Source organism: Salmo salar, chromosome 16 (assembly GCF_965601325.2).
Source record: "Salmo salar chromosome 16, fSalSal1, whole genome shotgun sequence".
NCBI lineage: Eukaryota > Metazoa > Chordata > Actinopteri > Salmoniformes > Salmonidae > Salmo > Salmo salar.
In genome coordinates, this window is record NC_138306.1 from 61,676,827 (window position 1) to 61,802,013 (window position 125,187).

Below are 125,187 nucleotides of genomic sequence, written 5' to 3' on the forward strand. Positions count from 1 at the left end.
AATAAATGAGCCATGTGCCCCTATGATAAACCAAGATGTCGTGCGTGTGTTCTCTATCCTGCGGCTCCATCTCTTCCTGGCTGGCTTCACTACTGCAACTTCCTGGGTGGCTTCACCACTGTTGACTCAGGACGATGCTGCTCTCTCTCTCTCACACACACATGTAGGGGGAGAGGTGGCCCTCTAGTGGGCAAAGATTTATTAGCAAACCAGATAACCTGCTTCAGAGGTAGAAGTTGCCCCCGAAGCACATATCTAGGATCAGATTGCCCTACCCCGAATTCTTACCTTAACCATTAGGAGTATGAAACAATATCTGACTTTCTATCAGTGTCAGGGTATGACCTTCGAGTGTCTCTACATCAAATGCACACCCTATAATTATTATTATATTATAAATAAATGGAGTGAAGACCATGCTAGTCTCTTTTTTTTACCAGTCAAAAGTTTGGACACACCTACTCATTCAAGGGTTTTTCTTTATTTTTTCTATTTTCTACATTGTATAAAAATAATGAATACATCAAAACCATAAAATAACACATGGAATCATGTAGTAACCAAAAAAGTGTTAAACAAATTAAGATATATTTTATATTTTATATTCTTCAAAGTAGCCATCCTTTGCCTTGATGACAGCTTTGCACACTCTTGGCATTCTCTCAACCAGCTTCACCTGAAATGCTTTTCCAACAGTCTTGAAAGAGTTCCCACATATGCTGAGCACTTGTTGGCTGCTTTTCCTTCACTCTGCGGTCCAACTCATCCCAAACCATCTCAATTGGGTTGAGGTTGGGTGATTGTGGAGGCCAGGTCATCTGATGCAGCACTCCATCACTCTCCTTCTTGGTCAAATAGCTCTTACACAGCCTGGAGGTAGGTTGGGTCACTGTCCTGTTGAAAAAAACAAATGATAATCCCACTAAGTGCAAACCAGATGGGATGGCGTATCGCTGCAGAATGCTGTGGTAGCCATGCTGGTTAAGTGTGCCTTGAATTCTAAATAAATCACTGACAGTGTCACCAGCAAAGCACCCTCACACCATCACACCTCCTCCTCCATGCTTCACCGTGGGAACCACACATGCGGAGATCATCCGTTCACCAACTCTGCGTCTCACAAAGACACTCATCAGACCAAAAGACAGATTTCCACCAGTCTAATGTTCATTGCACGTGTTTCTTGGCCCAAGCACGTATATCTTCTTCTTATTGATGTCCTTTAGTAGTGGTTTCTTTGCAGCAATTCAACCATGAAGGCCTGATTCACGTAGTGTCCTCTGAATAGTTGAGATGTGTCTGTAACTTGAACTCTGTGAAGCATTTTTTTGGGCTGCAATTTTTGAGGCTGGTAACTCTAATGATTTTATCCTCTGTAGCAGAGGTAACTTTGCGTCTTCCTTTCCTGTGGCGGTCCTCATGAGAGCCAGTTTCATCATAGCGCTTGCTGGTTTTAGCGACTGCACTTGAAGAAACTTTCAAAGTTCTTCATTCTCCTGATTGACTGACCATGTCTTAAAGTAATGATAGACTGTCATTTCTTTTTGCTTATTTGAGCTGTTCTTGCCATAATATGGGCTATCTTCTGTATACCCTCCTACCTTGCCACCACACAACTGATTGGCTCAAACACATTGAGAAGGAAAGAAATTCCACAAATTAACTTTTAACCTCTCTGGGACACTATTCAACAGCCAGTGAAATAGCAGGGCAGCAAATACAAAACAACAAAAATCTCATTATTCAAATTTCTCAAACATACAACTATTATATCCCATTTTAAAGATACACTTCTCGTTAATCCAACCACATTGTCCGATTTCAAGAAGGCTTTACGGCGAAAGCATAACATTAGATTATGTTAGGACAACGCCTAAACAAGAAAAACCACACAGCCATTTTCCAAGCAAGGAGAGGCGTCACAAAAACCAGAAATACAGCTAAAATTAATCACTAACCTTTGATAATCTTCATCAGATGACACTCCCAGGACTCAATGTTACACAATACATGTATGTTTTGTTTGATAAAGTTCATATTTATGTCCAAAAACCCCATTTTACATTGGCACGTGATGTTCAGAAAATGTATTGCCTCCAAAACTTCCGGTGAATGAGCACATCAATTTACAAAAATACTCATCATAAACGTTGATAAAATTTACAACAGTTATTGAAAGAATTATAGATACACTTCTCCTTAATGCAACCGCTGTGTCAGATTTCAAAATAGCTTTATGGCGAAAGCACATTGTTCAATATTCTGAGTACAGAGCTCAGCCATCAAAGCAAGCTATACAATTACCCGCCAAGTTCTGGAGTCAACAAAACTCAGAAATAGTATTATAAATCTTCACTTACCTTTGCTGATCTTCGTCGGAATGCACTCCCAGGACTCCTACTTCCACAAGAAATGTTCGTTTTGTTTGATAAACTCCGTACTTATGTCCAAATACCTCCGTTTTGTTCGCGCGTTCAGATCACTATTCCAAAGGCATGATGCGCAAGCGCAAAACCCGAGACAAAAGTCAAATAGTTCCATTACCGTTCGTAAAAACATGTCAAACGATGTTTACAATCAATCCTTAGGGTCTTTTTAACATAAATCTTCGATAATATTCCAACCAGACAATACAGAGGAAAAAGAAGGAACGACGTGCTTGCGTGCCTGCGCAGTAAACAACTCATTGGTCCCAGGATTGAGACAGCTCTTATTCTCTTCCCAGTAACAGTAGAAGCATGAAACAAGGTTCTAAAGACTGTTGACATCTAGTGACAGCCTTAGGAAGTGCAAAATGACCCCACAGACGCTGTAGTTGGATAGGGAATCACTTGAAAAACTACAACCACTTCCTGGTTAGGTTTTTTCCTGGCATACTAGTTCTGTTATACTCACAGACATCATTCAAACAGTTTTAGAAACTTCAGAGTGTTTTCTATCCAAATCTACTAATAATATGCATATCCTACCTTCTGGGCCCGAGTAGCAGGCAGTTTAATTTGGGCACTTTATTCATCTGAATTTCTGAATACTGCCCCGTCACCAAGAAGTTAACAAGGCACACCTGTAAATTGAAATGCATTTCAGGTGACTACCTCATGAAACTGGTTGAGAGAATGTCAAGAGTGTGTAAAGCTGTCATCAAGGCAAAGGGCTTCTTTGAAGAATCTCAAATATAAAATATATTTTCATTTGCTTAACACTTTTTTGGTTACTACATGATTCCATATGTGTTATTTCATAGTTCATATCAAATCAAATGAAATGTTATTTGTCACATGCGCAGAATACAACAGGGGTTGTAGACCTTACAGTGAAATGCTTACTTACAAGCCCTTAACCAACACTGCAGTTGCAAGAAAAATAAGTGTTAGGTAAAAAATAGTTAAGTAAAGAGCATTAACCTCTCTAGGGTAAGGGGCAGTATTTTCACATCCGGATAAAAAACATACCCGATTTAATCTGGTTATTAATACTGGCCAGAAACTAGAATATGCATATAATTGTTTGATTTGGATAGAAAACACCCTAAAGTTTCTAAAACTGTTTGAATGGTGTCTGTGAGTATAACAGAACTCATATGGCAGGCAAAAACCTGAGAAGATTCTGTACAGGAAGTGCCCTCTCTGACCATTTCTTGGCCTTCTACACTCTCTTTATTGAAAACAAAGGATCTCTGCTGTAACGTGACACTTTCTGAGGCTCCCATAGGCTCCCAGAAGGCGCCAGAACGTTGAATGATGACTTTGCAGCCCATGGCTGAAAAACAGTAGCGCATTTGGTAAGTGGTCGATCTGAGAACAATGAGACGGGTGCGCGCGTGCACGTGAAGAGTCCATTTTAGATTTTGAGTCTTTGAACGGAAAGGACGTCTCCCGGTTGGAATATTATCGCTTTTTTTTACGAGAAAAATCGCATAAAAATTGATTTTAAACAGAGTTTGACATGCTTCGAAGTACGGTAATGGAATATTTTGAATTTTTTTGTCACGATACGCATCCGCGCGTCACCATTTGGATAGTGTCTTGAACGCAAGAACAAAACAGAGGATATTTGAACATAACTATGGATTATTTTGAACCAAAACAACATTTGTGGATGAAGTAGAAGTCCTGGGAGTGCATTCTGACGAAGAATAGCAAAGGTAATCCAATTGTTCTTATAGTAAATCTGAGTTTGGTGAGTGCCAAACTTGGTGGGTGTCAAAATAGCTAGCCCGTGATGGCGAGCTATCTACTCAGAATATTGCAAAATGTGCTTTTGCCGAAAAGCTATTTTAAAATCGGACACCACGATTGCATAAAGGAGTTCTGTATCTATAATTCTTAAAATAATTGTTATGTTTTTTGTGAACGTTTATCGTGAGTAATTTAGTAAATTCACCGGAAGTTTGCGGTGGGTATGCTAGTTCTGAACGTCACATGCTAATGTAAAAAGCTGGTTTTTGATATAAATATAAACTTGATTGAACAAAACATGCATGTATTGTATAACATAATGTCCTAGGAGTGTCATCTGATGAAGATCATCAAAGATTAGTGCTGCATTTAGCTGTGGTTTTGGTTTTTGTGACATTATATGCTAGCTTGAAAAATGGGTGTCTGATTATTTCTGGCTGGGTAGTCTGCTGACATAATCTAATGTTTTGCTTTCGTTGTAAAGCCTTTTTGAAATCGGACAGTGTGGTTAGATTAACGAGAGTCTTGTCTTTAAAATGGTGTAAAATAGTCATATGTTTGAGAAATTGAAGTAATAGCATTTTTAAGGTATTTGAATATCTCGCCACGGGATTCCACTGGCTGTTGAGTAGGTGGGATGATTTCGTCCCACATACCCTAGAAAGGTTAAAGAGCAGCAGTAAAACAACAATAGTCAATGTGCGGGGGCACCGGTTAGTCGAGGTAATATGTACATGTATGTAGCATTAAAGTGACTACGCATAGATAAAAAAACTGAGAGTAGCAGCAGCGTAAAAGAGAGGTGGGGGGGGTCAATGCATATAGTCTGGGTTGCCATTTGATTAGCTGTTCAGGAGTCTTATGGCTTGGGGGTAGAAGCTGTTAAGAAGCCTTTTGGACCTAGACATGGTGCTTTGGTACCGCTTGCCATGCAGTAGTAGAGAGAACAGTCTATGACTAGGGTGGCTGGAGTCTGACAATTTTTAGGGCCTTCCTCTGACACCACGTGGTATAGAGGTCCTGGATGGCAGGAAGCTTGGCCCCAGTGATGTACTGGGCCATACGCACTACCCTTTGTAGTACCTTGCGATCGGAGGCTGAGCAGTTGCCATACCAGGCAGTGATGCAACCAGTCAGGATACTCTCGATGGTGCAGCTGTATAACTTTTTGAGGCTCTGAGGACCCATGCCCAATATTTCAGTCTCCTGAGGGGGAATAGGCTCTGTCGTGCTCTCTTCACGACTGTCTTAAAACCTCTTGAGGATACCGTAGGATAGGGGGCGCCACAGCGCATTTTGAAAAAAAATCGTTCCCATTTTCAACGGCCTACTAATCAAACTCAGAAGCTAGGGCATGCATATACTTATTATATATGGATAGAAAACACTCTAAAGTTTCTAAAACTGTTTGAATGGTGTCTGTGAGTATAACAGAACTCAAATGGCAGTCAAAACCCCGAGACCGATTGAAACAGGAAGTGGAATTCTGAATTGTGGACTCGACTTCTCATCTTTCCCTATAAATAACACCGTTAACCATGGTTCAGTGAGTACTTCCTATTGCTTCCACTAGATGTCGCCAGTCTTTTCACAGTGGTTTGAGCCTTATAGAGTCAAAACTCAGTGAATGAGACGAGTATGAAATTGGTCACAGGGGATGGGCCATCATCATTATGACGCCGGCGGCCATGTCTGCCCCCACCTTTGGAAACGGTTTTAAAGGCCATGACATCATCCCCCTCGAATCTTATTGGCTCTCTTGGTGTTACAGGCCCTGAAGATGAACGTTTTACAACGTTTGACATGTTTGAACGAACCTACATGCGGGAGAATAGCATTTTATCCGGAACTTCAGCCCTGCGCTTGGAGAGAGCCATAGGACGCGCTACCAACATCAGGCTAATGGAACGTGAAGTATGGACTTTTTGACCGAAAATACATCTGTTGTGGACCTGGGATGCTTTCTGATGAAGACAACTAAAGGTAGGCGATTATTGACAATATTATACAAGATGAGATGTGACATGCGATTGTTTCCAAGATGGCGCCGAGCTCTGTATATTAGCTCATTTTCTGAGTATCGCATCTCCTTTTATCGCAAAGTGTGATTACCCAGTAAAGTTAATTTAAAATCTGGTATGACGGGTGTTCTCAAGAGATATTCATCTATAAATGTTAGATTGACAATATACATTTAAAAAATCGTTATAGGATAGTAATTTAGGGAAATGTAGCATTGTTTACCGGGACGCTTTTGAGGGGAAATTATGTAGTCAACCTCAAACAGAGATGTAAAATGCTGTTTTTATATATAAATATGACCTTTATTGAACAAAAGAATGCATGCATTGTATAACATGATGTCCTAGGGGTGCCATCTGATGAAGTTTGTAAAAGGTTAGTGCTGCATTTAGCTGTTTTTTGATTATATGTGATGCAAGTGGTTGGTCGGAAAATGGCTATGAAGCTGCTTTTTACGATGGACTCATCTAACATAATCTAATGATTTGCTTTTCCTATAAAACCTTTTTGAAATCGGACGACGTGGGTCGATTCAGGAGAGGTGTATCTATAAAAAAAATATATATATATTAATTTCTTTTTCTTTTTAATTATGATTTTTTTTTAATGCTAATTGGCGATATGATTTTTCGCTGGATTTCGATCCCGGTGACGGGATGAGACGCTGAAGAGGTTTAATGTCTTCACTATTCTACAATGTAGAAAATAGCAAAAAATAAAGAAAAACCCTTGAATGAGTAGATGCGTCCAAACTGTTTACTGGTACTGTGTATAGAATTCACTATACGTGTAAAGAGTAAGCAAGAACAAATGTTTTGTATGTGCACACAATCTCCAGTCTACAGTACTTTCAATGATCTGTAGTGTACAATACTTTTTGGGTAACTTAAGCACCACAGTTCATATACATCTTTATCTTCATGTTTTGCTTGGTGCGGGGACTCTTGACCTCAAGTAAATCTGTTGGTTGATTGTAGGTCTATGTTGTGTGTTATATTCAGGGCAGGCAGGGCAGTGCACAGTGAGGAATTTGAATGAATTTACAGACTATATAGGTTAATACAGTCTTGAGGAATCTGTGTGTGTTGCATACTGTGTCAGGACTTAAATGACTTAACCAATTTTTATGGACATTGGAACATGAGTTTGATCAAATTCAAAGCTATTATAGAGGTGTGTTTACAAAATGATTATTGCTTAATGATTATTTATCTACATGTAACCAAAGGTATTGTGACCATGTACTGTATCTGCATCAATGAATATGTATCAAAATGAAATGTTTTACAGAAACATTGTTAAAATAAATGTTATCCTATCACCTGTTTTGAGACCGAGAAGAAGTAATCATGTAGTTTGATACATTATTTGTTGAGTTTGTAATCGTATCACACAACATGACAACATTAATTTATATAACGTTAGTATCGAACAGCTGTGTCTATAGATTGCATGCTAACTAGCATAGCCTACCGAAGTGGCCCCAACTGCATTTCCATGTGCCATTGCACAACCTCTGGCACAACAATGCTAGCTAGCTGGGCTTAGTATTCAAGTATTCAACTACTGTCTGGTTTGTTTCAGGTTCCTCAGGAAATGTGTGATGCAGTCATAACCCGGGCTTGTCACAGCATGTTGTAGAGGAGGGATCCCCAAAGAGTTGCAAGACACTGACGAGTTGGCTGGTTGCTTTGAGGTAAGATAGGTAGCTAACTTGAGATGTTTTCAATAAATATTTAGGCTATGCATTGTATAGTGTACATTCTCACTAACTAGTTTCTAAACGTGGCTGGTGTGATGGATTAGGTCATACGGCTTTTTAAAACACATACTTCTCAAGTTATGTTTTGTTTATTGAGTAGTCATTAGCTACAAAACTTGGAAATTTGGGAAATGTTGTTATACTGTATGTACTGTGCTGCATATAACGGACAGGCTCCAGCACTATACGTTGCAAATGAAGTAGGCACTGTAGAACACTACTAAAGTACAGTATCATATTTTTCAATCAATAAAACAATTACATACACACCTGGATGAAAACTAAGAGCCACCCTTAGAATCTGCAGGTCATTAATGTTTGTTCTTTTATTTTTAATTTTTTGCTTTCACAATGGAGGGAACCTCAAAAAGCGAAGTTGCTGCTCCCCAAGAGCTCTGTCGCTGCTCAAGTTCCATTTCTTCACCTGTGCACCACGCTTGAAAAAATACAGAAGACCAAACGCCGACCAGACAAATCAAAGTTTCTCTGTGACTTCATGAACTCCTAGAGGAGGTTCCATGCGGCTCTCCACAAAGACAACCCTACCACCACAGACTCTTTCTACCCGGCCATGCGTCTCATAGTGCCCCCGTTCGAAAGGGAGCGTATGGCCTATGGCATTAAAGAGAGCATGTCAGCCAAGCTCTACATAGACGTCTTGGGTCTCCCCAAGAAAGGACCGGAGGTCAACAAACTGTTGAATTACCACACTCCCCCAACACATCTCAGGGGGAGGCGGGAGACTTCGCCCTTATGGCCTACTTTGTGTTGAAGAAACGCTGCACAAGCCAGGGCAACCTCACCATCAGAGAAGTCAATGACTTTCTGGACTCGGTGGACATCAACAACGCCAGTAAGCAGAAGGACTTGGTGAAGAAGAGCCTGCTGCACCTTATCACAAAGAGCATGACACTGGATCAGAAATGGCTTATCCGCATGATCCTGAAGGACATGAAGCTGGGGGTCAGCAAAGAGACCGTGCTCCAGGTGTTCCACTCAGATGCTGCTGAGCTCTACAACATCACCACAGACCTAAACAAGGTGTGCCGGCAGCTCCATGACCCCTCTGTCCCTCAGCGAAGTGTCCATTGGCCTGTTCTCTGCCTTCAAACCTATGCTAGCCACCGTGGCCAACATGCACCAGGTGGAGAAGCAGATGGGCAACAGCACCTTCTTCATAGAGACCAAGCTGGATGCAGAACACATTCAGCTGCACAACGATGGCGACGTCTACAAGTACTTCATGCGGAACTCCTTCGAGTACACCCAGCAATTTGGTGCATTGCCGCTAGAGGGCTCCCTGACGCCTTTCATCCACAATGTCTTCAAGCCCCATGTGGTCAACTGCATCCTGGATGGGGAGATGATGGTGTACAACCCCACCGCCGACACCTTCATGCAAAAAGGAAGCAAGTTTCACTTCAAGAGGCTAGTGGATGACTCCGAGCTTGTGAACAACCACAAGTTTGGCAATGAGATGTTGAAGGAGCGACACGACAACCTTCAGACTGTCTTCACTCCTGTTAAAGGGAGGATACATGTGGTGCCGAAAATGGAGGCCAAAACCATGCAAGAGGTGGTGAACTCCCCTCAACAAAGCCATTGACAACAGGGAGGAGGGCATCATGGTGAAAGATCCCTCATCCATCTACAAGCCCGATAAGCGAGGTGAGGGCTGGCTCAAGCCGGAGTACGTTGATTGCTTGATGGATGAGCCCGACCTGTTGATTGTTGGAGGCTACTGGGGAAAAGGAAGGCGAGGTGGCATGATGTCTCATTTCCTTGTCGCGGTGGCCAAAGCTCCGAAGCCTGGAGAGAAACCCTCCGTCTTCCACAAGCTCTGTAGCATCGGCTCTGGCTACACCGTGAAGGAGCTCTACAACTTGGGGCTGAAGCTGGCCAAGCACTGGAAAGTCTACCGGAAGAACGACCCTCTGGCCTCTTTCCTGTGTGGGAGGGAGAGACCGGAAGTCTATATTGACCCGTGCAACTCGGTCATCATCCAGGTGAAGACAGCAGAAATAGTCAATAGTGACATGTACAAAACCAACTGCACGCTACGCTTCCCCAGAATCGAGAAGATCCGGGAGGACAGAGTGGCACCAGTGCATGACCCTAACTGAGCTCGATCAGTTTCACAATAAGCCGTCTGGGAAGTTGTTCTCGCGCTACCTCCGCATCAATGACAATGATGAGCCCGAAAAGAAGAAGTGTTAGGCGCCGGCAGCGGCCAAGCCCAAGAAGTCTGTCGGCGTAATCAACCACTTCAAGTCCCAGGACCTATCTGGCGTCACCAAAGAGACAAACATGTTCGAGGACGTGGAGTTCTGTGTTATGGACGGTAACGAGGCGCACCCCAAGGCGGAGCTAGAGAAAGCAGTGGCCCGATGTAGCGGTATTGTGGTCCAGAACCCGGGACTGGACACCTACTGTGTGATCGCCGCTGTGGAGAACATACATGTGAAGAACCTGATCTCTTCAGACCAGCACGACGTGGTGTGGGCTGCCTGGCTGCTGGAGTGCCTACACAGGAAGCAGGTGGTGCCATGGAAACCGTGTCACATGATACACATGTCGCCCTCCACCAAGGAGCACTTTGCCAAGGAATACGACTGCTACGGAGACAGCTACTTCGTGGACACGGACGAGCAGCAGCTGAGGGAAGTCTTCGGTCGGATTTGTAGCGTGGACACTTTGACGGCACAGTGCATCGCTAAGGTGGAGGAATGCTATGGTTGGGATGACCTCCCCACTAGCATGTTTGGACCTTTCAGGGTCTACCAGGACAGGTATGCAGACATAGGAGACCCTAAAAGCACCTGTCTGGACACATGGGCTCTGGAATTCCGCTTCCACGGAGGGACAGTAGTGGAGAAGCTCGCGGTCTCTCATGTCATAGTGGTGGAGGAAACAAGAGTGTCGGCTTTAAGAACCCTCAGACGACTATTTACCAAAAGGTTTAAGATTGTTAGAGTCATGGGTAACAGAGTCTACCAAAGGAGGGTTTTTGCGGAATGACAATGACTACTAGTGTGATGGTTAAAGCCAATCCATTAAGTTATCTAATGCAAGCACTGGACACTCAGCACATTATGATTGACATATCTCTGGGATTGTAATATTTTGTTTTAATCCATTTTAGAGTGTAAATAAATGTTTGTTTTAAAGGGTTTTCTGAATCAGAAGGTAACGTTATGCAGTGTTTTTCTACACATTTGAATATGGATTAAGGGAACTCAAGGATATAGTGTAGGCCTATATCTAATGGTGTATCTACTATAATTGAGGTAAGCTATTTTAATGTCCTTACCAATGCAGACTATTGTGTTAAGATATTTGAAGACTGTCTATCCCATCGTTTCCCAAACTGACAGCGAGACACCAAGGGTTAAATGTTTTGGTTTTTGCCCTCACACTACACAGCTGATTCAAATGATCAAAGCTTGATGATTAGTTGATTATTTCAATCAGCTGTGTAGTGCTAGGGCAAAAACCAAAACTCCAACCCTTGGGGTCCCGAGGACCGAGTTTGGAAAACCCTGGTTTATCCCCTAAACTATTTGTTACATTTAATGCAAATTATATTATACTGTATAACTTAAAAAACTATCTTTTCAATTCTCATGTTTTGGAACTAAAATAAATATTTTTAACAAATATTGGCATTGGTATTAGAAGATGGTCTTTATGTATTATCCAGGTATCTAAATATTTAAACAGTTGTTACGATGTTAACTTCAGTAAATTAACTGACTTGAATGAAAGAAAAAGTGCTTTTTATATAGCTGTTAATTTGAGAGAAAAAAAGAAGAAACCTGCACACTTCTCTTCCTAGTATCACTGCTCTTTATTAAGCTTTACTTATCGGCCTCAAGGCATTCGTCAGAGCTGGTAATTAAATTACATCTACCGTAAATTCCGGACTATAAGCCGCAACTTTTTTCCCAGCTTTGAACCTCGCGGCTTAAACAATGACGCGGCTAATATATGGATTTTTCCCGCTTTCAAATTTTTTTCTCCAAAAAAACACATTCTGTGACGTGCTCAGTTTTTTGGCGGCATGAAGCTTTCATTAGACCAACTTTTTTGTTTACTGTTTAAATTAAATCGAGGGCTCTCAAACTTCCCATCATTTTGATTACGGTAGTCATTTTGTCACCCTCATCATGGCAAAGACACGGAGAAATGCATATGATGCAGCTTTCAAGTTGAAGGCGATTGATCTGGCTGTTGGAAAAGGAAATAGAGCTGCTGCACGGGAACTTGGTCTTAATGAGTCGATGATAAGACGTTGGAAACAGCAGCGTGAGGAATTGACTCAGTGCAAAAAGACAACTAAAGCTTACTGCTAATTTAAATTGTTTTGTTACAAGCCATGTTACATTAAAGTCTATTTATTTTTGTTACAAGCCGTATTTCGTTAAAGCCTATTTATTTTTGTTACAAGCCGTGTTTCGTTAAAGCCTGTGTAAAGTTCCTTTGTTTCAATGTACCGGTAGGCACCTGCGGCTTATAGACATGTGCGGTTTATTTATGTTAAATAAATAATAATAATTAAATTCAGTGGGTGCGGCTTATATTCAGGTGCGCTTAATAGTCCGGAAATTACGGTATACGCAACAATTTCTATGATTTTACTGAGTTACAGTTCATATAAGGAAATCAGTCAATTGAAATAAATTCATTAGGTCCTAACCTATGGATTTCTCATGAGGTGATGGGGTGGATGAATGGCACGACAATGGGCCTCAGGATCTCGTCACTATATCTCTGCATTCAAATTGCCATCAATAAAATGCAATTGTGTTCGTTGCCTGTAGCTTATGCCTGCTCATACCATAACCCTACCGTCACCATGGGGCACTCTGTTCACAACGTTGACAGTTGACATCAGCAAATCGCTCGCTAACACGATGTCATACACGTGGTCTGTGGTTGTGAGGCCGGTTGGACGTTCTGCCAAAGTCTATAAAATGTTGGAGGTGGGTTATGGTAGAGAAATTAAATTCTCTGGCAACAGCTCTGAGGCATCAGTGGCATTGGGATGTGTGACAAAATGGCAGTTGTCTTTTATTGTCCCCATCACAAGGTACACCTGTGTAATGATCATGCTGTTTAATCAGCTTCTTGATATGCCAGTATAGATTTACAGTACCAGTCAAACGTTTGGACACACCTACTCATTCAAGGGCTTTTCTTTATTTGTACTATTTTCTACATTGTAGAATAATAGTGAAGACATGGAACTGTACATAACATGAAAAACAGCACACTAGTAAAGGCAGACAATTGACCTTGAACAAAGTCAAGAATGGTCATCTGTCTTTACTGGTGTGCTGTTTTTTTTCATGTTTGTACCTTTACAATCCACCTCCAGTAGCCATTCCTGTTGAGTGAGAGGAGATAGAGTGCACTGACTGGACGTGCTTTGAGTAGAGAGAATCAGTGAGCCGTGTGGGGTTATTGAGGGGAACGATGAGTCTTGTCAGAGAGATGGGCAAGCCACGGGAGTCCTCCAAAATAGGATCCTCCTGGGGCTCTCGGCAAAGATGTTCCCTCTCGAGAAAAGGTCACAGAGGTACCATGGGACTGAATGTCTGTTGTTGTTCTCATCCCAACCAGTCCCTGTTGAGTGTATGGATTTGTCTCAAATGGCACTCTATTCCATATAAAAAGTGTACTACTTTTGACCAGTACCCATAAGGCTCCGGTCAAAAGTAGTGCACTATATAGGGAATAAGGTGCAATTTGAGATGCAGGCCATGAGTTTTAGAGCTTTTTTTTTTATCTCAACCAAGTTGGTTTAATTAACAGTGTGGTTTAATTAAATTGAGTCTTAAGAGTTATTGGGGTCCACATTGACAGCAACCTGTAAAGTAGGTGGAACATTTTATTTGAATAAGTGCCACATACAGTGCCTTCGGAAAGTATTCAGACCCCTTGACTTTTTCCACATTTTGATACGTAACAGCCTTATTCTAAAATTGATTAAATTGTGTTTTTTCCCTAATCAATCTACACACAATACCCCATAATGTCAAAGCAAAAACAGGTTAACATTTTTTGCCCCCCCCCAAAAAGTGAAATAGCACATTTCCATAAGTATTCAGACCCTTTACTCAGTACTTTGTTGAAGCATTTTTGGAAGTGATTTTGTGCTTAGGGTTGTTGTCCTGTTGGAAGGTGAACCTTCGCCCCACTCTGTGGTCCTGAGCGCTCTGGAGCAGGTTTTCATTTCTGTACTTTACTCCGTTCATATTTGCCTCAATCCTGACTAGTCTCCCAGTCCCTGCCTCTGAAAAACATCCCCAAAACATGATGCTGCCACCACTATGCTTCACCATAGGGATGGTGCCAGGTTTCTTTATTTCTACTATTTTCTACATTGTAGAATAATAGTGAAGACATCAAAACTATGAAATAACACATATGGAATCATGTAGTAACCAAAAAAGTGTTAACCTCTTGACGCACCTTAAGGCCATTGCGAATTTTGAAAAAAATACGTACCCATTTTAAACGGCCTCCTACTCAAACTCAGAAGCTAGGATATGCATATAATTTGTAGATTTGGATAGAAAACACTCTAAAGTTTCTAAAACTGTTTGAATGGTGTCTGTGAGTATAACAGAACTCATATGGCAGTCAAAACCCTGAGACAAATCCTAACATGAAGTGGAAATCTGATTTGTGGAATCACTTTCAAGCCTTTGCCTATGAAACACACCGTGGGTTAGGATTCATTTAGCACTTCCTAAGGCTTCCACTAGATGTCAACAGTCTTTACAAAATGGTTTGAGTCTTCTCCTGTAAAAACTGACCGAACGAGAGGCCTGGAAAGTTTGTCATAGGGGGAGGGCCATTACTACTATGATGTGGGTACTCTCTCGTCCCGAAACGTTTAGTAAGACAATGCAATCGTCCACCTTGAATATTATTGAAGTTCTGATTGAAAAAGGCCCTAAAGATTTATGTTATACAACATTTGACATGTTTGAACGAACGTAAATAAATAAAAAATTGCACATTCGTGAGGACAAGTCCCGCGCGCTTCGTACATTTTGAGTAGCCTTCGGAACGCGCTAACAAGAAGGAGCTATTGGGACATAAATTATTAACTTTTTCTAACAAAACTACATTTGTTTTGGACCTGGGATTCCTGGAAGTGCCTTCTGATGAAGATAATCAAAGGTAAGGGAATATTTACAATAGTATATTTGATTTTAGATGGTTCCAAGATGGCGCTAACCTGTATCGCCTAGCCTATTTTTCTGAGCATAGCACCTCGTTTATTGCAAAGTGTGATTTCCCAGTAAAGTTATTTTTAAATCTGGCAATGCGGTTGCATTCACGAGATGTTAATCTATAATTCTTTGAATGACAATATTATATTTTACCAATGTTTTTGAATAGTAATTTTGTAAATTGTAGCGCTGATTCACCGGAAGCATTTGAGGTTTCCCATATTTTCTGAACATCACGCGCCGATGTAAAATGCTGTTTTTATATATAATTATGAACTTTATCGAACAAAAGAATGCATGTATTGTGTAACATGATGTCCTAGGAGTGTCATCTGATGAAGATTGTCAAAGGTTAGTGCTTCATTTAGCTGTGTTTTGGTTATTTGTGATGCATGTGGTTGGTCGGAAAATGGCGGTGTGGCTATTGTGTCGATGTACTCTCCTAACATAATGTAATGTTTTCCTTTCGCTGTAAAGCCTTTTTGAAATCGGACAATGTGGTTTGATTTAGGAGAAGTGTATCTATAAAATGGTGTAAAATAGTCCTATGTTTGAGAAACAGAAATTATTAGATTTGGTTATGAATATGGCGCTCTGATTTTTCGCTGGATGTTGATCCTGAATACGGGATCAGCGCGTCAAGAGGTTTTTAAACAATTCAAAATAGGTTTTATGTTTGAGATTATTCTTACTATACTTATTTTATTATTCCACTTCTTCCCAATTTTGCCAGTTTAATCTGATATGCCTACTTGTACTTGTGTCTTTGAAAATGTATTATATGAAGCTATGTATTATTGCAGCCATTCATGGACAGTTTTGAATAAGTCATACAAATAAGCATGGCTATTAAATGCTCCAGGAATCAAATGTAATTTTTGACATTTTAGTGTTGTGCACATGCTTGACAGAAATGGTAAGGGGACTCAACTCATAAACTCACATTTTGTCTATGTAGAGTCAGAGGATGGCAAGGATCTTCAACTAATGGGCATAAACCACCTGAATATTGATATTCATTCTATTTTTCTTGAAGGTTGGGTGATTTTGAGAAATTATTGTTATAACAAGAACATTTTCAAACACCCAGCACTTGGGAAACATAGATCAGGGATGGCCAACCCTCCTGGGGAGCAAGCAGGATTTTCTTCGAGACCTATTTTAAAGAGAGAGTTCACCCAAATTGCAAAATACAAAATGTTTGTGTCCTTACCTTGAAAGCAGTCTATGGACAACGATACTACAATCTATGATTTGGTTACCCACTGCCATCAACCATTAATATTATTATTTCCTGTGCAAAGCCTTGGTGTAGTGATAACACACCCCTGCGCATACAACTTTCCACCTGGGAGCAGGGATCCCTGCTTCCAACCTTCCCACTGTTTCTAGCATTTGCCTTTCTCCCCACTTCATTACTGTCTAAATAAAGTGTCAAACCTCCTAAAAAGGTTTAAAGTTAAAGTTGTTAAAGTTTCATCCCCCAAAAATCTCAGAGTAACAAAGTCGTAGAATTTTGAGTGTTCATTTAATGTTCAAAGTATCCTGAATACACCTGGGTGGTTACATTTTTTCCCCCCACCCTTGTCATAGGCCTAAGCCATGTCAAAATATGTAGAATTGCAGGAAATTAGCTTTAAAACAGTATAATGATCTGTTTAGGGGTGTTGCTAGGGGGAAATGAAATTCACATAGCAAATCTCACTCCAAGCTTTCTTCAAAAGTTGGTAGCCCTGCGTTTCAATGTTATGAAAATACATTTGTTTGCTTTATACATTTTCATAGAGTTTTGTCTTCAGTTGAGTTTATATGTGGCTGTAGCTGCATTTCCAAAGGTAACCACCCCGTTTTGCCCCCATCCCACCCCCATGGGAGCCTCTTCCCCAGAGTCCAAAATCTGTATCACATTCTGCACATGTGATTCTTTACGTCTACTTTATGCACACCTTTTTTGTCACCCTCCCTTCACATTTCTCACTGTCAATTGTGAATGATAGTTTTTCAAGTTTTACCAGTGAAATGTCCATACAGCATCTGCATGCCAATCATTTGATCGCAGTCAATTTCATTGGAATATGCATTTAGATTTTCTTGAGTTATGTACAGTGTGGTTCTGAAGTACAGTGTTGTTCTGAATTACGTACAGTGAACGAATTTTAGAGCAGATGGTGTTAATAAATTGTAACATACTTGTGTTATTTTACAATCAACTTTTTGGCTGCATTAGAGAAAAATGTGACCATTTGCAAAATCATCCTAAAATCTCATAAAAAAATAGGTGGTGTTTTTAGTCTTACTGTAACGTTATACTATGCTATTATATTCGGTTCTGTTATGTACAGTGCCTTCAGAAAATATTAATACCTGAATTCAAAATGTATTAAATATATTTTCTTCTCTCACCCATGTATACACAATACATAATAATGACAAAGTAAAAACATGTTTTTAGACATTTTTGCAAATTTCTTGAAAATGGAATATAGAAATATCGAATTTACATAAGTATTCACACCTCCTAGTCAATACTTTGTAGAAGCACCTTTGGCAGTAATTACAGCTGTGCGTCTTTCTGGGTAAGTCTCTAAGAGCTTTCCACACCAGGATTGTGCAACAATTGCCTATTATTCTTTGAATTCTACAAGCTCTGTGAAATTGGTTGTTGATCTAGCTTAAATTGACATATTTTAATGGGGATTTTTTTATTATGTTACTGGGTGTCTTAATTGGACACAAATTAAAAGGAAATAACGATCAGAATTCCGAAGCCACAGAGGACACAGCCACACTTTGGTCTGAAAGACACTGTTGATCATCTGTACAGCCTTGCTATTCTTCTCCTGGTCCTCAATGACCAAGTGCCTCCCATTTGTGGAGCCCTTCCTTGTTGATGTTACTCAGAGGCTGCGGGCCTTCCCGTTGTAGTTGGAAAGAGGCTGGAAGGGCATCACAGATTAACCCCGGAGCTGCAGGTTGGGAGTACAGAGCACCTTGAGCACTTTACTGAGGAAGTCTGAGTCTCTGACCTCCAGGTAAGTGAGGTGACAGAGGTACAGAGGGACGGGTACTCTTCGCTACAGTAGCACAGGCAGCACGGGCTTCCGCTCCAGACAGTCTCTGAACATGGACATGTTGGCCTCCAGCAGACACCAGCGGCTCCTCACAAACTCATGGCTAAGGACCAGCAGCACCTTCTGACTCTCCTGGTTGCAGTCGAACATGTTCTCCAACACGGTACAGCTGGGGACAAAGTTCCTCTCACGGTAGCAGACCTGCTACAGAAGCGCTGACTGGCGCTGGGCCCACTCCTTGGTCAGTCCTACGGCCTGTAGGACTGACCAGGGAGTGGGCCCAGCGCCAGTCAGTGCTTCTGTAGCTGAAGAAGATGTGGTAGCTTTCCCCCTCTCTCAAGCTGATGTTGCTCCTCATCCTCCCCAGCCTCAATCAAGTTGGTACAATAAAAATAGATAAGATAATTTAGATAATGTTTTCAGGATTACAATTATTTGTAAGATTCTTTAAATACACAAAACCTATTATAATAGCTTTTTTTTAAAGGTATTCCTACAGTAAATAGAAAAAAGGTGAGAAGATCTGGTAATCTGCCCTGAAAATCAGTAAAACCTTTAATTATGTGTAAATAATAATCACATACGTTGTACTACTGCATGTGTGTAAACTGTTAAAAGAATATGACACCTGCCTTTCTAACAATTGCAAAACGATCAGGATTTGTATGAACCTCTATCAGGAAGGGCTTTAAAGGTGAACTACACCAGAAAGGAAGAGGAAGAGAGAGCAGTGTTGCCAACTTAGCGACTATGTCTCTATATATAGCGAGCATTCAGACCCCTCTAGCAACACATTTTCAAAAAATCGACTGGCGACAAATCTAGCGACTTTTTCTGGTGTTATTGGAGACTTTTGGAGACTGACGTGAAAGCATGTATCGTTCTTACTCTTCTCAACGAGCAGCGGGTGCTGCCGTGGGCCCCACCCCCATCCAAAAGCACTCACGCACAGCAGTCCCTCCCAGCTGCAGTCAGAGCAGGAGATGTTCACCCCTCAGCGTCCAGACTGGCTGATCCCGCATTGGCTTACATTCAGGACGGGATGTAAATGTAAAATGTTCTTTGTCTAAAATAAATCACTGCACAAAAATAAATCACTGCATTTGACTCAAACAGCCTCATTCACTTACTCACCTTGTCCACTGTGTGTGTGCCTCTCTGTGACATAAGCTAAACATCTAGCTGGCTAGCTCATCATGTCTCAGTCTAAACTGTACACTCAAAAATACAGAAAAGAGTGGGAATCAAACCCTGAATTCAAAGGCTGGTTGAAGCCGTTTATTGGAGATGATACACGGGCATACTGCCTGTATTGTAAGGCTGATTTCTAAGCCAAACTTAGTGATGTAAAAAAAACACATGACAACTCAAAAACATACTCAAGAGACAGCCTTATAACAGTTCCACCCAAAACAAGCTGACATTTATGGTTAAAAAAAAATTGACTCTGCAAAAAAGGCTGAGGCCACCATGGCATTAGCTATCGCTGAACACTGTTCCATGCTGGCATGTGATCACATTGGAGAAGCATGTAGAGCTGCTTTCTCAGACTCCACTGCTGCTACCCACTTCAAAATGCACAGGACAAAGTGCACAGAAATGATTAATGATGTTCTAGCACCATACTTTCTGAAAAAGTTGGTTGCAGATGTGGGTGACCAGCGTTTCAGCCTCCTCCTTGATGAGTCCACAGATGTAAGTGTTTCTAAGTACCTGGGGGTTGTGATAAGGTACTTTAGTGACACCAAGCAGACAATTGTATCAACATTTCTGGGGCTTGTTGAGTTGGAGGGAGGAGATGCCAAATCTATAGCCCGTGCTGTTGTGGCTTTCCTCGAGAAGTGTTGTCTTAAAAAAGAGAAACTCCTGGGTATAGGGACTGACAATGCCTCTGTTATGACGAGGATTAACAATGGGGTCCATAAAGTGCTGAAGGAGGAGTATGGCCTCAAATATCTGCTTCTTATTCACTGTGTGTGCCACTCTCTGCAGCTTGCTCATTTGTAGTTCTAAACATATTTAGGGTGTTTTTTACTCACTTTTTCTCTCTCCCATGACGTTATTACTCTCTCCAACAGTATCCATCACAATTACATGCACATTGCCAATTATGCAAATTAGGTGATGACATCATTTAGCGACTTCTAGCAACTTTTAGGACAGCCAATAGCTACTTTCCTTACTGAGGAGTTGGCAACACTGAGAGACAGGCCCATTGTTTCGCCTACCAAGCAAGGAGTTTTGTATGGAGGTCAAAGAGAGAGTGTCGAATTTGGTCAACAAAAAAATGTCTGGCTTATTTGCTACGTGAGGTTTATTTGATTGAATATAAGTTTCGTAATACTTAAGATTTTATGACTGTACTGATATAAGTAGGACACTTGACATCCCAACAACTTTGACTGCACTCACCGATTGCGCATGTGTTTCTTCTGGTGCTCATTAAGAAATGCATCGGCCATTACTGATGCACAAACAAGAGTTGTCTTTGGGGTGTGGTTTAATGTGGGTATTTCTTGGGTGTGTCTTTGCCATCACAGCAAACAAACAAGAGCAGTAGAGAGTAACTTAGTGATAGCGAGGTAAGCTAAGCTAGCTTTGCTATGGAGAGAAGTTTTGAAGTTGAGGACTTCTCCCTTCCTGAGTCCTGACTGACTCACCATCTCAAGAGGATCTGCTAATTGAGTTCTATGTGTAGGCTAAAGCCTGCATTGACCTTTAGCCAGCTTGACAGCAGCTAGCTAGCTTAGCTTGGGTATAGCTACAGCTGTCAAATCACAGTTATGCCAAGATTGCAAGAAGTACCAGTGTCTGGAATGTGTTTCTTGAGACACTCATTCTATAAGAACTTGCTACGAAGTAGCTTGCAACAAGTTTTATCACATCATGTAAAGATACGTTACCATGGAAACTATATCAACAACTGCTAGTTGCCCAGTCTTCAGTCAGCTCAGCTGTCAACATGATATTCTATAACTGGCTAGTTTTGTCTCGTCTCATCATTCTTTATGTCTGCTGTTATATCTTTCCCGTCGGACAAATCCCAGAACTAATATCCCTACAGGTGTAGCTACATGTGGACATTGCACAAACATGGCCAGCTTGAATGTAGATACATTTATCAACTAAAAATCAATGGGTGTGTTTGTGTTACAAAGACAAAACAGTGTCTGCTGTAAATAGGCTATCATATTGATTTTCTTATAAAGACAGTATGCCTACCTAGCAAATTAAAATAAGTTGTGTGTAGAGTACAACCACAGGTAGAACAAGGAGCATAACAATCCTTGGTACAACTTCAGCTGTCCCAGAACTAGAATGGCATTCCATTCTATTTCTATGATCTATTCAATGGGTTTGGCTGTCTAACCACACACTGACATGCACAGCTCTCTGTTTTCAAGTCTCCAGTGGGTCATGAAGTCCCTTCCATCTATGTAATGTATCACAGTTTATGGATAGGTGCAGTCAGGTGGCAGAAGGGGTGACACTCCATCCTGGATATGATAGAGTTTGCTTCAACCCATGGGTCCAGCAGGCAGAGTTCAATAAATACAGGCAGGTGTGAGATGCAGGAAGATGGCATTCTTCTCATAGCACTCTGCAGCAACTGACCAATATTCTTCCAGGAGGAAGTTTTCAATCGTTCAGTAGTCTACAGAGTAATATGAGCAGAGTGAAACTGCTGAACTTATTGTGATATTCTAAACAGTGTTTTGATAACTTGCAAGTGTAACAGTTCCATGTAAAATAACGCAGTTACTATGCAACCAGCTATGTAGTGCTTGCTGACAGTGCTTGGGATGAAAGAAGTGTAGGAGCTGTCTTTTTCTAAGTCTGTCCATTAGACTATGTTCACCGAAATTCACAAATTACATTATGCTATACATGTACAGATACATCTTATTATTCATTGTTAAGGGTTCATACATATTTTCCAAAAAGAAAGCATTACTGATACTGGAAGGCTGATGTGTCTGCTCCCATGGCCTACCATCTCTAGCCATTGTGCCCTTGATCAAGGCACTTAACGCCCCAGAAAGTAGAACTGTTAATCACATGTTGTCAACATGTGGTCAACCCTCTATCTGGAGAGGGTTGGCTTTTGATCCAGCCCTGAAACACCCAAGTCTGCTTATCAAGGTCCTGTTGAGGAGCTGATGTTTAGCCTACAATGTGGTTAGACCAGGGCTTGAACAAAAGCATATTAATGTTTCAGGGGAGATCTATGTTATTTGTCAATCAGGCTATTTTTTTAATATTTGTAACATTGACGCAATTACATAGCTACTGTTTAATAGAGGGATATCCCAGCTTTCCAATGGTGCAGATTTATTTAGGCTATCTAGTGCCGGTGGAAAGGTGACAACGACATTAATACTTAGTTAGCTATAGTTAACTAGCGAGATAACTGCTACAAGTTATGTTTTGAATTTGCTAACTAGTTAGTCTGTCTGTCATTATTTTATACCAGCTGCTGAAATGTTGTGCTCTCTCTCCTTGGGCAATGGCCCCCTCTGGCACACAAGCAGCACACAGACACACTGAAGGGTTATTCTGATAATGGCTGATATGCATATTTTAAGTGATTGATAATATTTAAAAGTGTTCCTTCATGGTTTACATTAACAAATTATAAAACAAATTGTCATTACCTTACAAACCCTAATTTGACAACTTGGAACACTGCATCATGTGCATTCACATTGGTGCATTTTCAATCTGCACTATCTCGAACAGCCTACTGTCAGGCATAGATTCACAGACTAGCGGCAAATAAACTTGAACAAAGCAGAATCAGGAAATGAATGCCCACATCGCTATTCAATGAAGATCGTGCCTTCATTCCGCTTTGTTCAAACTTTTTTGCCTTGGAGTGTGACTCTGGGCTGGCAATAGGTTACTTTGTTTAATAGAGGAGCCAGTATGCAATTCCCCCAAAATTAGAAGTGCCGGTACAGTGCTCCGGACAGCTGGAAAGGCAGAATGTTTATCGAGAGCTAGTGCTAACCCAAACAACATGCCTGTTCTCATAAAAGTAGCTAGCTACTAGTAGAAGCTAGCTACTAACCTGCAAATCCGGGGTAGTTATCAATACAATGGCTTATTCACCCCCCTTGGCATTTTTCCTATTTTGTTGCCTTACAACCTGGAATTAAAACGGATTTTGGGGGGGGTTGTATCATTTGATTTACACAACACGCCAACCACTTTGAAGATGCTAAATATTTTTTTATTGTGAAACAAACAATAAATAAGACAAAAACAGAAAACTTGAGCGTACATAACTATTCACCCCCCCAAAGTCAATACTTTGTAGAGCCACCTTTTGCAGCAATTACAGCTGCAAGTATCTTGGGGTATGTCTCCATAAGCTTGGCACATCTAGCCACTGGGATCTTTGCCCATTCTTCAAGGCAAAACTGCTCCAGCTCCTTCAAGTTGGTTGAGTTCCGCTGATTTGCAGCAATCTTTAAGTCATACCACAGATTCTTAATTGGATTGATGTCTGGGCTTTGGCTAGGCCATTCCAAGACATTTAAATGTTTCCTCTTAAACCACTTGAGTGTTGCTTTAGCAGTATGCTTAGGGTCATTGTCCTGCTGGAAGGTGAATCTCCATCCCAAGTCTCAAATCTCTTGAAGACTGAAACAGGTTTCCCTCAAGAATTTCCCTGTACTTAGCGCCATCCATCATTCCTTCAATTCTGAGCAGTTTCCCAGTCCCTGCTGATGGAAAACATAGGGATGGTTTTCTCGGGGTGATGAGAGGTGTTGGGTTTGCGCCAGACATAGCGTTTTCCTTGATGGCCAAAAAGCAAAATTTTAGTCTCATCTGACCAGAGTACATTCTTCCATTTGTTTGGGGAGTCTCCCACATGCCTTTTGGCGATCACCAAACATGTTTGATTATTTTTTTCTGGCCACTTTTCCATAAAGCCCATCTCTATGGAGTGTACGGCCTAAAGTGGTGCTATGAACAGATACTCTAATTTCCGCTGTGGAGCTTTGCAGTTCCTTCAGGGTTATCTTTGGTCTCTTTGTTGCCTCTCTGATTAATGCTTTCCTTACCTGGTCCGTGAGTTTTGGTGGGCGGCCCTCTCTTAACAGGTTTGTTGCGGTGCCACATTCTTTCCATTTTTTATAATGGATTTAATGGTGCTCCATGGGATGTTCAAAGTTTCGGATATTTTTTATAACCCAACTCTGATCTGTACTTCTCCACAACTTTGTCCCTGAGCTGTTTGGAGAGCTCCTTGGTCTTCACAGTGCTGCTTGCTTGGTGGTGCCCCTTGCTTAGTGGTGTTGCAGATTCTGGGGCTTTTCAGAACATGTGTATATATACTGAGATCATGTGACAGATCATGTGACACTTAGATTGCACACAGGTGGACTTTACTTAACTAATTATGTGATTTCTGAAGGTAATTGGTTTCACCAGATCTTATTTAGGGGATTCATAGCAAAGGTGGTGAATACATATGCGCGCACCAGTTATTTTTTTCATTTCATTTCACCAATTTTGACTATTTTGTGTATGTTCATTACATGAAATCCAAATAAAAATCAATTTAAATTACAGGTTGTAATGCAACAAAATAGGAAAAACGCCAAGGGGAGTGAATACTTTTGCAAGGCACTGTACCTTTGTCCAAGTTTAAATTAATTCACTAACTAGCTAACGTTAGCTAATAGAGATCTAGCTAGCCAGTTTGAGTTGAAACATTATCTATAGCAAGCTGGCTAACGTTACATCATATAAAACCTAATTGTGAGGTGCAACGTTAGCAAACATTAGTCTATATTACATTACATCACATTACACATTAGGTAGAGAGTATGTATTTAACTACACTGAACAAAAATATAAACGCAACATGTAAAGTGTTGGTCGCACATTTCAAGAGATGAAATTAAAGATCCCACAAAGGTTCTATATGCACAAAAAGTGAATTTCTCTCAAATTGTCTGCACAAATTTGTTAAAACTTCTCTAGGGTAGTGGGACGAAATCGTCCCACACTATTCAACAGCCAGTGAAAAATCAGAGCGCCAGAATTAAAACCACAAAATGTCATAATTCAAAGTTCTCAAAGATAGGACTATTTTACACCATTTTATAGATACACTTCTCCTGAATCGAACCACGTTGTCCGATTTCCAAAAGACTTTACAGCGAAAGCAAAACATTAGATTATGTTAGGAGAGTACACCGCCATTTTCCGACCAACCACATGCATCACAAATAACCAAAACACAGCTAAATGAAGCACTAACCTTTGACAATCTTCATCAGATGACACTCCTAGGACATCATGTTACACAATACATGCATTCTTTTGTTCGATAAAGTTCATATTTTTATATAAAAACAGCATTTTACATCGGCGTGATGTTCAGAAAATATTTTCCCTCAAATGCTTCCGGTGATACTGCGCTACAATTTACAAAATTACTACTCGAAAACATTGGTAAAATACAATATTGTCATTTAAAGAATTATAGATTAAGGCGAATCTGATCAGGCGGGTTTTGGAGCTCTAAGTGATTTCTGTGATTTTCTGTACTCACACACACACACACACACACACACACACACACACACACACACACACACACACACACACACACACACACACACACACACACACACACACACACACACACACAGTCAATATGGAGTGACGCAGTGTGGGGCTTACAGGCACGCAGAGCCTGCAATAGTTACCTGCAATAGTTATATGTGATAGTTGGCTTCTAAACGAGTTGGACAAAGTGGGTTTGGTGTCAGTATGATATTTTATTGACTGATGGATGGTTGACTTGATGGCTGACTTGTCCATTGTCCATTTCTAATAAGTTTAAATAGTGATGAACCAACACCAAATGGGCAGGCTGAAATCAACACTGAAAGTGTTGGCAAATGGCATCCCCGTAGTCTCTAGGTCGTGTCGAGTTCAACGAGGTGCCCCACTTGACAGTAGCTCGCTCGGTCTGACCGCAGCGACCGTGAAAAAAGTAGGCCGGAATGAAGCCTGACTAGTAGTGATTTCAACATGCTTTGGACATATTGCGGCCTCTGGGTCACACAGAGAGAGACGCTGTTTTCGATGGGCTCATCGTGGGAGGTTGGGGTGGATAAGCCACTGAGTTATTCTTGCTGCGCTCGCCAGTTCATGTAGTCTGACACATCCGAGTTTCCCCCTAAGGATAACAGGGGTTTACGGGTTACGCTCTAACTCTGCTTCTGTGCAGGACATTTTCAAAATTCCTTTTGTCACATGTTCAGGGTCACCTGTACCTCTACGGATATCAACATGAAAAGATTGAATGGTCCCCTTCATATCCTAAAGGGGAAGTATGAACTTTACCATCAAATAGGGCTGAAATCCAGAAATGTGTAGGCTTAAATCATCACAGAAAGGGTAACAAATGGCATCACCATAATCTCTAGGCTGTGCCAAGTTCAAGGAAATACCCCACTTGACCGTAGCTCGCTCGGTCTGACCGCAGCGACCGTGCAAAAAGTAGGCTTGAAATGAAGCCTGACTAGCAGTGATTTCAACATGAAAAGATTGAATGGTCTCCTTCATATCCTAAAGGGTAAGTATGAACTTTACCATTGAATATGGCTGAAGTCCAGAAATGGGCAGGCTTAACCCCTGTGTTGTCTTAAGGGTTACTCTGTTTAACAGCAGAGAAAACCCCCTAAATGATATTTTTTAAATTTGAAATTTGATGACTTTTCCTAGTGACCCCAACATTAGAATCATTGAAACACTGCCTTTGTTCATATTTCCATGAAAGCTGTACACCACCTGGGTACAAAGATTGTCTTAAGGTCATTTCTGACCAGGCACTTATAAAATAATTTACACACCACAAAAAAAACACAGACACACACACACAGACACACACACACACACACACACACACACACACACACACACACACACACACACACGCACGCACGCACGCACACACACACACACACACAATGGAAAATGTAGATTATGTGTGCTACTGATTGAACTCAGACAAAACTAAAACTTTCTTGTGCATGTGCAGCATCTCCCCTCCACAACCCCGCATATGGCTCAAGTTCACAGACAAAATAAAATCAATTTCAGACAAAATACAAATGTATTGAAAGCGTTGTTCTCTTGTTTCTCCTGGACATCTGAAAAAAAACAGATCTACGACCTGTTGAGCTAATGGGGAATGCAGTCAGAGGCTATAGAGGTGCTGCAGATGACAGTCCCCACAGTTCTCTCTTTGCTGAAGCCATGAGTGTACATTTCAGTGCTCAACAGGTCGTAGATCAGTTTTTTTTCAGATGTCCAGGAGAAACAAGAGAACAACGCAGGCGCAGGAGACAGAGAGTTCTTGACCACACTTCTTTATTAAAAGCAACTGGATGTGGTCGCCAAAAGTATAGGGGCGCAGCCCTTAAATTATTCTGCGGTGGTGTACACAATGAACATAAACCACAGGCAGAGGGAAAAACCCAGTACACGTTCCTCTAGCACAAAAACCCGGACAAGCAACACAATCACGTACAAACACATACATCCTACGCTAAACTAAATAACCCCCCCTTACTAATGACTAACCAAAAACAGGTGCGTGCCTACCTAGACCTAACCAACAGAAAGTGGAACAAAAAGGGATCGATGGTAGCTAGTAGGCCGGCGACGACGACCGCCGAGCTCCGCCCGGCCGAGGAGGGGCGCCACCATCCGTCACTGTCGTGACACACAGACACACAGAGCCTGCAATAGATACTGGCATTTTAACCATCAAAGAACAGTTAGACCTAGAGCTCTGAAACTTTATAAACCTATTCTAGAGCTTAAGTCGGTAGTGCATGGTGAGTTATGTGGCTTCAGAAGGTTCTGACGCCGAGAAACAGCTTTGTCCATTTGCAATGTATTCAATTCATTGTTAACATCGCGAAAATGATGACATTTAGAAAAGTCACAGAATCACAAGACTAGGTACCGCCTCATCCCATAGAGACTGACCCTACATGTTTCTGACCGATAGCTCGTCCAGGGACCCCGTAGCAACCCCCAAAATAAGTGAATTTTCAGCAATAATTAAGGTCGCTGCTCGGGCTCTGAATTACCTATCAACCTGAACCTCGGGATTCAGGGTCGCCTCAGCTAGGCCTACACATAATGTCAGAACTGGATGCACAGCTCAAACAGAAGGTGCTATGAATTGTGGGCCGGCTCTGAAATATGTGATAGTTGGCTTCTAATAGAGTTGGACAAAGTGAGTTTGGTGTCAGTATGTATATGTTTGGTGTCAGTATGATATCTTATTGACTGATGGCTGACTTGATGGCAGTATGATATATTGGCATTGTACATTTTCTATGCAAATGGACAGTGTGCATTTCCAATGTATTTAATGAGGGATTTACATCAACAAATGGACAGGCTGAAATCAACACCAACGAGCGATGGAGAGGAACCACTATCACTGCTCGGCCATCCCAAATTCAACAAGCCAGTCAATTGGGTATTTCTGCAGTATATTAGAGCATGTCCAATTCTTGATGGTAAATGCCCATTGTAATACATTGCAAATGAACAGTCTACAAATGTACATTTCGAATGTATTTAATGTGGGATTTACCATCACCAAATGGACAGGCTCAAATCAACACCAATGACAGTGTCTATTACACATATGCTATATTGTCAGTGTGAACATGCTCTTCTGCAAGTTGACAAGGTCCATTGCCAGTTGAAGTCAGAAGTTTACATACACTTAGGTTGGAGTCATACATTTCAGAAAACGATGTCATGGCTTTAGAAGCTTCTGATAGGCTAACTGACATCACTTGAGTCAATTGGAGGTGTACCTGTAGATGTATTTCAAGGCCTACCTTCAAACTCAGTGCCTCTTTGATTGACATCATGGGAAAATCAAAAGAAATCAGCCAAGACCTCAGAAGAAAATTGTAGACCTCCAAAAGTCTGGTTCATCCTTGGGAGCAATTTCCATGTTCATCTGTACAAACAATAGCACGCAAGTTTAAACACCACGGGACCAAGCAGCTGTCATACCGATCAGGAAGGAGATGCATTCTGTCTCCTAGAGATGAACGTACTTTGGTGCGAAAAGTGCAAATCCATCCCAGAACAACAACAGCAAAGGACCTTGTGAAGATGCTGGAGGAAACAGGTACAAAAGTATCTATATCCACAGTAAAACGAGTCCTATATCGACATAATCTGAATGGCCACTCAGCAAGGAATCAAATCAAATCAAATCAAATGTATTTATATAGCCCTTCTTACATCAGCTGATATCTCAAAGTGCTGTACAGTAACCCAGCCTAAAACCCCAAACAGCAAGTAATGCAGGTGTAGAAGCACGGTGGCTAGGAAAAACTCCCTAGAAAGGCCAAAACCTAGGAAGAAACCTAGAGAGGAACCAGGCTATGAGGGGTGGCCAGTCCTCTTCTGGCTGTGCTGGGTGGAGATTATAACAGAACATGGCCAAGATGTTCAAATTTTGTTAAATGACCAGCATGGTCAAATAATAATAATCACAGTAGTTGTTGAGTGTGCAACAACTCAGCACCTCAAGAGTAAATGTCAGTTGGCTTTTCATAGCCGATCATTGAGAGTATCTCTACTGCTCTTGCTGTCTCTAGAGAGTTGAAACCACAGGTCTGGGACAGGTAGCATGTCCGGTGAACAGGTCAGGTTTCCAAAGCCGCAGGCAGAACAGTTGAAACTGGAGCAGCAGCACAGCCAGGTGGACTGGGGACAGCAAGGAGTCATCATGCCAGGTAGTCCTGAGGCATGGTCCTAGGGCTCATGTCCTCCGAGAGAGTGAAAGAAAGAGAGAAAGAGAGAATTAGAGAGAGCATATTTAAATTCACACAGGACACCGGATAAGACAGGAGAAATACTCCAGATATAACAGACTGACCCTAGCCCCCGACACATAAACTACTGCAGCATAAATACTGGAGGCTGAGACAGGAGGGGTCAGGAGACACTGTGGCCCCATCCAATGATACCCCCGGACAGGGCCAAACAGGCAGGATATAACCCCACCCACTTTGCCAAAGCACAGCCACCACACCACTAGAGGGATATCTTCAACCACCAACTTACCATCCTGAGACAAGGCCGAGTATAGCCCACAAAGATCTCCGCCACGGCACAACCCAAGGGGGGGCGCCAACTCAGACAGGAAGACCACGTCAGTGACTCAAACCACTCAAGTGACGCACCCCTCCTAGGGATGGCATGGAAGAACACCAGTAAGCCAGTGACTCAGCCCCTGTAATAGGGTTAGAGGCAGAGAATCCCAGTGGAGAGAGGGGAACCGGCCAGGCAGAGACAGCAAGGGCGGTTCGTTGCTCCAGAGCCTTTCCGTTCACCTTCACACTCCTGGGCCAGACTACACTCAATCATAGGACCTACTGAAGAGATGAGTCTTCAGTAAAGACTTAAAGGTTGAGACCGAGTTTGCATCTCACACATGGGTAGGCAGACCATTCCATAAAAATTGAACTCTATAGGAGAAAGCCCTGCCTCCAGCTGTTTGCTTAGAAATTCTAGGGACAATTAGGAGGCCTGCGTCTTGTGACCGTAGCGTACGTGTAGGTATGTACAGCAGGACCAAATCGGAAAGGTAGGTAGGAGCAAGCCCATGTATTGCTTTGTAGGTTAGCAGTAAAACCTTGAAATCAGCCCTTGCCTTAACAGGAAGCCAGTGTAGGGAGGCTAGCACTGGAGTAATATGATCAAATTTTTTGGTTCTAGTCAGGATTCTAGCAGCCGTATTTAGCACTAACTGAAGTTTATTTAGTGCTTTATCTGGGTAGCCGGAAAGTAGAGCATTGCAGTAGTCCAACCTAGAAGTAACAAAAGCATGGATACATTTTTCTGCATCATTTTTGGACAGAAAGTTTCTGATTTTTGCAATGTTACGTAGATGGAAAAAAGCTGTCCTTGAAACGGTCTTGATATGTTCTTCAAAAGAGAGATCTGGGTCCAGAGTAACGCCGAGGTCCTTCAGTTTTATTTGAGACGACTGTACAACCATCAAGATTAATTGTCAGATTCAACAGAAGATCTCTTTGTTTCTTGGGACCTAGAACAAGCATCTCTGTTTTGTCCGAGTTTAAAAGTAGAAAGTTTGCAGCCATCCACTTCCTTATGTCTGAAACACAGGCTTCTAGCGAGGGCAATTTTGGGGCTTCACCATGTTTCATTGAAATGTACAGCTGTGTGTCATCCGCATGGAAGTGAAATTTAACATTGTGTTTTTGAATGACATCCCCAAGACATAAAATATATAGTGAAATATATAGTGGTCCTAAAACGGAACCTTGATGAACAACGAAATTTACAGTTGATTTGTCAGGGGACAAACCATAGAGACAAACTGATATCTTTCCGACAAATAAGATCTAAACCGGCCAGAACTTGTCCGTGTAGACCAATTTGGGTTTCCAATCTCTCCAAAAGAATGTGGTGATCGATGGTATCAAAAGCAGCACTAAGATCTAGGAGCACGAGGACAGATGCAGACCCTCGGTCTGATGCCATTAAAACCTCTTGGCGTTCCCCTAGGATAGGGGGCGCTAAAGCGATTTTTGAAAATAATTCGTGCCCATTTTAAACGGCCTCCTACTCCAACTCAGAAGCTAGGATATGCATATAATTAATACTTGTGGATAGAAAACACCCTAAAGTTTCTAAAACTGTTTGAATGGTGTCTGTGAGTATAACAGAACTCATATGGCAGTCAAAACCCCGAGACAGATGGAAACAGTAAGTGGAATTCTGAATTGTGAACTCAACTTCATCACGTTGCCTATTAATCACACCGTGAGCTATGGTTCATTGAGCACTTCCTATTGCTTCCACTACGTGTCCCCAGTCTTCACAAATTGGTTAGAGCCTTCTACTGTTAAAACTGAATGAATGAGACGCTGTGGAACGTAGTCACACGGAGAGGGCCATCACCATTATGATGCCGGCGCCCCTGGTTACCCTCCCCTTTCGAAACGTTTTGAAACACAATGCAATCGTCCCCCTCGAATCTTATTGACTCTCTTGTTGAAAAACACCCTGAAGATTTATGTTATACAACGTTTGACATGTTTGAACGAACCTAAATGGGAAAAAAATGCATTTTCTCGAAATGGCTGTCCCGTGGCCGACGGAAGTTTTGGAGCAGCCTTCAGACGCGCTAACAAGAACAAGCTCTTGGAACATAAAGGAGTCATTTTTTCGAACTAAAATACATTTGTTGTGGACCTGGGATTCCTGGAAGTGCTTTCTGATGAAGACAACCAAAGGTAAGGGATTATTGACAATAGTATACAAGACTAGATGTGATATGCGATTGTTCCAAGATGGCTAGCCTATTGCTATTGCTAGCCTATTGTTCTGAGTATTTACATTTTACATTTTAGTCATTTAGCAGACGCTTTTATCCAGAGCGACTTACAGTAGTGAATGCATACATTTCATGCATTTTTTTTTTTTTTTGGTACTGGCCCCCCATGGGAATCGAACCCACAACCCTGGCGTTGCAAACACCATGCTCTACCAACTGAGCCACAGGGAAGGCCCTGGGGAGTATCGCATCCCCTTTTATCGCAAAGTGTGATTACGCAGTAAAGTTATTTTTAAATCTGGCATTACAGGTGCTTTCAAGAGATATTCATCTATAAATCTTAGAATGACAATATTACATTTTAAAAATGTTTTCGAATAGTAATTTAGTAAATTGTAGCTCTGTTTCATCGGATGCATTTGAGGGAAAATAGTTAGTCAACGTTACGCACCGATGTAAAATGCTGTTTTTATATATAAATATGAACTTTATCGAACAAAAGAATGCATGTATTGTGTAACATGATGTCCTAGGTGTGTCATCTGATGAAGATTGTCAAAGGTTAGTGCTGCATTTAGCTGTTTTTTGGTTATTTGTGATGAATGTGGTTGGTTGGAAAATGGCTAGGTGGCTACTTTTACGATATACTCCTCTAACATAATCTAATGTTTTGCTTTTGCTGTAAAGCCTTTTTGAAATCTGACAACGTGGTTCGATTCAGGAGAGGTGTATCTATAAAACGATATAATTTGAAAAAAAATGTGGGGAAAAAAATGTATTAAATTTGGTTATGCTAATGGCGATATGATTTTTCGCTGGATGTCGAGGCCGCACAGTGGTTAAAAGGTAATTTACCACCTTCACAAGTGCAGTCTCTGTGCTATGATGGGGTCTAAAACCAGACTGAAGCGTTTCGTAAACATTGTTTATGCAACAGCTTTCTCTAAAAGTTTAGAGAGGAATGGAAGATTCGATATAGGCCGATAGTTTTTTATATTTTCTGGGTCAAGATTTGGCTTTTTCAAGAGAGGCTTTATTACTGCCACTTTTAGTGAGTTGGGTACACATCCAGTGGATAGAGAGCCTTTTATTATGTTCAACATAGGGGGGCCAAGCACAGGAAGCAGCTCTTTCAGTAGTTTAGTTGGAATAGGGTCCAGTATGCAGCTTGAAGGTTTAGAGGCCATGATTATTTTCATAATTGTGTCAAGAGATATAGTTCTAAAACACTTTAGTGTCTCCCTTGATCCTAAGTCCTTGCAGAGTTGTGCAGACTCAGGACAACGGAGCTTTGGAGGAATATGCAGATTTAAAGAGGACTCCGTAATTTGCTTTCTAATGATCATGATCTTTTCCATCACAAAGAAGTTCATGAATTTATTACTGCTGAAGTGAAAGCCATCCTCTCTTGGGGAATGCTGCTTTTTAGTTAGCTTTGCAACAGCATCAAAAAGAAATGTTGCATTGTTTTTCCTCAATTAAGTTGTAAAAATAGGATGATAGAGCAGCAGTGAGGGCTCGGTACTGCCTTTCCAAGCTAGTCGGAAGACTGTGGCGCCATTTCCGTTCCAATTTTCTGGAAGCTTGCTTCAGAGCTCGTGTATTTTCTGTATACCAGGGAGCTAGTTTCTTATGACAAATGTTTTTAGTTTTTAGGTGTGCAACTGCATCTAGGGTATTGCGCAAGGTTAAATTGAGTTCCTCAGTTAGGTGGTTAACTGATTTTTGTCCTCTGACGTCCTTGGGTAGGCAGAGGGAGTCTGGAAGGCCATCAAGGAATCTTTGGGTTGTCTGAGAATTTATAGCACGACTTTTGATGCTCCTTGGTTGGGATCTGAGCAGATTATTTGTTGCGATTGCAAACGTAATAAAATGGTGGTCCGATAGTCCATGATTATGGGGAAAAACATTAAGATCCACAACATTTATTCCACGGGACAAAACTAGGTCCAGAGTATGACTGTGGCAGTGAGTAGGTCCAGAGACATGTTGGACAAAACCCATTGAGTCGATGATGGGTCCGAAAGCCTTTTGGAGTGGGTCTGTGGACTTTTCCATGTGAATATTAATTACATCTAGACGTTCCGCTAGCGGAACACCTGCTCCAATATCCAATGATAGGCGTGGCGCGAATTACAAATTCCTCAAAAATACAAAAACTTAAATTTTTCAAACATATGACTATTTCACAGCATTTTAAAGACAAGACTCTCCTTTATCTAACCACACTGTCCTATTTCAAAAAGGCTTTACAGCGAAAGCAAAACATTAGATTATGTCAGCAGAGTACCAAGCCAGAAATAATCAGACACCCATTTTTCAAGCTAGCATATAATGTCACAAAAACCCAGAAGACAGCTAAATGCAGCACTAACCTTTGATGATCTTCATCAGATGACAACCCTAGGACATTATGTTATACAATGCATGCATGTTTTGTTCAATCAAGTTCATATTTATATCAAAAACCAGCTTTTTACATTGGCATGTGACGTTCAGAACTAGCATACCCCCCGCAAACATCCGGTGAATTTACTAAATTACTCACGATAAACGTTCACAAAAAACATAACAATTATTTTAAGAATTATAGATACAGAACTCCTCTATGCACTCGATATGTCTGATTTTAAAATAGCTTTTCGGTGAAAGCACATTTTGCAATATTCTCAGTAGATAGCCCAGCCATCACGGCTAGCCATTTAGACACCGACCAAGTTTAGCCCTGATCAAACTCCGATTTACTATTACAAAAGTTTCATTACCTTTGTTGTCTTCGTCAGAATGCACTCCCAGGACTGCTACTTCAATAACAAATGTTGGTTTGGTCCAAAATAATCCATCGTTATATCCGAATAGCGGCGTTTTGTTCGTGCGTCCCAGACACTATCCGAAATGGTAAAGAAGGGTCGTGCGCATGGCGCAATTCGTGACAAAAAAATTCTAAATATTCCATTACCGTACTTCGAAGCATGTCAACCGCTGTTTAAAATCAATTTTTATGCCATTTTTCTCGTAGAAAAGCGATAATATTCCGACCGGGAATCTCCTTTTCGGCAAACAGAGGAAAAAATCACAAAGACGGGGGCGGCCAGGTCACACGCCTAAGCCCACAGTCCCTTGATCGGCCACTTGAGAAAGGCGATAATGTGTTTCAGCCTGGGGCTGGGATGACGACATTCAGGTTTTTCCCGGGCTCTGAGCGCCTATGGACGACGTAGGAAGTGTCACGTTAGAGCAGAGATCCTTAGTAAAAGATAGAGATGGCAAAGAAGTTCCAGAAATGGTCAGACAGGCCACTTCCTGTAAAGGAATCTCTCAGGTTTTGACCTGCCATTTAAGTTCTGTTATACTCACAGACACCATTCAAACAGTTTTAGAAACTTTAGGGTGTTTTCTATCCATATATAATAAGTATATGCATATTCTAGTTACTGGGTAGGATTAGTAACCAGATTAAATCGGGTACGTTTTTTATCCAGCCGTGAAAATACTGCCCCCTAGCCATAAGAGGTTAAAGTCACCAAAAATTTGAAAATTATCTGCTATGACTACAATGTCCGATAGGAATTCAGGGAACTCAGTGAGGAACGCTGTATATGGCCCAGGAGGCCTGTAAACAGTAGCTATAAAAAGTGATTGAGTAGGCTGCATAGATTTCATGACTAGAAGCTCAAAAGACGAAAACATCGTTGTTTTTTTTTGTAAATTGATATTTGCTATCGTAAATGTTAGCAACACTTCCGCCTTTGTGGGATGCACGGGGGATATGGTCACTAGTGTAACCAGGAGGTGAGGCCTCATTTAACACAGTAAATTAATCAGGCTTAAGACATGTTTCAATCAGGCCAATCACATCAAGATTATGATCAGTGATTAGTTCATTGACTATAACTGCCTTGGAAGTGAGGGATCTAACATTAAGTAGCCCTATTTTGAGATGTGAGGTATCACGATCTCTTTCAATAATGGCAGGAGTGGAGAAGGTCTTTATTCTAGTGAGATTGCTAAGGCGAACACCGCCATGTTTAGTTTTGCCCAACCTAGGTCGAGGCACAGACACGGTCTCAATGGGGATAGCTGAGCTGACTACACTGACTGTGCTAGTGGCAGACTTCACTAAGCTGGCAGGCTGGCTAACAGCCTGCTGCCTGGCCTGCACCCTATTTCATTGTGGAGCTAGGGGAGTTAGAGCCCTGTCTATGTTCGTAGATAAGATGAGAGCACCCCTCCAGCTAGGATGGAGTCCGTCACTCCTCAACAGGCCAGGCTTGGTCCTGTTTGTGGGTGAGTCCCAGAAAGAGGGCCAATTATCTACAAATTCTATCTTTTGTGAGGGGCAGAAAACAGTTTTCAACCAGCGATTGAGTTGTGAGACTCTGCTGTAGAGCTCATCACTCCCCCTAACTGGGAGGGGGCCAGAGACAATTACTCGATGCTGACACATCTTTCTAGCTGATTTACATGCTGAAGCTATGTTGCGCTTGGTGACCTCTGACTGTTTCATCCTAAATAAGGGTGACGAGCATGGCGCATTTCGTGACAAAAAAATTCTAAATATTCCATTACCGTACTTCGAAGCATGTCAACCGCTGTTTAAAATCAATTTTTATGCCATTTTTCTCGTAAAAAAGCGATAATATTCCGACCGGGAAAGTCTGTATACGTACAAAGAGAGAGAAAATAAATACATCTCGTGCCCTCGTGCACGAGCGTGAGTCTCAGAGTACTCTGACCAGCCACTATCCAAACGCGATAATGTGTTTCAGCCAGAGGCTGCCTCGATATCATTCAGCTTTTTCCCGGGTTCTGAGAGCCTATGGGAGCCGTAGGAAGTGTCACGTTATGGCAAAGATCCTCAGTCTTCAATAAAAAGAGCCAAGATGAACAACAACTTGTCAGAGAGGGCGCTTCCTGTTTGGAATCTTCTCAGGTTTTTTGCCTGCCATATGAGTTCTGTTATACTCACAGACACCATTCAAACAGTTTTAGAAACTTTAGGGTGTTTTCTATCCAAAGCCAATAATTATATGCATATTCTAGTTACTGGGCAGGAGTAGTAACCAGATTAAATCGGGTACGTTTTTTATCCGGCCGTGTCAATACTGCCCCCTAGCCCTAACAGGTTAAGGACAACAAAGTCAAGGTATTGGAGTGGCCATCACAAAGCCCTGACCTCAATCCTATAGAAAATTTGTTAGCAGAACTGAAAAAGTGTGTGCGAGCCAGGAGGCCTACAAACCTGACTCATTTACACCAGCTCTGTCAGGAGGAATGGGCCAAAATTCACCCAACTCATTGTGGGAAGCTTGTGGAAGGCTACCCGAAATGTTTGAACCAAGTTAAACAATTTAAAGGCAATGCTACCAAATACTAATTTAGTGTATGTAAACTTCTGACACACTGGAAATGTGATGAAAGAAGTAAAAGCTGAAATAAATAATTCTCTCTACTATTATTCTGACATTTCACATTCTTAAAATAAAGTGGGGATCCTAACTGACCTAAGACAGGGAATTTTTAGTAGGACTAACTGTCAGGAATTGTGAAAAACTGAGTTTAAATGTATTTAGCTAAGGTGTATGTAAACTTCCGTCTTCAACTGTATCTGTGACAAACAGATGCATATCTGTATTCCCAGTCAAACAAAATCCATAGACTAGGGCCTAATTAATTTATTTAAATTGACTGAGTCCCGTATATTAGCTTTAACTCAGTAAAAACTTTGAAATTGTTGCACATTGCGTTTTTATTTTTGTTCAGTGTATGATCTCAAAATGGTATACCCTATATGCAGTATAGATACATCACAGTATCATAGTTAGCTAGCTACTCACCACACACCAGTCATAGCCATCATGTTGTTTGTTGTATGCTATCCATTACTTGCCATCTTGCACAATATTGCTGAATGCATTAAAACTTTGCACCAACTTTATGGAAGCCCATTTTCACTCCTGGACCAAGCAAGAGTGAGTGCACTGCAGACTTGACAACATGTCCACAACACATGGCAGCTGGGGGCGGACCACATCTGTCTGTCTCTGGGCGTTTGGACATCATTGGCAAAAGTGGGCATGTAAGTCATCCATACCAGACCCATTCATACCCTTTGCGATGCACTTACTTTGAAATCTCATTTTGGACGAGACTGACTTGATGACCGAAATTATCCTATTTACACTTCATAGTCAATTTTGCAAATAGTCTGGGTAGTAATTTGATTAGCTGTTCAGGAGTCTTATGGCTTGGGGGTAGAAGCTGTTAAGAAGCTTTTGGACCTAGACTTGGCACTCCAGTAACCCTTATTTTGGTATTAATACACATCACATATCAGTTTGCAAACAATGTAAAAAAAGTCATTGAGTTAATAAAGCCGCAAACAAATATGGTCTCTTTTTTGCTTTCTTGAGTAAGGCAGCTCCAAATGCAGATGTTTCAGCCTAGCTCAGTGCTTTCTGTGGCGGTGGGGCTAGCCTGCAGAAAATACAGAGCGTTGCGCCTGATTGGCTCAGTTTTCTGTTTCTTATGAGACAGTACGTCATCGCCAATTCTAAGCTAAGGGCTCAAAAATGTTATAGAGTTATATTAGAAGTGCCGATCCAAGAAGGCTCAAGGTCAATGGCCACAGATAGAACGACATCAAATCACGTTATATCTACAGTAGCTTTGATTGGAGTGATCATGTCAACGTCTTACTTTCAAAGTCTTAGCTAGCAGTCGTCATCAGTTGTCATCAAGTTGAAAATCGACTGGCAAATCCTTTTTAATCCTTGTCATATGAAGAGAAATAATGAAGAGAAATTATAGATAAAACGTATCTGTGCTCATCAGCCATTGTACATAAAGATTACACAAGTTGGAAATCGCAAATTTAACAATGAATCGTTTGTAAGGAATAAGTGGCTAACTGCAAGCGTTGCAAAGAAACCACTAACGCTAGCCTGCTATTCAATGGAGTGGCTCTGTGGAGTTTCCACCATAAATCCAGAGAATGCCAGACTTTGATGACAAAGTTGGATGACAAAATTGGCCCACAAAGGGCCACTGCACCACCTTCGCAAGGTGAGCCCAAAAAAAATGTATTGTATGCTGCTGCATAAATGATGTATTATGCAAGGGAGAAATGTACACTGTAGCTAAGAAAGTAATACGAAGTGTATATTGTGTAGTAAGCTGTTAGTAGCCTATGAGCCTCACCAACGCGATATTGTAAACACATCATTCGTGGCCCGGTGTGTGCTTGTTTGGCTACTATTTTGTACAGCTTTGACAGTGCTACTGATAGTACTGGTGGTACTTGGCTTGCACATTCTATGATAGAATTGTGTTATTTGACGTGTCAAATTAAAAGCTTATTTAACGCGTCAAATAGTGTTATATGACGTGTATCTTTTTTGACACGTAAAGACCCAAATGGCGTTCAATGTGCCTCACCATAATAATTTGGTCTATTTTCACCTCTTATACGGTTCTAACTTGGTGGTCACAAATAGCCTATAACCTGTTTTAGAGAAATGTAATCATCAAATATTGTAAGACCTTTCATTGTCTGTTTATCTGCTCCATTTATTTATCCTACGGTTTTAACTTGTACACTGTAAGAACGGCCCATGTTCTGAATTCTGTCGCTGTACATTTCAAAAGTGCTGAACAAATAGTTATATTGACTACGTCTGTCTTCACTTGCTCATTAATGTCTTAATCGAAAGTATGGATTGCCTCTTATCCGCTTGTCGTCCCCTTATGCCATAGTTTGTACATCTCAATTGTCAGTAGAAACCACATTTGTTTAAGCAAGTCTGCCATATCAGCTATGTTTTTTTAAAAGGCAGTAAATGAGGCTGAATTAACTGTTTCGATGCCAGACAAGGCTCCGCTGGAAGCCAGGTGTAGCAGTGGTAAGCTGTTGGGACTCTGCTGTTGGGACAGCTTTATGTAGGCCCTAACAGTTTGTGGGCACCATTTGTCACTGTTGTAGTGCAATTAATTTATTGTTTAGTGTTGTGTAGTGGCTTTGCTGGCATGCATCCTACTATTTTTTTGTCCCCACCAAGATTTACATGCTAAAATCACCACTGGCTCTAATGCATGCTTTAGTGTTCCTTGCCTTGAAGCGAGCATAGAAGTAATTTAGCTTGTCTGGTAGGCTCGTGTCACTGGGCAGCTCGCTGCTGTGCTTCCCTTTGTAGTCTGTAATAGTTTGCAAGCCCTGCCACATCCGACGAGTGTCGGAGCCGGTGTAGTACTACGATTCAGCATAGTTGGATTTCATATAAGCGTCCGGGTTTGAGTTCTGCTCCCTGAAAGCGGCAGCTCTACCTTTTAGCTCAGTGCAGATGTTGCCTGTAATCAATGGCTTCTGGTTGGGGTATGTACGTACGGTCACAGTGGGATGACGTCATCGATGCATTCATTGATGAAGCTAGTGACTGATGTGGTGTACTCCTCAATGCCATCGGAAGAATCCCGGAACATATTCCAGTCTGTGCTAGCAAAACAGTCCTGTAGCTTAGCATCTGCATCATCTGACCACTTGTTTATTTACAGAGTCACTGGTGCTTCCTGATTTAGTTGTTGCTTGTAAGCAGGAATCAGGAGGATATAATTATGGTCAGATTTGCCAAATGGAGGGCGAAGGGAGACCTTTGTCTCTGTGTGTGGAGTAAAGGTTGCTGGTAGAAATTGGGTAAAATGGATTTAAGTTTCCCTGCATTAAAGTCCCCGGCCACTAGGAGCTCCGTGCGAAGTTAGTGCTAGCATCGGTTTGTGGTAGTAAATAGACAGCTACAAAAAATATAGATGAAAACTGTCTTGGTAAATAGTGTGGTTTACAGCTTATCCTGAGATACTCTACCTCTGGCGAGCAAAACCGTGAGACTTCCTTAATGTTAGATTTCGTGCAGCAGCTGTTGTTTACAAATATACACAATGGAGGCAGCTGTTCTATCTTGCCGATGCAGTGTAAACCCCGCCAGCTGTATTTTAACCATGTCGTTGTTCAGCCACGATTCGGTGAAACATAAGATATTACATTTTTAGTTATTTTACCCCTTTTTCTCTCCAATTTCATTGTATCTAAATGGTAGTTACAGTCTGGTCTAATCACTGCAACTCCCGTACAGACATTTACATTTACATTTAAGTCATTTAGCAGACGCTCTTATCCAGAGCGACTTACAAATTGGTGCATTCACCTTATAATATCCAGTGGAACAACCACTTTACAATAGTGCATCTAAATCTTTTAAGGGGGGGGGTTAGAAGGATTACTTTATCCTATCCCAGGTATTCCTTGAAGAGGTGGGGTTTCAGATGTCTCCGGAAGGTGGTGATTGACTCCGCTGTCCTGGCGTCGTGAGGGAGCTTGTTCCACCATTGGGGTGCCAGAGCAGCGAACAGTTTTGACTGGGCTGAGCGGGAACTGTGCTTCCTCAGAGGTAGGGAGGCGAGCAGGCCAGAGGTGGATGAACGGAGTGCCCTTGTTTGGGTGTAGGGCCTGATCAGAGCCTGAAGGTACGGAGGTGCCGTTCCCCTCACAGCTCCGTAGGCAAGCACCATGGTCTTGTAGCGGATGCGAGCTTCGACTGGAAGCCAGTGGAGAGAGCGGAGGAGCGGGGTGACGTGAGAGAACTTGGGAAGGTTGAACACCAGACGGGCTGCGGCGTTCTGGATGAGTTGTAGGGGTTTAATGGCACAGGCAGGGAGCCCAGCCAACAGCGAGTTGCAATAATCCAGACGGGAGATGACAAGTGCCTGGATTAGGACCTGCGCCGCTTCCTGTGTGAGGCAGGGTCGTACTCTGCGAATGTTGTAGAGCATGAACCTACAGGATCGGGTCACCGCCTTGATGTTGGTGGAGAACGACAGGGTGTTGTCCAGGGTCACGCCAAGGCTCTTAGCACTCTGGGAGGAGGACACAAGGGAGTTGTCAACCGTGATGGCGAGATCATGGAACGGGCAGTCCTTCCCCGGGAGGAAGAGCAGCTCCGTCTTGCCGAGGTTCAGCTTGAGGTGGTGATCCGTCATCCACACTGATATGTCTGCCAGACATGCAGAGATGCGATTCGCCACCTGGTTGTCAGAAGGGGGAAAGGAGAAGATTAATTGTGTGTCATCTGCATAGCAATGATATGAGAGACCATGTGAGGATATGACAGAGCCAAGTGACTTGGTGTATAGCGAGAATAGGAGTGGGCCAAGAACAGAGCCCTGGGGGACACCAGTGGTGAGAGCATGTGGTGCGGAGACAGATTCTCGCCACGCCACCTGGTAGGAGCGACCTGTCAGGTAGGACGCAATCCAAGCGTGGGCGGCGCCGGAGATGCCCAGCTCGGAGAGGGTGGAGAGGAGGATCTGATGGTTCACGGTATCAAAGGCAGCAGATAGGTCTAGAAGGATGAGAGCAGAGGAGAGAGAGTTAGCTTTAGCAGTGCGGAGAGCCTCCGTGACACAGAGAAGAGCAGTCTCAGTTGAATGCCCAGTCTTGAAACCTGACTGATTAGGATCAAGAAGGTCATTCTGAGAGAGATAGCAAGAGAGCTGGCCAAGGACGGCGCGTTCAAGAGTTTTGGAGAGAAAGGAAAGAAGGGATACTGGTCTGTAGTTGTTGACATCGGAGGGATCGAGTGTAGGTTTTTTCAGAAGGGGTGCAACTCTCGCTCTCTTGAAGACGGAAGGGACGTAGCCAGCGGTCAAGGATGAGTTGATGAGCGAGGTGAGGTAGGGGAGAAGGTCTCCGGAAATGGTCTGGAGAAGAGAGGAGGGGATAGGGTCAAGTGGGCAGGTTGTTGGGCGGCCGGCCGTCACAAGACGCGAGATTTCATCTGGAGAGAGAGGGGAGAAAGAGGTCAAAGCACAGGGTAGGGCAGTGTGAGCAGGACCAGCAGTGTCGTTTGACTTAGCAAACGAGGATCGGATGTCGTCAACCTTCTTTTCAAAATGGTTGACGAAGTCATCCGCAGAGAGGGAGGAGGGGGGGGGGGAGGGGGAGGAGGATTCAGGAGGGAGGAGAAGGTAGCAAAGAGCTTCCTAGGGTTAGAGGCAGATGCTTGGAGTTTAGAGTGGTAGAAAGTAGCTTTAGCTGCAGAGACAGAAGAGGAAAATGTAGAGAGGAGGGAGTGAAAGGATGCCAGGTCCGCAGGGAGGCGAGTTTTCCTCCATTTCCGCTCGGCTGCCCGGAGCCCTGTTCTGTGAGCTCGCAGTGAGTCGTCGAGCCACGGAGCAGGAGGGGAGGACCGAGCCGGCCTGGAGGATAGGGGACAGAGGAAATCAAAGGATGCAGAGAGGGAGGAGAGGAGGGTTGAGGAGGCAGAATCAGGAGATAGGTTGGAGAAGGTTTGAGCAGAGGGAAGAGATGATAGGATGGAAGAGGAGAGAGTAGCGGGAGAGAGAGAGCGAAGGTTGGGACGGCGCAATACCATCCGAGTAGGGGCAGAGTGAGAAGTGTTGGATGAGAGCGAGAGGGAAAAGGATACAAGGTAGTGGTCGGAGACTTGGAGGGGAGTTGCAATGAGATTAGTGGAAGAACAGCATCTAGTAAAGATGAGGTCAAGCGTATTGCCTGCCTTATGAGTAGGGGGGGAAGGTGAGAGGGTGAGGTCGAAAGAGGAGAGGAGTGGAAAGAAGGAGGCAGAGAGGAATGAGTCGAAGGTAGACGTGGGGAGGTTAAAGTCACCCAGAACTGTGAGAGGTGAGCCATCCTCAGGAAAGGAACTTATCAAGGCGTCAAGCTCATTGATGAACTCTCCAAGGGAACCTGGAGGGCGATAAATGATAAGGATGTTAAGCTTGAAAGGGCTGGTAACTGTGACAGCATGGAATTCAAATGAGGAGATAGACAGATGGGTCAGGGGAGAAAGAGAGAATGTCCACTTGGGAGAGATGAGGATTCCAGTGCCACCACCCCGCTGGCTCGATGCTCTAGGGGTATGCGAGAACACGTAGTCAGACGAGGAGAGAGCAGTAGGAGTAGCAGTGTTATCTGTGGTAATCCATGTTTCCGTCAGCGCCAGGAAGTCTAGGGACTGGAGGGTAGCATAGGCTGAGATGAACTCAGCCTTGTTGGCCGCAGACCGGCAGTTCCAGAGGCTGCCGGAGACCTGGAACTCCACGTGGGTCGTGCGCACTGGGACCACCAGGTTAGAGTGGCAGCGGCCACGCGGTGTGGAGCGTTTGTATGGCCTGTGCAGAGGAGAGAGAACAGGGATAGACAGACACATAGTAGACAAGCTACAGAAGAGGCTACGCTAATGCAAAGGAGATTGGAATGACAAGTGGACTACACGTCTCGAATGTTCAGGAAGTTAAGCTTACGTTGCAAAAATCTTATTGACTAAAATGATACAGTACTGCTGGCTGGTGGAGTAGGCTAGCTAGCAGTGGCTGCGTTGTTGACTTTGAACGTGTAGCTGGCTAGGTAACCTCAGTAGTTTCAGTACTACACCTTGTCATGATACAAAGCAACTTTGTAGCTAGCTAGCTAACATAACACTAATCAAGACGTTCCTTGTAGTGTATTTAGTTTCAACAATGCTGCTCGTCGGTAATAGTTGGCTGGGTTAGGAAAAATGGCGTCGCGGGGGACGGAAATAGCTGGCTAGCTAACCTCGATGGCTGGCTAGCTAACAATTATCAAGCTATGACAAAGACAACTAAGTAGCTAGCTAGGTAACACTGCACTAGTCAAATCGTTCCGTTGTAAAGTATTAGTATTTACATTTACATTTACATTTACATTTACATTTTTACATTTTAGTCATTTAGCAGACGCTCTTATCCAGAGCGACTTACAAATTGGTGCATTCACCTATAATATCCAGTGGAACAACCACTTTACAATAGTGCATCTAAATCTTTTAAGGGGGGGGTTAGAAGGATTACTTTATCCTATCCCAGGTATTCCTTGAAGAGGTGGGGTTTCAGGTGTCTCCGGAAGGTGGTGATTGACTCCGCTGTCCTGGCGTCGTGAGGGAGCTTGTTCCACCATTGGGGTGCCAGAGCAGCGAACAGTTTTGACTGGGCTGAGCGGGAACTGTGCTTCCTCAGAGGTAGGGAGGCGAGCAGGCCAGAGGTGGATGAACGGAGTGCCCTTGTTTGGGTGTAGGGCCTGATCAGAGCCTGAAGGTACGGAGGTGCCGTTCCCCTCACAGCTCCGTAGGCAAGCACCATGGTCTTGTAGCGGATGCGAGCTTCGACTGGAAGCCAGTGGAGAGAGCGGAGGAGCGGGGTGACGTGAGAGAACTTGGGAAGGTTGAACACCAGACGGGCTGCGGCGTTCTGGATGAGTTGTAGGGGTTTAATGGCACAGGCAGGGAGCCCAGCCAACAGCGAGTTGCAGTAATCCAGACGGGAGATGACAAGTGCCTGGATTAGGACCTGCGCCGCTTCCTGTGTGAGGCAGGGTCGTACTCTGCGAATGTTGTAGAGCATGAACCTACAGGATCGGGTCACCGCCTTGATGTTGGTGGAGAACGACAGGGTGTTGTCCAGGGTCACGCCAAGGCTCTTAGCACTCTGGGAGGAGGACACAAGGGAGTTGTCAACCGTGATGGCGAGATCATGGAACGGGCAGTCCTTCCCCGGGAGGAAGAGCAGCTCCGTCTTGCCGAGGTTCAGCTTGAGGTGGTGATCCGTCATCCACACTGATATGTCTGCCAGACATGCAGAGATGCGATTCGCCACCTGGTTGTCAGAAGGGGGAAAGGAGAAGATTAATTGTGTGTCATCTGCATAGCAATGATATGAGAGACCATGTGAGGATATGACAGAGCCAAGTGACTTGGTGTATAGCGAGAATAGGAGTGGGCCAAGAACAGAGCCCTGGGGGACACCAGTGGTGAGAGCACGTGGTGCGGAGACAGATTCTCGCCACGCCACCTGGTAGGAGCGACCTGTCAGGTAGGACGCAATCCAAGCGTGCGCGGTGCCGGAGATGCCCAGCTCGGAGAGGGTGGAGAGGAGGATCTGATGGTTCACGGTATCAAAGGCAGCAGATAGGTCTAGAAGGATGAGAGCAGAGGAGAGAGAGTTAGCTTTAGCAGTGCGGAGAGCCTCCGTGACACAGAGAAGAGCAGTCTCAGTTGAATGCCCAGTCTTGAAACCTGACTGATTAGGATCAAGAAGGTCATTCTGAGAGAGATAGCAAGAGAGCTGGCCAAGCACGGCGCGTTCAAGAGTTTTGGAGAGAAAGGAAAGAAGGGATACTGGCCTGTAGTTGTTGACATCGGAGGGATCGAGTGTAGGTTTTTTCAGAAGGGGTGCAACTCTCGCTCTCTTGAAGACGGAAGGGACGTAGCCAGCGGTCAAGGATGAGTTGATGAGCGAGGTGAGGTAGGGGAGAAGGTCTCCGGAAATGGTCTGGAGAAGAGAGGAGGGGATAGGGTCAAGTGGGCAGGTTGTTGGGCGGCCGGCCGTCACAAGACGCGAGAGTTCATCTGGAGAGAGAGGGGAGAAAGAGGTCAAAGCACAGGGTAGGGCAGTGTGAGCAGGACCAGCAGTGTCGTTTGACTTAGCAAACGAGGATCGGATGTCGTCAACCTTCTTTTCAAAATGGTTGACGAAGTCATCCGCAGAGAGGGAGGAGGGGGGGGGGGAGGGGGAGGAGGATTCAGGAGGGAGGAGAAGGTAGCAAAGAGCTTCCTAGGGTTAGAGGCAGATGCTTGGAGTTTAGAGTGGTAGAAAGTGGCTTTAGCAGCAGAGACAGAAGAGGAAAATGTAGAGAGGAGGGAGTGAAAGGATGCCAGGTCCGCAGGGAGGCGAGTTTTCCTCCATTTCCGCTCGGCTGCCCGGAGCCCTGTTCTGTGAGCTCGCAGTGAGTCGTCGAGCCACGGAGCAGGAGGGGAGGACCGAGCCGGCCTGGAGGATAGGGGACAGAGGAAATCAAAGGATGCAGAGAGGGAGGAGAGGAGGGTTGAGGAGGCAGAATCAGGAGATAGGTTGGAGAAGGTTTGAGCAGAGGGAAGAGATGATAGGATGGAAGAGGAGAGAGTAGCGGGAGAGAGAGAGCGAAGGTTGGGACGGCGCAATACCATCCGAGTAGGGGGAGAGTGAGAAGTGTTGGATGAGAGCGAGAGGGAAAAGGATACAAGGTAGTGGTCGGAGACTTGGAGGGGAGTTGCAATGAGATTAGTGGAAGAACAGCATCTAGTAAAGATGAGGTCAAGCGTATTGCCTGCCTTATGAGTAGGGGGGGAAGGTGAGAGGGTGAGGTCGAAAGAGGAGAGGAGTGGAAAGAAGGAGGCAGAGAGGAATGAGTCGAAGGTAGACGTGGGGAGGTTAAAGTCACCCAGAACTGTGAGAGGTGAGCCATCCTCAGGAATGGAACTTATCAAGGCGTCAAGCTCATTGATGAACTCTCCAAGGGAACCTGGAGGGCGATAAATGATAAGGATGTTAAGCTTGAAAGGGCTGGTAACTGTGACAGCATGGAATTCAAATGAGGAGATAGACAGATGGGTCAGGGGAGAAAGAGAGAATGTCCACTTGGGAGAGATGAGGATTCCAGTGCCACCACCCCGCTGGCTCGATGCTCTAGGGGTATGCGAGAACACGTAGTCAGACGAGGAGAGAGCAGTAGGAGTAGCAGTGTTATCTGTGGTGATCCATGTTTCCGTCAGCGCCAGGAAGTCTAGGGACTGGAGGGTAGCATAGGCTGAGATGAACTCAGCCTTGTTGGCCGCAGACCGGCAGTTCCAGAGGCTGCCGGAGACCTGGAACTCCACGTGGGTCGTGCGCGCTGGGACCACCAGGTTAGAGCGGCAGCGGCCACGCGGTGTGGAGCGTTTGTATGGCCTGTGCAGAGGAGAGAGAACAGGGATAGGCAGACACATAGTAGACAAGCTACAGAAGAGGCTACGCTAATGCAAATGAGATTGGAGTGACAAGTGGACTACACGTCTCGAATGTTCAGGAAGTTAAGCTTACGTTGCAAAAATGTTATTGACTAAAATGATACAGTACTGCTGGCTGGTGGAGTAGGCTAGCTAGCAGTGGCTGCGTTGTTGACTTTGAACGTGTAGCTGGCTAGGTAACCTCGGTAGTTTCAGTACTACACCTTGTCATGATACAAAGCAACTTTGTAGCTAGCTAGCTAACATAACACTAATCAAGACGTTCCTTGTAGTGTATTTAGTTTCAACAATGCTGCTCGTCGGTAATAGTTGGCTAGGTTAGGAAAAATGGCGTCGCGGGGGACGGAAATAGCTGGCTAGCTAACCTCGATGGCTGGCTAGCTAACAATTATCAATTAACAATTATCAAGCTATGACAAAGACAACTAGGTAGCTCGCTAGGTAACACTGCACTAGTCGAATCGTTCCGTTGTGAAGTATTAGTAACTACAGCGCTGCTAGTCGGTAACGGATGGCTATCTGGCAGTGGGTTAATGATGACTAGGTGTGTTGAGTAAGTCTGGCGCCGCGTCGCGGCTGGCTCACCTCGATAATACTCAAACTCAAACTACACAATTATCTTAGATACAGAGACAGCAAAGACAACTATGTAGCTGGCTAACTAACACTAACACCACACTAATCAAGTCGTTACGATGTAATAGTTTCTGCAGTGCTGCTAGTCGGTAGAAGTTGGCTAGCTAGCAGTGATGACTAGCTAGCTAGCAGCTAGCAGTGTTGACTACGTTAGGAGGACGAAGATAGCTAGCCTCGATAATTACTCAGTTACTCTAAACTACACAATTATCTTTGATACAAAGACGGCTATGTAGCTAGCTAAGAAGAATTGCTCAGATCAAACAAATCAAGCCGTTGTAATGTAGTGAAGTGTAATATTACCTGTGGAGCGAAGCGTGGTGCGGCTGCTCGCTCCAAACCGCTGTTATCATCTGACTCGGGAGAGGCAAAGGTCAAGAGCCATGCGTTGTCTGAAACATGACCCAACCAAGCCGCACTGCTTCTTGACACAATTCCTACTTAACCCGGAAGCCAGCCACACCAATGTGTCAGAGGAAACACCGTACACCTGGTGACCGTGTCAGCGTGCATGCACCCGGCAGCCACAGGAGTCGCTAGAGCACAATGGTACAAGGACATTCCTGCCTGCCAAACCCTCTCCTAATCCAGACGACGCTAGGCCAATTGTGCGCCGCCCCATGGGTCTCCCGGTCCCGGCCAGCTGCGACAGAGCCTGGACTCGAACCAGGATCTCTAGTGGCACAACTGCAATGCAGACCACTGCGCCAGGAGGGAGGCCTCAGATATTATAGTTTCTGATGTGCCGTTGGTAGGATATTCGTGATCGTAGCTTGTCTATTTTGTTATCCAATGTTTGTACGTTAGCTAATAGGACTGATGCTAGATGCACATTTCCCACTCGCCATCCCATTACCCATTACCTATGTCCCCAATATCTCCATCTCTTTCTAATGTGAATGACGGGGATGAGGGCATTGCCAGGTGTCTGAAGTAAATCCTTTGCGTCCGACTCGTTAAAGAAAAAAATCTTTGTCCAGTACGAGGTGAGTAATCGCTGTCCTGATATCCAGAAGCTCGTGTGCATACTCTATTATCAATAATTGTTTCCTGGAATGCATCTATGTTTGCATAACCAATTTTCTGTAAATCCTGAAAATCTTCAATCCGTCCCTCCTGTTAACCCGCCATGTCAAGTGTGTTTGCGTGTCATTGTCTTTGCATGCATACTGTATGTGTGTACGCATGTGGTCATTGGATTTGTGTATATACAGTATGTGCGTATACATTAGTGTTTGATTGTGTTTCTGTGGTGTATTTGGGTTTTTGAGTGTTTATATTACTTTCAGCTGCATATATGTCTTTGTGTGTGTGTGTGTGTGTGTGAGAGAGAGAGAGAGAGAGAGAGAGAGAAAGAAAGAGAGATTTATAAAGAAGGAAATTCATTAAGACAGGCAGACAGAAATAAATAAAAAAGAATTTGCTCTATTGCCTCTACAGCAAACCTCTGATCAACTTATATGTCTGCATCATCTACACAACACTCTACTGTATATAGCACAGCTCTCAGACCAGCTAGCTCTCAGACAACTGGGCCCATATTCTTAAAGCATCTCTTAGTAAGAGTGCTGATGTAGCTTCAGTGTTAACTTTTGATCATAATGAAAAAGATCACATGGACAACGGGGACCTGATCCTAGATCAGCACTCCCACTCTGAGAAGCTTTATAAATATGACCCCTGACCTCAGTTCAGTTTCTCATCTGTGGCCAATTGCCTATAGATTGCAGTCATCAATGGGAAGGACACAAAGTGATGCAGAATAATTCCAAATGCATGATGGGTTGTTTCTTTCCACTGACCTTCTCTCAGGCTTTACTTTGGGTCAACTGGGTATTTACAAAGGATCTGTGAAGGAGTAGTAAAGACATTTGTATGGAGAATAGAGAAGGAACTAACAAGTATTCTACAGGAGAGAAGGAAGCGAAACTGAAATTAGTTCAAGGAGATTTGTTGCCAGGAAACTTTACCAAAGCTCATCTAGCTATTCACCAGTTTTATGCAATCTATACCACTCTGGATCGTCAGTTATTTAACTATTTAAATGAGAAAGACATGTTTTTGTTTTGTTTTTAAATGGTGTGTTTCAAATGTATCTTTGCTTTTATTGCAGTGTATAGGCTATACTACTTGTTTTGTCTTTGAAGGACTGTTGCAAGATAAGCCTGTGGGATAAAAGAGAAACAAACAAAAAACAAGGTCCACAGCCAAACAAACCACACAATACATGATCAGTGGCCTTGGATACAATCCTGAACCCATGTCACCCTGAATGATTGATTGTGCCATGATTAAATGTTATATTGTTGTTATATAAATGTTATAATGATTGTATAATGACATGCACCTGATGAACATGTCAGACAAAGCAAATGAAAGGAGTGTTTGTATTTTTCTTTCTTTTGACCTTGATGGAAGTATTCACATGGCCATAATTCAGTAATAATTCTAAAATAATGCATGCATGCTATACATACAGAACACACATCAACCCCTATGGGTCAGATCAGACTAAGTGTATTTTTTTTGTATTCAACTCCACTAGTGGGAGAAGAACCCTTACAGAAATGAAATCATTCCCGGGTTTCAGGATCATGGACAGCTATCACCCGAACGCTATGGCTGCGTTTTGTGACTGATGCTAAATATTTCATATTCAATTTTGTCATCCGTTAGGCTACTTGTTGAGCAGACTCTCCTGTCTCTCGAGTCCACACTATTTGCTATACTATGTTTTAGCTTTCAGAGTAGCTGGATGGCAACTGATGCTGCACCTTCTGAAAACAGACCCTCCAGGTGCGTCAGAATGGAACGGTCGCAGCTCTAAAGATGTCGCGCACGATACAAAAAAAGTGTTCCAAGAAGAACATGATGGCGGCAACTAACCCAGGACCAAGATGACAGTGGACATCAAAATACAACTTCTCAGGCATTTTACCGCCTAGCAGACACGGAAGCGAAAATCACTGGGCTGACATAGAACCCAGCCCTCATCCGAGAGCCACGACCGGCGGATTCAAGTCGAACGTAAATGCAGGTTGCCGTAAAACGGGTCTACGCAAAGGACCAGTGCTGAGCGCAGGCTAGAGGAGAGGAGCGAGACATGTTGCTACAGAAAACTAGCATCTTCATCGGAGAGCCATGGAGAACGCGGCCCCATCAAATCAAGGCTTCATCTCCTCCAACACATTAATTGAATATGAATTACAGATAATCGCGGTGGTAAACCAGCAGCACTACCTACGACCCAACATTTAAGAGGTGAAAAACGCAAATTAGACCCCAAGTCAATGAATGTTGCGGCAGAGAAACCCCCACGGTGGAGTCGGCCGGTGAAGAAGCACGTTCCCAAAATATGACCTGGGGTGCTTGGACGTGTCTGCAGCAAGAAGACGGCTTCAAAATCTGGCTAGAACCCCGCGAGAACGAAAAGCCATTCACCGACTCAGAGAGGGCCCAGAGATGGCGACTGTCCTTGGCTTCGCTCTTGTTTCTAACCATTCTGCTCTCTGATCACTTATGGTTCTGCGCCGAGGCGAAATTGACAAGGACCCGTGATAAGTTTGCATTGACGGACATGGGAGTTTACCCGTCTACAAACCCCATACCATCATCCAGCCTCCATTTAGCACACAGTAGCCTCAGAGAAAAAGAATATGCTATTTTTATAGGGAATTCTACCAAACCTTTGTGGCGACTTGAAACTTGCCACCACGATAGTTTATCTAAAAACGGCTTTACTTTTGATGACGCCGATCATTTGTGCAAGGACCTTTTGGAAAAAGAACGGACCCGGACAGTAAATATAAGTGATTTGTACCTTTCCTTTTGTAATTCTTATTCTCTTTTGGATTTGTTTTACGGGTCTAAAAGTCCGGACAATTTGAACTGCAGTCTTGACGTGCTTATTGGTGGCGATGTGGCGAGGTGCAGCCTGTGCGTCCAGGCGTACCAGCGCTACGACCAACACGCCCTGGAGAAATATGAGGAATTTGAGGTTATGACTCAGAAATATGAAACGGATGCATATTCAGTGAGAACATGCATGGATGAATGCAAGGTAGGCTGACGGGGATCGTGCCCCAATCTGTTGATTTTGGCTAAATAGATGCAATTTGGTCCCATACAGTCGTCAATCGTCATGGTAACGGATGGCAGATTCAAGGAGATCCTCTGCTCTCTTATCAGAAGGTTCAAGCAGGATGAGAAGCATATGGCCTTGTACTCTAAGGTCTTGCATGTGTGTGTCTTTGGTTGCTTTCCCCCCAATTGAGGAGTTTTAAATCGGTTGTGGAATGGAGAAAGGGCCAGGCCTTGACGTGTCATAACTTTCCTTCCACAGGCTTCACAATATCACCAGAAGTAGGCTATTATTTCCAAGCAAATATCAGCCAGCTTTACATGTTAATTCTTTCTGTAAATTATGATATTTTCTTTTAGTGCTAGGCTAGTATATGGCAAAGACTACAGTAGCTGCTACTATTTTCCTATTCATGCATCATCCCGCACCGGTGATGGTCTTTTTTCAGTAGTCTGATGCGCATGCTGTGTAGTGGCCACTCGGTGCCAGGTGTTCCGCCATGGCCACTCCACTCCACATTGAGTACATTTCAATAACGTTATTAGGGAACCGGAGGCTTCCATGCCTAATCCGCTGGAATGGCCTTCCCCACGTCGCATTTGGCACTGTTTGCTCGTTATTCGCCTGCTGTAGCCTAGGGCAGTATTTTTTCAGTCGTAAACTCGACAATGACGTTGACACAGAATTACGACAGCTGCTCTCTTTTTATCACATCATTTTTACCTCAAATATGACCATGTGGCCTGGAGGAAGCTCCGACCCTGTAGTTTTGTTTTACACTTCACCGACAGGTTTATCATGAGCCATTATAAAAGAGGCCTATGTTTCAGTGTGCCCTTGCCATCTCTATTCGGTAATCATATGCAACATTCACGAGTAGCCTGCTTGGAAAATATCGTTTATTCTGCATTCAGGGTTTTTGGTGTGAGATTTTCTGTGCTTTTATAGGTTCAGTAAATCATTTTTTAATATTTTCTATTTGATTCTTTAAAATCCGCCACTATGGACGCGGATGAGAGCTGTCCATGGTTCTGAAATCAATCTATAGAAAGCCGACGCTCCAAGCGAATGGCAGCCATGCGGTCAGTATTCATAAACCAGTCAGTGAAAACAAACAGACAAACAAACACGGTGTGGGGTCGAGTTGCTCCTAGACACTGATCTTCGGTCAATTTTGCATTTCTCCCACTAATGGTTAAGGCTAGGATTGGGGGTGGGGGGAATTGGGCACCACCTGAAGTGCTCCATGAACACAGGTGTTTGTAAACCCGACACATAAGTCATGATAATAGTGTGTGTGTGTGTGTGTGTGTGTGTGTGGTGCTGAAAGACAGCTCCCAGCCTCCCACCAATAGGCCAGGAATCACTGTGATGAGGATGCAGTAATAGCCACACTATTTTTGGATGATTTTGGCAGGATACTTTTGGCATGCTGCTTTCATCCATGTGGAGCTTATTGTGGTTCGATAATGATGAGATAACAAAACAAAAACATTGGCCTACATGCTCATATTTGTTTGATAATTATCAAGGGATATCTCCATCACAACTAAAGATTCGTTTTCTGTCTTATCAGTATTTTCAGTTGATTTGTACATTTTTTCTTTTGACTTTCATCTTCTTTTTCTGTCTATCTCATGCTGTCTCATCCTCTCCTCCAGTACTCCCTCCATCCCTGGTTTTGACAGGCAGATGATGGATGTTGAGGGCATCACTGTAAACCCCAAAGCATGTTTTACTCAAATACATCTAGTAAGTTGTACTCAAAGTCAATGAAAAGTTATTATTACTTAAAATGTTAATGTGGCACTGACTCGAAACTAAATGAGAAGTCACAGCAACATTTTTTTTAAAGACACAATGATAACAAATTAACATTTTTTCCAGCATGTTGTGTTTTGGCATGTGTTTTGGCATGTACATTGAGTGATTGATTGATTCAATGTTATGCTACACAGCCATTGTGAATGCAGGTTGCGGGTGAATACAAATCTCAACTGTTGGATAGCCTAATGCAGGCTAGATTCCAATAGGAATTATCACTTTGCAAGCCAGCATAATGCCATTTACAATTAGTGTTTCAATATTCAATATTTCAATATTCTAGTAAATTTCCCAGGTTTTCCAGAAATCCTGGTTGGAAGATTACTGGAAAAATGGCAAAATGGCTTAAGGACAACAAAGTCAAGGTATTGGAGTGGCCATCACAAAGCCCTGACCTCAATCCTATAGAACATTTGTGGGTAGAACTAAAAAAGCGTGTGCGAGCAAAGAAGCCTACAAACCTGACTCAGTTTCACCAGCTCTGTCAGGAGGAATGGGTCAAAATGAACCCAACTTATTGTGGGAAGCTTGTCAAAGGCTACCCGAAATGTTTGACCCAAGTTAAACAATTTAAAGGCGATGCTACCAAATTCTAATTTAGTGTATGTAAACTTCTGACCCACTGGGAATGTGATGAAAGAAATAAAAGCTGAAATAAATAATTCTCTCTACTATTATTCTGACATTTCACATTCTTAAAATAAAGTGGTGATCCTAACTGACCTAATACAGTGAATCTTTACTAGGATTAAATGTCAGGAATTGTGAAAAACTGAGTTTAAATGTATTTGGCTAAGGTGTATGTAAACTTCGGACTTTAACTGTCTTTATATATATATATATATATATATATATATATATATATATATAAAAAATCCCAAAATGGTGCAAGCTTGAGCATGTCCATTAGGCCTGTGTTTTTTTTTTTTTTTTATCAGCATGATTTTGATGGAGCAATTCAAGCCCCACATTTATTCCATAGGCTTGGACCCGCACTATGCAGCTGTTGCAAGAGCACATGTTTCACTGGCTGTCCACTGGTTTCAAAAACAATGAATGATAGGCAGGTTCAACTTCTTGAATTCTACCATTATTAGGTTCAAATACACATTTCGTTTTGTGAACATCAATTCACAACAACCACAAACCGTGAGGCACAAATAGCTAAATGAGAGAGCAGCAGTGATTCACATCAATGCGCTATGTAGATATCAATAATAAGTGATATCCGTATGGCCGTAGACAACACTCTGCTGTCATCCTTACCTCCAAGCGTTTATTCAAGTTGGATAATCTTTGAATGCCGACAGCAGTCGCACCATTGGAAGACATAGCTTTGACTGTAGCCTACAAAAGCCTATTCCTGCTCTTTTCTCGCGATCCATCAAACACATTTGGTTTGTCATCATAGCGGTCTCTGACTTGTGGTCAGACTCGCTCAGGTGGAACAAACTTGCGCCCTTTTTCAATGCTGATTTGAATGTAATTGAGAAAACAGAGAAGTGTCAAATATTTTTTTTCTTCGAAAACATCCTTTCTGAATTTAAAAGTAATCCTCAAAGTAATCATCTAGTTTTTCAAAAGTATCTGTAATCTGATTACAATATTTTTGCTGGTAACATTAACCCAGCAAAGGAATGTGTGTGTGTGTGTGTGTGTGTGTGTGTGTGTGTGTGTGTGTGTGTGTGTGTGTGTGTGTGTGTGTGTGTTGATCGAGCGGGACAGAACTGGTGCTGAGAGGTGAAGGGTGACGTGAAACTTTCTGTGTGAAAAAAACCTTCTCATTCAGTCAAACACACACACACACAAATGCTCGCACACACACGCTTGCTCGCTCACTCACTCATGGGTAGGTTGTTTAGCAACTAAAGCGATGTGTGCTCAACCGTGGAGCAAAACAGGCAGGGTTGGTTTAGAATCAAAGGATTGTTGACAACATGTAAACTATATTTCTCCCCCAAATATTTATTGAAAGCATAAATACATTTGCACAATAAGCAGTTGGTGTCTCTCAAATACATCATTACAATTGTTGGTTAGCTAGCTAGCTTAAGTTTAATCACTATCGGGAAATTCTGGTCTTTAGTACCACTTTGTAGGAGTTTTTTTTTCTACTGCAAAGAAACTGTGGCGGAGGGTTTATGAGTGGAATTTCTGTGTGTCAAATGTCTGTTTTTGTGTGTGTCTATGTACTGTTTGTTTATTAATAACACTTTCACACTTACCATCTCAATTTGAAAGTCTATGCTGATGCCGTGGTTTATTGTCTACAATAAATATTTCATAATGACCTTGTTAGTGTCAGGATTACAGTAGCATACTAAGATCAAAACCTATGCTGTGTTTTAGCATCTACACCAATTCTACTGTTGTGTTTTTTTCAGACCAGGTGTGATCTCAGGTCTATGGCCCTGTACACACTCAAGTTTTACAACTGATCTACAACTCATTTGACACAAAGGTTGTGATACAACAGATATTTCCGTGATACAATGGAGAGTTTGTCTGCACAAAAATATTTACAGAACTATTGGAACTTCACAATGCTTGTGTAACTAGTTTTGTGCAGAGAAGATCTTCGTTGTATCACAACCATTTGGTCAAATGTGTTGTACATCAGTTGTACAACTTGAGTGTGAACGGGGTTCTGCGTGGTTACAGGGTTCAATCTGCGTGGTTACAGGGTTAAAACAGAAACAACTCAAAGGGTTAAGTTTAGGTATTAATTCCGAGTGGTTAAGGTTATGGCTATGGTTTGGGGAAAGCATAAAATTAAATAAAAAATACATAGTATCATAGTATCATCAAGTGCTCTCCCTGCTTGCTAGACAATTGTGAACTGGTTTATGCAGCATCGTCTGGCTCTGTGAGTTTGAGCCCAGTGCTATGCCATAATGTCTTTGTTTTTATGGTGAGCGCCAAGGACGGCATAAATCGAAGTCCTCAGAACCTTTTCAAATATCGAAAATTGATGTGTGTTTCTAGTGACCAGCCTGTAATAGGAGCCATATAGCTACAGTTCGGTTCCCAGGGCTGAGGGCTGGCTTCTGAATCGACTGGCCACTGATTGAGTCAGCATGTCAGCACCGCCACCGTAACACCCCCCCCTCGCTGCCGTGGGAGTTTGACCTTGTAACCTAGGAAATATTTATTTTAAATCCCCAAGGGTCTCTCTCTCCCTCTCCCCCCTCCTTCTCTCGTTCTGTTTCTCGACCTGACCGCTGAGAGGGAGGGCCGTTAGAGCAGCAGCGAGAGGCAATAGTTTGGCACCTACTGACTTGCGTTTCCTAATTGACTTTGTTGTTGCTTCGTGCTTTACAGCAGCAGTAAAATTCTCTCCACTAGTGAGAGTGGGTGAGATATTGAAACCTTCTGATACCTTTACAGAATTCACCTCACCTCACTGTGTGTGTGCCTGTGGGTACACCCTCCCAGAATCTCCTCTCCAGTGTGTGTGCTCTGTTGTGTGTGTGACCCCAAACCCAACCCCATCCTTAGGAAATTGAATGACAGTCTAAGATTCATTGTCTTGTTCTATATCCCTAAGCATGGTAATCTCAATGAAGGGAGCCTGGCGATGGAATAGCATTGTGGCTGTGTGTGTGTCTCCTAGGATGATAAGGCTCCTCTCCTCTCCTCTCCTCTCCTCTCCTCTCCTCTCCCTCGTCCGTCTCGCTCGTCCGTCTCGCTCGTCCGTCCGTCTCGCTCGTCCGTCTCCTCTCCTCTCCTCTCCTCTCCTCTCCTCTCCTCTCCTCTGTGTGTGTGATGTGCTATACTACGTGCTGTGGGTACACCCTGCCAGACACCCTTGACAGTTGCCTGGCAGTTCCCCATTCATCACCCACCCGCACCGTGGTGGGCACCATCACTCGCTCCCTCCCTCATTTCCTCCCACCATCCCTGAATGAGATACAGCCCAATTCAATCACAGCTACAGTATGTTTATTTTCCTGAATGAGGGAGGAAAGAGGGAGAGAGAGAGGGGGAGAGATTCTGTATGTGGTTCTGTGTATGTGTGTGTAAAGAGAGGGAAAGGCAGGGAGAGAGAGAAAGAATGAGGGAGCGAGGGAAAAATATAGATTATGAATGTGTTTGTGTGTGAGATATATTATTATATTATAGAGAAGGAGAGAGAAAAAATATTCTGTGTGTTTGGGGGAGAGAGTGAGGAGAGAGAGAGAGAGAGAGAGACAGAACAACAACAGCCGCAGGAAACTGTGATGAGTGAGAGGGAAACTCAGGAGGAGGAGGAGGAGGACTTGACAGGTGTCTCCCACGAGGGGGGCGGATAAAGATACTGTGACTTAGTGAAAGGCAATGAATGATGTCTCAGGATATGTGTGTGTGTGGTTGTGTAGGATTACAACAGGAAATAAATATGACTAAAGGAAGTTATGTATACGGTAGTTGTCATCAGTGTCTTCATTGTCAGTGTGGTGTACTGTATAAGGTGCATACACAGGGCCTTTGGAAAGGATTCAGACCCCTTGAAATTTCCCACATTTGTTACGTTACAGCCTTATTCTAAAATGGATAAAATCTAAATTTTCCTCAGTAATCTACACACAATACCCCATAATGACAAATTGAAAACAGGTTTTTAGAAAGTTTTGTTAAATATATATTTTTTAAATCAGAAATACCTTATTTACACAAGTATTTGATAAGCGGTACCAGAGTGACAAGTCTAGGTCCAAAAGGATTCTTAACAGCTTGTACCCCCAAGCCATAAGACTCATGAACATCTAATCAAATGGCTACTCAGACTATTTGCATTGCCCACCTTCTTTTACGCTGCTGCTACTCTCTGTTTATTATCTATGTATAGTCACTTTAACTCTACCTACATGTACATATGACCTAAATTACCTGGACTAACCGGTGCCCCCGCACATTGACTCTGTACCGGTACCCCCTGTATATAGCCTCGCTATTGTTATTTTACTGCTGTTCTTTAATTACTTGTTACTTTTATTTAAAAATTGTACTTAACACTTATTTTTCTTAGAACTGCATTGTTGGTTAAGGGCTTGTAAGTAAGCATTTTACTGTAAGGTCTACCACTGTTGTATTCGGCATGTGACAAATAAAATTTGAATTTATTTGATTTGATGTTTAGCCCCTTTGTTATGAGACTCGAAACTGAGCTCAGGTGCATCCTCTTTCCATTGATCATCCTTGAGATGTTCAACAACATGACGAGTCCACCTGTAGTTAATTAAATTGATTGTACATGGTTTGGAAAGGCACACACCTGTCTACATAAGGTCCCACAGTTGACAGTGCATGTCAGAGCAAAAACCAAGTCATGAGGTCGAAGGAATTGAGCGTAGAGCACCGAGACAGGATTGTGTCGAGGCACAGATCTGGGGAAGTGTACCAAAACATTTCTGCAGCATTGAAGGTCCCCAAGAACACAGTGGCCTCCATCACTCTTAAATGGAAGAAGTTTGGAAATACCAAGACTCTTCCAAGAGCTGGCTGGCTGGCCAATCTGAGCAAATGGGGGAGAAGGGCCTTGGTCAGTGAGGTGACCAAGAACGTGATGGTCACTCTGACAGAGCTCTAGAGTTCCTCTGTGGAGATGGGAGAACCTTACAGAAGGACAACCATTTCTGCAGCACTCCCCCAATCAGACCTTTATGGTAGAGTGGCCAGACGGAAGCCACTCCTCAATAAAAGGCACATCACAGCTCGCTTGGAGTTTGCCAAAAGGCACCTAAAGACTCTCAGACCATGAGAAACAAGATTCTCTGGTCTGATGAAACCAATATTGAACTATTTGGCCTGAATGCCAAGCTTTACGGCTGGAGGAAACCTGGCACCATTCCTACGGTGAAGCATGGTGGTGGCAGCATCATGCTATGGGGATGTTTTTCAGCGGCAAGGACTTCGAGACTAGTCCCGATTGAAGCAAAGATGAATGGAGCAAAGTACAGATAGATCCTTGATGAAACCTGCTCCAGAGTGCTCAGGACCTCAGACTGGGGCAAAAGTTCACCTTCCAACAGGACAAAGCACACAGCCAAGACAATGCAGGAGTGTCTTTGGGATATGTCTCTGAGTGGCCCAGCCAGAGCCCGGACTTGAATCAGATCGAACATCTCTGGAGAGACCTGAAAATAGCTGTGCAGCAACGCTCCCCCATCCAACCTGACAGAGCTTGAGAGGATCTGCAGAGAAGAATTGGAGAAACTCCCCAAATACAGGTTTGCCAAGCATGTAGCGTCATACCCAAGGATGACTCATGGCTGTAATCACTGCCAAAGATGCTTCAACAAAGTACTGAGTAAAGCGGTTGAATACCTATGCACTGTAAATGTGATATTTAAGAGGTTTTTTATTTATAAATGATCAAAAATGTCTAAAAATATGTTTTTGCTTTGACATTATGGGGCAATGCATGTAGCTTGATGAAGAAAAAAACAATTGAATCAATTTTAGAATAAGGCTTTAACGTAACAAAATGTGGAAAAAGTAAACTGGTTTGAATACTTTCAAAATGCCAGTCAAAAGTTTAGACACACCTATTCATACAAGGGTTTTTCTTTATTTGTACTATTTTCTACATTGTAGAATAATAGTGAAGACATGTAGTAACCAAAAAAGTCTTAAACAATTCTAAATATTTTTCAGATTCTTCAAAGTTGACACCCTTTGCCTTAATGACAGCTTTGCACACTCTTGGCATTCTATCAACCAGCTTCATGAGGAACGCTTTTCCAACAGTCTTGAAGGATTTCCCACAGATGCTGAGCACTTGTTGGCTGCTTTTTCTTCACACTGCGGTCCAACTCATCGCAAACCATCTCAATTGGGTTGAGGTCAGGTGATTGTGGAGGCCAGGTCATTTGATGCAGCACTTCATCACTCTCCTTCTTGGTCAAATAGCCCTTAAACAGCCTGGAGGTGTGTTTTGGTCATTGTCCTGTTGAAAAACAAATGATAGTCCCACTAAGTGCAATCCAGATGGGATGGCGAATTGCTGCAGAATGCTGTGGTAGCTATGCTGGTTAAGCACTCCCACACCATCACACATCCTCCTCCATGCTTCATGGTGGGAACAACACATGCGGAGATCATCCATTCACCTACTTTGCGTCTCACAAAGACACAGCAGTTGGAACCAAAAATCTCCAATTTGGTCTCATCAGACCCAATGACAGATTTACACCGGTCTAATGTTCGTTGTTCGTGTTTCTTGGCCCAAGCAAGTCTCTTCTTCTTATTGGTGTCCTTTAGTAGTAGTTTCTTGGCAGCAATTCGACCATGAAGGCCTGATTCATGCAGTCACCTCTGAACAGTTGATGTTGAGATGTGTCTGGTACTTGAACTCTGTGAAGCATTTTTTGGGGCTGCAATCTGAAGTGCTGTTAACTCTAATGAACTTATCCTCTGCAGTAGAGGTAACTCTGGGTCTTCCTTTCCTGTGGTGGTCCTCATGAGACCCAGTTTCATCATAACGCTTGATGGTTTTTGAGGCTGCACTTGAAGAAACTTTCAAAGTTCTTGAAATGTTCCGCATTGACTGACCTTCATGTCTTAAAGTAATGATGGACTGTCTGTCATAGACGTCGTAAGGATTGGACTAAGGCGCAGCGGGTAAAGTGCTCATACTTAATTTATTTGATGAAAACACTTAAACAAAATAAACGTACGATGGAAAAACCAGTTCCATAAGGCACACAGACTATACAGAAAATAACCATCCACAAAACACAAGTGAAACAAACACAACTAAATATGGCCTCCAATTAGAGACAACGACAACCAGCTGCCTCTAATTGGAGGTCATTGCCAAAAACCCAACATAGAAATAGAAAACTAGATATAAACATAGAAATAGAAAACATAGAACCTAAACCAAAAACACCGAAACACACAAAACAAACACTCCCTGCCACGCCCTGACCAAACTACAATGACAAATAACCCCTTTTACTGGTCAGGATGTGACAGTACCCCCCCCCCCCCCCCCCCCACAAAGGTGCAGACCCCGAATGCACCTCAAAAACAAAAACCCCACAAAGACAAACCCAAACTTAAAGGGAGGGAAGGGAGGGTGGCCACCGTCAACAACGGTACCTGTGCTACACCCCCCCCCCCCCTCCCAATCCTCCCACTACGGAGGTGGCTCTGGCTCTGGGCGTAGCTCCCGTTCAGAAGACTCTAGGCTGAGGAGCGTCCCTGGAGACTCCGGGCTGGGGAGCGTCGCTGGAGACTCCGGGCTGGGGAGCGTCGCTGGAGACTCCTGGCTGGGGAGCGTCGCTGGAGACTCAGGCCTGAGGAGCGTCGCTGGAGACTCGGCTGAGGAGCGTCGCTGGAGGCTCAGGGCTGAGGAGCATCGCTGGAGGCTCAGGGCTGAGGAGCGTCGCTGGAGGCTCAGGGCTGAGGAGCGTCGCTGGAGGCTCAGGGCTGAGGAGCGTCGCTGGAGACTCAGGGCTGAGGAGCGTCGCTGGAGACTCAGGGCTGAGGAGCGTCGCTGGAGGCTCAGGTCTGAGGAGCGTCGCTGGAGGCTCAGGGCTGAGGAGCGTCGCTGGAGGCTCAGGGCTGAGGAGCGTCGCTGGAGGCTCAGGGTTGAGGAGCGTCGCTGGAGGCTCAGGGCTGAGGAGCGTCGCTGGAGGCTCAGGGCTGAGGAGCGTCGCTGGAGGCTCAGGGCTGAGGAGCGTCGCTGGAGACTCAGGGCTGAGGAGCGTCGCTGGAGACTCAGGGCTGAGGAGCGTCGCTGGAGGCTCAGGTCTGAGGAGCGTCGCTGGAGGCTCAGGGCTGAGGAGCGTCGCTGGAGGCTCAGGGCTGAGGAGCGTCGCTGGAGGCTCAGGGTTGAGGAGCGTCGCTGGAGGCTCAGGGCTGAGGAGCGTCGCTGGAGGCCGAGTGCTCACAGCAGGCACTGGCTGTACCGGGTTATGGAGGCGCACTGGAGGGTGAGTGCGGGGAGCAGGTACAGGACGTACTAATGGTCGAGTGCTCACAGCAGGCACTGGCTGTACCGGGTTATGGAGGCCCACTGGAGGGTGAGTGCGGGGAGCAGGAACAGGACGTCCTGGACTGGGCAGGCGCACTGGAGGCCTGGTGCGTGGGGCTGGCTTTGGAGGCGCCAGACTAGTAACACGCACCTCAGGGCTAGTGCGAGGAGCAGGAACAGGACGTACTGACTGGGCAGGTGCACTAGAGGCCTGATGCGTGGGGCTGGCTTTGGAGGTGCCAGAATAGTAACACGCACCTCAGGGCTAGTGCAGGGAGCAGGAACAGGACGTACTGGACTGGGCAGGCGCACTAGAGGCCTGATGCATGGGGCTGGCTTAGGAGGCGCCAGACTAGTAACACGCACCTCAGGGCTAGTGCGGGGAGCAGGAACAGGACGTACTGGACTGGGCAGGCGCATTAGAGGCCTGGTGCGTGGGGCTGGCTTTGGAGGCGCCAGACTAGTAACACGCACCTCAGGGCTAGTGCAGGGAGCAGGAACAGGGTAAACCGGACCGAGGAGATGCACTGGTGGCCAGATGCGCTGCGCCGGCGCACATCTCCCTGGCTGCCGGCCAACTCTCGCCCGGCAACGCTGCGGAGCCCTTATTGACCGCACCGGCCTGTGCGTGCGTATGGTGCATACAGTGCGTATCTCCGCATAACAAGGTGCTTGCTTGATCCGTCGCTCCCCATAATAAGCACGGGGAGTTGGCTCAGGCCCGGACATTACGAATGAGTATTAGCAGTGAGAGGGAGAGAGAGAGAGAGATGGCGAGAGAGAAAATGCAAATTAATTTATAATTATGTTCATGAATGGAGGGGTCTCTGTTTCACAGGTGCGCACAGGGGCCTTTGTGTCTCTCATTAGCGCCAATGCTATCGTCTTCTAGGGCCTGGCTGGAGGAGCAGTGAGCTCTCTCGGTCTCTCTTTCTTTGCTCCCACTTTCTCTCTCGATCTCTCTCTGGTTCACTCAAAAAATACTGTGTTAAAAACAACCCAGTTTGGGTAAATATTGGACAGAACACACATTGGGTTATTTTGACGCAGCCAGTTGGGTCACTTAGTTGGATTATTGAGCAATGGGTATCCTACGAAACAGGTTTGAGGAGGTAGTGAGGTAACTTTGGTCAACTCTGAGTTCAACTCGGGATAACCGGTCATACAAAAGTGGCAAACCTTTTAGCCAGGTAAAATTCTAGGGCAACGAATCCTTCAGACCTACCCTGCTCTGGGGCAGGCTAACTCCACTTACCCTGAATGAAATTTGACGTGTATTCATGGCTGCTAAGGGAAGCCAGGCTTCTCCAAAGAATGTACAAAACCCCCCTAAAAAATACAATTTATCTTTCATGTGTTTCATAACTGTCCTTCAGTTCGCAAGAGGCTGAATGTATCCCACCCTAGAAAGCATCCAAGCAAACTAAACAGTAGCCCTGTGTGTCAGTATGTGTAGCGTATCAATCTGATGCTTTCTGGTCAGAAAGAGTATGACATTCTTCCCGCCCATACCATTAAATGCAAGGGAAGCCAGCGAGCATTTGGCCTCCCTTGTTAGAAACAAATATAAAATAATAGCCAATCAGCTGTCAAAACTCTCCTGTGACGATCTGAAGGATCAGGTAACAGTGGGTCCGCTCTACAGCGTGCTCTCTCTCGTAGAGGGGGAGAGCGGGAAGTCGGCTGTTTTATGGTCGGTCATAAAATACGCTGCCTCTATGCTCTGTAGTGTTTGAGGTTGGAATGTAAACTGTGGAACACAGTGAAACCCTTGGACATAAGAAGTTGTAATAATTAAACAATATTTATATTTTTGAGAATGTGGGAGTAATCTGTGGACACTTAAGGGACATGTCAAGTGTGTTTCATTTGGTGATCTCATGAAGGACAGGAAACACACATAACTGTATCTCTTGAAGTGTACATTTCCCAGCTGTCAGGTTTCCATCTAAATATTGTGAAACGTATGTGATTAAACATTAAACTATTTGTGAAAAGATGTAATGTGATGGTAACCTTCTAAATGAGAAAATATGGATTTCATATAAAGTTAATCAAATCAATGGCCACGCCCACGTGAGCATAGACATTACGTCGACGTCATGGACCGCCCTTTTATCAGAAGTGTATAAAATCCACTTCCTACTAAATGTACATTAAGTCAGAGAACAGAGAACTATAGACCATAAGACCAGAAAATATGGAGCTGTAAATATGAACTCTATAGGCCACGGAGACCATACAGCTGTAGTGTTGGCTACACAGCTGGAAATGGTTAAACTCTGAGACTATCGATCACTACAGAATAAGAGAAAATCCTGGACATATAATTACTAGTCTGCAGCTGGAAATTATGTAAATCTAGTACGAGAATACCGACAACCGCGGAACCATCTATCTATGCACAACCATCTGTATGCCTGACATATCCATTACAACAGACACTATCCAGAGCCGCTGAGAAAGTGACAACTACGAAAGACATTGTGACTTCTGGGGAAGTTAACCCGAGACTTTCTGATGAACTGACTCTCTAGCAGACGGACCTTTGATTACAACAGAGATGACAACAACGAAATACAGGCGTAAATGTATACATTGCAATTATTCTCGAATGAGGGGCCGTTCATATGCAAAGGATTAGCATTTTAATGAATATAATTATCAACTGTGTGTAGTGAATCCAGTTTGTCTCTCCCACTCTTTTCCAGTCTCCACCCTTTTCCATTGTCTACCAAGCCGTCATACCGGTTTAGCCCACTAGGGACTTATCAATGCATTGTGTTAGTAACCAAGATCTACTGTTTGTTTGTTATATATTTCTGTGATTTATTTAGTTAGTAAATAAATAATTAAGCCAAGTTGTATATTGCTGATTCATCATTTTCGCTAGGGTTTGTGCAGATATTCAAGGGTTTGCGATGTTCAGTAATGAGAACTGATGAGGTAATAATGATAGATTAATAGAAGACTAATCAATAAGATATGAAAAAGAGTCGATTCGGGAAATAGAGAATCGTTAAACATTTTCCTGTGGTGCCCCGACTTCCTAGTTAATTAAAGTTTACATGATTAGTTTAATCACGTATTAATAATTACACATAGAAAATTGATTTGATAAAATATGTCTTCACATTTAATGATAGTCACAGACACGACACAGCTTTGAGCTAAACTATGCGAGCTCAGCTGTGAATGCTCCTAGTCATCTATAATAAGGTGTTAATGGAAGGCAGTTTGAATTTAGCTTCAGACCAATCACATCACAAGCCAAACATCATTATTGACAGAAAAACACTTGAATTGTTGCATCTTGTTGTGTTGTTGGCCTCCAGTGGCTAGCTAGGTAGCTAAAACCGTCCTTTCCTAAATTAGCCATGGATGGAGATAGGGATTTGGACTTGCAGTTTTACTTAATTCTCCGTACTGGCCAATGATTATAATAGTGATTCTGATCCAATCATAAATTCATACATTGCGACCCTGGCCTGATAGGAAGGAAGTTCAACATGTAGATAAATGTCATAAGCTAATGTTATCTAGCTGGCCTGGCGGGAGTTAGGCCTACAGATCACGCTGTCAAGGCATATGAACTAACAGGTTACAAAGCAATTATCACAACAGACAGGTTGTTATATGGATTTTATTCGGGATTGGCTTCGCCAGTGATTTTACCCACGCACTGTTACTGCTGAGCCACGAGTTGAGGACCAATGAAATCCGATTCCATCCCTCTTGCAAAGATTGCATCATCATCACCTTCATTTGAGAAAGACGACAGAGTCAACATTTTATTTGTGTTTTACATTCTTTTTATGTTAAAATATATCACATTACAAATTTAGTAATGACATAATGCATTTTAAACTTCACACACTTTTGTACGACTTAATACAATTATTTTATCAACAGGAGTGGGATTGATAAGCACACCAAAGCACAACAAAGTCAGCATTAACGATAAATAATAAAGACATCACTTCAAAAAGCCTATTTCACACTATAGCTTTCTGAATTTGAAAAATAACTTTTCTTTCATTTTGATTTTGGCACAAATGAAAAGGTGGCACTGACTCACCTATGGATTGATGTTTTAGCATTGTCTCAATGAAGGGTTTGTCATTCAACTAGCCATGTACGAACAGCATGCGCAGTTACAAGCCCGCCAGAGTTAGTGGCAGGCGGACAAGCAATATCCACCGTAGCGGAACAAATGAAGCCTGAGCTGGAATGTGAAGCTAACTGAAGTTGGTTAGTTGAAGAAAACTCTGAGTAGATCTCCAATGAACAAAAATATAAGCGCAACATGTAACGTGTTGGTCCCATGTTTCATGAGCTGAAATAAAAGATCCTATTTGCACATAAAACTTATTTCTCTCAAATGTTGTGCACAAATTTCTTTACTTCCGTGTTCGTGAGCATTTCTCTTTGCCAAGATAATCCATCCACTTAACATGTGTTGCATATCAAGAAGCTGATTAAACAGCATAATCGTTACACAGGTGCACCTTGTGTTGGGGACAATAAAAGGTCACTGTAAAATTAACAGTTTTGTCACACAACATAATGCCACAGAACCCTCAAGTTTTGAGGGAGTGTTCAATTGGCATGCTGACTGCAGGAATGTCCACCAGAGCTGTTGCCCGAGAATTGAATGTTAATTTCAAACTGGGTTTGCACAACACAAAGAATTTCTGCACAAGCTATCAGAAACCGTCTCTGGGAAGCTCATCTAAGTGCTCATCGTCCTCACCAGGGTCTTGACCTGACTTCACTTTGGCATCGTACCTGACTTCAGTGGGCAAAATGCTCACCTTCGATGGCCACTGGCACTCTGGAGAAGTGCGCTCTTCTTGGATGAATCCCGGTTCCTACTGGGCAGATGGCAGACTGTGTGTATGGAATCGTGTGGGCGAAGCGGTTTGCTGATGTCAAGGTTGTTACCAGAGTGGCCCATGTTAGCGGTGGGGTTTTGGTATGGGCAGGCATAAGCTACAGACAACAAACAAAATTGCATTTTATCGATGGGAATTTGAAAGCACAAAGATAGCATGTTCCAGTTCCCGTCAATATCCAGCAATTTCGCACAGCTATTGAAGAGTTGTGGGACATCATTCCAAAGGACACAATCAACATCATGATCAACTCTATGCAAAGGAGATGTGTCACGCTGCATGAGGTAAATCGTGGTCACACCAGATATTGACTGGTTGTCTGATCCACTCCCCTACCTGCATTGTTCTCAAGGGCTGACCATGTTTGGTGCTAATTAGTTTCAGGTACACACTTGAAGCTTCTGGGGAGAGGATATTTTGGCTGCGTTCCGGATCCTCAATCATTTTCCAGGCGTATAAATAGCATTGTCGGAGCCAGAACGGTCAATAAGGGCAGGAGCCTATCTACTGTTTCTGTAACATGAGGCAACTTGACATACAAGTACACCACTGCCCTGAACAGGACGCTAGTCTTTTGCAGGGCCTTTCCAGAAGTGTGCACTTACACACTCTCCTTCATATATTGAAAAGCACCTGACTTGTGAAAGCGAAGGGAGTTTCCAATATTGTTAAACCCATGTGGAAAAAATGTGCTAATCATACAACCAGAACCCCTCAAGCAAACCGGAAAACAGTAAATAACCTTAGATTTCCCTAGATTTTAAGTACACAGGTTGTGGGCTTCTATGATTCATTACAATATGGCTCAATTCAATCAGTAGCACAGAAGATCAGAGTTGTAGGACGATTTACATTTAAGGTAATGTTTCCATGTTAGGTTAGTATTGTGGAATAACTACAATGTTGTTGATTCATCGTCAGTTTTCTCCTATCACAGCCATTAAACTCTGTAACTGTTTTAAAGTCACCATTGGCCTCATTTACATTTACATTTGTGAAATCCCTTTGCGGTTTCCTCCCTCTCCGTGTAACGGCTGTCGTATATAGTGGACCAAGGCGCAGCGGGTTGAGTGCTCATTATAACATTTATTAGAACACTTAATAACAAAACAAGAAAACGAACGAACGAACAGCAATGCAGGCTACACACACAGCAGTGCAAAAACAACTTCCCACACTTCCCATTACAAACACACCCCTATACATAGGACCTTCAATCAGAGGCAACGAGAAACAGCTGCCTCCAATTGAAGGCCAATCCCAATTAACTAAACATAGAACTAAACACCCTAGATCTAACATAGAAATACACTAACCTAGAACATAACCCATAAACCCCGGAACACTCTAAACGAACACCCCTCTACATAACACATATCCCAACAAACCCTGAACCACATAAAACAAACACTCCCTGCCACGTCCTGACCAAACTACAATAACAAATAACCCCTTTACTGATCAGGATGTGACAGTAACCCCCCCCCCCAAAGGTGCAGACCCCGGATGCTCCTTACAAAAAATATCCACAAAAATAAACCCCCCAAACTAAAGGGAGGGAAGATAGGGTGGCTACCGTCACCGACGGTTCCCGTGCTACACCCCCCCTCCCCAATCCTCCTACTGTGGAGGTGGCTCAGGCTCTGGCCTTAGTCCCCCACCTAACCACCCCTGCTGAATACCTCGGGCTGAAGCGCGTCGCTGTAGACCTTGGGCTGAAGCGCTTCGCTGTAGACCTCGGGCTGAAGGGCGACTCTGGGAGCTCCGGACTGTAGGGCGACTCTGGGAGCTCCGGGTTGTAGGGCGACTCTGGGAGCTCCGGACTGTAGGCCGTCTCTCTCGGTTCCGGACTGTGGGCCGTCTCACTCGGTTCCGGACTGTGGGCCGTCTCACTCGGTTCCGGACTGTGGGCCGTCTCACTCGGTTCCGGACTGTGGGCCGTCTCACTCGGTTCCGGACTGTGGGCCGTCTCTCTCGGTTCCGGACTGTGGGCCGTCTCTCTCGGTTCCGGACTGTGGGCCGTCTCTCTCGGTTCCGGACTGTGGGCCGTCTCTCTACGGGGCACTGTCGCCGGAAGCTCTGGACGGGGCACTGTCGCCGGACACTCTGGACGAGGCACTGTCGCCGGACACTCTGGACGAGGCACTGTCACCGGGACACTCTGGACGAGGCACTGTCGCCGGACACTCTGGACGAGGCACTGTCGCCGGACACTCTGGACGAGGCACTGTCGCCGGACACTCTGGACGAGGCACTGTCGCCGGACACTCTGGACGAGGCACTGTCGCCGGACACTCTGGACGAGGCACTGTTGTCGGAAGGCCTGATGCGTGGGGCTGGCTTAGGACGCGCCAGACTAAGGACATGCACCACAGGGCTAGTACGAGGAGCAGGAGCAGGACGAGCTGGACTGGGCTGACGCACGTATGGGCGAGATCGTGTGCACTTCCGCATAGCATGGTGCTCTTCTGATCCTCTGCTCCCCATAATAAGCACGGGGAGTTGGCTTAGGGCTCACCCTTGGCCCAGCCAAACTACCCGTGTGCCCCCCCAAAACATTTCTTGGGGGTGCCTCTCGTGCTTCCCAATCAGCGCTTATAGAGCCTCATACCGGTGCCGCTCTGCCTTGGCTGCCTCTATCTCCTCCGGTGGGCGACGATATTCACCAGCCTGGTGCCATGGTCCAGCCCCGTCCAGGATCTCCTCCCATGGTTAAGTTTCCAGATAGTCCACATAATTCCTCTGTTGCTCCTTACCTGCTTGGTCCATTTGTGGTGGGAAGTTCTGTAACGGCTGTCGTATATAGTGGACCAAGGCGCAGCGGGTTGAGTGCTCATTATAACGTTTATTAGAACACTTAATAACAAAACAAGAAAACGAACGAATGAACAGTAATGCAGGCTACACACACAGCAGTGCAAAAACAACTTCCCACACTTCCCATTACAAACACACCCCTATACATAGGAACTTCAATCAGAGGCAACGAGAAACAGCTGCCTCCAATTGAAGGCCAATCCCAATTAACTAAACATAGAACTAAACACCCTAGATCTAACATAGAAATACACTAACCTAGAACATAACCCATAAACCCCGGGACACTCTAAATAAACACCCCTCTACATAACTCATATCCCAACAAACCCCAAACCACATAAAACAAACACCCCCTGCTACGTCCTGACCAAACTAAAATAACAAATAACCCCTTTACTGGTCAGGACGTGACACTCCGGCAACTTAGTTAGGAAGGACGCCTGTATCTTTATAGTGACTGGGTGTATTGATACACCACTCTTCGGGTTGATACAGTCATACTGTTGACACTTACAGTGAGGGAAAAAAGTATTTGATGCCCTGCTGATTTTGTACGTTTGCCCAGAAATTATCAGTCTATAACTTTAATGGTAGGTTTATTTGAACAGTGAGAGACAGAATAACAACAAAAAAATCCAGAAAAACGCATGTCAAAAATGTTATAAATTGATTTGCATTTTAATGAGGGACATAAGTATTTGACCCCCTCTCAATCAGAAAGATTTCTGGCTCCCAGGTGTCTTTTATACAGGTAACGAGCTGAGATTAGGAGCACACTCTTAAAGGGAGTGCTCCTAATCTCAGCTTGTTACTTGTATAAAAGACACCTGTCCACAGAAGCAATCAATCAGATTCCAAACTCTCCACCATGGCCAAGACCAAAGAGCTCTCCAAGGATGTCAGGGACAATATTGTAGACTAACACAAGGCTGGAATGGGCTACAAGACCATTACCAAGCAGCTTGGTGAGAAGGTGACAACAGTTGGTGCGATTATTCGCAAATGGAAGAAACACAAAAGAACTGTCAATCTCCCTCGGCCTGGGGCTCCATGCAAGATCTCACCTCGTGGAGTTGCAATGATCATGAGAACGGTGAGGAATCATCCCAGAACGACACGGGAGGATCTTGTCAATGATCTCAAGGCAGCTGGGACCATAGTCACCAATTGGTAACACACTACGCTGTGAAGGACTGAAATCCTGCAGCGCCCGCAAGGTCCCCCTGCTCAAGAAAGTACATATACATGCCCGTCTGAAGTTGGCCAATGAACATCTGAATGATTCAGAGGACAACTGGGTGAAAGTGTTGTGGTCAGATGAGACCAAAATGGAGCTCTTTGGCATCAACTCAACTTGCCATGTTTGGAGGAGGAGGAATGCTGCCTATGACCCCAAGAACACCATCCCCACCGTCAAACATGGAGGTGGAAACATTATGCTTTGGGGGTGTTTTTCTGCTATGGGGAGAGGACAACTTCACCGCATCAAAGGGACGATGGACAGGGCCATGTACCGTCAAATCTTGGGTGAGAACCTCCTTCCCTCAGCCAGGGCATTGAAAATGGGTCGTGGATGGGTATTCCAGCATGACAATGGCAAAACACACAGCCAAGGCAACAAAGGAGTGGCTCAAGAAGAAACACATTTAAGGTCCTGGAGTGGCCAAGCCAGTCTCCAGACCTTAATCCCATAGAAAATCTGTGGAGGGAGCTGAAGGTTTGAGTTGCCAAACGTCAGCCTCGAAACCTTAATGACTTGGAGAAGATCTGCAAAGAGGAGTGGGACAAAATCCCTCCTGAGATGTGTGCAAACCTGCTGGCCAACTACTAGAAATGTCTGACCTCTGTGATTGCCAACCAGGGTTTTGCCACCAAGTACTAAGTCATGTTTTGCAGAGGGGTCAAATATGTATTTCCCTCATTAAAATGCAAATCATTTTATAACATTTTTGACGTGTTTTTCTGGATTTTTTTGTTGTTATTCTGTCTCTCACTGTTCAAATAAACCTACTATTAAAATTATAGACTGATCATTTTTTGTCAGTGGGCAAATGTACAAAATCAGCAGGGGATCAAATACTTTTTTTCCCTCACTGTAGGTGTTGTGTCCATTTTGTTTCTCTTGAAACATGATCCCTGTGAGAGGCTATGTACAAAACTGATGTACAATATATTCGACACAATGTTTGTGATATACAGTAGCTGGGTTTCTTTCAAAATGTTATGCAGCCAAACCTTTTTTATCTCATAAATATCAGTATATTGTCTTGTTACTTCAATGTTGTATTAACTAAAAAGCTATAAAAAATGTGTTGTATCACAACCATTGTGTCAAATGTGATGTACATCAGTTGTACAGCCTGAGTGTGTATGGGGCCAGAGAGTGACTAGTCACCCTGCATGAGAGAGACAAACACATTTTACGTACGTATAAGCAGGTCAGATCTTGGGGCAAAATGCAACTATAAATCAGTGTCAATGGTTGTTATATAACTCTTAACCATTCTTATAATTGTCTAACAAAGGTCATTAAACTTTGGACAGTGGCCAGCATTGTGCTATTAATGACTGTCCAAAAGTCATGCATTTGTGTAGATTTGCCTGTATGCTCAGTAATACACTGTAGGCTATTACTAAGTGAAGGCATATATTCTCAGTCTTTCTATGTTTCTTCATTGATCAAACTGCTGTATAAACATATGTAGCGTTGCATGTGTGTGTGTGAGATAATTTGAGTTTAAACACACCTTTACAACCAAATGTTATGTTGTGTGTGTGTGTGTATGTATATGTATGTATGTATGTATGTATGTATGTATGTATGTATGTATGTATGTATGTATGTATGTAGTATGTATGTAGTGTGTGTGTGTGTGTGTGTGTGTGTGTGTGTGTGTGTGTGTGTGTGTGTGTGTGTGTGTGTACGTACTGTATATGTGTGTGTATGTATGTAAGTGTACAGTAAGGTGTGTGTGTGTTGATGAACGTCTCCCTTCCCTCCACTTGCATCTTGATATCCACTATGCCTCTATCTGTCTATTCACAGTCAAGTCCCTCACTCCACTGACATATTCAATTCAATTAGCATGCTGGCTTGGCCATGTCATCATCCTGGCCATTTTAATCATCCTGATGGGATGCATGCAGCTTAGCCAAGAGTGCCCTCTAAGGCTGCATCCCAAATAGAACCTTATTCCCTATATAGTGGACTATATTTAACCAGGACCCATAAAGCTCTGGTCAAAAGTAGTGCACTATGTAAATAATTGGGTGCTTTGGGACACAACCTAACTCATCCCTACCAGAGAGCAGATGCTAACCTACACTAAGGTGTTCAATGCAATTCTGCATAATGGCTGCATACGCTCCAGATTTCTATAGTTCGAGCTTAGCTTCCAAATAAACCAAATAATTTTCTATTGGTCGAGTACAAATATTTTGCAGATGTTATTGCGGGTATAGCGAAATGCTTAAGTTCCTAGCTCCAACAGTGCAGTAATATCTAACAATGCAAAATAATACACACAGATTAAGAAAGGAATTAAGAAATATTAGAACGAGCAATATCAGAATCCGGAATATAAATATACACTGAGTATACCAAACATTGGGAACACCCTCCTGATGATGTTTTTTTAAGGGGATGACCCTTCTGGGGTTTCTTTGAATCATGATCCTTAGGATTCATATGTATAATGCACTTCCTTAGTTTAACAATACTCTGCCGGCATTGGCTCTGTACAAAAAAGTATCCGCTAGCTCTAACATTTTAAATTCCATTATATCCCAACTTTTAAAAGGAATAAACATACGCAACTTAAAATCCCCAGTCAGTCCACCATCACGGATGTTACAGTTGCGGATTTTCTCATTGCTGATATAGAACTCCACGCACCCACATGTAAGTCCATTCTTTGTTTGTATTTTCACCCTATGAAATATTCTTCCTGAGGAGTCAGAGGCACCTTCCCAATGGGCCTCGTAGCCCGTGAACAAGCTATACCCCTTTGTGATAACTCTCAGTTCGGGACACACCACCTTGCGAAACACATGCCAGTCTTTAAGCCTGTAGTCCACTCCTAAGGTCTGGTCTGTATATTCTTCTCCTTTGGCTATGGTATAGAGTTTCACTCTACAGGCCGGGTAATCAAACATATACCCCCATAGTTGTCCATTAGACATCAACACTTGATCCTTCAGCACAGTTGCAGGCGGTATTTGGGTTCTATACAAATTTAGAAAACGCTTTTTTGGCGCATCGTATATTGAGGCTTTATACTCTTTCCTTTCTCTGTTTTATCCGGGGTCCTGCTTCCGATGTTAAGGTTGTCACGTGTGTGTCAGTAATAAAAAAATCCATGTTTTATTTCTTTCTTCTTTAGAGTGTTCTGTGGTTTAGCTCTCTTGAGGTTTCTTGGCGCTCGTAGTGTTCACAGATCTTACTTATACTCTGGCTGATGTACCCCAGAAATTATTGTTTCATATACAAGATCCCTAAACAGCAGAGCCATAAGTTCACTACAACATTGACCTACTCTTTCAAATGTTCAAACACATTCCACAGTTCAACAAGGTCACTACACATCAATCACCATGACAGCTGTAGTGCAAACACAGGCTTTACTTCAAAGGAACAGCTGCACTATCAGGTTACATGAACACTCACTCGATAGCGTGAGAACTTCCGGACAGGATGTACATATATGGGCATAACCACGTGACACATAAAATACCTCATAAATCACTTTTTGACACATGCCGAATACTGTATTCTCTCTTACCTGGATTCACCTGGTCAGTCTATGTCATGGAAAGAGCAGGTGTTCTTAACATTTTGTGTACTCAGGTATATGTATATGATGGTGTGTGTGGACATTATGGACAGTATATGAATACAAAAGTTGTGTGCAGCAGTAGTTATATAGGATGAGCAATAAGACCCGAGGAGGTGTGGTATCTGACCAAAGCATTCGGAAAATGTTCAGACCCTTTAATTTTTTCCACATTTTGGTATGTTACAGAGCTATTCTAAAATTGATTAAATAAATAATTTTCGTCATAAATCTACACACAATACCCCATAATGACAACGTGAAAACAGGTGTTTAGAAATTATTGCTATATTCTTAAAGATAAAAAACAGAAATACCTTACATCAGTATTCAGACCCTTGTCTATGAGACTCGAAATTGAGCTCAGATGCATCCTGTTTAACATTGATCATCATTGAGATGTTTCTACAACTTGATGGGAATCCACCTTTGGTAAATTCAATTGATTGTACCTGATTGTACCTGTCTATATAAGGTCCCACAAAACCAAGCCTTGAGGTTGAAGGGAATTGTCCGTAGAGCTCCGAGACAGTATTGTGTTGAGGCACATATCTGGGGAGGTGAACCAAAACATTTCTGCAGCATTGAAGGTCCCCCATCATTCTTAAATGGAAGAAGTTTGGGACCACCAAGACTCTTCCTAGAGCTGGCCGCCCGGCCAAACTGAGCAATAGGAGGAGAAGGGCCTTGGTCAGGGAGGTGACCAAGAACCCAATGGTGACTGACAGAGCACCGGAGTTCCTCTGTGGAGATGGGATAACCTTCCAGAAGGACAAACATCTCTGCAGCACTTCACCAAAGCCACTCCTCAGTAAAAAGCACATGACAGCCTGCATGTAGTTTGCCAAAAGGCACCTAAAGGACTCTCAGACCATGAAAAACAAGATTCTCTGTTCTGATGAAACCAAGATTGAACTCTTTGGTCCGAATGCCAAGTGTCACATCTGGAGGAAACCTGGCTAACATCCCTACAGTGCAGCATGGTGGTGACAGCATCATGGTGTGGGGATGTTTTTCAGCGGTAGAGACTGGGAGACTAGTTAGGATAGTGGGAAAGATGAACGGAGCAAAGTACAAAGAGATCCTTGATGAAAACCTGCTCCCTTGCGCTCAGGACCTGACTGGAGCAATTCTTCACCTTCCAACAGGACAACAACCCTAAGCACACAGCCAAGACAACGCAGGAGTGGCTTTGGGACAAGTCTCTGAATGTTCTTGAGTGGACTAGCCAGAGCCGGATCAAACATCTCTGGAGAGACCTGAAAATAGCTGTGCAGTGACGCTCCCCATCCAACCTGACAGAGCTTGAAAGGATTTGTGGAGAAGAATGGGAGAAGCTCCCCATATACAGGTGTGCCAAGCTTGTAGCGTCATACCCAAGAAGACTCAAGGCTGTAATCGATGCCAAATGTGCTTCAACAAAGTACTGAGTAAAGGGTCTGAATACTTACACTACCTGTCAAAAGTTTTAGTACAACCACTCATTCATGGGTTTTTCTTTATTTTTACTATTTTCTACATTGTAGAATTATAGTGTAGATATCAAAACTATGAAATAACATATATGGAATCATGTAGTAACCACAAAAATGTTAAACAAATCAATATATTTTATGTTTGAGATTCTTTAAATAGCCACCCTTTGCCTTGATGACAGCTTTGCACACTCTTGGCATTCTTTCAACCAGCTTCACCTGGAATGCTTTTCCAACAGTCTTGAAGGAGTTTCCACATATGCTGAGCACTTGTTGGCTGCTTTTCCTTCACTCTGTGGTCCGACTCATCCCAAACCATCTCAATTTGGTTGAGGTTGGGGGATTGTGGAGGCCAGGTCATCTGATGCAGCCCTCCATCACTCTCCTTCTTGGTAAAATAGCCCTTACACAGCCTGGAGGTGTGTTGGATCATTTTTCTGTTGAAAAACCAATGAAAGTCCCACTAAGCGCAAACCAGATGGGATGGTGTATCGCTGCAGAATGCTGCAGTAGCCATGCTGGTTACGTGTGCCTTGAATTCTAATTAAATCCTTGACAGTGTCACCAGCAAAGCACCCCCACACCATCACTCCTCCTCCATGCTTTATGGTGATAAATACACATGCAGAGAACATCCGTTCACCCACACCGTGTCTCACAAAGACACGGCGGTTGGAACCAAAAATCTTGAATTTGGACTCTAATGTCCATTGCTAGTGTTTCTTGGCCCAAGCAGGTCTCTTCTTCTTATTGGTGTCCTTTAGTAGTGGTTTCTTTGCAGCAATTTGACCATGAAGGCCTGATTCACACAGTCTCCTCTGAACAGTTGATGTTGAGATGTGTCTGTTACTTGAACTCTGTGAAGCATTTATTTGGGATGCAATTTCTGAGGCTTGTAACTCTAATGAACTTATCCTCTGCAGAAGAGGTAACTCTGGCTCTTCCATTCCTGTGGCGGTCCTCATGAGAGCCAGTTTCATCATAGTGCTTGATGTTTTTTGCGACTGCACTTGAAGAAACTTTCAAAGTTCTTGACATTTTCCGTATTGACTGACCTTCATGTCTTAAAGTAATGATGGACTGTCATTTCTCTTTGCTTATTTGAGCTGTTGTTGCCATAATATGGACAGCCCTATTTGGTAAAAGACAATCTTCTGTATACCCTTCTACCTTGGCACAACAAAACTAATTGACTCAAACGCATTAAGAAGGAAATACATTCCTCAAATTAATTCTTAAGAAGGCATGCCTGTTCATTGAAATGCATTCAAGGTGACTACCAGATGAACTGGTTGAGAGAATGCCAAGAGTGTTGAGAGAATGCAATAAAGCCCTTTTGTAGGGAAATAATCATTTGATTGGCTGTATGTGCTTGTAGTTAAGTCATGGGAATGTGTCTAAGTAACAGCATACGTTCAGTTCATTGTCATTGGACTAATTCAGGCACACTTTTTGGTATTTATTGTACAGTATAGCCTTAGGAGTTTGAACGATGTTGTTAAACTGTAACATCAAGACCAGGATTCATCCTGTAAATCACCATAGACTGCCATGCAAATGTCACACAACAACATTTAACCTGTGTTTGTATAGATGGGTTTGTGAGATAATGGGGCAAAATAACTCTTATTAAGACTAGTTGGTCAAGGTCTTAAAACTGCTGTACTAAGACCTACTCTTAAGACTTTTATTAAGGCCTACTTTGAGTCCACCTCTGAGATTGACACTAAGCACCTGCAGTACTTTTGATCATTGCGGCGTAATGTGATGTACCACTAACGCTTTGAAATCGGATACTTCCCAATCAATCAATCAATCAATCAATCAATCAATCAATCAATCAATCAATCAATCAATCAATCAATCAATCAATCAATCAATCAATCAAATGTATTTATATAGCCCCTTTACATCAGCAGATATCAATGACTCCTCGTACCTCAGCTTCACAATCAGGGATTCTGTGTTTCCAGAATCCCTCTCGACCTTTACATCTAACTTCTCTGTCTGCAGTGCGATAACTGTGTGTGTGTATTACTTAGCTGTGGCTGGTTTCCTGTGTGTATTCTGTAAAATAGTTGTCTAGGGTCTTTTTGCCTTATAGATGTTTGTATGTAATGTGACGGATCAAGATCTGCATGCACAAAGCGTCTCAGAATAGGAGTGCTAATCTAGGACCAGTACTTGGGCATGTGTATGTTTACTGTATATGAGACCTGCAGGTCCCTTGGCTCTCCACACCTGCGCCAGGAGTTCTTGCTAAGAGTAGTGCTAATAGTAGGTGTCTGCCTTAAAGCGGAAAAGAAAAGAGGTGTGTGTCTTTCTTATCCCTTGTTGGTATTTTTACTATCATTTAGGGCTCTTACCATTGTGCAATGGAAGGGTGAATTAGCCTAGCACAGAGGGACACTACTCATGCTAGCCTCACTCACAGCACCATTTCCTCTTCATCTCACTGTCTGTGGCAATAGAAGCCTGTGTGACATACATGACACTGACTTTTGATAGTGTATGATCATCTGCTTATGATATTTGTTTATGTTTATCTGTTTATGCTGCTACAGCATTAGAGGAGCTTTTACAACTGACTTTCCCTCGATCGAGTGCATCCGTCTATGTGTTTGTGTGTGTATTTGTGTGTGTGTGTGTGCATGTCTCACACATCCCACTCACACATTCATATGTGTGTGTGTGTGTGTGTGTGCTGTGATGCCTCTCTGCAGTGCTTGAGGACATTGACCTTGGCAAGGCTTTGACCCATACAGTGAGCCTGGCAGCCTAGAACTCCATGGCAGGCTTTTATGAATGAACAACTGTGACTGGAATTTTAATGTAGCATCCGAAGCTAAACCCAGTGCTGCAATGAACAACCTGGCACAACACAGACATAATTCCAATCTGCTTCTCTATGGATCAATGGCAAAGGAGGGAGTACATGGAAGTCAAATTATACAGTCCAGCAGTTAACAAAATGGTTTTATGTTCAGATATTTACTTTAGGGTATTGTAAGGTAAACAACCCATCTGTATTTTACAATCCTGTTCAGCATTTTTTTTTCTAAACGCATTCTAGCACTTTTATATTTGGAGTCATAATCAGTGCTTAGTTACAATAAGAGGGTTGAATAATAAGAATCATATAGATACCATATAGATACAAATTCTGGCAGTTACCACCCTACGTCCTGTATTTGAGGTGTTTCATCGGTCTGTATATTGTAGACCTTAAGCATTTAGCATATCTGGTGACATTAGCCTCTATACTCTGCAGATTGCAGGGCTGGCTGTCTAGGCACATGGTGTGTGTAGGACTGGGGGGTTGCTGCTGTGTTTTCTTTGTGATGCTGGTCACGTGCAGGCTCTCTACAGAGACCCAACAGGGAGGCCTCAACTGTCGCTCACTCACTGGGGCTCCCCCCGTACTGACTGGTTCAAACCTAGGTTTCCTGTGTGCAACAAAACCATTTAAGCCCACTGAGCTAAAGCCTAGACATTAGCTCGGGGAGTTAACGTGAGTCTTCTGGTCTCAGGAATCGGTACTCATCAAGTGAGCATGGTTCAACCTCTGTTATACTTTACCTGCCTTTGACCTCCTTTGCATAGAGCCATCAGGGTCACGGCACCAAAGTGAGCGACTGGGTTTCAAACATGGGTGTACTCTACTTTCTGAGCCAGTATAGTAGTACAAACAGTCTGATCTTGTGCTTGATGTCCCAGCTCTCTCATCAGCCTTGCTGACAGGCAGAGAGTGGTGTGTGTTTGTGTTGGCCTGTCTAGAGCCCAGTTCATACCTGGTTTGAACATGCGTCCGTTGTCCAAATTCTGATTTTACCCACCTCTGTCGACAGGTGTAGGCAATCAAAAGACTCACTTTTGGCACTGCTGAAGTCAAATCTAGGATCAGTTCCCATTCCCCGAATCCTAACCGTAACCATTAGTGTGGAAAATACAAAACTGACCCAAAATTAGCATCTGGAGGCAACTTCACCCTATACCCCTGGCACTGGTCGTAGACGGGGTTGCCCTTCACCCACACTCCACCTTGTGAGAAGTCACTCGGTAGTTAGTTGGTGGTACAGGAACCGAAAAAGTTTGGGAACCACTGACTTACAGTAAGCATGTATCCAAAATGAAGTTGCTGGTGTCTTTTTACACTGCTTTACTAAAACTCCATTGGCCAATAGAGTACTGTAATTTACATAGCAGATGCTTTTATCCAAAGTGACAACAGTAAGTCCATACATTTTCACCCCAGTGGGAATCAAACCCACATCCATGGTGTTGCTAGTGCCATTTACTTAAAACTGAGACACAAAGGACCATTTACAATACTTTAGTGTAAAAAAACAATACATGATTGTGGAAGAGGTATTCAATGATCACACCTTTGACCACACATGGGATAGAAAAGATGAAAATTAGATTTTCTGTCAATTTTGATGGGTAGTGCAAGTGAATAGCCTAATGTGTAAAGTACTGTAATTTACAGTACTGTCGCATATTATTTTCAGCACTTAAAAGGGCAATTCTGCACGTAGGACTAGCACGTAGGACTATCTTTCATGTTTTTGCTAATGGTTTAACTGATTCTTAAAACTACCACATTGAGAATGTATCATTATGTTGTGTTTTGGTGATTAAACCAATGTTTTCATTATATTTCACAGTAAACTTATATTTTGGATCAATGGTTGTGTGGCGAAAGATGTCTCCCAGCAAAATGAATGCACAATGAAAGATTTTGAATGTCATTTTATTTTTTTTAACTAGGCAAGTCAGTTAATTAAGAACAAATTCTATTTACAATAACGGCCTAGGAACAGTGGGTTAACTGCCTCGTTCAGGGACAGAACCACAGATTTTTACCTTGTCAGCTTGGGGATTCAATCTAGCAACTTTTCGGTTACTGGTCCAATGCACTAACCACTAGGCTACCTGCCACCCCTAGATGCCATCAAGATCTTGTTGGTGTTTATTGTGACTTGATGTGGTTGTGTACTGGTTGCAGAAGGATGCAATTGTTTTGCGAAAATACAAATATTTTTACATGGTTGTAATCACACCCACCTGATATACAGTATGTGCCTTTTGGTGTATTTAACCAACTGAATTTCACAGTGTTCCGTGCACTCGTTTTTTGCTGACTGCCACATTTCCTCTGTTCCATTCATTTCTTCTCCATCAGTCAGGCAGACGACAGGTATGTGAAAGGAGCGGAGGCTGAATGAGAGTGTTAAACAGAATAGGGAAAGAAAGGTTGCTTTTGAAGAGATGGTGGCAGTCAAGGCACCTCAGCTACAGGAGCTGTCACTCAAAGGCAGCAGGCTTCCTTTGAAGTGTGGTTCTCTGTATGTCACGGTTGTCGTAAGAACGGGACCAAGGCGCAGCGGATGTTGAGTTCCACATATTTATTACAAAGTGAAACTTTAAGCAAAAGCAAATAAATCAATAAATGACCACCGAAATGTGACTACGTGGTGCACATGCACAAACACAAAACAATATCCCACAAACAGAGGTGGGAAAATAGCTACCTAAATATGATCCCCAATTAGAGGCAATTAGACTACCAGCTGCCTCCAATTGGTAACCAAACCAAAACACCAACATAGAAATGTTAAACTAGAACACCCCCTCGTCACGCCCTGACCTACTACACCACAGAGAAACAAGGGCTCTCTATGGTCAGGGCATGACACTGTAGGAAAAGGACCTAACTCTGTTGGCCGTGTTTTCGCTGATGGAGACCCGTGTTTTGTTTGGAAGAGACAGATTTTAAAAGGAGATAAAAAATATCCAATTTCTTTATGGAAGAGTGAAGGAGGAGGAATTTCCAGAGAAGAGCAGCACTTGCTCAGCTGATGATGTTCTGTTTAATGGACTGTTTTTCATTTAGATTATTTTTATCATTTATACAGGTGGATCCCATTGAGATTAAACCTACATTGTATTACAAGAGAGACCTGTTCCCAAAAGACAGCAATCAAGAGACTACAGTAAAATAACAATATGATTTACTGCCATTATTACTTCAGTATCCCTAGAAGATTTATCCCTCCACAGATGTGCATGGTTGCAGGGTGTACATTTTCTTTCACTTCATGATGTAATGCTGAAATTAGTTATGAAGGCCAAGTTCCAGGCTGACTAAATTGCAGACTCATGCCAGATCTCACAATGCCTATATATGTGTTTAAAATCACACAATATAGCAATCTGATGCCCGACTGCGTAGACGATGATGTTACACAACCAATGGTCGATGCAATGTAATGTCTGCAATGTATTCCAGCTGGTATGTGTGTGTGTACGCATGTGCGCGTGTTCCCTGTAATAAGAGAGAAAGCCAGCACATTTACACTGACTGATCTAATCTGTCTGAGAAGTCTGCATCCTGCAGCCATACACATAACTCAATTCCCCTCAGACACATTTCTCTTTCCACGCACAGACACAAGACACACAGTCAGTCATACAGACACAGCTTGGTTGCACACACACACCCACACACACACACACACACACACACACACACACACACACACACACACACACACACACACACACACACACACACACACACACAGCTCACCTACAAAGTCAAACATGTATTGTTTTCTCTATTGCCTTTTCAACATATAGTGCCTTCATTAAGTATCCAAAATTCTTGACGTTTTTTCCCAAATGTTGTTGTGTTACTGCCTGAATTTCAAATTTATTAAAATGTAGATTGTTTGACACTGGCCTACACACAATACCCCATAATGTCAAAGTGGTATAATGTTTTTCAATTTTTTTTACAAATTAATACAAAAATGAATTGTTCAAATGTCTTGAGTCAATAAGTATTCAACCCCTTTGTTATGGCAAGCCATAATATGTTCAGGAGTTACCATCTCACCGTGGAGGTATTTGACAGCCTTGAGGTTAGCCTAGCATCGTGCGACATCGAGAGAGAATTGCTTGGGGAAGATTAACGAGTTCATGTTTCCATGGGTTATCGGTTACTGATAAGGAGTATCGTCTGCATTGATAGCTGTGCTTGCTGTGGATCTTGTGAGGAAATCTAGATAAAGGAGAGTCTTGTCTTTAAAATGGTGTAAAATAGTCATATGTTTGAAAAATGGAAGTTTTTGTATTTTTGAGGAATTTGTAATTCGCGCCACGCCCATCATTGGCTATTGGAGCAGGTGTTCTGCTAGCGGAACGTCTAGATGTAAGAGGTTAACCTCTCTGGGCTAGGCGGGACGAATTCGTCCCACCTACGCAACAGCCAGTCTAATCCAGTGGCGCGATTTTCAAATACCTTAGAAATGCTATTACTTCAATTTCTCAAACATATGACTATTTTACAGCTATTTAAAGACAAGACTCTCGTTAATCTAACCACACTGTCCGATTTCAAAAAGGCTTTACAACGAAAGCAAAACATTAGATTATGTCAGCAGAGTACCCAGCCAGAAATAATCAGACACCCATTTTTCAAGCTAGCATATAATGTCACAAAAACCCAAACCACAGCTAAATGCAGCACGAACCTTTGATGATCATCAGATGACAACCCTAGGACATTATGTTATACAATACATGCATGTTTTGTTCAATCAAGTTCATATTTATATCAAAAAACAGCTTTTTACATTGGCATGTGACGTTCAGAACTAGCATACCCCCCACAAACTTCCGGGGAATTTAATAACAATTTACTAAATTACTCACGATAAACGTTCACAAAAAGCATAACAATTATTTTAAGAATTATAGATACAGAACTCCTCTATGCACTTGATATGTTCGATTTTAAAATAGCTTTTTGGTGAAAGCACATTTTGCAATATTCTAAGTACATAGCCCAGCCATCACGGGCTAGCTATTTAGACACCCGGCAAGTTTAGCCTTCACCAAAATCAGATTTACTATTACAAAAGTTTGATTACCTTTTGTTGTCGTCATCAGAATGCACTCCCAGGACTGCTACTTCAATAACAAATGTTGGTTTGGTCCAAAATAATCCATCGTTATATCCGAATAGCGGCGTTTTGTTCGTGCGTTCCAGAAACTATCCGAAATGGTAAATCAAGGTCGCGCGGATGGCGCAATTCGTGACAAAAAAAATCTAAATATTCCATTACCGTACTTCGAAGCATGTCAACCGCTGTTTAAAATCCATTTTTATGCCATTTTTCTCGTAAAAAAGCGATAATATTCCGACCGGGAATCTCCATTTAGCTAAACAGAGGAAAGAAAACAAAGCTTTCGGTCGACGCGGGCACGAGCCTGAGTCTCACAGTACTGTAACCAGCCACTACCCAAACGCGCTACTTTTTTTCAGCCAGAGCCTGCAAAGCCACGATTCAGCATTTTGCCGCCTTCTGAGAGCCTATGGTAGCCGTAGGAAGTGTCACGTTACAGCTAAAATCCTCACTCTTCAATAAACAGAGACAAGAAGAACGACACCTTGTCAGAGAGGCCATTTCCTGCATGAAATCTTCTCAGGTTTTAGCCTGCCATATGAGTTCTGTTATTGTCACAGACACCATTCAAACAGTTTTAGAAACTTTAGGGTGTTTTCTATCCAAAGCCAATAATTATATGCATATTCTAGTTACTGGGCAGGAGTAGTAACCAGATTAAATCGGGTACGTTTTTTATCCAGCCGTGTCAATACTGCCCCCTAGCCCTAACAGGTTAATAAACATTATATTACCAGGGTGACAAAGACCAAATATCCATTCACCTCTTTGCTCCTGAGAGAGAGGGATAAGCTAAAAATGGAGTTATGTACAGGATCACACATCCGGCAAACAAAACTCGTCTTGGTCAGGTACTACTTCCAGAGAAGTTCAGAACTATGGTTCTCAAGTTGCTGAATGATGACTCAGGTCATTTAGGATTTGAAAAGACGTATGGACTTGTCAGAGACCGGTTCTACTGGCCACGCATGAAGATGGAAGTAGAAGTCCTGTGCTCGCTGTGTACAGAGGAAAACACTTCCAAAGATAGTTGCTCCGCTTGGTCATATGCAAAGTGATGGACCTATGGACCTTGTGTGTATGGATTTCCTGTCCATTGAGCCTGACTCAAGTAACACAGAGAATGTCCTGGTCATTACAGATCATTACACGAGATACAGTGAGGGAAAAAAGTATTTGATCCCCTGCTGATTTTGTACGTTTGCCCACTGACAAAGAAATGATCAGTCTATAATTTTAATGGTAGGTTTATTTGAACAGTGAGAGACAGAATAACAACAACAACAAAAAATCCAGAAAAACCCCTCTGCAAAACATGACTTAGTACTTGGTGGCAAAACCCTTGTTGGCAATCAGAGGTCAGATGTTTCTTGTAATTGGCCACCAGGTTTGCACACATCTCAGGAGGGATTTTGTCCCACTCCTCTTTGCAGATCTTCTCCAAGTCATTAAGGTTTCGAGGCTAATGTTTGGCAACTCAAACCTTCAGCTCCTTCCACAGATTTTCTATAGGATTAAGGTCTGGAGACTGGCTAGGCCACTCCAGGACCTTAATGTACTTCTTCTTGAGCCACTCCTTTGTTGGCTGAGGGAAGGTGGTTCTCACCCAAGATTTGACGGTACATGGCCCCGTCCATCGTCCCTTTGATGCGGTGAAGTTGTCCTTTCCCCTTAGCAGAAAAACACCCCCAAAGCATAATGTTTCCACCTCCATGTTTGACGGTGGGGATGGTGTTCTTGGGGTCATAGGCAGCATTCCTCCTCCTCCAAACACGGCGAGTTGAGTTGATGCCAAAGAGCTCCATTTTGGTCTCATCTGACCACAACACTTTCACCCAGTTGTCCTCTGAATCATTCAGATGTTCATTGGCAAACTTCAGACGGGCATGTATATGTGCTTTCTTGAGCAGGGGGACCTTGCGGGCGCTGCAGGATTTCAGTCCTTCACGGTGTAGTGTGTTACCAATTGTTTTCTTGGTGACTATGGTCCCAGCTGCCTTGAGATAATTGACAAGATCCTCCCGTGTCGTTCTGGGATGATTCCTCACCGTTCTCATGATCATTGCAACTCCACAAGGTGAGATCTTGCATGGAGCCCCAGGCTGAGGGAGATTGACAGTTCTTTTGTGTTTCTTCCATTTGCGAATAATCGCACCAACTGTTGTCACCTTCTCACCAAGCTGCTTGGCAATGGTCTTGTAGCCCATTCCAGCCTTGTGTTGGTCTACAATCTTGTCCCTGACATCCTTGGAGAGATCTTTGGTCTTGGCCATGGTGGAGAGTTTGGAATCTGATTGATTGATTGCTTCTGTGGACAGGTGTCTTTTATACAGGTAACAAGCTGAGATTAGGAGCACTCCCTTTAAGAGTGTGCTCCTAATCTCAGCTCGTTACCTGTATAAAAGACACCTGGGAGCCAGAAATCTTTCTGATTGAGAGGGGGTCAAATACTTATTTCCCTCATTAAAATGCAAATCAATTTATAACATTTTTGACATGCGTTTTACTGGATTTTGTTGTTGTTATTCTGTCTCTCACTGTTCAAATAAACCTACCATTAAATTTATAGACTGATCATTCCAATCCCATCAATTACATGTTGTGTATTTGACACTCTGTTCCCCCTCATGTCCTTGTCGGTGATTGTTTATTGTAAGTGCTTGTGCACGTCTGTCCTGTTGTGCGTCGGGTTATGTATCCATTATTTGATTGTTCTGTTTTCCGGTGGGGTTTTTTGTTATTAAACTGCGCCGTTTGGAAACACAGTTTTTGCTCTCCTGCATCTGACTTCTCTGCCACCAGTACGCACTCCTTACAGGTGGAGTCATTTACTGTTTCAATTTAATTTAACGCATGGGAAAGCATATCCTTATACAATAACAAAAATCTATAATCATTCTATCTGAAGTTAATACCCTAGTTGTCATCACCCTAGATAGTTTACAATAGGGATTGTTATTGGAGATGTCCTTCTCACCTAACATCCCATGCGGTTGAGATATTCTATGTAAGGTAATATCGTGAGAGTCAAATTCGAGCCTGGTGAGAGGGTTACAGATACAAATAAAAAAACAGACATTGAATATCCTTTTGAGCGTGGTGAAGTTATTAATTACACTTTGGATGGTGCATCAATACACCTAGTCACTACTAGGATACATGTGTCCTTCCTAACTAAAATGCCGGAGAGGAAGGAAACCACTCAGGGATTTCACCATGAGGCCAATGGTGACTTTAAAACATTTACAGAGTTTAATGGTAGAATAGGATGATAGGATAGGAGATTGATAGGATAGGAGAAAACTGATGATGGATCAACAACATTGTAGTTACTCCACAATTCTAACCTAAATGACAGAGTGAAAAGAAGGAAGCCTGTACAGAATACAAATATTCCAAAACATGCCTCCTGTTTGCAACAAGGCACTAAAGTAATACTGTCAAAAATGTGGCAAAGCAATTCGCTTTTTGTCCTGAATACAAAGTGTAATGTTTTGGGCAAATACAATACAACACATTACTGAGTACCACTCTCTGTATTTTCAAGCGTAGTGGTGGCTGTATCATGTTATGGGTGTGCTTGCAATTGTGAAAGACTGGGGAGTATTTTCAGGATAAAAAAGAAGTTGAATGGAGCTAAGCACAGGCAAAATCCTAGAGGAAAACCTGGTTCAGTGTGCTTTCCATCAGACAATAACCTGGAATAATCTACACTGGACTTGCTTACCAAGAAGACCGTGAATGTTTCTGAGTGGCCGATTTTCAGTTATGACTTAAATCTATTTGAAAATCTATGGCAAGACCTGAAATGGTTGTCTAGCAATGATCAACAACCAATTTGACAGAGCTTGAAGAATTTTGAAAAGAATAATGGGCAAATGTTGCAGAATATAGGTGTGGAAAGCTCTTAGAGACTTTTCCAGAAAGACTCATAGCTGTAATCGCTGCCCAAACTGCTTCTACAAAGTATTGACTCGAGTGTGAATACTTACAAAAGGTAAATTAGATATTTCTGTATTACATTTTCAATACATTTGCAAAAAATTCTAAAACCACGTTTTCACTTCGTCAATATGGGATATTGTGTGTAGATGTGTGAGAATTTTTTTTATTTAATCCATATTGAATTCAGGTTGTAACACAACAAAATGTGGAATAAGTCAAGGGGTATGAATAATTTCTGAAGGCACTGTAAGCCTATTCATCACGTAATTTATACCTCATTCAGAGGACTTGAACTACTTTGGACCAGGGCCCAGTGCATTATATGCAGATGTATGATCTTCATTTGAACCAGTTTGCTACAGCAGGAAACTAATACTGCAGCAATAGGATATGTGAATTATTATGTGGATGATAATTAATGGACATTTGTTGTAGGGGTTGATATATTTTTCATAGGGCAAATCAAGTCGGACATTTTAAAGTGGAAATTACAAACTTTAGAAGCCTTTTTAAACCTCGAATGCACTACACCTTTGCATTTCCTGCTGTGTAGGAAATTTCTCAGCAACAAAAGAATGATCAAATTAAGATCCTGCATCTGTAGAGAATAGTGTGTCATTTGTGATGCACTATATCTTTCCCCCAGTGAAAGCTCCAGTGGGCTTCCAGGATGTGTAGACTGAGGAGATCGGGGAGGGGAGCATGAGCAGGGCAGGGCAGGGCAGGATGTGCCAGTACATCACTGGGGCTAAGCTTCCTGCCATCCAGGACCTCTACACCAGGCGGTGTCAGAGGAAGGCCCTAAGAATTGTCAAAGACCCCAGCCAGCCCAGTCATAGACTATTCTCTCTACTACCGCATGGCAAGCGGTACCGGAGTGCCAAGTCTAGGACAAAAAGGCTTCTCAACAGTTTTTACCCCCAAGCCATAAGACTCCTGAACAGGTAATCAAATGGCTACCTGGACTATTTGCATTGTGTGCGCCCCACCCCAACCCCTCTTTTTACACTGCTGCTACTCTCTGTTTATCATATATGCATAGTCACTTTAACTACACATTCATGTACATACTACCTCAATTGGCCCGACCAACCAGTGCTCCCGCACATTGGCTAACCGGGCTATCTGCATTGTGTCCCACCCACCACCCGCCAACCCCTCTTTTACACTACTGCTACTCTCTGTTCATCATATTTGCATAGTCACTTTAACCATATCTACATGTACATACTACCTCAATCAGCCTGACTAACCGGTGTCTGTATGTACCATCGCTACTGTATATAGCCTGTCTTTTTACTGTTGTTTTATTTCTTTACCTACCTATTGTTCACCTAATACCTTTTTTGCACTATATGTTAGAGCCTGTAAGTAAAAATTTCACTGTAAGGTCTACACCTGTTGTATTCAGCGCATGTGACAAATAAACTTTGATTTGATTTGATAAGGACAGGTCAAGCCAACAGAGGAGAGAGGCACTTCATGACTGCACCATAATGAAAGTCATCCTGACAATAACCGACAATGTGATTAATATTTTATTTATTTTTTTTGTGGCGGGTGGCATTACCTCAAGGAGCCGATAGATTTAATGCTAGCAGCGTGTGGCAGGGAATTTTGGCTGGCTCCCCAAATCAGGGGCATACGCTTTGCTTTGCTACACCACCCCACAGCCTCAGACTGAAGAGAAGCGCATCTGATTCAGTTGTGCCTCATTTGGTGGATAAATGGACTTGACACGATGAAGTACATGCCTCAGCTTGATGGAGAGATAATTACAAACATACGTGCTATGCTGCCCAATCCAAAATCAGCCCTTAGCTCCTAGTGGTGTAAATTGGAGAGGATAGTATGGGTATAGGCAATATGGAAGTAGTTCCACCTTGATATCTGATAGGTTAGGTATATTTTCAAATAAAATAAAATGTTATTTGTCACATACGCCGAATACAACAGGTGTTGTAGACCTTCCACCATATTGCTCATGTCTACCCAGTCCTCACAGATCTGCATACGTGGTTAGGGGATATAGGGATATGGGGTCAGGGGTTAATTTGGGATTGCATGTTACTGTGATGTTAGGATGTGGAATGGCGATGATGTACTGTATAGCAGATCACAGCTTTTGACTCATTCTTTATTTATCCTGTCTGGGTGAGGTGGGATGCTTGCGTCCCACCCTAGTCAACAGCCAGTGGAATCGCGTGGCGCAAAATATAAATACCTCAAAAATGCTATAACTTCAATTTCTCAAACATATGACTATTTTACACCATTTTAAAGACAAGACTCTCGTTGATCTAACCACATTGTCCGATTTCAAAAAGGCTTTACAGCGAAAGCAAAACATTAGATTATGTCAGGAGAGTACCCTTCCAAAAATAATCACACAGCCATTTTCAAAGCAAGCATATATGTCACAAAAACCAAAACCACAGCTAAATGCACCACTAACCTTTGATGATCTTCATCAGATGACACTCCTAGGACATTATGTTATACAATACATGCATGTTTTGTTCAATCAAGTTCATATTTATATCAAAAACCAGCTTTTTACATTAGCATGTGATGTTCAGAACTAGCATACCCACCGAATATTTTCGGTGAATTTACTAAATTACTCATGATAAACGTTCACAAAAAACATAACAATTATTTTAAGAATTATACATACAGAACTCCTCTATGCACTCGATATGTCAGATTTTAAAATAGCTTTTCGGCGAAAGCATATTTTGCAATATTCTGAGTACATAGCTCGGCCATCACGGCTAGCCATTTTGACACCCACCAAATTTGGGGCTCACTAAACTCAGAATTACTATTAGAAAAATTGGATTACCTTTGCTGTTCTTCGTCAGAATGCATTCCCAAGACTTCTACTTCACCAACAAATGTTGTTTTGGTTCCAAATAATCCATAGTTATATTCAAATAGCTCCGTTTTGTTCATGCGTTCAGGTCACTATCCGAAGGGTGACGCGCAAGCGCATTTCGTGATAACATTTTTTTCAAAATATTCCATTACCGTACTTAGAAGCATGTCAAACGCTGTTTAAAATCAATTTTTATGCTATTTTTCTCCTAAAATAGCAATAATATTCCAACCTGGCAACGTTGTATTCATTCAAAGTCTGAAAGAAAAAAATTGAGTAGTCTCGTGAATGCGCATCTCAGTCTCACTGTCCCCAGGCTGACCACTTACAAACTCTCCTGCTGTTCTTCGCCCAGAGACAGCAGACACCCCATTCCACTTTCTGGCGTCTTTAGAGAGCCAATGGAAGCCTTAGAAAATGTCACGTTACAGCACAGATGCTGTATTTTCGATAGAGATGCAACAGAAGGACAACAAATTGTCAGATAGGGCACTTCCTGTATGACATCTTCTCAGGTTTTGGCCTGCCATATGAGTTCTCTTATACTCACAGACACCACTCAAACAGTTTTAGAAACTTTACAGTGTTTTCTATCCAAATCTACTAATTATATGCATATTCTCGTTTCTGGGCAAGAGTAGTAACCTGTTTAAATCGGGTACATTTTTTATCCGGCCGTGCAAATACTGCCCCCTAGCCCCAACAGGATTTATACCAGGCAACAGATTTGGACCTAATTTCTACAAAAACTATCTCAATACTTTACTTGCTGAACTGTGAGCACCAACTCAGCCAACCTACCCAGAGCTAAACTTCATTCCACAGTTAGCATAGCGTTAGCCAGTGCCTTGCAACAGTCACTTTGCATTAGTATTATCTAGCACATCAAACTAATACTATACCTCTGTGTCATTGGGTAATCTAATAGTTTTATTGGGTAATCTAATAGTTTTATTGGATTCTGCATTGCTGCCTGTATTCTCTAGCTTGTATTACCCAGTTTTTGTAGGATTTCACTTCAACATGTTTTTATACGTAGGCCTATAGTGCATAGCTTAGCCTTGCATAGCCACCTAACAAATCATAATTACCAAGGTTATAAAGCCAGACTCTGTTGTGTAGTAATTGACCTCTCTTCAGACACTTTTAGTCAAAAGATGAGGACCAACATGTTACGTTGACATTTTGTATAGCATATTCCTCAATAGTATTCATGGCATTCACACAATAGAAGGTGTCAGTGTGCAACTCTCAATTCCCTCCCCCTGATGTGGTGTGCGCCCTTCCTCTCTTTCCCGGGCAGAGAAGAACAGAACAGAAAAGGTGAGGAGAGGAGGAAGAGCAGCACTGCATGCGAAATGATCTCGGGATACACGTTAGGTCCAGGCGAAAAGGAGAGGAAGGCATGCACGTGAGATGGAGATGAGTGAGAGAAGGAGGTAGAGAGAGGCAGAGAGAGAGAGAGTGAGTCATCAGTTCTTCTTTATAATCTAAATGCAAATGTGTGGAGTACAGAAAAATATTATCTCCAAAAACACTTGTTTACTATTGTGTATAGTGTTTGCGTCCTGTGTGTGTTCGTCATTGATCAAACTGCTTTTTCAACACAATGGATTGCCTGTGTGAGAGAGTTTGAGTTTAAAAACACCTTTACAACCGCATGTTATGTGTAAATACACTGAGTATAAAGAACACTGAGTATTAAGAACACTTTCCATGACATAGACCGACCAGGTGAATCCAGGTGAAAGCTATGATCTCTTATTGATGTCACTTGTTAAATCCACTTCAATCAGTGTAGATGAAGGGCAGGAGACAGGTTAAGGAAGGATTTTTAACCTCTGATGTAAATCCCCTGTTTAGGTAACCTGCGCGGTTCTGGTACCGATTCCCGACTGACTTTTTCATTTATAAATCGATCTACGCCACTTCTACCATTTCATTCACCCTTCTGACTGTCCATCAACTCCTGGCTGAACCCTACTTCACAGCCTCTAACAACACATACAGTGGGGAGAACAAGTATTTGATACACTGCCAATTTTGCAGGTTTTCCTACTTACAAAGCACGTAGAGGTCTGTAATTTTTACCATAGGTACACTTCAACTGTGAGACGGAATCTAAAACAAAAATCCATAAAATCACATTGTATGATTTTTAAGTAATTAATTTGCATTTTATTGCATGACATAAGTATTTGATACATCAGAAAAGCAGAACTTAATATTTGGCACAGAAACCTTTGTAATTACAGAGATCATACGTTTCCTGTAGTTCTTGACCAGGTTTGCACACACTGCAGCAGGGATTTTGGCCCACTCCTCCATACAGACCTTCTCCAGATCCTTCAGGTTTCGGGGCTGTCGCTGGGCAATACGGACTTTCAGCTCCCTCCAAAGATTTTCTACTGGGTTCAGGTCTGGAGACTGGCTAGGCCACTCCAGGGCCTTGAGATGCTTCTTACGGAGCCACTCCTTAGTTGCCCTGGCTGTGTGTTTCGGGTCGTTGTCATGCTGGAAGACCCAGCCACGACCCATCTTCAATACAGTGCAGTCGTCCTGTCCCCTTTGGAGAAAAGCATCCCCAAAGAATGATGTTTCCACCTACATGCTTCACGGTTGGGATGGTAATCTTGAGGTTGTACTCATCCTTCTTCCTCCAAACACGGCGAGTGGAGTTTAGACCAAAAAGCTCTATTTGTCTCATCAGACCACATGACCTTCTCCCATTCCTCCTCTGGATCATCCAGATGGTCATTGGCAAACTTCAGATGGGCCTGGACATGCGCTGCCTTGAGCGGGGGGACCTTGCTTGCGCTGCAGGATTTTAATCCATGACGGCGTAGTGTGTTACTAATGGTTTTCTTTGAGACTGTGGTCCCAGCTCTCTTCAGGTCATTGACCAGGTCCTTCCGTGTAGTTCTGGGCTGATCCCTCACCTTCCTCATGATCATTGATGCCCCACGAGGTGAGATCTTGCATGGAGTCCCAGACCGAGGGTGATTGACCGTCATCTTGAACTTCTTCCATTTTTGAATAATTGCGCCAACAGTTGTTGCCTTCTCACCAAGCTGCTTGCCTATTGTCCTCTAGCCCATCCCAGCCTTGTGCAGGTCTACAATTTTATCCCTGATGTCCTTACACAGCTCTCTGGTCTTGGCCATTGTGGAGAGGTTGGAGTCTGTTTGATTGAATGTGTGGACAGGTGTCTTTTATTCAGGTAACGAGTTCAAACAGGTGCAGTTAATACAGGTAATGAGTGGAGAACAGGAGGGCTTCGTAAAGAAAAACTAACAGGTCTGTGAGAGCTGGAATTCTTACTGGTTGGTAGGTGATCAAATACTTATGTCATGCAATAAAATGCAAATTAATTACTTAAAAATCATACAATGTGATTTTCTGGATTTTTGTTTTAGATCCCGTCTCTCACAGATGAAGTGTACCTATGATAAAAATTACAGACCTCTACATGCTTTGTAAGTAGGAAAACCTGCAAAATCGGCAGTGTATCAAATACTTGTTCTCCCCACTGTATGCCTGGAATCCTTACATCATAACCCAGCAGGAGAGAGTCGCTGTCGCACATTCAGAGATCGATTTATAGCCAGTATTCTAAAAATTAATTATGTTTGTCATAGACGGACAAGATTAATTTGAGATGAAAGGCTAGTTTCCAATGAGTTCAGGAAGCCAAGCTACATCTCTATGAGACGTTCACATCGATGGGAGCAGATGTTTTGATCAAGAGAGACCTTTAAAAAATATGCACATTTTCTGAAACACTAAATATACAAATATGTATTTTACAGTTATAAGGAAGCTGAAATCTTATAGTTAGTCGTTTAATAAATGAATTATACAAATATTTAGAAAAAATTGAAGTAATTTCAAGCCTTATACAGTTTTGTTGCATAGGAAATGCATCATATAAAATATTTCATATTTTCATATTTGTATCATATTTGTACTGTGTACTGTACTTGAGCTTGTGTCCTCAGCTTGTGACTACACCTCAGCAATTTATAACTATCTTTACCAGAAAGGTGAGATTTGAGCCTTTCTTGGAGTATGTAGCATTACTAGTTATTGTTTATGGCCCTCTCGTGGTAAATAATTACTTTTAGGTAATTATTTTAGTTACATTTCAAGCCTTGAGACATTTGACACATGGATTATTATGTATGTGTGCCGTTCAGAGGGTGACTGGGCAAAACAAAATATTGAAGTGCCTTTGAATGGGGTTTGTATCAAGAACTGCAACCCTTCTGGCTTTTCACACTCAACAATGTGAAAAGAATGTTCCACCACCCAAAGGACATCCAGCCAACTTGACACAACTGTGGGAAGCATTGGAGTCAACATGGGCCAGCATCCCTGTGGAACACTTTCGACACCTTGTAGAGTCCATGCCTCGATGAATTGAGGCTGTTCTGAGGGAAAGGGGGGGGGGGGGGGGGGGGGTGCAACTCAATGTATGTGTATGTGTTTGTGTATGTACATATGGCCAAAGGTATGTGGACACCTGCTCGTCGAACATTTCATTCCAAAATCATGGGCAATAATATGGAGTTGGTCCCCCCTTTGCTGCTAGAACAGCCTCCACTCTTCTGGGAAGGCTTTCCACTAGATGTTGGAACATTGCTGCGGGGACTTGATTCCATTCAGCCACAACAGCATTAGGTCTGGCTCGCAGTCGGCATTCCAATTCATCCCAAATGTGTTCGATGGGGCTGAGGTCAGGGCTGTATGCAGGCCAGTAAAGTTCTTCCACACCGATCTCGACAGACAATTTCTCTATGGACCTCGCTTTGTGCATGGGGGCATTGCCATGCTTAAACAGGAAAGGGCCTTCCCCAAACTGTTGCCACAAAGTTGGAAGCACAGAATTGTCAAGATTGTCGTTGTATGCTGTAGCATTAAGATTTCCCTTCATTGGATCTAAAGGGCCTAGCCCGAACCATGAAAAACAGCCCCAGACCATTATTCCTCCACCACACTTTACAGTTGGTACTATGCATTCGGGCAGGTAGCGTTCTCCTGGCATCCGCCAAACCCAGATCCATCAGTCAGACTACCAAGAACAGACGGCTGAGCCGCTGTTGCTCTTAGACATTTCCACTTCACAATATCAGCACTTACAGTTGACCGGGGAAGCTCTAGCAAGGCAGAAATTTGATGAACTCACTTGTTGGAAAGGTGGCATCCTATGACGACTGCCAACGTTTGTCTATGGAGATTGCATTGTTGTGTGCTCGATTTTATACTCCTATCAGCAACAGGTGTGGCTGAAATAGCCGAATCCACTAGTTTAAAGGGGTGTCCACATAGTTTTGCATATACCGTGCCTTCGGAAAGTATTCACTTTTTCCACATTTTGTTACATTATGGCCTGATTCTAAAATAGATTAAATAAATACAAATAAATCTACACACAATACCCCATGATGACAAAGCAAAAAGAGAAATTTTGCCAAATGTATTAAAAATAAAAAACAGAACATTAACATTAACATAAGTACACAGACTTTGCTATGAGACTCAAAATTGAGCTCAGGTGCATCTTGTTTCCATTGATCATCCTTGAGATGTTTCCACAATTGATTGGAAATTATTTGGAAAGGCACACAACTGTCTATATAAGGTCCCACAGTTGACATTGCATGTCAGAACAAAAACCAAGCCTTGAGGTCGAAGGAATTGTTCGTAGAGCTCCAAGACAGGGTTGTGACGGGGAACAGCTCTGAGGAAGAGAACCCAAAAAATGTTTGGTAACACTCCTCAGTAAAAGGCACATGACAGCCAGCTTGGAGTTTGCCAAAAGGCACCTAACGACTCTCAGACCATGAGAAACAAGATTCTCTGGTCTGATGAAACCAAGATTGATTGATTTGGCCTGAATGCCAAGCGTCACTTCTGGAGGAAACCTGCCACCAGCCCTTACGGTGAAGCATGGTGGTGGCAGTACCACGCTGTGGGGATGTTTTTCAGCGGCAGGGACTAGGAGACTAGTCAGGATCGAGACAAATATGAACGGAGCAAAGTACAGAGATCCTTGATGAAAACCTGCTCCAGAGCGCTCAGGACCTGACTGGGGTGAAGGTTCACCTTCCAACAGGACAACGACTCCAAGCACACAGCCCAAAAAAAACACAGAAGTGTCCTTGAATGGCCCAGCCAGAGCCCAGACTTGAACCGGATCGAACCTCTCTGGAGAGACCTGAAAACAGCTGTCCAGTGACACTCCCCATCCAACCGGACATAGCTTGAGAGGATCTACAGAGGAGAATGGGAGAAACTCCCCAAATACTGGTGTGCCAAGCTTGTAGAGTCATACCCAAGAAGACTCGAGGCTGTAATTGCTGCCAAAGGTGCTTCAACAAAGTACTGCGTAAAGGGTCTGAATACTTATGTAAATTTGATATTTAAGTTTTTTATATTTAATAAATTAGCAATAATTTCTTAAAACCTCTTTTTGCTTGTTATTATGGGGTATTGTGTGTAAATTGATGAGGAATAAAACAATTTTAATACATTTTAGAATAAGGCTGCAACATAACTTTTTTTTTATAGTCAAGGGGTCTGAATACTTTCCAAATGCAGTGTATAGTGTATCAGTTCGTGTGTGTGTGTGTGTGTGCATAGCGTAAAATGGGAACTTCACTTGCAAGGCTTTAAACGTAGTAGAGGTGCTACATTGGCCATGTTTTACCCCCCCCCCCCCTCCCCCCTCTTTATCTCCCTCTCTCTGGCAGTTCAAGCAGTGCATATAGTGACTAATCCCATCTGGATCCTGATTGGTCAGAATTTGTATTGGTAACGGTGATGGTCATCAACGCTTGGAAAAGGTTGCTGGAAACGATACTGAAACCCATAGGCTACTCACGCCATTATGCAATCACACACACACACACACACACACACACACACACACACACACACACACACACACACACACACACACACACACACACACACACACACACACACACACACACACACACACACACACACACACACAGGTGCACCGCCAGAGTTATTTCTCCACATAATGAATGGGAACCATATAAATATAATTCTATGGGAAAATCCCCTCAGACCATGGCAATTTGACTGCACCCTCATGGGTACACTTATGGCTGCCAGTCCACCGATTAACCACCCATGTATTTCTATGCTGGGAACATGACCGAGGTGTTGTCTTTGGCATTGCGAGACCATGGGAATATAAGGTTCTATCTGCGCAAAGCATAGTTATGTGATATGCGCAAAGCATTGTTCTGAGATATTGAGCATCAAAGTTTTCACATCCAAGATCTCAGAACAGTTTTTTTGTGAATTCTTTCATAACCCATTAAAGTCCTCACCTTAAAGGTACCGAAATTGCATTTGTAAATCTTTATTTTTTTAGGGGGGTACAATCGCAGATAGAACATAAGGTTAGAACAAACTTATCACATTTTATTGATTACTAGCAATTGAAAACTCAACTCATGTGCAAATGCCAGACCACCCCCTTCAATCCCTGAAATGTCAATCTGGGTTCAGCTGTAAGGTTCTATCTTTTTTATTATTATTTAAATTTCAATGGAAAAGTACAGACATTTAATGGTGAAATAAAGAGAAAACCCTCCATTCTTTCTAATGACATCATCAAATATATTAATTCATGTTCATCACACATTTGTTAAAGCGATAGTTCCCGAAAATGACAAATACATTATATCCTATGGATAAGTAGCAACATTCCTAAAGCTTAGCACTGGATGAGTAAACTGATATATTTTTCTGGTCTCTGTCACACAAAGAAACAAGTCCTCAACTGGAAGCTTCATTAAATAGTACCCGCAAAATACCAGTCTCAACGTCAACAGTGAAGAGGCGACTCCAGGATGCTGGCCTTCTAGGCAGAGTTCCTCTGTCCATTGTCTGTGTTCTTTTGCCCATCTTAATCTTTTATTTTTATTGGCCAATCTGAGATATTACTTTTTCTTTGCAACTCTGCCTAGAAGGCCAGCATCCCGGAGTCGCCTCTTTTTTTGCAGGTACTATTTAATGAAGCTGCAAGTTTAGACTTGTGAGGCATTTGTTTCTCAAACTAGACACTATAATATTCTTGTCCTCTTGCTCAGTTGTGCACCGGGGCCTCCCACTCCTCTTTCTATTCTGGTTAGAGCCAGTTTGCGCTGTTCTGTGAAGGGAGTAGTACACAGCGTTGTACGATATCTTCAGTTTCTTGGCAATTATTTTAAACCTTACCACCCTTCCCCTAATTTGAGTAAACTAATGGACAACAACACTTAGGCTTCTACTTCCAGCTTTACATACTATATACATTTTACGGACACAGTGTATTTTTACATTAGTTATCTTTTGTTTATTTTTAGTCCCATCCTTCAGCTACCCTCAACCCCTCATCATTTAGCTATTTGATATCAAAAATGTAGTACCACTTTAGGTATCACATTCTTTTTTCAAGTATTTGATAAAATATTGAATTTGCCCATAACAACGCATTGAATAACACATTCATAAATGGCAAAAAAGACAGTCAAAAAATAAATCATAAGGAATAAGGTTTTGAAGTGTCTGTCCTATATCTAGCAGATTTAAGAAAGCTCAGGAAATATGCATTGAACAAAAATATAAACGCAACATGTAAAGTGTTGGTCCCATGTTTCATGAGCTGAAATAAAACATCCCAGAAATTGTCCATATGTACAAAAAGCAAAAAAATATTGTGCAAAAATGTGTTTACATCCCTGTTAGTGAGCATTTCTCCGTTGCCAAGATAATCCATCCACCTGACAGGTGTGGCATATCAAGAATCTGATTAAACAGCATTATCATTACACAAGTGCATCTTGTGTTGGGGACAATTAAAGGCCACTCTGAAATGTGCAGTTTTGTCACACAACACAATGCCACAGATGTCTCAAGTTTTGAGGGAACATGCAATTGTCATGCTGACTGCAGGAATGTCCACCAGAGCTGTTGCCAGATAATTTAATGTTAATTTCTCTACTATAAGTTGCCTTTAATGTAGTTTTAGAGAATTTGGCAGTACGTCCAACTGGCCTCATAACCGCACATGACGTGTAACCACGCCAGCCCAGGACCTCCAAATCCGGCTTCTTCACCTGTGTGATCATCTGAGACCAGCCACCCAGACAGCTGATAAAACTTTGGGTTTGCGCAACCAAAGAATTTCTGCGCAACAAACCATCAGAAACTGTCTCGTTGTCCTCACCGTGGTCTTGACCTGACTGCAATTCGGCGTCGTAACCGACTTCAGTGGGCAAATGGTCACCTTCAATGGCCACTGGCACGCTGGAGAAGTGTGTTATTCACGGATGAATCACGGTATCAACTGCACCGGGCGAGCGGTTTGCTGATGCCAACGTTGTGAACAGAGTGCCCATGGCGGCAGTGGAGTTATGATATGGGCAGGCATAAGCTTTGCACAATGAACACAATTGCATTTTATCGATGGGCAAGATGCACAGAGATACCATGACAAGATCCTGAGGCCCATTGTCATGTGGCGGCATGTAGTCAGTCTAGTGGTTAAAGTGTTGGGCCATTAACCGAAAGGTTGCTGGGTCGAATCCCCGAACTGACAAGATAAAAATCTGCTTTTCTGCCCCTGAACAAGACAGTTAACCCATTGTTACGGGTAGTCTGTCGTTGTAAATAAGAATTTGTTCTTAACTGACTTGCCTAGTTAAATAAAGGTTACACATGCCATTCCTCCACCGCCATCACCTCATGTTTCAGAATGATAATGCATGGCCCCATGTCACAAGGATCTGTACACAGTTCCTAGAAACTGAAAATGTCCCATGTTCTTCAATGGCCTGCACACTCACCATATATGTCACCCATTGAGCATGTCTGGGATGCCCTGGATCTACAACAGTGTGTGGTACAACAGTGTGTTCCAGTTCCCACCAATATCCAGCATCTTCACACAGCCATTGAAGAGGAGTGGGACAACAGGCCACAATCAACAACCTAACCAACTCTATGCGAAGGAGATGTGTTGCACTGCATGGGGAAAATGGTGGTCACTCCAGATAATGACTTGTTTTCTGATCCACGCCCCTACCTTTTTTAAAGGTATCTATGACCAACAGATGCATATCTGTATTCCCAGATAGGTACTCATTAGGTCCTAATGAATTCATTTCAACTGACTGATTTCCTTATATGAACTGTAACTCAGGAAAATCTTTGAAATTGTTGCATTTATTAATCTGATGGAATTGAGGAGTTTACCACATCAGTCACCGGCTTCATTAATAAGTGCATCGACAACAACATCCCCACAGTGACCGTACATACATATCGCAACCAGAAGACATGGATTACAGGAAATATCCGCACTGATCTAAAGGCTAGAGCTGCCGCTTTCAAGAAGCAGGACATTAATCCTGACGCTTATAAGAAATCCCGCTACGACCTCTGACGAGCCATCAAACAGGCAAAGCATCAATACAGGACTAAGATCGAATCCTACTACACTGGCTCAGGCGCTTGTCGGATGTGGCAGGGCTTGCAAACTATCACTGATTGCAAAGGGAAACCCAGCCATGACCTGCCCAGACGATCTAGATGCCTTCTAAGCTTGCTTCGATGCAAGTAACACTAAACCATGCATGAGAGCACCAGGTGTTCTGGATGAGTAATACCTTTAAACAGGTCAACATTCACAAGGCTGCAGGGCCAGATGGATTTTGGTTTAACAAAAATCTGCCTGGACTATCTGCATTGACCCTTTCTGCACTACATTTTTTTGGTGCTGTTTATTATCTATCCTGTTTCCTAGTCACTTTATGCCTAGTTACATGTACATAGAGTATCTACCTCAATTAACACATTCCCCTGCACATCGACTCGGTACTGGTACCCCATGTATATAGCCAAGTTATAGTTAATCATTGTGGTGTATTTGTTATTACTTTTATTCTTATGTGTTATTACGTGTCTATTATTTATCTATTTTCTTTCTCTCTGCATTGTTGTTGTCTACACCTGTTGTTACAAAGCATGTGATGAATACAATTGTGACCTGGTAGGGCTACTCGTGATTTCGCTTCAGGCTGAAGGTTCCATCTGCTCTTTGGGTCAGGTACTTGCAACCAGTAAAACTGCCCTGGTCTCGGCACTTGATCTCCAGGAGGCCATGGGTGGGGGTTGTTGTGTATTTTGTAGGTCAGACCAGATCCAAAGGGCCGCTCACCATACTCAGAAGGCACATACTGTTGCTCTGAGTTTGAGGCCAGCAAGGTCTACATCTGGCAGTTGTTTCCAATTGCAGCAAGGTTTTGCAGGACGTTTCTTGCAAACTCTTTACTGGGTAATGGTGTAGGAACTGGACAATAGAGGTTTGGCAAAATCCACTCACAAGTCCTCCGGACTTTGTTGGCAAGTGCATTGTCTTTCTTTGGTGGCTTTACTTTCAATATTTGAACTGTATTTACAGGTTTTTACTGCAGACCTGATGTATGCGTGGGAATGTGCCATGTCTGAGGCAAGGATGTTTTGCTCTCTTTTGGTAGAACAGATGTGTAGCCCATTTTAATGTAATGAGCTACGGTGTACAGTAAACCGACGACATGGTTGCACTTTGCAGTTCCATTTAGACTCCATGATGAATGGACTTTCAGGGGAGACATTTTCCTGGAAACAAAGTAAAAACAGAATTGAGTTAGACAAGTCAACCTAATATTTATTTTAATACACCATAAGGGACACAGAAAGAAGAACATATAATGATATGGATTGTCCATACAATTCTATAAGCTATAACAAAGCAGAAACCAAAAGCAGAACAATGCAAAAAAGGCTACTTTGCTGAAATGTTTGATTATTGCATTGATTTTCAGTAGTGCTAGGTTTAAAAAATATATATTTTTTAATTGTAACTGGTAGGGCCAAAATTATTCAATGTGGGTCTATTAAATATAATTGAAGATCCATAAACCATTTACATTTCAGCAGGGCCTTTAGCATGCAGATTTGAAATAATGTTGCAAACTGAAACAGGCTGAATATAAAGTTGATGTCATTTCTGCTACATTTTCAGTGACTATTGATTATTTTAATATTCCATTTTTCTGGATTCAAATTAAAATGGGAATTGGGTAGGTTTAACATACATGCAGTACCTTCTATATGTGGATTCCGTGGTTCATGGCATCCCAGCGCACGACTAGAATGCATACCACCACACTTGCAAGTAGAAATTGCCACACTCAATTGACACCCCCACCTACCTAACTGACCAGCAAACTATCTGAATTATGTAAGGATTCTCATTCTTTCGCATTGAGCGAAATGACCTTGCCCTCACATTACACCTGCCTGCCTCACTTCTCCTGACTGTGAAACCATTGGACGAGTCAAGATGACAAGCACAGCCACAACAACAGTGAACATGAACTATTTAACTACAAAGGTTGTATGTAGCAATACCTGAAAGTATTCAGTAATATTGTCAATGAAGTTATGTTAAAATATAAACTTTACACCTTTTTCAACCTACAACGTTACGTTAGCTATAGCTAGCTACTGAGCTAGCAACAAACTGGCTGCAGAAACACGTATATATCTTACCTTGCACATCGTGAATGTAACTCCCGATCCAGTTACTGTAACCTTTTAGTTGGACTGCCTTGGGCAGTCTGACATCTTCATCTGCCCATTTATCGATATAAGTCGATGTTATAGCCGGCAACAGTTGTAACTATGTGCACGTGACATTAAAACTTCAAACTTGAAAAATGAGAAGCCCACACAATTGTGGTTTTGACTTCTCCCCTAGGATTTCCTACCTCAGCCTTGCTTTCGTTTCAAAATAGCGGCTGCGGGACTAAAGCGTATGGCTTTAAGCTATATTACCGTCATAATATAATAATACATGGAATTTAGCAGACACTTTTATCCAAAGCGACCTACAGTCATATGTGCATACATTTTGTTGGTCCCAGGAATCAAACCCACTATCCTGACGTTGCAAGCGCCATGCTCTACCTAATGGGCTACAGAGGACCACCATCAAATGGTTACAATAATTGAATGACACACAATATTTGGTTCAGGACTCCAGCCCTGTAGGTTCCTGTGATTCACCAATATTAGCTTTACACTTTTTCAAACACAAAGTAAGAAATAAATGGACTACCTTAAATGAAGATAGCCACAATGGTACTGCCCATGATATCACAGATGCCATAATGGCACAGATACTCTCTATGAACACTACAGACAGTTTTGTGGGAGGCCTGGCCGAAGCGGTCTATGATGCTGAAATGGACAGTGCCGCTTTACAGTCAGTCTGGTGGATGTCTAATGTAAAACGGATAGATGCTGTCCGTGGTGCTGAAACAGTGATGTCCTTGGGAAAACTGGTGTATATTTATTCACAGTTAAAACAGGCATCTAACCGTGTTCCTGAGGGTGTGTGTGAAAGGATGAGGGTGTGTGAATAGATGAGTGAGTGTGTGAGTGTATGTGTGTGTGTGCACGTGTGCGTGGGTGGGTACGTGCATGTGTGCATGTGCTTCTCATTCAAATGCAGTTTGTGCTCATAAACTCCTGTGTTTGGTAATGTAAACGAGTGCTGTAGCGTTTACGTCACAGATGGACAATGAGTGGTGATTATGTTTTCTTCTCTGGTAAAGGATTCTTTATCCCTTTTATAAGTTAGAGTTGTGTTCAGGTTACTCCAGGCCCGAATTCAGCATGGCACAATGTTATGGAATGTTCAGTTAGAAATACATTATGAGAACAGACATGCCTCTCATACAGTATATGTAGGGTAAGGAATAATGTCTGCTTTATTTGTGGCATTTCTATCTGCAACATTTAGTGTTTTGCACACTCCTGAACATGACAAATATCATTGCACCAGTTGTTCTCTAGGCAAGTCAGTTAAGAAAAACTATTTTTTTTAAAAACTTCTTTAGTCCATCCTTCCATCTTGATGTATAATACAATGCCTTTTTCACTCTTTGTTGTTTCTCCTCTGAATGGAGCATGGCCATGCTGAAGCCATTGGAAAAAGTGGCACTTAAATTCTGACCTTGGCTCTCAGCCAATGACGCGGGCCGTTCGGGTCGATATCATCATTATCGCTGTTTAGCATGCTCAAAGACTAATTTACACTACAACTCCTAGGAAATGTTGCCAGCTCTGATCCCTTGACCTTTACTATTGTGTGGGCTTAGATAGACCGATCCACTGAACCACAAACTGAACAGTCTGATTACCAGCAATGACGAGAGGGAGGAGGGGAGGTCCCTGGAGGAGTGGTGCCAGGAAAATAACCTCTCCCTCAACGTCAACAAAACAAAAGAGCTGATCTTGGACTTTGCATGCTGCTTTACTAATTTCATATGTATATACTTTATTCTACTGTATTTTAGTCAATGCCACTTCAACATTCCTCATCCTAATATTTATACATTTCTTAATTCCATTCTTTTAAAAAATATATATTTTAAATGTAACCTTTATTCAACTAGGCAAGTCAGTTAAGAAAAATTATTATTTACAATGACGGCCTACCCCGGACGACACTGGGCCAGTCATGCGCTGCCCTATGGGACTCCCAATCACGGCTGGATGTGATACTTTTAGATGTTTGTGTATTGTTGTGAATTGTTAGATACCACTGCACTTTTGGAACTAGGAACACAAGCATTTTGCTACACCCGCAATAACATCTGCTAATTATGTGTATGTGATATCTTTTTTTTTAATCGTCAGTCCCTGATAGGTACATTATGCATTTTTGTGTGAAGGTATACTGGGAGAAAGGGAGATTGCACTGGGGGATGGGGGCCATTGATTTGTTTAAGGGCGGAGTCGGTTGTACAGTACATTGGCAGTAGCAGCACTATGAATGGTCTTGTGTGGCTCAGTTGGTTGTGAATGGTAATTGTAATGCCAGGGTTGTCGGTTCAATTCCCGCTAGGACTACCAATATGAAAATGTATGTATGTACTATTGTAAACGTAAGAGTCAAATATACATTGCCTTTTGTATTTCAATCAATTACAATTTTTGATTGTTGGCTGTTAGGGACTTCTCATACTTTGATTCACTTTTCTCTGTCTGCAGTGACCTAATTGTCCTGCACGGATGTGATCAACTGACTATGACAGAGGCTTGAATACTGCACTTGCACCAAAGATTTTTTATAACTTAACCAAGATAGGCCACAGGTTGTTGTTTCCAATGGGACAAATGAGTCATGGTTGGCAGAGCCAAGCACTCGCTAGCAATATCCCATTGGCGCGTTCTAGTATGGATCTACATATTTCCGTTAGCGAACGCCTACTGTGAAATGCGCGTTTACAATAACTCAATTTGCGTTTGTGCTCCTAAACAGCTTGCTTTAAAAAAACATGTAAAAAACTCTTTTGCAAAGGGTAAAGTCTATAATACATAGTCCACTCTGTTTATAACAGATTATAGTGTTTTGAAACAGAACTTTATTGAGATCAAATGTTTAATTGATGAGAATTTGCAGAATGTTGGCCAAAATCCACTGCCTGCCAGTGGGCTTCCTCTCACTACCATATTTGGCAGTGAGTGGAACCGCCAACTGGATGCTGAAATATGTCTCATTGTACTATCTGTGCTAGCACCACCATGTTTGTATTCTTCAATGTTGCTAGAATTACCTAATGTATGCTACAGGAAGGCAACAGGCCTCGGCCTAACTATCCCTTTTTGATTGGATCCATTTGGGCAGTGTGCGAATTACGCAATGACATCCGGGGGGGGTCTCTATTTATGAATTTAATAATAGACGTCATTTAAATAAAAAATATTACCTTTTTAAAGTGGCATGAACACAGCCAGTCATGATATTTTCATCTGATTGTCAAATAAATCACTTCAAAAAGTAGGCTACCTGTGCGTGTTCGTCCACTCCAACATTCCATCATCCAAACTGCTTGTATAGCCAGCCTACTCACGCCATTTGAAGAATGGAAATAGACATCTCTTACAAAACACCAAAAAGTGTGCCCAATGACATTCAGCCATTGATTAGGCCTACATTAATTGATGTCTTGCAGACAAATTGATGTCTTTTGTAGCCTGGAAAGTCCATAATTCATGAGTTAATGCTTAGTCTTCACATATCGTGACATAAAACACTACCTTTCTTCCCTTACATTTATCACAGTGTTATGTCATTATTAAGCTTTTAACAATTTACTTGAACTTTGAAATAAACATACTTAAACCCTGTACGAATCATGGATCTTGGAGATCCGGGAAAATGCACTATGTAACAGTGTAACTATGCCTGCGAAATAGAGGTCGACCGGTTAATCGGAATGGCCGATTTAATTAGGGGCGATTTCAAGTTTCCATAACAATCGGTAATCTGCATTTTTGGACACCGATTATGTCCGATTGCATTGCACTCCATGAGGAGACTGCGTGGCAGGCTGACTACCTGTTATGCGAGTGTAGCAAGGAGCCATGGTAAGGTGCTAGCTAGCTAGCTAGCATTAAACTTATCATATAAAAACAATGAATCTTAACATAATCGCTAGTTAACTACACATGGTTGATATTACTAGTTTATCTAGCTTGTCCTGCGTTGCATATAATCGATGCGGTGCCTGTTAATTTGTCCTTGAATCATAGCCTACTTCGCCAAACGGGTGATTTAACAAGCTGTCGTTGCACCAATGTACCTAACCATAAACATCAATGCCTTTCTTAAAATCAATACACAAGTATATATTTTTAAACCTGCATATTTAGTTAATATTGCCTGCTAACATTAATTTCTTTTAACTCGGGAAATTGTGTCACTTTTCTTGCGTTCTGTGCAAGCAGAGTCAGGGTATATGCAGCAGTTTGGGCCGCCTGGCTCGTTGCGAACTATGTGAAGACCATTTCTTCCTAACAAAGACCGTAATTAATTTGCCAGAATTTTACATAATTATGACATAATGTTGAAGGTTGTGTAATGTAACAGCAATATTTAGACTCATGGATGCCACCCGTTAGATAAAATATGTAATGGTTCCGTATTTCACTGAAAGAATAAACGTTTTGTTTCCGGATTTGACCATATTAATGACCTAAAGCTCGGATTTCTGTGTGTTATTATAATTAAGTCTATGATTTGATAGAGCAGTCTGACTGAGCGGTGGTAGGCAGCAGCAGGCTCATAAGCATTCATTCAAACAGCACTTTCGTGCATTTGCCAGCAGCTCTTCGCTGTGCTTCAAGCATTGCGCTGTTTATGACTTCAAGCCTATCAACTCCCGAGATTAGGCTGGCAATACTAAAGTACCTATTAGAACATCCAATAGTCAAAGGTATATGAAATACAAGTGGTATAGAGAGAAATAGTCCTATAATAACTACAACCTAAAACTTCTTACCTGGTAATATTGAAGACTCATAGTTAAAAGGAACCACCAGCTTTCATATGTTCTCATGTTCTGAGCAAGGAACTTAAACATCAGCTTTTTTACATGGCACATATTGCACTTTTACTTTCTTCTCCAACACTGTTTTTTCATTATTTAAACCAAATTCAACATGTTTCATTATTTATTTGATACTAAATTGATTTTATTGATGTATTATATTAAGTTAAAATGTGTTCATTCAGTATTGTTGTAAGTGTGTGTGTGTGTATATATGTATATATGTATATATATATATATATATATATATATTTGGTCCTCCAATAATCGGTATAGGCGCTGAAAAATCAGAATCGGTCGACCTCTACTGCGTAACATTTCATTATGTTTCAGCGTGAAAAGTTCTCAAGGGCACACAAATCCAAAATAATGTAGGCCTATGCCATTGCAAAATCGAATGCTTCTAACTGAATTTTAACCTCATCTGAGAGTCACGTTATAGGCCTACTGTCCTTAACGTATACTTGTATGCATTCACTACTGTAAGTCGCTCTGGATAAGAGCGTCTGCTAAATGACTAAAATGTAAAATGTAATGTCAAATGTAAACGTCATACTTTATGGGGCTTGGCTGGGTATCAGAGAACCTCATCCTGAGGATAAATTAGGAAGAGACATTCTCCTCTGCTGGTTGTATATAGGTAATAGCAGCAAGAGTAGGAGAACTGAAGAACGGAAAGCTTTATGAACACAGGCCCAGGTGATTCCAAATACAATGTACTGAACAGTAATTAGTAGAATCATTGAATTCAAAATAATTTTCTTCCTTTCCTTAGGTTCTGATACTGCATAATTGGACATTTGAAAGTGATGTGGCAGCAACCACACCCAGCCTTCCTTGGGTTGTAAAATTCCAGTAACTTTCCAAAAATGTCCCAGTTTTCCAGAAGGAGGATTGCCATAAGCTACTTCCTGCTTTTTCCTTCCTAATACCAATCATCTCCAACCAGTATTATGGGAAAACTGGGAAAATTTGGGAAAGTTACTGGAATTTTGTAACTCTATACCTTCTGCTATTCTTTTCATATTGTTTTCATATACTCCTTTTAGGTATCATGTAAGTATGAAAGTAGTATAAGACGAAGGACATAAGTACAAGTAGTATGAGAGGAACCTTGCCTCTGTACTTACCAAAATAGCTCAGCTATGGCACACTGCCACAACTCCTTGTTCTCCTCGAGATACTTTAATTAAATCAAAGCACTCCTAATTACAACAAATATGATTTAGTCACATGTCATGGGTGGATTACATTACAATATTTCCAAAATGGCGTAGCAGTCAGACATCTTTGTCCTGTCGTGTCCCTTGTATGTACATTTTTACATCTTTTTCTTCGCATATCTTTTTAATAATATTTTCCTAAACCTCAACTTCTAAATACTCTCCTGCTGAACAGTAATTAGTAGAATCATCAGTAGAATCACATCACCCAATATGGTGTGGATCTGTTTTTTTCTAAAGTATTTCTATTTACTTCAGATCTGGAATCCCTCAACTGAAGCTAGCCAGCTAACTACCTACCAGCTATCAGTCAGCAAACCATTGCTAGCGGTCATCAACTAACCTTTAGCTCGGAAAGCTCTCGCCAGTTCGAACAACGTGACTCAAACCAGAGCATAACGGACCTATTATTATTTTTATTTTTCCCCCCCCCCACATCCCCGGATTCCTACCACAAACTCTGAACATTTTCATCTGGATCTTCGCAACTAGCTAACCACAATCCCGGGTGACTACTCCTGGCTAGCGTTTCCATCCCGGAGCAAGCCCCAATTAGCCTGAAGCTAGCTCGGCCAGGGCTCCTGTGCTACCACCGAAGCCCACTCCTGGGCTACAATATCTGTACCGTTCTACTGCCGGTACGGGGCATGGAACCCCACTGATCCTCTACGACTGGAATACCGACATAATCTGGCCGAGGATTCCAACAGGCCCCTCAGGCGCGACGTCCGCTGAAGGCCCATTCTGCTAACCGGCCTGCTAGCTATCTAGAGCTACTTGGAACCCTACTAATTCCACAACTGGTCTACAGACGTCACCGCACGAAGAGGCAAAAACAGACTTACCCCCATCGCGACGTCCCCCAAAGGCTAACTTGCTAGCCACGGTCTGCTAACTGCTAGCTTGCCTGCCCCGGTCTGCTAACTGCTAGCCCCGGTCTGCCAACTGCTTGCTTGCTAACCCGGTCTGCTAACTGCTAGCTTGCCAGCCCCGGTCTGCTAATTGCTAGCTTGTTTAGCCCCGGCCTACTAACTGTTAGCTTGTTAACATCGGCCTGCTAACTGTCTGAATCGCCGTGTCCCCAGTCAGCCCAACCAATCACTGGACCCATATGTTCACTTGGCTACGCATGCCTCTCTCTAATATCAATATGCCTCGTCCATTACTGTCCTGGTTAGTGATTACTGTCTTATTTCACTGTAGAGCCTCTAGCCCTGCTCAATATGCCTTAACCAACCATGTTCTTCCACCTCCTACAAATTCGATGACATCACCTGGTTTAAACATCTCTAGAGACTATATCTCTCTCATCATTACTCAATGCCTGGGTTTACCTCCAATGTACTCACATCCTACCTTACCTTTGTCTGTACACTATGCCTTGAATCTATGCTATCGTGCCCAGAAACCTGCTCCTTTTACTCTCTGTCCCAAACGTGCTAGACGGCCAGTTCTTATAGCCTTTAGCCGTACCCTTATCCTACTTCTCCTCTGTTCCTCTGGTGATGTGGAGGTTAATCCAGGACCTGCAGTGCCTAGCTCCACTCCCACTCCCCAGGTGCTCTCATTTGTTGACTTCTGTAACCGTAAAAGCCTTGGTTTCATGCATGTTAACATTAGAAGCCTATTCCCTAAGTTTGTTTTACTCACTGCTTTAGTACACTCTGCCAACCCGGATGTCTTAGCCGTGTCTGAATCCTGGCTTAGGAAAACAAACAAAAAGCCTGCAATCTCCATCGCTAACTATAACATTTTCCGCCAAGATAGAATTGCCAAAGGGGGCAGTGTTGCAATCTACTGCAAAGATAGCCTGCAGAGTTCTGTATTACTATCCAAGTCTGTACCCAAACAATTCGAGCTTCTACTTCTAAATATTCACCTTTCCAGAAACAAGTCTCTCACTGTTGCCGCTTGCTATAGACCTCCCTCTGCCCCCAGCTGTGCCCTCGAAACCATATGTGAATTGATTGCCCCCCATCTATCTTCTGAGCTTGTGCTACTAGGTGACCTAAACTGGGACATGCTTAACACTCCGGCCATCCTACAATCTAAGCTTGATGCCCTCAATCTCACACAAATTATCAATGAACCTACCAGGTACAAACCCAAATCCGTAAACACGGGCACCCTCATAGATGTCATCCTAACTAACTCGCCCTCCAAATACACCTCTGCTGTTTTCAATCAAGATCTCAGCGATCACTGCCTCATTGCCTGCATCCGTAATGGGTCTGCGACCAAACAACCACGCCTCATCACTGTCAAACGCTCCCTAAAACACTTCTGCAAGCAGGCCTTTCTAATCGACCTGGCCGGGGAATCCTGGAATGGCATTGACCTCATCCCGTCAGTAGATGATGCCTGGCTATTCTTTAAAAGTGCCTTCCTCAACATCTTAAATAAGCATGCCCCACTCAAAAAATGTAGAACTAGGAATAGATATAGTCCTTGGTTCACTCAAGACCTGTCTGTCCTTGACCAGCACAAAAACATCCTGTTCTGCATTAGCATCGAATAGCCCCTGCGATATGCAACTTTTCAGGGAAGTTAGGAACAAATATACACAGGCAGTTAGAAAAGCTAAGGCTAGCTTTTTCAAACAGAAATTTGCATCCTGTAGTACTAACTCAAAAAAGTTCTGGGACACTGTAAAGTCCATGGAGAATAAGAGCACCTCCTCCCAGCTGCCCACTGCTCTGAGGCTAGGAAACACTGTTACCACCGATAAATCCACTATAATTGAGAATTTCAATAAGCATTTCTCTACGGCTGGCCATGCTTTCCACCTGGCTACCCCTACCCCGGTCAACTGCCCGGCACAGCAACCCGCCAAAGCCCCCACCATTTCTCCTTCACCCAAATCCAGATAGCTGATGTTCTGAAAGAGCTGCAAAATCTGGACCCATACAAATCAGCCGGGCTAGACAATCTGGACCCTCTCTTTCTAAAATTATCTGCCGAAATTGTTGCAACCCCTATTACTAGCCTGTTCAACCTCTCTTTCGTATCGTCTGAGATTGGAAAGCTGCTGTGGTCATCCCCCTCTTCAAAGGGGGTGACACTCTAGACCCAAACTGCTACAGACCTATATCTATCCTACCCTGTCTTTCTAAGGTCTTCGAAAGCCAAGTTAACAAACAGATTACCGACCATTTCGAATCCCACCGTACCTTCTCCGCTATGCAATCTGGTTTCAGAGCTGGTCATGGGTGGTAAAACTAAATGCAAATTAATTACTTAAAAATCATACAATGTGATTTTCTGGATTTTTGTTTTAGATTCCGTCTCTCACAGTTGAAGTGTACCTATGATAAAAATTACAGACCTCTACATGCTTTGTAAGTAGGGAAACCTGCAAAATCGGCAGTGTATCAAATAATTATTCTCCCCACTGTATGTGTACTGAAAAATCTCTGGTTTTGAAGATAGGATGGATGTTATTTACTAACATTCAGAGCCAAACAGAAGACAACTGAGATCTTGGTTTTTGAACAGACATAGCTTAGTCTTGATGTCAAAGTAATAGTTTGCTTATTTATGATGTGCTAAAACTGAACTTCCCCTTTAAGTTGTTTGAATTTACATATGGGTTTCATTTGGTTTAACTAACATGCTCTATCTTCTACCTCTCAGGTTGCCTACAAACCGTGGCTGTGTGCACAGTATTTCCCCACCACACAGAGGCATTGTGGAAGGACAGTACCTTGTCTCCAGTACTGCCTGGAGGTTCAGCAGAGGTGTCCCTTCATACTACCGGACAACGACGATCTCATCCACGGAGGAAGCCCCAGCTTCATATGTACAGGTGGGTGTGGTGGTATGGACTGATCAATCAGTCAGTCAATCGATCAAGTGTGATTTGTAGCCACAGCTTATACAGGTGGGTATATATCTACTTTAGGGCTATGCTGTTTAGCAGAGATGCACCATGGATCTAGGATAGATGGGCTTGGGTCAATTAATTTTGAAATGTACTAATTGTAGGAATTTATTTGCACTCCTATGTCCACTGACAGGAATTTAGATGGAATTGTATGTTGCAGGATATATTTAATTGTGCTCTTGTGCCCCTGATGATCCCTTGTATAATTACTTTTCAGTGGTATCGATAAAGTTGTATGGTTTTGAACTCTGGTACTCAAGCCAATAATGAATTCTAGTACTTGTCACTGGTGACATCTAGTGGACATATAAGGCAGCATTAGTAAAATCAATGACACTTCCCGCTCAGTGTAAAGTGTATTGCTGAGACAGTCACTGTGATGGGGTACAACTCCAGGGTAGTATTTTAATATTCCACAGTGATCAAGACAGAACCAGAATAACATGACCTGCCCTGTCCTGATTTGATCTCAGTGGGGTGCTCTGTCATTTCCTCCCCCAGCCCCAAAAATGTTAAGTATTTCAATACCGTAATAAGAACAGCCTTTGATATTTTTCTATTACTTGTGCGTCAGCGATTAAATGGTAGGCTTTGCCTTTTGAGATCCTCATTTTCTGATGCTCATTTGATGTCTTCCTTTAGTGTAAACTGGCAGTTGATTTGAAGAGAGATTACACAAGTCGTGACATCAAATCAAATCACATTTTATTGGTCACATACACATGGTTAGCAGATGTTATTGCGAGTGTTGCGAAATGCTTCCGCTTCTAGTTCCGAGAGTGCAGTAATATCAAGCAAGTAATCTAACAATTCCACAACAACTACCTAATACACACAAATCTCAGGGATGGAATAAGAATATATAAATATAATTATATGGATGAGCGATGACCGAGCGGCATAGGCAAGATGCAATAGATGGTATAAAAATAGAGTATATACAGTTGAAGATGGAAGTTTACATACACCTTAGCCAAATACACAATTCCTGACATTTAATCCTAGTAGAAATTCCCTGTCATAGGTCAGTTAGGATCACCACTTAATTTTAAGAATGTGAAATGTCAGAGTAATAGTAGAGAGAATGATTTATTTCAGCTTTTATTTCTTTCATCACATTCCCAGTGCGTCAGAAGTTTACATACACTCAATTAGTATTTGGTAACATTGCCTTTAAATTGTTTAACTTGGGTCAAACGTTTCAGGTAGCCTTTCACAAGCTTCCCACAATTAGTTGGGTGAATTTTGGCCCATTCCTCCTGACAGAGCTGGTGTAACTGAGTCAGGTTTTTAGGCCTCCTTGCTCGCACACGCTTTTTTCAGTTCTGCCCACAAATTGTCAATGGGATTGAGGTCAGGGCTTTGTGATGGCCACTCCAATACATTGACTAAGCCATTTTGCCACAACTTTGGAAGTATGCTTGGGGTCATTGTCCATTTGGAAGACCCATTTGCGACCTAGCTTTAACTTCCTGACTGATGTCTTGAGAAGTTGCTTCAATATATCCACATAATTTTCTTTCCTCATGATGTCATCTATTTTGTGAAGTGCACCAGTTCCTCCTGCAGCAAAGCACCCCACAACATGATGCTGCCACCCCCGTGCTTCACGGTTGGGATGGTGTTCTTCGGCTTGTAAGCCTCCCCCTTTTTCCTCCAAACATAACGATGGTCATTCTGGCCAAACAGTTATATTTTTGTTTCATCAGACCAGAGGACATTTCTCCAAAAATAACAATCTTTGTCCCCATGTGCATTTGCAAACCTTAGTCTGGCTTTTGTGTTGGGGTTTTGTAGCAGTGGCTTCTTCCTTGCTGAGCTTCCTTTCAGGTTATGTCAATATAGGACTTGTTTTACTGTGGATTTAGATACTTTTGTACCTGTGTCCTCCGGCATCTTCACAAGTTCCTTTGCTGCTGTTCTGGGATTGATTTGCACCTTTCACACCAAAGTACGTTCATCTCTAGGAGACAGAACGTGTCTCCTTCCTGAGCGGTATGACGGCTGCGCGGTCCCATGGTGTTTATACTTGTATACTATTGTTTGTACAGATGAACGTGGTACCTTCAGGCATTTGGAAATTGCTCCCAAGGATGAACCAGTCTTGTGGAGGTCTACAATTGTTATTTTGAGGTCTTGGCTGATTTCCTTTGATTTTCCCATGATGTCAAGCAAAGAGGCACTGAGTTTGAAGATAGACCTTGAGATACATCCACAGGTACACCTCCAATTGACTCAAATGATGTCAATTAGCCTATCAGAAAAGCCATGACATCATTTTCTGTAATTTTCCAAGCTGTTTAAAGGCACAGTCAACTTAGTGTATGTAAACTTCTGACCCACCAGAATTGTGATACAGTGAATTATAAGTGAAATAATCTGTCTGTAAACAATTGTTGGAAAAATTATTTGTGTCATGCACAAAGTAGATGTCCTACCGACTTGCCAAAACTATAGTTTGTTAACAAGAAATTTGTGGAGTGGTTGAAAAACGAGTTTTAATGACTCCAATCTAAGTGTATGTAAACTTCTGACTTCAACTGTACATATGGGATAAGTAATTCAAGATATGTAAAAATGATTAAAGTGGAATTATTAAAGTGACTAGTGATCTATCTATAAGTCTGTATGTAGGCAGCAGCCTCTCTGTGTTAGTGACGGCTGTTTAACAATCTGATGGCCTTGAGATTGAAAAATAGATTCTGTCTCTTGGTCCCAGCTTTGATGCACCTGTACTGATCTCGCCTTCTAGATGGTATCAGGGTGAACAGACAGTGGCTCAGGTGGTTGTTGTCCTTGATGATCTTTTTGGCCTTCCTGTGACATCGGGCTCTGTAAGTGTCCTGGAGGGCAGCAGTGTAGATTATATTTACCGTGCTGCAGTATGGGGTCGCTACAAAATGTCCCTTACGTATTTTTTCATTTAGAGTTCAATAAAGGGTCATTATTGTTAGGTTCTGATACAGCATATGACATAATGATACTGATAGTTGAGTCATATGAAGACTGGGATAAACGTGCATACTGACTGGTTTTATGCTCTCATGCACATGGTCATCTGCCTTTTTTTGGTGATACAATTCAACAAAACACTGCATTACCACACTGCAAGAATGGCTGGAACTAGGTCATTTATTTAGCTTATTGTGGGTCATCTGAATGAATGAATACACTTTATTGGTATTGGGGAAATTGGGTTTGTCATCATCATCAGACACAGGCATGGATGATACAGACACACAGGGATGCATGAGAGGGATGCAGAGAGACATGAGCATCTATGGCTTATATCAGTGTTTACCCACTACTCTCTTTGTCCCCCAAAGGGCTACTGGGGAGCCATGGGCAGCCCAACAGCCAGGCAGAGTGCTGCGACGTCCGGTGGGACTCTAAACCGGACAACCGTTCTCGTGGGACGCTGAAAAGGACTCCAACTCCCTCCTGCCATCACCAACAGGGGGCGTCGACATCAGTCACCTCGGCCGCAACACCCACCAGACTGTGCAGCAGCAGCGGCCGGCTGAAGCTGTGCCTGCTGGTCTTTGTTCTCCTGCACACCGTAGTCACCATTACCACCGCATCCCACAATTCCACTGGGGTCGTTGGTGTGGCAGTCATTTTCCCCCTGGAGGAAAGCTCCTCCGGTGAGGAATAATGGAAAAAATTTGCAAAAAAAACTCAAGGTTTTATCTGGGAATGAGTGAGTTGCAAAACCGGTTCTGACCAGTTCTGGCTCTCTGTTCAGAGTGAACCCTGGAAGGTCCCTGGTATGTACTGTCGAATCCTCATTGGGCCACAGGAAGTGAGGGCAATTTACCTGGAGCAAAGGATGCTGGGAATTTTAGTCATGTGGTGAGGCGAACACATCTCAGACCAAAGGATCAATATCATATCACCGTGTCAATCTAAACCCGAGTTCACCTTTTCAGTCTCTTGTTTCTTCAGGATGTACTATATCGTTTTTTTTTTGTCCTCCTGGTTCAGTTGTTTGTGGAGTTTGTTGGAATGTGAGTGGGTTGTCTTAGAACATATAAGAGGCAGAGAATATTGAAAAAGGTAACACCAACCTGTGTGTTTTTATCCACCCCTCTCTTAACCAGTAACATTTAGCTGCTCTTGGATATGCTAACAATATTCTTAACTCAAACACTCACAAACAGGCATTCCCTGTAGCTCAGTTGGTAGAGCATGGTGTTTGCAACGCCAGGGTTGTGGGTTCGATTCCCACGGGGGGCCAGCACAGAAAAAAAAAAATGTATGAAATTGTATGAAATGTATGCATTCACTACTGTAAGTCGCTCTGGATAAGAGCGTCTGCTAAATGACTAAAATGTAAATGTAAATGTAAACAGAAAGAGTAAACACTAATTGATCCCCCCTGTCCTGGTGGATACATAGAACATATCAGTCATAACAGGGTTCTCTCATGGCAGTACATATAACTCTAATACAGAGCCAGTGAAGAGCAGGTGTAGTATACCTTTTTAAAAATGTTTTGCCGACCTGAACCGTATTGTGCTCGCTTGGATTATTTTCTTTACACGGTTGCATGTAACCAGGCCAGTGAAGTACAGTACAGCTCATCTCGTTTTAGCTCGGCTCAGTAGTGTGAATAGGGTAGAAGTGGAGGTCTTGTCACTTCGATTCAAAACTTTCCCACCGATGGGCTTCAGTGTACTTCCGAGTTCATATTATTTGAGCCAATAAGTTTCTCTCTCATTATCCTGTGTCCATGTGTTTGTATGTGATGGGCCCAAAGGGGACGTCGGATTAACGAAGCTCAATTTACCTCAAATCAAGTGACCTGTTGGCTTAGATTGACTCTGTTTTTCTAAAGCAGGACATCCAAGAACCGTATGTTTGGCTTTTATATTTGACTCATATATTTCTCAATATAAGGCTCTGGTACATCATACCAGTACATTAGTGCCAGTTCTCTTCACACAGTGGGAGAGGTGTCACAAGACCTGGGTTCAAATAGTATTTGTTCTCTTTGAAATATTTTACCTGCACTCAATTGAGCTTGCCTGGCACAATGTAACCAACGGGATTGTCCCAAAAGTATATCTGAAAATCTTGCCCATCTCATCTCCAGACAAGCTCAATCAAATGCTCAACACTCTTGACAGAAAACAGACACAATTTGAACCCAGGATGGATCATACATACATACATACCCTCTCCTCTTTGTCTCTATTTGACCTAATTATCATTGTGACCAAGATAATCACCTTGTATCTTTACACAGAGCTAAGGCCTTAGCTAGTAGGCATTTGTGTGAGGGTAAGGAGTTCTCAAGGGCTGGCTCTACATACTGCATTTCATTCCGTTGGTGTAACTGCTGCTAACCGGTACTCATTGATATGGCACATAGGGGAAGAAATCTGATAGGCTCCTTATGCTTTCACCTTTGACCTTGACATCCCTGTCTTATCCTTCCCGTTCAACTGAGTAGCGCATATTATGGCACCTTTGTTTTTTCTACACGTACATATAATCAGTACTGCCGGAATAACTCTGAAGTCAATCGTACTCGGGCATGAAGACATCAATCTGACGATTAGGGTGAAGTTTCCTCAAGACCCTGGTCTTGGGTCAGTTCTGCATTTGACCCACTAATGGAAGGTGTTAGAATTGGGGGAGGGGAACTGATCCTAGATCTTTACCTAGGGAAAACTTCACCCTGAAAGTCTATGTGCTTTAGCCTATTCACATTATTTTCCCCTTAGGTTCTCGTAACAGTTGATTTTCTCACAGACACTCATCGAATGAACTGTTCTTTATAGCCATCAATGAACAACATTAATTTATTGTTTCCCTCACCTTTACACTATTCCCCCAAAAGACAGCAGCGGATGTAACCCCCTCTCTGTAGAAATAACCTCCCACAAACTCCCCCAAACATGATCTGAACCTTGTGGATCTATGCAGATGTCCTACCCCTGTCTGGCCCCGTACATACTCAAGTTGCACAACTGATGTACAACACATTTGGCACAATGGTTGTGATACAACTGATGTTTTTGTGATTCAACAGAGAGTTTGTCTGCACAATGGTTGTGTAATTATTTTTCGGAAGAAAAAAATAAAACTATGTTGAATGATATTATGCCATATGCATTGTACTTCAGTTGAACAACTGGAGTGTTTACTGGTGTAAATATGTCCTAGAGAAGTGAGATATTCAAGATGTCCACCTCTTGGAGATTTTTCTGTTTTTCTATTTAGGGAAAGCTTCTTGTGTTTGTTTTTCTTGTTTTTGGTTGCATTTTCTGTTAATGGTCTCACTTCAAACAAACTAAAACTTGTAAAGGCTTTATAAGCATCTACAGTTTGTAGTGCTTATGAGTACTTTATGTATGCTTTATAAAGCCTTTTAATGTTGTACTTCGTTTGAAGTTGGACCTTGTTAAGAACTGTCTACAGCATTGTAAGTCAGATCAGTAGGAGAGAGAAGATTGGGAAAAGGTGTGATAGATGTGTGCAAGGAAAATAATGAAGAAAAAGGTGGGAATTATGATGAAAATATATTTAAAAAAAACACAGATACCTTATCTTACTATTGTCATATTATCATACGATAGATGCTTTAGTGCAATTATCTTTTCTTTTTCTACAAAAGAGTTTGATGAAATAATTTATAATGCATCTCGAAGTCATCATCTTTTTTGAACATAAGAGAAATGCAGCCACATTTATTACAATTTTGTTGAAAATAAATAAAACTATGTCAAATATGATTGTTGTCTGCATTTTTTGGATTGTATTTTATTTCGTACCACTGACCACGGTTACCTGACTATAGGCCTATAGCCAGACCAATTGAATTTGGCCAACATTCTGTGGTAAGTGGGCAATCTAGGATTCAAACAATAACAACAACAACAAAGCGGTCACCTGACACTTTTTTGGTAAACAAGTAAACTTCCAGGGCCAGTTTTACTCTGCATCTGCACCAGGTGCAAAGTTAACAAAGGAAAATGTATTTGCCGCATGCGCCGAATACAACAAGTGTAGACTTCACCGTGAAATGCTTATTTCAAGAAGAAGAAAATATTTACCAAGGCTAGGCTAAAATAAAAAGTAATACAATATGAATAATAATAACAAGGCTATATACAGGGGGGCACCGCTAAGAGTGCAGGGGTACAGGCTAGTTGAGGAAATCTGAACATGTAGGTTGGGGCGAAGTGACTATGCATAGGTAACAAACAAACAATGAGTAGCAGCAGTGTAGAAGAGGTGGGGTCAATATAAATTGTCCGGTGGCGATTTTTATGAATTGTTCAGCAGTCTGATGGCTTTGGGGTAGAAGCTCTTGAGGAGCCTTTTGGTCCAAGACTTGGCGCTTCGTTACCGCTTGCCGTGCGGTAGCAAAGAAAACAGTCTATAACTTGGGTGACTGGAGTCTCTGACAATTTTATGGGCTTTCCTCTGACACCGCCTATTATATAGCTGTAGAACCTTTTGAGGATCTGGGGACCCATGCCAAATCTTTTCAGTCTCCTGAGGGGGAAAAGGTTTTGTTGTGCCCTCTACACGACTGTCTTGGTATGTTTAGAACATGATAGTTCGTTGGTGATGTGGACAGCAAGGAACTTGAAGCTCCATTACAGCTCCGTCAATGTTAATTGGGGCCTGTTCGGCCCGCCTTTTCCTGTAGTCCACGATCAGCTCCTTTGTCTTGCTCACATTGAGGGAGAGGTTGTTGTCCTGGCACCACACTAACAGTTCTCTGACCTCCCTATAGGCCGTCTCATCATTGTCGGTGATCAGGCCTACCACTGTTGTGTCGTCAGAAAACTTAATGATGGTGTTATAGTCGTGTTTGGCCACACAGTCGTGGGTGAACAGGGAATACAGGAGGGGACTAAGTACACACTCCTGTGGGGTCCCAGTGTTAAGGATCAGCGTGACAGATGTGTTGTTGCCTACACTTACCACATGGGGTGGCCCGTCAGGAAGTCCAGGATCCAGTTGCAGAGGGAGGTGTTTAGTCCCAGGGTCCTTAGCTTAGTGATGAGCTTTGCGGGCACTGTGGTGTTGAACGCTGAGCTTAGTCAATGAATAGCATTCTCACATAGGTGTTCCTTTTTTCCAGGTGGGAAAGGGCAGTGTGGAGTACGATTGAGATTGCGCCATCTGTGGATCTGTTGGGGCGGTATGTCTGGGAGGATGCTGTTGATGTGAGCCATGACCAGCCTTTCAAAGTACTTCATGGCTACCGACATGAGTGCCACGGGGCGTTATTCATTTAGGCAGGTTACCTTCGTTTCCTTGGGCACAGGGACTATGGTGGTCTGCTTGAAACATGTTAGTATTACAGACTCGGTCAGGAAGAGGTTGAAAATATCAGTGAAGACACTTGACAGTTGGTCTGCGCATACTTTGAGTACACGTCCTGGTAATCCGTCTGGCCCAGCGGCTTTGTGAATGTTGACCTGTTTACAGGTTTTGTTCACATCGGCTACCGAGAGCGTTATCACACAGTCATCCAGAACAGATGGTGCTCTCGTGCATGCTTCAGTGTTGCTTGTCTTGAAGCAAGCATTAACCCCTGTGCGGCCTCATCCAGCGAAAAATCATATCGCCATTAGCATAACAAAATTTAATAAAAAATAAAAATAAAAAAATATTCAAATTATATCGTTTTATAGATACACCTCTCCTGAATCGAACCACGTTGTCCGATTTCAAAAAGGCTTTACAGCAAAAGCAAAACATTAGATTATGTTAGAGGAGTATATCGTAAAAGTAGCCACATAGCCATTTTCCGACCAACCACATGCATCACAAATAACCAAAAAAACAGCTAAATGCAGCACTAACCTTTGACAATCTTCATCAGATGACACACCTAGGACATCATGTTACACAATACATGCATTATTTTTTTCGATAAAGTTCATATTTATATATAAAAACAGCATTTTACATTGGTGCGTAACGTTGACTAACTATTTTCCCTCAAATGCATCCGATGAAACAGAGCTACAATTTACTAAATTACTATTCGAAAACATTTTTAAAATGTAATATTGTCATTCTAAGATTTATAGATGAATATCTCTTGAAAGCACCTGTAATGCCAGATTTAAAATTAACTTTACTGGGTAATCATACTTTGCGATGAAAGGGGATGCGATACTCTGAAAAATAGGCTAACGTTACAGGTCAGCGCCATCTTGGAACAATCGCATATCACATCTAGTCTTGTATACTATTGTCAATAATCCCTTACCTTTGGTTGTCTTCATCAGAAAGCACTTCCAGGAATCCCAGGTCCACAACAAATGTATTTTCGTTCGAAAAAATGACTCCTTTATGTTCCAAGAGCTTGTTCTTGTTAGCGCGTCTGAAGGCTGCTCCAAAACTTCCGTCGGCCACGGGACAGCCTTTTCGAGAAAATGCATTTTTCCTCCATTTAGGTTCGTTCAAACATGTCAAACGTTGTATAACATAAATCTTCAGGGCATTTTTCAACAAGAGAGCCAATAAGATTCGACGGGGACGATTGCATTCTGTTTCAAAACGTTTCGAAAGGGGAGGGTAACCAGGGGCGCCGGCGTCATAATGGTGATGGCCCTCTCCGTGTGACTACGTTCCACAGCGTCTCATTCATTCAGTTTTAACAGTAGAAGGCTCAAACCAATTTGTGAAGACTGGGGACATCTAGTGGAAGCAATAGGAAGTGCTCAATGAACCATAGCTCACGGTGTGATTAATAGGCAACGTGATGAAGTTGAGTTCGCAATTCAGAATTCCACTTCCTGTTTCCATCTGTCTCGGG

General features: G+C 42.7%; 1 protein-coding gene and 1 pseudogene across 1 annotated transcript; both read left to right on the forward strand.

The window, feature by feature from the left end:
* Positions 1 to 8,518: 8,518 nt before the first annotated feature.
* Positions 8,519 to 10,993, forward strand: LOC106574368 (DNA ligase 4-like; annotated as a pseudogene).
* A 40,806-nt stretch (positions 10,994 to 51,799) lies between these two features.
* LOC106574339 (NALCN channel auxiliary factor 1) lies at positions 51,800 to 119,796 on the forward strand. The gene is made up of 3 exons (XM_014150201.3): positions 51,800 to 53,201; positions 115,148 to 115,319; positions 118,724 to 119,796. Exons 1-3 carry the CDS (start codon positions 52,497 to 52,499, stop codon positions 119,050 to 119,052), a joined length of 1,206 nt encoding a protein of 401 aa, XP_014005676.1. The 5' UTR covers positions 51,800 to 52,496; the 3' UTR covers positions 119,053 to 119,796.
* The last annotated feature ends 5,391 nt before the right edge of the window (positions 119,797 to 125,187 follow it).

Bases quoted from the DNA above. Each gene is read 5' to 3' on its own strand.
- LOC106574339 (XM_014150201.3), top strand. From the start codon at position 52,497: ATGACCTGGGGTGCTTGGACGTGTCTGCAGCAAGAAGACGGCTTCAAA. The intron at 53,202-115,147 runs GTAGGCTGACGG...TCTACCTCTCAG, and splicing joins CATGCATGGATGAATGCAAG to GTTGCCTACAAACCGTGGCT. The intron at 115,320-118,723 runs GTGGGTGTGGTG...TGTCCCCCAAAG, and splicing joins CCCCAGCTTCATATGTACAG to GGCTACTGGGGAGCCATGGG.